Source organism: Scomber japonicus, chromosome 7 (assembly GCF_027409825.1).
Source record: "Scomber japonicus isolate fScoJap1 chromosome 7, fScoJap1.pri, whole genome shotgun sequence".
Taxonomy (NCBI): domain Eukaryota; kingdom Metazoa; phylum Chordata; class Actinopteri; order Scombriformes; family Scombridae; genus Scomber; species Scomber japonicus.
This window is the reverse complement of record NC_070584.1, coordinates 16,083,847-16,228,025: the sequence shown is the minus strand read 5'-3', so window position 1 is coordinate 16,228,025 and position 144,179 is coordinate 16,083,847. Positions and strand designations below refer to the sequence as shown.

Genomic DNA, 144,179 nt, shown 5'->3' with positions numbered 1-144,179 from the left:
GTTTGGTAAAAGGAAAAACACAAATGAAAATGGGTATTTGCCTTATCACACTAAGTCAATTATTATTCTTTAATGTAGACAGGCATGTACATTTGAAAAGATAAACCCATTTTCATGGGTTTATGAGAATCTGGGACTGTCACATGACAACAGTGCTCTACATTGTGTGATAATTCAGAGAGGCAGCGTGGGGAGGCAAACCTGTCTATAACTTTGAAGGCTCTAAGGATGCAGTCGGCAACATGTGAAGGAAATGCAGGTAGCCAAATATGCTCAGTCGAACCCTGTCTGCAGTGCTGAAGGCCAAAACTACACTGAACACTAGACCCGATTCTTAGCCCAAACTGGCCCAAGACAGCAAATCTAAGAACAAAACCAAATCTGGCAGCCATATACAGGATAGTGCAATACTTATTTTGGGGACCTCAGCGAAAAATATTTGTTTTATTTATTTATTTCAAGATTTATTAGTCAGGGACTGTACACAACAATCAACATTTTAGATCAAATCACATTGTAAATGTGTCAGAGTTAGCCAAGAGGCTAGTTTACATCTGTAGTCTCCAATAAGGTCAACAGCACACAAATTGGTCTTGGGTCCTTGTTGCTTACAAGTTCGCAAGAAGTATCCTCTATGTAACATACTGTAAATGGCAAGTTCTTTTTATTTTCTCCATAAACCAACCAATAATTTAATGGTGAAGTTCTACCTGCCCCCTGTATGTCTGTTAGTTTGGGGTAAATTAAGAGGTTCATTTAGTGTTAGGGACCATGTGAGCACAATATAAAATAAAAATAATTAAGGTTTTATAACTATAATTTGACACAGGGCAAAACAGTGCCGCGGGATTACATAATAATGTCAGACCAAATTGATTTTGCACTCTACTGGTGCACATTCACAAACAAATTAGCGAGTAATCAAATCCCACCGATTACTGACACACAGTGAACCTGGGGCAGTTGTTCTTTTGCCTTGCTGGGTATCTTGCCTTTGCCATAACCAGCTCACATTTTGCCCTCTCGTGTCAGAGCATATCCACAACATTCAGTTACAATCAGACTCTGCAGGCTACCTGGGATGTTATTTTTAAAACCAGAAACCAATTAGAACAAAAAAGGAAGTTGTTGTATGTAATCAAATTTGGCCTTTACATGCTCTGATTGTCCCAAAAGGGCTCCTCTTGTAGCACACCGTGGCCCTATCATTTGCTCAGCAGACTGTAAAATGGTAAAAATTAATATACTAATGTTGACAGGCATTAAGAGAGACCAGCAGCAATTGCCAGCAAGTTATCAGTACCCAGCAAGTACCCAGATGGCCTGTGTGTATTTATAGTGTGTTAAAATCTACTGTTGTTGGAACCACAAGCGCCACAGGCTCCCTCTCTCTGAGCGGCAATTAAACAGCACAAAGCTGATGTGGGATGAAAAACACATACCTACAAACTATTTTACAAAAGCAAAGAAAAGATGCCTTATTTTCTGAAAATCTGCATGACTTTCCCAGTTGTTCCACCATCATCTTAAGCACACAGATGACTGTAAGTGAGAGAAAATAAAAGCAAGCCAGCACCCAGTTTTATTTCCTCCAATGACAACAGTGATAATAAAGCAGCAGGTGTGTACGGTGAAAGTGGGGGAACGTGCACGTTACGGGTGTTGTGTGCACGTCGTTGGCACGGAGCTCACGGAGACCCTTCGTATGAGTTTTAAGGATAAATGGACGTCAAACTGTGCCGACACAGCATGAGCACACTTAATCTCCTCAAGTGGAGAGTGTCACTCAACACTGCTGGGCCAGATAAGGTGTGCTGGAATGTGAAAGAGTGTGTGTGTGTGTGTGCGTGTGTGTCTGTGCATGTGTGTGCGTGTGTGTGTACATCAAATCCTGCAGGAGATGTCTTTCTGTCAGGCATCACGAGCACCCAACCTTTCTGTCATTTGAAAACCTCAAAACGCAAACTGTCATGCAGTACATCATTGTTAATGCTAAAATGTCTAAATTTAGACTTAGGCCTACTCCAGGAATTGTTTGATCCTCACTCCTACACACAAAGTGCACAATTTTAATGGTTTTCTTTCTTCTGATATTTGTTGTTGTTTGCCAAGTATTAGCGGAGCAGCTCCTCTCTAAAATTTGTGACGTTCAGCTGACTGACAGAAGTAGGTCTGTGTGAAAAGAGCTCTTCCTTCTCTGGCTCTCTTCCTGGCAAGATCTCCTCCTCAACATCATCTTCCTCACACTCAACGTGAGACAGTTTTTCACTCCTCTTCCTCATCTTGCACTCTTTTCCCATTATTCTAATTTTTCCTTCTTCTTTCTTTCCTTCTTTCTTTCTTTCTTTCTTTCTTTCTTTGCACACATGTATATGCATATACACACACAGACAAGGACACACACAGTCAGGCATACACGCACACACACACACGAAGAGACACACACATGCCAAAGTCCACATACAAAAAAGTGCACACCCACCCACATGCACACCCACCCACATGCACACCCACACACACGCACACCCACACACACACACACACACACACACACACACACACACACACACACACACACACACACACACACACACACACACACACACACACACACACACACACACACACACACACACACACACTCGCCCCCTCGGGAAACCTTACACAATTACGGCAAGAATGGGATTCATTCTCAGCCTTCAACAACTCATTAACTGCACATTGCAAATTGTACGTTTCAGCAGAAAGCATTGATGAGGAACAGCGAGAACGGGGGCTTTGGGAGAGGCCGGCATCATTTTAAAGTGTGTTCAGAATTTATTAGCATATCACATATACTGTATGTATATTATATATGGAGAGAATGGAGAGGAATGACAAATGTGCAACCACACAGTAAGACTTACACATTTTTGCAAATGTTTTGCTTTTTTAAGCTGCATGAAATCTCTGGTTGGTAGGTAAAGTTTGTCATATTACTGTAGGGCAATTCAGATAAGATGTTAAATACTACAGCAAATAATGAATATACATATATAAGCATGAAATATACATACAATTTCATGCAGCTGGCACTGATTTGCCAGGCAAATCACAGCAATTTCAGACCTAATATAAATCACAAAAAGCATTCCTAAATAACTCTGTCCAGTTCTGCATACTGAGTATACTGGCCTGTTGGCAATTTAAATGTATACTTAAGAATATATTGTCATTCAGATGCCCTTGGCTTTGCACAACAAATAGTAGATCTCTTGGGAGCAGTTAGGAAGACAAGTGCAGAACCTGAAATGGAAAAGCTAAATATATACTGTGTTGGGTATGTTTCGCTCTGTGGTTTTGTTTGAGAGATTTAGAGTTTCACTATCAGTCTGATTGGGAAGAGAAGCTTGTGGATTGAGAGCAGAGCAGAGATGGAGAGCTTTGCAGAAAGTGCAGCTGTAGCGGGCTTCAGCTGATACGTGACCGGCTCATTAAAGTTTCATTGGCTCTTTGTTTCCCCTTTGGGTTATCCTTCACAGACCAGGTACTCTCACTCACAGGAGCTCAGTCAGTGCCCATGCATCTGATCTCTCTCTCTCTCTCTCTGTCTCTCTCTCTCTCTCTCTTTCTCTCTGTGTGTGCGTGTGGTGTGTGTGCGTGTATGTGCAAGGGTTGGAAAATATGTGTTTGCCTCTTGTTGGTTGAGCTTTGACCAAGAACAGACATGTCGTCTCCTTGCAGTGCTCTGATGACTCTCTCTTGTGCATCATGACTAATTTTAACTAATGATAACATGCAGCAGTAAAATGGAAAAAGACTTAATGTCTGTGGAATATGACACACACACACACACACACACACACACACACACACACACACACACACACACACACACATACACACACATACACACACACACTCTCTCTCTCTTTCTCTCTCTATGATGAGTCACTGAGTCTCAAATTAGCACATCCTTTCTTACTGGTGTTTTAATTTAAAATGGGAGATGGATGGGATAGGTTAACTGCATTGTTATCACAGCTTGGTGGAGCAGGAGGGGGGAGAGAGTTCTCCATCAGGTGAAAGAACCTGTGTTTTAAAGCTCAGAGGGGACCAAGAAATTATAGCACACATTACTTTTTACCTGGAACACCCACTCAGTGTAAGACCTGTAAGCTCTGACTGAACCTTGAAGTTTGCAGCAGGGATTTGTATGAAGGTGCACTTCAAGGCAAACAGCATCATGGAAAATGCTCTATATATCTATGTGGTAAAAAAAGAAATTTGAATTTACTATCTATCAGTGTTTGTCAATCGCTAATTAACTGACTGTGATTCTTTAGGATGATGGATGCAGGTGGCATACACATCCTTCAAAGAGGAACTACAAAAGTTTCTAATACAATGAAAAACAGGCAATTTCTCTATATCTAAAATATGAAAATCATGGCAACATTTATCAGAGAAAACCTGCTTCTGGCTGAATGACTAATAAATGTGGTAACTCCTCCTCTGCCAAATTAGCAAAAATGTATGGATGTGTTTTTATAATTATCATAAGGATAAAAAAAAGAGTTCTCTCCAGAGTTTGAACTAATATGATGGGGACACTGCTGAACAAATTTATTAACCTCCAGACCCGTCATTGTACTTCACGGAGGTTAATAAATTTGTTCAGTGGTGTGACGAGAACTAGCTCATCATTAGCATTAAAAAAACTGAGGAGATGGTGTTTGACCATCGGTCAGTGGGGGATCACACTCCACTGTCCATACACAGGGAGGAGATCAAACAGGTCACAACTTACAGGTATCTAGGTATCCACCTGGCTAACCTCTTCAGCTGGAGACTAAGGGTGTTTGGTGTCAGCCAGAACATCATGTTTTTATTTTATCAGCCAGTGATGGAGAGTGTCATCAGGTATGGGATAACGGCGTGGTTCGGCAATCTCTCCACACAGTCCAAATCTAAGTTGCAGTGCCTAGTACAGACTGCTATGAAGGTGATGGGGAGGACTGAAAAGCTCTCCCTTCAGTCCATCTATGAGCAGTCTGTACTCAGGCAGGTGTGGAGGGTATTGTCGGACCCGTCCCACATCCTTCAAACGCAATACGAGCTCTTGCCTTCTGGCAGAAGGTACAGAATCCCAAAATGCAAACTGGACCGTTTTAAATACCATCAAAATTTTAAATAGATCTGTATGCTGAGGCCTGGGAAATATGCAATAACTTGGTGTTCTGTTTGTTTAGTTTTTTATTTTTTATTTTATTTAATTTTTTTTTTTTGCTTTAATCTTTCATTGTATGTGTCATGTGTGTGAATGTAGCTTACATGTATATGTCTTTAGCTGTTATATGTATTTTATGTGTATTTATCATCTATAAGGGCAGCTACTACTATGCACTATGCACTTTGAGTCCATGACAAATTTCCTCTAGGGGACAGTAAAGTATATTCTATTCTATTCTATGCTATTCTCTTCTGCTGGAGAGTCTTCTTTCACAGCTGCTGTCACGCGGTTTGTACTTGCTTAGGTAATAGTGTGATCAAATTAGAGCGCTGGAAATAATCCCAGGGTTTTGGCAAGCTTAGTGAAACATTCCCCAGTGTATTTGATCATTCATTTACAGAGAGTTAGTTTTTCCAAGGCAGGTATTTCTAGATAGATCATTATCAAAGTATCAACGTCCCCTTCTGACACATTAAATGCTCAAATGGATGTCAAGTGCAGAGCAGACACTAAACTGAGGGTAGGTGTTGCTTGTGCTAGTCCTGCAGGAGTAGAGCAGAAACTTGATGCACGGACACTCCACATAGACATACACACTTATATAGACACACACTAACACAGAGTGGAGGACGAGTGATAAATTATCTTGTTTTGGTCTGTGGATCTTTGTAAATTGAATTGAGAAAAGTGAAGATTGCAGTAGAAGTGAGAAGAAGACAGAGACAGAGAGGGAGAGATGAAGAGGAGAAAAAGAAGGAAACTGGGTCAGGCAGGTGAGTGGGGAGGTGGGGCAGAAGGGAGGACTGGACTGTAGAAACATTATTGACACCCCCCCTCCTTCCTCTCTTCTCCCCCGCCCCCCCAAAGTATCCACCCCTAGTCTCTGACCTGCAATTACACCTCTCCAAATTATGATCTATACCGGCAGAGAGGACCTGACCACGGATGGAGATAGATGGAGATAGATTGAACTCTATCTCCTCTCTCCCTTCTCTCTCTCCCTCCTCTCTCTCTCTCTTTCTCATGTTTGCCGATGGAGACAGATGGCGCGGGGCCCCTGGCCTCGGCCCCTGCAGATTGATTATTGATCAGGAGGACAGAGATGGATTGAGGGGTGGAGAGGACACCGAGGAGTGCAGAGGGCTGCGGGGGGAAGGCAGAGGTGGAGAAGTGGGAGGATTTCAAGGAATTTATGTTTTAAGAGTGGGCCTAAAGGATGGCAGGATGGGGAGAGGAGGAGTGGAGAGAAGGGGGTGGGGGGGCACGGCAAAGGTTTTCTTTAGCTCAGCCATCACCTTGAGAGGGAGCTATTGACTAAACTCCAGATTTATAGCCAAAATCTAAAGTGTTTTGGTTTCTGTTCAGGATTCTCAAGTTATAACTCATTCTTTGTCGATGAATGCCCCAAACTCACGTTAAATAGATGTTTATCATTGCTATGGGCGCACAAACTGCATGTCCAAATATGAAACTTTATATAAATGAAGGAAATTACTATGTTAAGACTTGGGGTCACAGGACTCACTCTGCACACAACACATCATCAAAACTTTCATTTCAGTTGTATAAATGGAAGCTACAGCATCAAAGTTACAGTCAGAATGTCTTTTTTTCATTGTCTACTTATCAGCCGGGATTGTAGGCCAGCTGTGTGCGAGGGCCCGCCCTTGTGTTTGTGGGATGAGTGTTTGTGAGCATGCTGATGTGTTGGGAAGGTGAAGCTGTCTCTCCTTGCCAGACAGATGGCTATCAGCAAGGCTCCAGAGAGTGAGTGCTGCTTTACAGGGGAGCCAAGAGGTTAAGCTGCAATCTCCACTGTCTCTCTCTTATTTTTTCCCTCAGTCTCTGCACCTTTCATCTTCTCTGTGTGCGTTTATGCGTGTGCACGCTCATTTACTCCCTTTGCACTCCTATGTGTGAATATCAGTGTGCGTGATAAAGGAACAGAAGGAGCCTGTTGGCTGGTACATGTGAGTGTGCTGGAAGCAGATACTGGAGGAAATAAACGACATGCAGGCAGCTGCCCAGCTCAGAGTTTACACTGGGTGCCATCACTGATGGCAATTCCTGCCTGTTCACCCTCCCAAAGTAATTATTTAACTTAAGATTATTATATTCATCTGTTTACCTAAGTAGACACAAACCTGAGAGATACCCTATTTTGTATAAGCAAGCCCAGATTTTACATCTCTGCTCTCCTTCACTGTCCTCTGCTCTCCTGATTTTCCAGGTGCCTCCAACACCTCCATATGTAGTCCAACTCCCAGGCAGAGTGGGAATGGTGTCCCACGAGGAGCTATCCTCAGTGGGCCTCATGGAGTGGGAGGATGGAGTCCTGAATGGCTCAATTTGCCCCCCGAGGCTTTATTTAGCCACTTACAGTTTGAGGAAAAACAGCTAAATCTGTAATTGTGAGTACACTTGTCACTTTGTATACAACAGATTCTGTATCTGCAAATTCCATAAACCTGCTATATTCAATATTTTTGTATTAACCATGGATAAAAAACTATGTATCATATGAAATGTGTCACTCATAGTGACGAACTTACAGAGAATTATCACTTGATACTCTAGAGTGTTTTAGCATCCTTCAGCTTATTGTTTTGGTTTTCTGGCATTGCTTATGGCCGCAGAAAAACAAGCTCTGCCTGGCACCAAACAGCAAACAGACAAAGTCAGCGACTAGCTGGTGGAGCATTTAGTAGCTGAAGAGTCAAATAATAGCCAAACATCCCCTTAGGAGCTGATGTAGAGTGAAATGGAGTTAGTTCAAAGAAGAGTGAATATTGGACTGATCATCTTCATCAACCTCATCATCATCAAATGACCAGAAACCAAATGGTAAAACATAATGGTAATGTTGCTTCATGCCTGCTGGATGTGTATAGAAGCCTCTCTTTGCTAACACGTTCACTGTATAAATTTAACATATGATAATAAGTCAGTACTGTGTTTACAGCTTGTTTGAACTGAGTTGAGTTGACAATAGTAAGACTACTTCAGGTTTACAAGCTGATAACAGTTACAGATATTGGTTTAACTTTCATTTCATTCTGTTTTTATGTAGGTTTCAGCACTGCTGAGATCTGTCATGTCAACACAAATTCAACATACAAATGTTTCATGGGGCCGTGTGAGTGAATTGTTGCTAAAACTACATATCTACATTCATGTAATATTTATTACATAACTTTTTCACTTGTCCACAGCTCATGAAACACAAGCTGGTGGAGCAGTTCTTTACGATTTAGCTGGAGTGTGTAATACATCCTGACGTTGAGCAAGTTAGTGTTTACAGCGTTAAAAGGCTGCTTTCAGCCACATTACACATGCACATCTCCAGGATTGGCTGTGTGGCAGTGGGGTTAATGAAGTTTCTCTCTGCTACGCCACAGAGGAGAATTATCTAGTGAAGCAAGAGATGGCTGGCTCTCTTTCTGAGTGTCAACAAACAGTGGGGGAGTCCTCCATAAATGACAAGACGTTGCTGGCCATATTTAGCTGCATTTGGTCAAAATGTAATCAGTCACACAGGCAAATGAACGCAGAAAATGCAAGCGCACATTCAGACATAAACATCCATGGAGAAATTTCACCAGCATACACTACATATAAACATACTCATAAATGCAAACAAATAACTTTGCTGGCCGGCTTCTAAAAAGTTCCCCATCCTTCAGATCACAGTTGGGGGTGAGTAGATTCTCCCTGAGTCATTGCAGTCAATGAGAGATAGAGGGAAATTGTGCAAATTAGGTGAAGAGAAGAAGGGGATGAAAAAGTGCTTTGCAGAATACAAGCATAAAGGTAGTGTGAAATATCTTCAAGGTCTCCTGGTGAATCAAAGAGCACGGCCAGCTGTGTGTTTACCAGCTTAGCAGCGTCAACAACACATACACACATACACACACTCTCACACACACACACACACACACACACACACACACACACACACACACACAAACACAACACTTAACAGGACATTACATTGACCTGCACTCATTTCCTGAGACTTTTCCTAACCTCAGCCATAACCCCTACATGCCTAGCCCCCACCCTTACACTAACCTCCACCACATAACCCTAAACTTAACTTTAAACCAAGAATGATGATTTACATCAAAAGAACTTGCTTTTTGTCCCCATTAGGGAGGAATAGGTGAGGAATACCTGGCACACACACACACACACACACACACACACACACACACACACACACACGCACACGCACACGCTCGATTTCAAATGGATTCAAATGTTCAAATTCTGCTTTATATGTATATAGAGATTGAATAATTTTCATGGAAAAAAATACAGGAATATGTGGAGAGACACTGCAAGAGCCAGGACACTTTTCCATGTTTGTGTGTGTGTGGTTACATGACTGTATATGTGCATGCTATCAGAAGAGTTTGTTGTAAGAGAAATGTTTTATTCACTTTCTCTCCCCTGATGTTTCCTTCTTTTTTTCTGTTTACAGAGAGACAACAAACCTGACCTGAATGAGACGAGCAGAAAGAGATAGATAGAGAGAGAGAGAGAGAGAGAGAGAGAGAGAGAGAGAGAGAGAGAGAGAGAGAGAGAGAGAGAGAGAGAGAGAGAGAGAGAGAGAGAGAGAGAGAGAGAGAGAGAGAGAGAGAGAGAGAGGGAGGGGTGGGGGTCATGGTAAACATTTGAAGCAGAGCACATAATGATAGACAAGAACTCCATGGGTATGTTTGTGTGTGTGACTCCACCAGCCAGGAAAGATGTGTGTGTGTGTGTGTGTGTGTGTGTGTGTGTGTGTGTGTGTAAAATGGTTGCTGTGGAACTGAAGTGACTTATCCCTTTTAAGTCCTTGCAGGGGGTGAAAAGTGTAGGTTGTAGGGCTTTGGCAAGTGTGTACGTGTATGTGTGTGTGTGTTTGTGTGTGTGTGTGTGCGCGTATGTGTGTGTGTGTTTGTGTGTGTGTATGTGTTGGTAGAAGGGAGACAAATTTCTCACCTGTGTTTGATGGGTGTTGTGGTATGATGTGTTATATATGAGTTGCTATAGCGATGCCCCCCTTCTGAAGGAGACAAATGCGTTTCTCTTTTCAGGAAAACTGGGGGGACTCCCTCGCAAACAAGTCACACACACACACACATTGCCAAGAATACAAATAGTGATTCACAAATGAATGCTGTGCAAGTGCAGTGTCCTAATGTAAAAATCCATGTGCATCCATTTGGGGAAAAAAATCAGTCTCACCTCGTAGTTCACCATTCAACATCTATAAAATATATAAAAACCCTGTCTGTAAAAGTGATTCTGGTTTGCAAACAAGGTCTCTGGTTAATATTTTGAGGTCTGCTACCATTTGTGAAGCCTGTCTGAATGTATTAAGTTCTATTATGTTGTAAGAGAAGGCATGTTTGTGAGTGGGTGTCTGCTTTGTCTGTCTTTGGAAACCTTTTTAGTTTACTGCTCTTCCTCAACAAACTGATGGAGAAGTGTTGCCATTCATCATTCAAGATACATCCAATGTCACAATAGTTAACGCTCATATTAATATGAAAACATTTTTGCCTGTGTTGCACAAAGCATTAGCCTGTAGGTGAAGGTAAGCTCAAACTGTTCAAATCCTAATGTAAAATATGAGCTTTTTCTCATTTTTAGTCACCTCTCCCTCAAACTCTTGCTATCTCCCCTCTAAAAAGTTGATAGATTAATGTCCTGAATAGAAGTGTGCGTTGCCTCACACTGTGAGTAGTGTCAATGCTGAAACACGGGATGACAAGCCTATCCTCTCAGTCAGAGCATCTCCCTCTTTCTCTTGCTGTATCTCTTTCTCTTTCTTTTTTTGCTCATCTCATCTACTGCTGTTGTGAGAGGGGGAGAAACTGGAGGTGCAGATGTGTCTCTGAATAAGAATTTAGGAGGAGCTCGATATTGTCTGTGAGCTTGATGAAAGGAGGGAGAAGAAAGACTGGAGGAATAAAGAAAAGGGTGAGCAGAATAGAAGAAAAGGGGTAAAAATAAATTGTGAATAATGTCTGGCCTCCTAATGCTTTGCTGTTTAATACCAGCCTAAATCCCTCAACTTCTCGTAAAAACTTCAACAATTTCGCAGTCGAGTAATCTTCCGATTTAATAACCTTAAGCTTCCCTAGCTCCATAAATCTGACGTTCTTACGCCTTCCCTCCCCAACCTCGCCCTCCCCTCCTCTTCCTCCCTCCTTCCCTCCCTCATTCCAAGCCTCTGTGCATTTTATCTCCATAATAGCACAAAGCGGTGCGAGCTGCCTCGGTGGGAGAGATAAGGGAAATTCCTGCCCGTATTTTAATAGCTTCGCTCAGCTATCTCTTCCTACCAACTCCTCAGGAGCTGCCAGCCAGCACACTCACCTTGGACGCAGCACCCAGAGGAGAATCCTACAGAAAGGCATGACTACTGAACGCCTAGTGTGTGTGTGTGTGTGTGTGTCTGTATGTGTGTGCATGTGCATGTGTCTAAATAAATGCATCTGTATGTGTGTGTGTGTGTGTGTGTGTGTGTGTGTGTGTGTGTGTGTTGGTGTTATTTAGAGTGCAAGTTGCAAATGTTATAAAAGCTGCTCTGAGTTGTAACCTTTATTCTCCCACAATTTTGAATAGTGATTTCCACCCCAACTGTGAAAAAACCCTGTCTTATTTATATTATTAGTAGTAATTTAGCTATTCAATATCCACAAATGTAACTCTGATTAATTTGTGGTTAGGATTCCTCATATATAAGATATTATCATCATGGGTTATTGTTTCAAAAATGCCATTAATTTTGGTCCAAGATGGAATGTGAACCCCAAGTTTCAGCATCAAACTCATGTTACTTGCATCTTTTGCTTTCCTTACATATTGTACTTGTATATGGCACGCCTCTTCCTGCATTGGCACCAAGCAGAAACTTCCATAGTTTATGTGCGACCAACATTCACTAGATGCTTAAAAAAAACCCCTCAGGCTCCAAATGTTTACCATTCAAAAAGCCTCAATTTCTCTCTGGAAATATTGAGTCAATCTTTTTTTTTTTTTAAAGGAGCCATTATCGCTTCAATTACTTAATTCAGCACTCTAATATGGGTGCCAGTTTTAATTTTGGAAATTATTGCTCCATTGATAAGATTTTAAAACTTAGCAGGTTTTGATGTCGACCATGTGGGTGTTGACTGACAACTGTGATTGACAGTTTGCTCACCTGCTGCACTCCCTAGCTCCTGGACTCGCACTGAGTCAAACATTCTGAGTTTCTGTTTGAAGAATAAACAGATTTCTCTCCATATAGGCAGTTCTACTGTGTGTTTGTAGTTCAGAATTTCAACAAGAAACCTCACAGGATGCTTTCATGCAATATTTTCAGTAAGTTTAATGTTACTTGATTATGATACCTGCCCTGCCAATTTAGCTAAAGTAAGATCAAATAAAATTAGCCTAAGTGTGCACTTGTGGATGTTCTTAATAGTGTTCACTTTGGTCCAAGGTAGCAGAGCATGTTTCTAGAGTGTGAAAGGCAACATCCTGCACACCTTATTCAAAATGTCCTAGAGCTCACCATAAACTGCCACTCTAGGCTCCAATGCAAACCATGGTGTGATGTCACATCCCACTGCATCCATTTTTATAAATAATCTATGGTTGTTACTGCATGTTGGACCAGCCCAGCATCCTCCATTACATTTGTACTGTATGAGCACAAACAGTACCAAAGTTTAGTATCACTGCTGGAAGTAGTGTACCCTCTAAGGCCCTTCTAGATTGTGACATGTTGGGCTGTCCCAGAAAGAAATTGTGCGGGAAACATGGTGAAAGCATTGGCCATCAGTCCGTAACTGTGGTCTTAGATTGTTGCTTAAGACACATCCACTGTAATTTAGAGGTTTGGGGACCAAAGACAGGCTGCATTAAAATCTAGTCACTGTCTGAAATTTAAAACCCACAATGTGACTGCTGCTATGATTTACACTAACAAACTGACACTGAATACTTCCACAAAACATATTTTCCACTGAAAAACCAACAGTTCATGCTGAGTTCTTCTCTCCAGACATAGATATTATAGAAAGAAGTCATCCTAAAAATAGTGGCAAACATCCACAGTTCAATTCAGGAAAGGTGTTATACCAATGAAGATGTACTACCACTCCCAGATTCCAGCTCACTCTGAACAGGTGCCCTAACCAACCATTAGGAGTCGCTAGTGCAATGACAAGAAAATGGCCCCTCAGTGTCTTCACACCCATCCTACACTGCTAATTGTCTTTGATGGAGTGCCCAGCCAAGCCGGAAGCATCCAGGAATAGCACATTTTAAGAGTCAAGGACAGAGACATCAGTGTTACCAAATTTTTTTTGTTCTAACAGGCCGAGTCAGGATGAAGGTAAACAGTATTTTTTTGTCCCAGCAGAATCAGCCGGTAATGGCATTGTTACCTTCAGGGACCACTTACAGTAAAAACAGCACCTGTTTTGAAGTCCAGGAACTTAATTCAATTTAATCTCTTGCACTGAGAAATTAATGAAATCATCAGAGACAAATTGTGTTTTACATTTTAGGCAGAGCAGCTGATGTTATTAGCTAGAGTGCTGTACAGTATGTGGGCATGTATATGACCTGTTCAAGGAGACTAGACTCAGGACAAACAGCTAACAATGAACACATGAGCTGCTATGGGATTTAAACCTGCGACCACTGCACTACATCCTCCTACGTCCAAGTACAAACATGGGTTAAATACACAAAAGGTGAGGAACTCAATGACAGCACATTGCTGAATGTTTATAATGTTATAGCTTCATGTACTGTAGGTGATATGGATTCTATTTACCTATACTAATTAACACTTCAAAGGGAAAAGATTTAAAATTTGCATTTCACTGTCAGTAAATCCTATTACATTGTTTTGATGTGTGCCTGCCAGAAATGAGCTCAACACACAAAAGCCCACATGTTCTAATGACTTTTAATCCACCTGAGTCAATAGCCACCAAGGTGTTTAGGAATATTAGCATCTTCTATGAGAAAAAAAAATCCTGGCATGACTATTCCTGACTACCACCACTGCATCTTTTAGAAAGTAAAAAAAAGACAAAAAAAAAGAGAAAAAGAATCAGGCTCAGTTCCATCACACCAGGAAGTGTGGGCTGCTGCGTTTTGATAGGCTGGTTGCCAGCAAGGCAGAGTGACAGAGTGTGGCGCTCACACACTGTGATGACACTGTAGCCCAGCCAGAGATGCTGTGGGATCACTGACACAGCGTGAGTGTCAGTGTGAGCTCGAACAAGCCACTTTATGTGTGTATATATATATATATACAGAGAGAGAGAGGGAGAAAGAGAGACGGTGCGTGTACACAAAATAAATGTGCATATGTTGCAGTGAAGGTGTCTTCATGAATTTGTGTGAATATGCATTTGTCTCTGTGTGATCATTTTGGATGCATCTAGGTGTTTTTATGTCTGTGGATGTGTATGTGCAGTGTGTGTGTGTGTGTGTGTGTGTGCTTCACTGGCCTTGTTCTAAATGTGTTTTTCTGTTTGTAACCAAGTGCAAGTGTGTTGTCATTAATATTTCTATCTGTGAATTTATGTGTTCTTATTCCAGTTTACCCCCTCCTCCCAACACACACATATGCATAATGAACACAACTCAAACACAACTTTATACTTAGATGTGGCACTTAATGTTGTTTGCCCAGAACTGGTGAGAAATTGGAGGAAGATCCAGAGAAACACAGAAGTCGAAGCAACAAACAATGATTTGGTGTTTGTTAGGAAGCCAGATTTTAAAGAAAGCCAATTGCCACACACACACACACGCACGCACGCACGCACACGCACGCACACGCACGCACGCACGCACGCACACGCACGCACACACACACACACACACACACACGCACACACACACACACACACACACACACACACCTTTTACAACATGTTTACACAGACACTTTGAGTAAAGGGATGAAGCAGTTCTGACAAACTGCTTTTTCCAGCATAAAAACTGAACAAGGATGCGCATTCTTGTGTAGTGTACTTGTGTGTGTGTGTAAGTGTGTGTGTATGAGGGGAGCTGCTGTGGGTGGGGACAGAGGAATGAGGACTGAGGGTGAAGAAGAAAGAATGGGGAGCTGGGGAGGGATTAAATGCTGACATTCTGCAGTTCTCGGCGCCCAAAATACACCATTTCTCTCTCTCTCTCTCTCTGTGGTTTGGCAGTATGCTCTGGCAGTTTTGGGGTAGAGAGGATTTGCCTGTAAGTCACTCAGTTTTTATGTAATAGCCGTTTGCAGTGTTCCAGGGAGGCATCTGTAAAGATACGACTGAATCGAGATGCGAGTTGGGCTGCTCCGCTGGCTGCAGCTGGCCAGGAAAAAGGTCCCAGAGTAGGAGAGATCAAGAGAAGGAAGGGGGGAGAGAGAGAGAGACAGAGAGAGGGGAGGTGGGCAAAAGACTGAAATTTCAAAAAAGGAAGACTGGCTGGGAGATCATCCTGTGGCTGCAGGCCCAATCTGTAGCCTTAATGCATGTTAGATTGAGGTTGTCTAATCTTTCTTGCCTCCTGTCTAGTCAGCAGTGCTGCTCTAAGCCAGCATGGTACCTCTTCCTTTGTGCAACCTGTTATAGATGGGACATAATCCATGGCTAATTTCAAAAGAGCACCTTTTCACTTGACAATTATAAGCCTGTATATTGACCTCTACTCGTAAACTGCCCGAAACTCACTGGTCCATAGCTTTGTCTACTAGAACTGTTTACCCTATAAATAATTACTATTATCACAAGAATCCACCCTTATTGCAGGAAATTCTCATGAAATCATGTTAAAATCTATGTGGGTGAACCAATGTAGTTTTGAATTATTTGCCCATCATTTCATTGTCAGATAAGTTGTCAAAGCTCTTATTTAAATAGATGAAGTAGTGGTTTCCTCTGTGGTCTTAGAGTATACGGTGCTACTACATTGACAAATTAAAATAAAGCTGTTTTGTGCATGACCAACATGGATGTATTATAAGATTTACATTTTGTAAATCATGACATGGGTTTAAATTTTGTCACAGTACCACTTATGCCCATGCCAGACTTTTGACTTTTTTCACAAAATACCTTTATTTTATATTCCAAAATCTACATGGACTAATGAATACATTTTCAAATGAGAGCTTTATAAGAAATTATCTCTATTATAAATCATGGGTACACTTACCCTAACAGCTGAAAACATTCATCAGAAAATTAGAACAGTAATCACAAAGTAATTACTTTGTTAATTACCTTGATTAAGTTATTGAAATAGTTACATTACTTATTATAGGGTAACTTGTAATCTTTAATCTATTACATTTCCAAAGAAAGCTTCCCAACCCTACTTCTCGTCACCTCCTGGCTCCAAAGATCCAGGTTGGCAACGGTCAAAATGGCAACAAAAGTCAGCTAAGTTGATTAGCTTTTACAGTCCAGTATATGTATTACACACTGTGAAATGGTGCAGTAAAATATCCCTATGAAACTTTTTTGACAGTTCATCATTTGCCTGCTGTGGTGATTGCTCAGCTGGATACCAAGTTCAACTCAACTGTTTGAAGTCTGCAGGGGGGTGAGTGTTTTTTCATGCTCAAAAGACTCAATTATTCAGTGGGCAGTTTAACTATAGAGCTGCTTAACGGTTTAAATTGTGGCACTTTTGAGATGCTAGCTGCCAAACATTCAACATGTTGTAGGCCTGTACTAAACTGTAAGCATGTAGTAGCACAATGTTTGTTGATTACATGTATGATGTTTAGAGCTTGGTTTTTATTGAAAGGTATAATAATTTGACAAAAAAGGCAACCATTTTCTTAAAAACTTCATTGTGTCTTCATGTCTCCATACATATACTGGAGACACACTTGATGACAGTGGAGGTGACGTTTTCTCCCAAAGTGCTTATAAGCTCCAGCTTCAAAGCCAACACTCACACATTGTACTGCTCAGCTTGCTTTGTCAAAGAATCTGTGCTTCGTGTGTCTGCTGTCTTGTTGCAACACTGATATTTATTGGTCCAATTACAGAAAATGGCCAAGAGAGCTGTTTATCCAATGTATTTTCGCTATAAATCCAGTGATTAAACTGCAGCAGATAATGCATGAATTGTGAGGTTTAACACTTTTGATTGTGGATCCTGCTGATATTTGTATCCATTCTGTCATAATGTAAAATCAGCTTGGAGGTCCAGAAGATCACTGAATATGAAATGGCAATGTCCATTCAGCTGGAAGGCTTTGGTGTAATACATATGCTGTCTCTGAGCCAAATGCACTTGACCACTAGCATCAAGGAAGCTTGGGAATTTAAAGACATGTCTGAAAAGAACATGTATTCTTTCATTTCTCTTCTGACCCTAGAAGTGAATGTAGTCGGACTGAACTCCACAATCCCTCTGACTTGTGTAAACTTTATGTGAACTCAATCATGAGGGACTCATACTCTGGGCCTGGCTAATTAGTGGTTAATTACATCTTCAGACACAGGTCATAGTAAGAGGCTGAGCCAAATATTAATGTTAGCTCATCTTTGCTGACAGAAACTGAGCCCAACAAAGACTTTGGCTATTTTGTTGAACTTCATCAACTTTGAGTTGATTCAAGTTGTCGGCTCCTGGTCCTTTTAGCATGCTCAAATATCCTCAAACTGTCCCAACTTTCACTCTGTTGACATTTTTTCTATGCCCGGCCTGAAAAGAGAAAAATGTCAATTACTGTCTTTCACAGCTACACTGTAATAAATGTCCATAGAATTAACACTGAAATGCTGTAAAATTATGACATCAAAAACCTGTAAATGGAACTACAATGGAGCATTGTTTACTTTACAATCATATTTTGTAAAATACTAAACCAAATATAACTGTTAATTTAGTTTAAACGCAGAAAAAACATAATACAAAAAGCAATATAATGCAGTTTAAATGACAACATGATAGTGTTAAAATAATATTAATCGTAGATTTTACAGGGAATTTACGGAAAACTCAAGTTAAACGACTTATATTGTGGCATGAAATGTCTTATATTTAAATAATGTTGTTTGTTTGGTATTTTTCAGTGAATAGAATTCTATGTACTATAGAATGGGAACTCCGGGTATTCCAGCTTTCTCCCACAGATTACAGTTTAGGTTAATTGGTCATTGTACATTGTCTGTGAGTGTGAATGTATGCTCTCTGTGATAGACTGCTGACCAGTCCAGGGTGTACTCCACCTCTCGCCCAATGACAATGATCCCAATGGCTAGGATTGACTCCAGCCCTTCTGTGACCCTCTAGAGAGGATAAGCAGTATGGAGTTTTGATGTAAATTGGTTTAATAACATAATGGTCATGCTAATTCAGCAGAAATCCAATGTTGAATTTACTAGATTAAAATGTAAGTTTATACAATTTTTACCTGTTTTTTCCAGGTTGTTCTGTAATGAATTCTGGCAATCACAGCTGCCGTTTTTTTTTTCATTCAAAAACTCTTTTTCAATCAGAGCTGCAACAGAATCAGCTGGTAAATCTGGTGTTAAACTGAACACTTCTTTAGCTGCTTTACATTAAAATCTTTAAACAAACAAAACACAGGAAAGCTTTTAACATAAAGCACTTTAAAGAAATGCTGTCTTATATGGAGAAGCATCTGATGGTATCCTGGATAACACATGATTGACATCTAGGTTTTGGTGGATTGCAGTAAAGAATGATAAAAGGAGAAGCTGTCACAAATGACTTGAGTAGGATTATTAAAAAAAGTATGTATTTATGAATGTTTCACATTTACATTCAGATGTATTAATGGGGTTGTGAATTGTTGCTTGATTGTTTTTGTTGCACAGCATGCAAAATGATATGCATTAAAGGTTGAATATGTAGAATATTTATTAAAAGCTATATATTTTTTTTAAAATAATACAGCCACGGGGCGTTTTGAGGGGTACAGAATGAAAGTATTGCTTTTCCATAAAAAAAAATATTTAGTCTGAATTAATATTTTTAAAATTTTTTGACGGGTTCGACAATGACGTTATGACACGTTCTGTGTACATTGTACCAGCCAATTAACGGCCGGAATTGCGGGTTGCCTGTTGTTCAGGCGCAGCTACTGTAGGCTGGCACTGGGTGAAATGGAGTTGTAAACAAACACGGCCGTGTTGGACTCACTAAAACCAGCGTTTTTTGCTCTCAAGTACAACTTTTCATCACAAAACTTCGAAGGTAAGACAGAATATCTGTTAGTCGCTGTAAATAAATGGTTGTTTACCTTTGTATGCTGCTGGTTCACTGAGTTTTTAGCGCAATAATAGTGGTACTGTTGAACTCGCCAGGGTCTTAGCTTTCATATGAGATGCTATTTGTTTGTGTACCATGAAGTATCAAAACGGTAGCAATGGAAATGTGGAGAGTGGGTTGACTTTATGACGCTATTCGGATTTTGATATTTGATCATTAACCTCTTAATGCACGCTGTTCCGTTAACGGGACGGGACGGATGTTAGGAGGTAGCCACACGGTCTTCTGAATGTTTTAAACACCAACCCTTAGACATATATACTCATGCCGTACATTGTTGGAAAGCTTAGATTGTTCTGATTCATTCAAGACCACTCACGACTTATATGGTTGCTCACAGCCGTAATAGTATTACCGATTAGCTCGGCTAGCCACTCAGCTAAGTGAGAAAAGCTATAATGCCTACATACCTTCAAAGTCTTCCCTTTATCCACAACGATCATCTTATGACTCAGGACTTTCTGTACAGCTCGCCAAGTATCCATTCTTGTGAAATATGAAATCCGTTTTCATAAAACCGGAATATTTTCCTCAATATGTCCATGTATTTAGTACAACACGTAATGTAATAACACAAATAACAAACCATATACGGTCCGTTTACGTCATTTCCTGACCTGCGCGTCCATCTCAGACTACACGTGACTAGATGTTTACGACCGTGAGCATAGACATACGTACCGTGAGCCTCTCCTGCTTCTGACGACACCACACACAAGCCAATCGGTGTTTAGGATTAGGCAGTACATGCAGAGACATTGCTGCTACTCCCACTGGCGTTACAATGTAATGTACCTCGGTGGTTTCAAGTCAGTTACAGCGAGGGTATGTTCGCTTCCTGTTTTCAAAATAAAAGCACCAACTCTATCGTTATGGTTTTCTTAATAATAAAAGGCAACGGGTGTTTTATTTTGTGAAAATGACCGGAAGTGCGTTACTCGCTACGGCTAACTTGAGTGGCTCCGAATTCGCAGGAACAAAACTTTAAGCAGATGTTATTTGGACAAATTAGCGTCACATTGTGGATCTAAAGGGCTACTTTCTCGCCTAAAAAGGTTAGACATGTGGATAAAGTGGTATATTTACAGAGTTAAAGCTAAAATAAAATCCGGCACCGGACCTGGCAACCCGACTGCTGGAATTACTTTTTGGTTGTTGCGACTACGATCTCGAGACATTAGATGGCGTTGTTCTGCTCATTCTACATATTCTACCTTTAACCACTGAGTTTGTTGCTGAGTTGTTGCTGGTAAGCAGAGACAGTGTGACTTACATGTTAGAGAGATTTAAAGAGACCATTAATGCCATCCATCCATATTTAATCCCCAGAGGATGACAGCTTTACTGTTTTTCAGGAATATCTGAAGATATAGGTCAAGCACATTATTATTTCATTGCCGTGTTTTGACTTGAAAGAAAACCTTTAGTAAGAATATGCAGACAGTTATACTTGGTGGGTGTTAAATCACACAGAGGCTTATGTTCTTCAGCATTTTCACTAGTTAACACCTTATTGTGTGATGTCAAACTGTGAGAGAGTCCATGCATTCAGTACTCATTTTGTTATCACTTGTACAAAATGTATTAGTGGCTTATCAGCTAATGGTTTTGCTGCTATGATCAATTTGTAGAATATCAGTGATTGTGGTGATGAACCAATTTTTGTACCCTTAATATTGACCCATACAATATCTTAAAAAGCAGATGAAGGCTGGCATGAAAAGGAAGAGATTGTTAGTAAAGAATCTGGCACAGTAGCTTGGCTGGGCTGTATAGGATTGAAATGTGTTGTTGAACAGTCAGATTGATTTATGTAAACCTGATGAATGCCCACAACAGGACTCACAGGGAGCATAAAACAGTATGTGAAATATGCATTTACCTGCAGCTATATACTGTTAGAATATGCTATTTTTGTTTTTGTGTTGTTTTACAAAAGAACATGAAGGACACAGTCCACCACGTTAGCATGGCCTGTGACCTGTCAGTGTAAATAAGATGGATGGCCTGAGGAGAAGCGGGAAAAGAATACATATGAAAGCTTATTGTGCACATATGGTCCATTAAGCACTTTCCTGCTTGTTTTTATGGCTGGTTTAATCTTTTTTAATCTGTCAGAAAATCAATTTGTTCACGTTGCTGCCAGGTTGCTGAGCGGAGCACTCCATCACGCATCCATAGACCTTGCCTGCCTGAGCAAGGCATTGTGCTGGATGCTAGTCATCAGAAACTGCTATACAGAGATAAATGAACGCATTGATGGATAGATAGTGGAGGAAAGGCTAGAAAGGGACTGAAAAAGAACGAACAAGTTAATGTGAAAGCGAGTGGAGAGATATATGGACAGACAAAGTGCAGACAGACAAATTGCCCTATTTATCTAGGAAATATTTTTGACAAGAAAAATGTAATGACAAGCCATTAAAGAATAATAATAACTAGCAATATATATATGACAGTTGATACAAAACTTTATAAAGTGTGATATAGAAGGTTGTCATGTAAATACCATATATACAATATTCCAATAACACAGTTTTATCAATAAAGTAGCTAAAACAGACAATAAATAAATAAAATTAAATACAAATGCAATAGCTGATGGCAATTTGTATCATCACCATCATCTTCAGTCCTTTTACTTGCACAAATCCATTTCATAATTCAACCGAAACTGAAATGAAGCTTCAGCAGTCCAACTTCAAATCAAATCATCCAAAGTTGGTGTTTTAGTGCAAAATTATCTCTTTTTATTACTATCCCTCCACAAGAGCTCAGCATGGGAACACTGTCCAAGGAAACAAAAAGGAGGAGAAGGACATTTTGCACTTAAAAAATCATTGGAAGATAACTGTTTGATATGAAAAGTCAGACTTTAAATTGGATAAACTTTGGAATGCATTTCTGCACAGAACATGGACAAGGAGGATTTTGTCCACTATCACTTAGATTAAAATTGCATTATGAGGGGATCTCTTCATAGCCAGTAACGACGATGTATTGATGTATATCTTTAAATGTGTACATGGGCATGTGAGTATTGTTTTACGACAAGCTTTATCATCATCTCCATTTCCCTGGTCAAATGTGCATTTAAGCCCATACTGCTGCCCAGCAGATACATTATACTGTGAAATGTAATACCAGGTTCTGTATTTGACAGACAGTTTCCTCACCAGATTGAAAGAAACATACATGCAAAAAATAAAACAGATAAAAACAATAAAGACAGTCCTTTGAGTCATGTGGACTTGAACAGCTCAATAGTGTCTCTTACAACCTTTAGTCATAGGATTCATCTGTTTAACAAAGAAAAAAAGGGAGATTTTAAGCTCAGTGAGATAGACATAGAAAGAGAAGAAGGGAGATAGATTGAGCTTCATTTCAAAAACCCCGAGTCTAAAACCCCACAGTGAACCGGTGATTATCCAGAATTCAGCAAAAACCAAATAAGTCCTGTAATTCCTCCAAAGGGCTGGGATGCTGAAAGAGCTAATTTGACAGAACAAGTATAAGAGAGAAAAAGTATTTTCTGTAATAATCTGTGGATTTAGTGGGAGAAAGGGAGGATACCTGGGATAAAGCAGGGGTTTGGCTGAATCCATTACACCGGTGCTATGGGATTATTAACACAGCCAGGAGTCACTCGGGCTGATAAATACCCATATGAAGACATTGCAGGGGCAGTGAAATGTGTCATTTCCTCTCCCGACAGCACGGAAAGGAAGAAAAAACATTAAAATTGCATGCAATTTATTTGTCAGCTTAGAAGAAAAAAAAAGAGGGAGAAAAAAAAGAAAAGTGTGTATCTCATAAAAGTATATTTTTTTTCAAAGCAGGAAGGCTATTTTCTCCTTGAGCTGTTCGGAAAAGGAATACGCCTTATTAGCCTCTGCGACACACACAGCGTTATTTGGTTATGCAGTGAAGCCTAAAACAGAGTCGGCGTTTAAAGCTGCTTCGTCCCTCCATCTCACTGAGTGATTACCTCTGTCAGGCCTTCAACAGACCACACAACACACACACAAATCTGCAGACACACGTACACACCATTCGAAAAACTTGTGCGCGTACACATGCACACGCAGAACATAAAACACCTGTCCCCTAAAATGCCTGAGAGCACTCATCTCTGCCACACCTCAATGTGCAGTAATTCTGGAAAAGGCCCTCTTTTAAGATTCGTGGCCATAAACGGCGGGCGCAGACTGAGACATTAAATGGCTGCTATAGGTGCAGCTCAGAACATTGTTAGACCATTAGTTTAACACCCAGATCTGTAGACAACAGGAAGAGACGCTTATGAAAATGTGTTTTATTCTTTGTGATGCAAATGCAATAAATGACAGGGTGTGGGTGAAGAGACATTCAACAAAAGCCATTTCTGGGTTGAATGGAAAGAGGACAAAACTAAAGTAACTAATAGAGCATCGTTAGTGAGTTTTGTTCAGATGTAGGAGGCAGTTGGCTTGTAGTCCCTCTCCAGCCGGTCTCCTCCCTGCTCTCTCCTTGAACACGATAAAACTCAGGAGGAGGACGAGGAAAGGCAAGCCAGCAGCACTGGTGGACGCTGACGTTCTGTTAAACCTCTCTTAATTAAAAAACATGAAAAGACAACAAAAAAAAAGCAGAGAACCCGAGGATATACTAGTTTGCTGTTCTCTGTGAGCCCGTTCCAAGGACTCTCACTAAATGTTTAATTTCGCTGCAGACAGTGACATTTATCAGTGGGTTTCCAGTGGGGATGCTCATAAACAGCCTGTTCCCTGGACAGAGGCATCTTGGCCTGAGGGAGGGCGACAGACAGAAAAAGAGATGGAGGGAGATGGAGAAAAGAGGGAAAGAGCATCATGGCTTTTGATTGAAATACAAACAGATTTCATGAAAAAAAAAGCACAGGATTTTCAATTTGGTGTAGACCATCGTCTCCATATTTATTCCACTGTCAGTGTTTAATGTGATTAAATGAGGAAGAGAGTGAGCAGTAGATTTGTCTGGAAATATTTCTTCCTCTTTAGACTGAGAGATAAAATCATTGGCTGACACACCTCCGTAGTTGCTGCTAAAGAACCTTTTTTTTTTTTTTGGTGAACTGCAGGCCATGTAAGGAAGGTCATTGCAAACTAGCTTTGGCTCTGAATGCTTTGATGTGTGGCTTTACTTCATGTTTTATACTTGTCCTAATACAAATAAACATCAAACAAACAAACATACTGAACATGAATTTATTTATAGATAAACAAGAGGTGTAGACATATTAACAGAGGTTGATTAGTATATTTAGTGGACACAAGGTTACATAATATCACTTTTGCATGCAATATTATAGCAATGTATCTAAAAATGAATGAAAACAAATGCCGGAGACCAAAGCTCACATCTTTACTCATGCTTGTGGTTAGGTTTAGACAACATAATATTATAATAATGTTTTGCTAGAGAAGATGTTTTGCCAGAAAAATGAAATATATTGTCTGAACATTCTGCTGAAATGTTTAGTATCCACATTTTGTAACGTGCCAGATATGTTCAATAACAATGGTTCCTTGTTATATTTATTAAGAAACCAGAACATAGTTTAGGCTGCATTGTGTTTCCTTACAAACTTTAAGGGGGAAAAAATTAGTAGCACAGTACCAGTCATAAATTTGGACATATTTTCATTCAAGAGAATAGGACGATGTGTCCAAACTTTGGACTGGTTCTATAAATGAGCATCATTTCTTAGATACAGTGTTGGTAAAGTTAATTGTGGGTTATTTTCTCTTTCATTAATTCATGTTTTAAGAAGTTAGTTCTCTGCCTTTTGGAGATTTTCAGTTAGATAACTTGAAAAGTTCCCTTTCCCCCTCCTTATTTAGCACATTTGACCTCACAGAAAATCTTGATTGGTTTTACATTGTAGTGAACCTTGGTTAGACGCGAGAAGAAGTGGATAGCAAGAGGGGAAGCTGTGCTGAAAGCCGTACTATCATTACCTGTCAGATGGAAGAGATTGCTCCTTTGAAACAGGGAAGGCTACTCCAAATGACTTATGCTTATTTGCCCCATTCTACCCCCACCCCACCCCTCTGTCTCTTTCTCTCCACTCTACTTCCTCAAGGCATACATTTTCTCCTCTCCATTCATATGTCAGTTCCTCACTCTCTGCAATCCTTCCCCTGCAGATTTATTCAGGAATACAAAATGAAATCCTCTCGCACTTTTGACTTGTATTAAACGCCTTCATTCAAAATGAGGCTTGTGAAAATGACTTCCACTGAGGCGGTGTCAGGGCACAGACTCTGTTAACATGCAAACTGTACACTCGATTTATCCCCTCTCTCTACCACATGTGATGTGACCTGACCTGTCAGACGACGGGGTAAACAAAATGAAGGGGGTTAAAGAAGGTTACAGACTAAAGAGGCCAATATTAATCCTCAAAGCCCCTTCAAGATGACAAAAAGAGGCTGGCAGCTCCTCTATGTCTCTTACATTACTCTGTTATGGGTCACATGCACCCTCTCCACCTCTACTCTCAGCATCAGAGCAAACTTTGAGCAACTTCTAAGTTTGATGAGTGTTGAGGCATTAAAATGAAATGTCTGCAATTTTCTCCCCTCATGGGGAATTTGCATCAGGCTGAGTGTCCTTCAGAGTAGTCATAGACCGGAGCCCTGCTTCAGAGCCAAATCACGATTAAAGGTACAGTCATCAATTTAGCAGTGTGATAGCAGCAAGATCTCTTTCCCCTGTCATTTACTATATATGCTATCATATCTTTATGATTATTTATGATCAAATTTCCCATTAGTGTCCGTGTTTACGCCATTTGATTGACATTGTATTTAACTCACCCCTCAGTACATTTTTGAAAGAGCTGACTGCGACTTTAAGACGAGGTGTGTTTGTGAGACTGATGAATCAGCGTTGCATTCAGCAGCCAAACAGATGTTGTTCCCCTCCTGTTAGCAGAGAAATGCCTACAGTGTCCTGCACGGGACATTTGGCACCCTGATGTCTGTCATTATTCATCGTGAGAGGGTTTCCAATAACAAGGGCAGGCAGGGGGCATTTTTTGAGCACATTATCCACAGAGCGACACATACATACTGCATGGTGCTGCCATGGGGCATGCAAGGCCAAGAGTGTCCCCTGCTCAGTGTGATCATACCTCGATAGTTGAAGCGAGGCTTGGGGAAAACAGTGAGAGATTGAGTGAAAGTCCTTGGAGAGAATCTGGTCATCAAGTGTAGGGATGCTGATACATAAGTTTGAGCAAGGCCTGTGGGCTGTGGATGTCATGTTGATATACAGAGCTTTCAGAGTTGTGAGGTTTTATGTTATTGCTCTGTGTGGCCTCAGAGAAAGATAAAGAGGAATGTAAAAGAAACTCTATTGCAAAAATCTCTTTAAATCTACTTAAAAAAAAGAAAGTGGCTGGTTGCTCAGAAAAATCCAGCCGCTGCCTGTGTCTTCTCCACATCTGTAGCAGAAGCAGCTGGTGCTCACCGCAAAGACTGCAGGAATAATTTACTTCACACTTTCATAAGATGTGGAGAAGAGCCGTATTAATGGGAGGGAAAATGGAGCAATGTACGAAAAGGAGACATGGATAGATAGAATGAAAGCATCAGCTCTTTAACATAGGAGTCCTCCTGTGGGAATATGTAAATAGTTTCACTTAAGTGCTTGAACTAAGAGAGACGAGAGCGAGTGAGAGTGCTATTAGCAGGGAGTATGCCTAGGTGTGTACTGGTAAAAACTGTGCACCTAAGCAAAGATTTTCTCCATCATATCCACCTGTCATTTAAATTATATGAAAAGCCATCTGTTATCTAAAATGGGCAGAATAAACATGACTTCATAAATGTCTTCATTCAAGTTGACAATGACTATTTAAAATGAAGCCGTAGAGTTGTCACTCTTTGAAGTCACTAAAGTAACTACCATGGCCATGTGAGTCCAGTAGTCCTAATTATAAAATATATTTTAAATATCCTGATTGATATGTTATAGGGTGAGTATTTGTTTGTTGAGAGGACTTCTGAAAAGGTTAAGGAGAATTTTATAATTCTGGTGGTAGATTACACATGGTAACTCTTTGAATCACAGTTGCTCTTGCATACCATTTTCTTCTTTTGCATCTCTATATTATCACATTGTTCCATATAAGACGACCTGCTTTTAGAAAATGACTTTCACATTCATCCTATAGCCTATAGCCTATAGTGTCCCTGAGATACTATTGATCCAAGAAGAAAAGAGGGTCTTCATCCTGGGAGCCCTTTCTCTGATAAAAGTGAAACTATACCTTTTAAAGCAGAATATAAAACCCACATTTCTGTAATTGGGTGTCAGTCACATACTCACTCTCTCTCCTGTCAGGCTCTTGGAAGTGGTCAGATTTTTTTTGATCTGACAGTTAGTATTTTTCAGACTTTTTGTCTTTTTTTTTTTAGAGCTCGTCATCATCTGTGACAGTGGTAATTGTTGGTTTGACAGATGTTTCGCTCCATTTCTGCGGTAAAGATGTCAGTGGACACTTTGGACTTGTTTTCACATTGCATAAATGTATTTCTTCCATGGCAGAAAAATACAAACCTTCAAAAACTCCTGAAGGTTAAACTGAGCTAACAAAACACTTTTAGGGCTGACTAACTCTAACAAACACACTATGAAAAGACACTTGCTAGCCAAAGACTACATACAACTCATTATGCAACACTGGTACTTTTTACATTCAAAAAGAATAGCTGATGTCGTGTACACATAATTGTCTGGACCTTGAATATGAGACGACCCAGACTTTTTCATATGTAAATTCCAGAAAAAAAAAGTCTTATATTCAAGCCTGTATTGTATTCTTAAACTTCCTCCATATAATCTCTCCTTGTTAAGACAAGTGACAAGTCATAACACAGCTCCCTAGTGTCTGTAGCATGCAGTGAGTCCCGCTGGTTATCCAGCTATCTTTAGGCTTAAAGGACCAGTGTGTAGGATTAAGTGGCATCGAGCGACAAGGTTACAGAATACAACCAGCTGAATACTCCCCTCAATCCCTCCTCTTTGCAAGGCTGTAGAAGGCTGAAGAACTTATGTGGCTGCAAAACTCACGAAACTCACAAAACTCACGAAACTCATGAAACTCCCTCTCTAGAGCCAGTGTTTGTCTCTGCTGCCCTATCATGGTGGTGCATCATAGATGGAAGAGGACCGGCTCTGTTGGAGATTTTAATTATGCAGCCCATACGTCAGTGGAGAGAGTAGACAGGAGTCCAGGATGTCTTGCATTGAAAAGGTTTATTTACTTGTACAAGGAGAAATGAATCAATGATCAGTACACGTTATGTTTCTGATGGTCCTTTCAATTCTGAAGTTTCTCTCCTCCGGGGATAGACTTTAAACCACACATGCCACAGGCTGAGCCATGCCCAAATATGGGCAGATCCAACACAGCTACAATATACAGAATTTAGTCTTCTAGTGTATAGATAAAACATTGCTTAGATGACACTCAGGACCTTTGTCAACACTATATCAAACCTCTGACTCCAGTTGCCTCTACCACATTCAGGGAAAACAGTCAAAACATATCTGACCTTTGCTGCTATAGCAACACTATCAGAATGCCTCCTGTTTCCCCCAAAAGGAGCAGACTCACTGCTTACCACTATCTCAAGGGGAGATAGTGTCTAAACCCAACATTTGGTGTGGCCGTGCTATGACCGCAAAGCCTAGTTTGACCCAGTGCATATTAATGATGGAAAATTCCCTAACAGGCTCCTAATGTACATACATGGCTCTGTCTGAAGTGATGAAAACAGAATTATCATTATTTTTAGCTGAAAATAAAGGTTATTTTTCTCAACTGAAATAAAATAACTTAGTTTTTCAGGTATCACTAAACTGACTCACTTTAACAGGGGTGCCATGATAACTTATACTGCATGGCTAACCTGCTCCAGGGCAGGGTAACTTTAACCATAATTATAAATCACAGATGAACTGCTGCTGTTCTCTCTTTTTCTGTCGGCCTTGGCAGAATCAACAGTCTTACATTATTTTTAAAATCAGCCTGAAATGTCCTGTGTTGTAAAACTAAAAGGGAGACATTTGATTTAAAACATTTTGGAGCCCTATATTTTAATTAATTTGACAGAATAAAGTTAGTTCAGCCATACAGCAGCCTGCTACGCAACACAAGAGCATCAGACCTTTAACAACCCACTTTAGCTTTCCTGCTGAAAGTCTTGTCTTATCTAACTTGCAAATATGAAAACACATCTTATCCACAACCACCAATGTTAGGCTCACTGAATCCAGGACACCCAGAGACAGCCAGACTAAGTTGAACTTTAGTGATAGTGGCCCTTGGTGTTGTCAGATAAAAGCATCTGAAAAAAAGACACCTTCAACTATTTTCTTAGAGAAATTTGTGTAAAGGTTCTCGATACACACAAGAAAAACTGTGCCTGTCTATCTTTTAATTAGTCTGCAGTGCCTGTCTCCATCTGTTTATCTGCCTCTGAATACCTGTGTGTCTCTGAAATATGTCTTATTTCCATTTCTAGATTAGTAATCGTGGATCTCATTTTCCATTTTGTACTGCCAGTCTTTCTCTCTGCCCTCCACCTCAGCATCCCCCTTGTATGGTTGTAGCTTATCTGGTCTTGTACATTATCCAATAAGGCCGCTGTCCTGTCTCTTGCCACTTTGTTGACCTGCTGGAGGTGTTGGCAGGCCAAAGTGAGCACCATATTTGCAAATTATGGCTCTCAGGAGAGAGAGTTGCTCTGCTTAGTACTGTGGAACTCTCTGCTCATCTGCTGTTCAGTGTTGCTCAGGGCAGCCTTGATCCTGCTCTTTTCCCGCAATCTAAACCCACTGCTGAGACATGTGGGAAATCTCCCCAACACCTTTTGGGATTTAAGATAGTTTTCCAGTATTTCCAAGAGGGTTAATAGTATTTCCAACTCGTCTGCTTTGAAAAAGAACCTTCATCTCAAGGCTCTTCTTTTAGCAGCAGTAAAAGTTTCTCCTCCTCCCAGGACCTTTGTGGGCTCTGACAGCTGGTTTTGCTACTCTAGTACTCTCCTTAATACCATAAATCGTATACAGTGGCAGACAAAAGTTTAGATACACCTCACACTCATTCAATGTTTTTTGTTCATTTTTTAAAAACAATTTTCTAGACTGTAGAATAATACTGAAGACACCAAAAGTACGAAATAAAACATATGGAATTATGTTGAAAACAGCTTTACACAATATTGGTATTCTCTCAACCAGCTTCGTGAGATCATCACCTGGAAGCCTTTTTTGTTGACAGGTGTGCCTTCTTGCCTTCTTAATGGGCTTGAGACCATCAGTTATGTTGTGCTGATGTGTTGTTGGTATACAGCAGGTAGCCCTATTCAACTAGTATAATATTGTATATTATAGCATGAAGAGCATGAAACAACGGTTTATCATCAGTTAAAGACTTAAAGGTCAGTCAATCTAGAAAATGTCAAGAACTTTGAACATCTCTTTAAGTGCAGTTGCAAAAACCATCTAATGCCCCAGGACATGAAGGCCAAGAGTTACTTCTGCTGCAGAGGAGAAGTTCATTAGAGTTACCAGCCTCAGGGGGGGGCTTTTTTTTACAGTTCTCTATTCACATGTATACAATCAGCATATCAACATTAAAATTAAACCGTCTTGTACACTCTGGGGTAATATTTTGCTCAGGGTAATAGTTGTTTCAGTCTTCAGCAAATCAACACAAACACACACTCTCCAAAGCGTACTTGACCTATAATTGAAGTAATTATTGGGACCCGGGAAGGTCAACAACGTATCTTATTAGCTTTCACTCCAGCTCCAAGACTTTCTGTCCAGCTGCCTTTAATGTTATGCATGCAAAGCTAAATGTAGCATTAGTGGAGCCTTAGAGAGCAAGGTTTGACATTGATGACTTTGTTAAGGGGAACATATGTTTGAACAGATCGCCCCCTCTATAAATACAGGCTGTATTCAATCCCCATGGCCTTAAGGCTGGCGGCAATGTATGTCTGCATGACATTATACGGAAAAGGGAGAGGGAGAGGGAGAGAGAGAGAGAGAGAGAGAGAGAGAGAGAGAGAGAGAGAGAGAGAGAGAGAGAGAGAGAGAGAGAGAGAGAGAGAGAGAGAGAGAGAGAGAGAGAGAGAGAGAGAGAGAGAGAGAGAGAGAGAGAGAGAGAGAGAGAGAGAGAGAGAGAGAGAGAGAGAGAGAGAGAGAGAGAGAGGGCAGAATGAGGAGAGAAAGGGCAAACACTTCCAGTGTTTTAATATTTTAGCTCAAGTACATCACCATAGTACAGTTTGTTTTGCATCTGTTCTTACATTTTGCTTTGCACTTATATTTTTCATAAACTAATCTAAATTGAGCTGACAAACAAAAAGCACAATGAAGACACTGTGACCTTCCTGCAATAATACTGCAGGCAGAATCCTTCTGACTGTCTTGCAATTTATGGATGATTTGATCAATTTCTAATTAAAAAACCTCACATTAACATTGGATGAAAACCCACTCTAAAAGACTATTGCTCATTTAATGTAACGGGAATGACAAAATCAACAAATCTTCTGAAAGATGCATAGAAGCATTTTCTAATTTGATGGCCTTCAAAATAAATAAATTTTAGGAACAAAATGGTTGATTTGGGTTAAAGTTACCGCTTTCTTAAGGTTAATGGACCTTCCTTGTCATGATTACAATTATAATCATGTGATTAAGGTTAGAAGACAATAATGCTTTTTTTAAAAAACAATGTGGAGTCAGAATATCACTTGATTTTCTTGTATGCTCCTGTCATAACTAGTATAGCTGCTAGTGAGCTTCTGTCACTTGTATGTAAGTATACAGTATGTGGTTTTGGGGAACTTAAACATAAACAACTGATCCTGATCCTTTTGTCAGTCTATATGGACTACAAGTGCAAACTGTCAAGCTAACTCCAGCACATATGTTTTCAAAATGTATGTCAGTTGATGTCAAATGTTACTTGATTAATATGCACTGTTATCAGTAAATAAACAATGTATTGATTAGCACAGGGATATCAGTAGCCAGTGTACCACAGTAAACTGAGGATTAGCAGCACAGTTGCAGCATGCACTTACACAGTAATATGAAAGACACAAATATGTAACATTCATAGACAGAGTATTGTGCACACACTCTTGCACAAACACACTGCTTTGTACCTACACACACACACACACTGGGTATGGCGATTATGGTCTTACAAAAGATTCTTCTCAACTGCGCTGAGTATCACCAGGCAATTATAACATTTTTTTAATCTGCGCTCTGCTTTTTTTTCATGTGGAGAGTAGTGTCGGTTGGTGGGTAAATGAAGACCATTTTGCAGTGTGAGCAGATGGTGAGCATTGAAGTGCCTGTTGACAGGTAGCCTATAGCTTGTTGTCTGAGCTGGCGTTATCACACATGCAGTGAGACACACACAAAAAACACACACCTATGCACACACACGGCAGCAGCTTTGAGCCCTAATTGGTACCCAGAAGGGTTTGATGGAGAGAGGGAGAGAGACTGGTATGAAAGAGGAAATGAACATCAAAAACGCAGACCAGCTGGTCAAATATTTACCTCCAAAGCACTGAAGGAAAGAATGCACATTTAAATGTTAAATTTTATTGAATGAAAAATGGACAAAATCAAATTAATGAAGTAAGCAAACATGTGAATTGCTTGTGAAGTATTAATTTCTGCCCGTGAGATATTGAGACACCAGCAACAGAAGTTCTTTTGTTGAAGACAGCTGTCATGAAATCATGGGATGTCTTTTTGTCTGCTGGTCTGTCGAATTTCTTTTTTTAAACTTCCTCTTCAAAGTGATAACTCGCAAATCCATTGTTGATCTAATCTCGTGACATGCTTGGTGATAATTGGATATTGCTGTAATGTTCCTGTGGTGTGCTCCTGTGAGATCACTTGTCAATCAAACAGTAAAGACAGTATTGCTGTGCAGTATTGATGTTTAAGTAGGGGTCGCTGTTTTTGGTGCCTCATTGTTATAATTTTGCTGCTGAAGCTAACGACCTACTACTTCTTTGATTCATTACAAACAAGCCAGTCTTGTTGCTGCTAGAAACATGAAAATGTATCAGTCCGTGTGAGGCAGGGGATTTTTCCAAGGAAAGGAGCATCTTATGGGAGCGATTACTGACCCTTACTGTTGCATGCACTGTAAAGAGAGGGCCTACAGTAACTACAGTGCCAGATGGTTTGTTGAAATTCCACTGTCAATTAAACTAAAAGAGGGCAAAATGTCTTTTTCTTTAAAAATCAGATTTTGTATTCATTTTTTGTTTTTGTAGATATTTGTGAAACTGTCTCAGCATCATTTGCAATTACTACTATGAGCATTACACATTGCACTGTGGGATACTAGTGCAAACAACTAAGGCTGGGTCAGAGATTAACCCAGATTTGCTATATGTTGTCTCTACCACTTAAAGTCCCCCTCCACTCAAAACTATTTTTTTTCTTGTTTCTACAGTGGGATGTTTGAGCTTCACTGTACAGAATGGTACGGAGTTTGACTCTTGTGTGACAAAGTGGGTGAGAGCACAACATTTGTCCCCATTGACCACATTTGTACCACAACATATTAATTTAATTATTAGTTTAGTTAGAGTTTATTGGTTTAGTTTGAGGTCATAGGTTTAGCATTGTCTTTCTTTGTTATTCACCATACTTACCATGTGAAACAAAAGGAGGAGGCAGCCTAAGGTTTCCTGAATTTATATTTATATCATCAGTGATGTCACTAGGGTAAAACCATGTGGAGGGGTGGTGGGTGAATTGTTGCATAAATTATTAATGGGGTTTGTGATTTTGATTAAGTTTGGTTGCAGATGTAATGTAGGGAGGCTGTATAAAAGTGATGCCACTTGAAGATTGGCAAATGTTAATCTTGTTGTTACTAACCTGTTTCAGGAGGGGCTCAGGACTTACCTGAGGAGTGGTATAGTCCAGCTTCACTCAGAGGGCCGGCTGATGGAGGGCTCTATATAAGCAGTAGTTTTGCGACTGCTCAGGGGGTAGAGACTGCTCTGGTAGAGTGTAGTTGTGTACACATTGCATTAACTTTATTTCAGTTATGCTTATGAGTTAAATTAATTGTTAAATTTTTCCTTTCTTTTTGTTTTGTACATCTTTTTGGTTACACGTGTAACATGGTGGCACTTTTTATTATAAATAAACTGCCTTTGGACATCTGATCAAGCCTTCTGTGTCTGCCTCCTACTAAAGATCAGACCACTTTGGTCGACCTGTACCACATTTTGTTTTCACATTTATAATAATAATAATAATACATTTTATTTAAAGGCGCCTTTCTTGGCACTCAATGACACTGAGCACAATGAGCACTGTTATGTAAGTTCTCATTGAAAATCCCATTTTTAGGGGTGGGCCTACTGCATAGTGTGCTTTATTAATCAACATTTTTAAAACCAATGAATCATTATTTGGTCTCATCAGCAGCAGGTGTAAAGTACAACAGTGGTCATTTTCACATTACATTGTAAGCATAAAGTAGTGTACATGTCAAAGAAACCTTTATCAATAAATTGTGGGAATTTCTGATGGCACTACTGTATACGGCATTCATTTTTTACTCATAATTCTTACACTGAAACATCTCCTCCAGATGTGTTAAAAACATGTGTCTCTAATATGTTTTTTACAATAAGTATAATAACCATGTTAGAATCCTTAAAATGCTTCTAGTCCTTCTTCCTCATTAATAATTCCATAACCTATAGATATGCAAATCATCTCATTAAGATGTCTCTTACCTGTTAAGTCTCATTCTCAGTGTACTGTAGAGTAAATCACTGAGTTTCTAGCACAGATGTTTTTGAATGCATATTGACCTTAAGTATACTCTACATACTCAAACCCTGCTCAGAGTTACTGTGTTGTATGGATTTAGGATTCAGTTGTAGTGTATTTACTTAATCAGGGAGCAACAGGTGATGTTATGTTAGTTTTATCAGTGCTGACACCAGGTGGACATTAGAGTGGCAAAGTTTTCAATTTTGGCAGCTGAATTTTAGACCATGAAAATACCACGGATTGAAGCAGATACTGTCCATGAACAGGAGCATATTTTATACTGTACATTTAGCTCTCTGTAGCACTGTACATCACATCTGTCTGCAATATTACGGAAAGCCCCATATGTAGACTGCAGTGGATGTGAGAGGCTGTAGGTTATTGACCTTCCTCTGCGAGTTGAGTCCACATCCTCTGGCACGTTCTCGTCTGCTGGTTTCTCCATCTGAATGAGACCAGCATCTTCATGACCTTATTACAGGCAGAGAAGAGGAACAGTTTGTGTTTGTTTTGTTACCATATGGCCCCATTAGTAGGGTAACGACCCCATAGTCCCTCCAGGACACACACACACACACACACACACACACACACACACACATACACACACACACACACACACACACACACACACACACACACACACACACGCACACACACACATTTCTGAATTTGTGTATGTGTATGTGTGTGTGTGTTTGAATCTGTGTGTAATGACCTTGGAGACCCTCCAGGACACTTAACAATGCCCCCAGTGGCCACTTACACAGATGAAGCTTCTCCGTGAGCCATTTGGCCAGCGACCACTGCTTGGTTTGTGTAGCTCTCACAACACACATGTACCGAACTTCATCTGTGTCTTGGAGGGACTGCTGATCATACTGTCTATGTGCTGCTTATAGTATACACACTCAAACACAGACATATTTAAAAAGTCTGACAAAGGGCAAAAAGGCAGGGGTCAAAGTAAAGTAAATCTTTTCAGCATGCTAATAAAACTTCAAAGCTAGGTCAAAAGAAAACAGAGACCATCAGCTGTGATGTTAGAAGGGTCACTCTGAGCTGTAAACAAGGAAGCAGAGGTCAAAGTGCTGCTAACACCACATACTGTTGTTATAGATGCCTCAAGCACAAGCTTAGATGAGCTTAAGCAAAAGTAGCCACACATTGTGTCGCTTCACTGTCTAAGTACTGTTTTCATTCAAAGTGCTACCTTTATGCCTGCTATGCAGTAAATACATAATTGTTGCTGCTGTTTTTTCCTATTGCTAGTTTTAGCAGTTGTATGCAGTAAAACACCTGTGGAAGCTGTATATGAAGATGTATATATCTATATACACATATACATACATACATACATACATACATACATATGTGTATACAATGTTTGTATATAACATAAGTTATAGTGTGTTCAACCATATATAACGTGTTGCTGTTTTTTAACAATGAAAAAAAATACTTTTATGAAGCAGTCCATGTGATCACATCAATCTAATACTTTTCAGTCTTATTCTACTCTATCATCTCATGTTGTAAATTGTCAAATCATGTTGCAAAATGTGATGCAACAGTATTAGCATTTTTAGTCTTTTCAAGAATAAAAATGAACTGTTGAAAATCATCAAACAAAGTTGGAATGAGGTTTCATGACGCACAGGATTAAAGAGGTCCAATGTTTCACACATAACAGGCACGATGCCGAGTTGTAACTGACCAATCTGAAGTGAATAGAGGCTTCAGATAAATTAACATATGTGTCCTGATGTCTTCAGATGGCTGCGCAGATTTAATGACCTGAACAAGAAGCTTTTCATACAGTATTAAGCAGCTGTGGACAACAGATACTGTCACAATGAATACTCTTAATTATAAATCAGTGCAAAGTACTTTACTGCTTTAACCACATTAAACTTTATATTTTTTATGCTGATTTAAAGGATCTATTGACTCGGGAGTGGTTGATTAAATATATATATATAGTATATATATATAAAGTAGTTTGATTTGCTGAAATAACTGAGTTTGCTCTTGTTGATAAAATCAGTGAAGTTTCAGCAGAGTGACATTGCTTCAGAAACAGATGTGGTTCTGAGACGTCTATTCTCAGCACAGTAACACCAACAACTTGCTTTGCACTGCTTCATCTGAATAAACCCCCTCCCCACCTGTTTGTTCCTCCTCTCCCACCTGCGCACCATGCGTGCTGCGCTTGGCATGAAAATACACAGAAGACAAGCAAAACACATTCAGTAAATGGTCGGAGCGCTGCTTGCGTTGCTTGTTATAATCAGTAACTAGAGGCTTCTGTCTCTCCCACTTGGTCTCCAGGGATGTTGGTTGGACTGTTAACCATCAAGGGCTAAAACCAGATTCTTCTCCCTGAAAAATGCATGTTTCCATGCATTTTTTCTCTCAAGTGAGGGCTTGCTTAACACATGAATATTCTAGCCATTCAAATATCTCATACCAAAATGAGTGTCATATCCTCAAAACCTATAATACGTCAGCAGTTTCATGAATGAAGGTTGAAATCGGCTAATTACTCAAAATGACTGAACATTTGAATAATTTGGTTGCAAAATCATTGTTGATGGATCTGATTTGATATGAACTACAATTCCCACCTGAGTGGTGTAAAATATGAGAATATATTGTTACCTGTGGAAAAATTAAGACAGTAACTGAATTCGGTCTTTTTAAAATTATATTATATTAATACATATATTAAATTACAGTTAGCCTCACTCAACAGTGGACCACCTCAACATTAAGGGGAATTTGTAGAGAATCCCATTATGTCTGTGCAGTCTGGTGATTGGAAGTTTGTTCACAGTGGAGGCGTTTTCTATTTGGTATGGTTGCACAGCTTGTGATGGCTATTATGAACATCGTATCTGTTATACATTCATCTCTTCTATGTGACAGTCTTTTCATAAACTGCAGTTCACACCGTCACATCATCTTGTTGTATTCTGGTGCTCAGTGGTTGGTATGATTGCTCTTTGACAGTCTGTTACGTGTGTTGCAATGCTGAGTGAAGGTTCACTGTGCAAGGTGCTGAAGCTGTGATGGGCTGCAATCATTTAGATTGGCAAATATATCTCACTGTAACTACACAACTGAACACAGATTAGATGCACAGATGATGCTTTTCACCACTGCTCTCTGTGCAGCAATTTCACATTTAGGCCTAACACTGGCTGCTGTGGCATAAAGGCATGGTCAGTTATCACAGTGAACATTAAAACCCTTGTACATCTATGCACAGTGAACATCTTGAATCTGCTCTATGAATGTGAAGCCATGGTATGTGGTGCTGTGGTACATGATGTCTCCAGTCTTTGAAGGATTAGTGTGCAATCTAGCAGTTTAGCTCCAATGTAAGATATAATGTCAATATTTGGTATTTGGGATGTGGCACTTGGTGCTGACACCTTAGGATACCACACTGCTTTAATCAAGGCCTAGTGGCTTGTAGAACATGTACTTGTAAAAAGAAAACTTGATTTTTAACATTTTTCATGAAAAGTAAAAATTTAAAATGCCCTTAATATGCCCCTCGAGAAGACAACAAAAATACTGTTTAGTTAGTTAAGTTTATTTCAAACATGTTAAAATAGCGAAACAAAACAAATAGGCAGTGGTTTACAGCAAAATAGAAATTGTAGCAAAAAACAAACAAACAAAAAACAACATATTAACACACACACACACACACACACACACACACACACACACACACACACACACACACACACACACACACACACACACATATATATATACTGTATATACATACATACTGTACATATATACACATACATACACATACAAACACATATATTTTCTTTCTTTCTTTCTTTCTTTCTTTCTTTCTTTCTTTCTTTCTTTCTTCCTCCTTTTTTTTACTTCCTTTTTTTCACTTTCCTCTGTCAGGCATACAACAAACAATAAATATCTAATATTCGAATGGGTGTAGGATGAATCAATGAGCTTTTCTAGTCCTACCCCCCCCTTTTTTTACCCCTTTTTAAAAAAATGTTTTAGACTCTATCAGTCACTTCCAAGCTAAAGAAGAGAGCAAAAAAACTAAAACTAAACTAAAACAAATAGAATACAGAACATACAAACAAAACAAAAAAACATCCAAGCATTCAAAAGTGTTATTTTTAAATATCTGTGTAATGTTCAGTTGTTCCACAGATTAACTCCTTTTGTTGTGATGCAATAATATTTAGCATTTGTCCTGTTGGAGTTAGTTATGCAAAAGCAGCCTGAAATGTCAGTTTACACCCGCAGTTAATGTTTTTCTTCCTTACATTTTTTCCCAATCTGGAAAAAAAATCTTAACTTAAAACATAAACTTAAAACATAAAGATCAGTTATTGGGGAATAGTTTTGTGCCACCTGTGGCTCTGGAGCATGATTTGCTTACATCTGAAAAAAAAAATAACATGATCATGTCAGCAGGGTTATCATTTGGGCTTGGAGATTACTTTTTTTTTTTTAAACAGGATGCCAGCTTGAAAAGTTATAGGTGTGAAGCTTAAAATATGTGGAGATTCACCAGGTAAGGAGGGTCTAATAAGACGAGGTTATCTCAGCCAGGAAAACTTATTATCAAGTTAGGAAATCTTCATCTGTGCTGCATCAGTTTTCACCATTCTTTTTGAATCTGTCTCAGGTGATTCCCACAACTTTAATGGAAGTGCGATAGTACTTTCAACAGCACCTGTGTGCCAGCAGATAAACTGTTATGCATTAAGGTGCTTTAGGGAGACTTGAATATGCCTCTGGTGTGCACAGCTCAGTGTACAAGTGTTGAGGTTAATTTTTTGAGGCTTGGAGGATTTCACACTTTAATTTTCATTTTGCATTACTGTAAAACAAGAGATTAACCTCTGATGTATCCCCAGGGAACAGAGGTGAGGGGTAATAACAACACAACCATGATTGGTAAATGCAACCAAAATAATGTGGTGATCCGTGTTAGTAATGTGCAAGCTCTTACATTTGTCCACACCTGTATATACATCAGTTGTGGGCAAAATAACCTTAAATATTTTATGATGCAGAACAACCAATAATTGAATACTTTTGCCTTTGTGATGGCACAGACAGATCCTTCACCTGTGTGCTTCCAAAGAGACAGTAAGGTAGTTCCTCAGTCTGCTGGGAAAGTAGATTCCTTGTAAGATGAGCATTTAAAGTAAAACAAAACATAAGTGAAAAGAATAACAATCTGAATGAATAATTCATGAGAATGCCTCAAACTCTATTACTCTTTGTAGAAGAAGATGTGAGAGATGAAAATGGGAATATGATACTAGTGAAAATGTTCTTACTCTCCCCAAGGATTGGAGATATGGCATCTCTATCATACATATTGTAGTTTTAATACTTTTTGTCTAGTTTACAAAGACATTTAAAGACATTTGTCAGGTGAGAGAAAAGTGAGTTATAGTTTGTAGTTTAGTTTCCAGTTTCCTGAAATTAATCCAGATCATTAATTGCTAATAGATATGAATTGTTGCTGATATATTTGAAGAGTAAATGAGGCATGTACAGACGACTGGATATGGATATGACACACCTGACCACTTGGTGGGGTTGTTAGTCCAGCTATCCTCTGCAGGTGAAAGGGCAATGTGGGATTTTATTTTAAATGTACTGTCTGTAACACATAGTAGTCGTCCAATTTGTGGATAGTAAAAGAAGCTAAACTGTTATTGCAGAGAAAATGTGCAACTTTAGGCAATCACACAGTTTCTGTGCTCCAGTAGTGGGCCATGGTCAACATGCTGACTGTCCTGGTTGAATTGTTTTGCAAATCCCCAGACATGAAAGCAAAGTAACATCAGTTAGTGAATATTAGGCTTTTGCATCATTGAGACAACAGTGACACCCTCTCAGGAATAATTATTTAACATTGCTTGATACCATCTGTTTCTCAAAAACAAGGTGAGAATGTCCAAAAAGGACACATGAATACATTTAATATCACAGTCATGGAGATTAGTGGTGATTAATGTGCGGCGACAGCAGATAATCATGTCAATATTTCTCTATTCATATTCAGATTTTGTACTGTTCCAGCCCAGGAAAAACAAAGTGACTAATCATAATAATGTCATAGGCAGACTTTAATAGATGCATTAGGATTGATATACCCCTGGGGTGAATGGGTTATTGCTCATAAAGCAGAATCATCTGCACTGGCAATTAAATCAGATAGCATTACAGGTTCATTTAAAAGACTTCGAGATAATGCAGGCATAGAGAAAATGGTCAAATACATGGTAATTGCAACAAATTTAAGAGTTTGAGCAAGAATACGTTAAAGAGATTATCAAAGTGGTCTTTGTGTCTTGAGCAGGAGGAGAGCAGGATAGAGCCCTGCAACTTTTGTGACATGTCATCCATTTGAATAAGATTCACTGAATTCACTGAGCTGATGAGGACTTTGACCTTGTCCAGTATGCTTTGCTCAACAACAAAGTAGTTCTGTCAAACCCAAGGATGCACTTAAAGGATGAGACTAGTGTTGTTGTATATTTTGCAATTATTAATAATTATAACAAATCAGTTAAACCAACGTTAGTCTATCTTAGTACTCTCTGACTTCCTATGTCTGACTTGGTACTATGAAGACATGCATATTTAAAAAACAGATTACAAATAACCTTCCTTCTTTAATTAAAAAAAATAAAGTCTTTAACTCAGTGTCCATATTTAAAGTCTGTTGTGTGTTGGCTATGAAGATTTTATTTTCAAAGGTTTTATGAATTGTTTGGTCTACATCTTGATGCATTTTTAAACACACACACACCAACACTGTTGTCCAAGAAGAGACTTCCCTATTGGTCATGGGAAAGTCCCATGTCAGTCGGGCTACTGGCCTAAAGAGGATGCTTGCTTGCTATTCATGTGTGTATGTGTGAGAGAGACAGACATATAGAGAAGCTGATAGTGTGTGTTTATTATAGGTAGAGTAAATGTTGAAATACAGTACTACTGGCACGTGTGTGTGTGTGTGTGTGTGTGTGTGTGTGCACGTGCGTGCGCCAGCTGCTGTTTCACGGCAGATTAAAGCCTCCTGTGGTCAATTTGCTCTCCCTAATGTCAGGTCCCCTCCAAAGACTGGAATCACCCGTAGCCTAGCAACCGTGGCCACAGCTAAGGGAAGCGCAGCCATGCATACAAAATTCCACCTGCTTAGGTGTGTGTGGGTGTGTGTGTGTGTGTGTGTGTGTGTGTGTGTGTGTGTGTGTGTGAGCCTATATATTCTGTATGAGGGGATGTCTTTATTGTATGCTTTCTCCAGTTTTATGGTTGAGTGTAGTGTACAGATGTGTGTCTGTGTGTGCACTTATGTGATCACGTGGATGCTTGGGTATGTTTGAGAGAACAATGGTCACATATGACCGAACAAAAATGCCAGTTTTTTCCCCTCAGAATTGATTCTTCCTTAGCCTTTTTGCATATTCACACACACACACACACACACACACACACACACACACACACACACACACACACACACACACACACACACACACACACACATATCCCCTCCTGATTATTTGAGCTCCATCTTTACACTCTCTCTTCTCCTCATTCCTGCAATGTCCATATCCAGCATGGCTCTCCAGGGAATCACACCACAGCTGCTGTGAGAGTGGTCATGGTGCTTTGTGACTGGGCAGTAGCAACAGCTCTATGGCCTCCGTGGTTTGGATCTCTGCTTTTTGGATCCAATTACGTACTTTAGCTTGACTTATAGATTGGAATACTGGTTTAGCTTGAGGCAAAATGGTGATGCATATCCCCCAGTAGAGAGAGAGAGAGAGAGAGAGAGAGAGAGAGAGAGAGAGAGAGAGAGAGAGAGAGAGAGAGAGAGAGAGAGAGAGAGAGAGAGAGAGAGAGAGAGAGAGAGAGAGAGAGAGAGAGAGAGAGAGAGAGAGAGAGAGACAGAGAGAGAGAGAGAGAGAGAGAGAGACAGAGAGAGAGAGAGATGCAGCTTCACAACCACAAACAGGCAGAGGAGATGTCATATTTCAAGTAGGATTTTCTCAAACACTGGAGACCTTTTTGTAAATCTTTTGTTTATCATTAAGAAACACTAAGAAAGAAAAGAAACCTGAGCAAAAGAAGAAAGTAAGATATTATAAAATATCATTTAGTTTTCAGTACCAAAACTCAGGCTTTGCACTGACCCTCCAAACATTTCCAATAATATCCAGTCCTAGTGGGGGGAGAGGTTTAAGGTTAAAGCGACAAAGCAAAAAGGCAGACACTGAGACTAGCTGAATATATGTGTGTGTGTGAGAGAGTGTGTGAGTGTGAGCCTGATTGTGCTTACATGCGTGAGAAGAAAAACAGAAGGAGAACGAGAGAGAATGAGAGAGAGCTGCATGCAAAGAGACATGAGCCAGCAGCAGCACTAGATTACATTAGCAAGGCATGAGGCAGCGAGAAGGTCAGTGAATCAGATACCAGTTCGATATAGCAGCACAACTCGGATGGCAGGAGCTGAGCTGGTCTGCTTTTCAGGCAGATTGCTGAGGAAGCCTTGTCTTTGCGAATGTGTCTAAGGAATTTGACCACGCTGAGAGCAGACAGAAGAGCTGACTCCTGAAAATGGCAGCACGTCCATTTCATCTGTAAGGGAGGAGGAAATTTGTTGCTGAGTAGATATGTATTATACGGGAAGAAGAAAAGATTTCAGTCTGCTGTTTTCCGCTGGGTTTTTACATAAAATAAATTACGTCTGCATATGGTCTGTGTTCCTATACATCTGCAGCACGTTTAGTAATGTTATCAGCATTTTGCTGATCTTGTAAGATATGTATAGCCTTTATGGAAAAGTGAAACAGTTCAAATCAAATTATCAAAGCAAAAGGACATCTACAATAACTCCTGCACATTTCTGCCAACTACAATTTGTAAAAATCAATTACCACTACATCTACCCAAGAGCTGTACTGTGAATGAATCTAAATTTTGAGTGGCTATTAAGTCTTTCATAGATCATATTGACTTAGATATGGTCTCTCTAACTTTTAATGGCCGGCACTTACGGTAGATGAGTATTTCAGCACTCTTAGCCCATTATACTGTTAGTGGACACACAGTGCAATCAGGAGGGTCAAAGATTTTAGTGTGCTCCATCAGTGAAGTGCACTACTCAGTTGGATTCTAATTGACCTGCTGTAAAAGGAGGGGACAAGCTAGACCTCTCCCAATGAAAAGTAATAACCACTAATTGTCAAATCTGCCAGTTGGGGAAACCATATTACATTTATGGTCATCTGTACTCACAGATGTACACATTGTTCATAAATAAATCTGAAGGTTATAGAAAATGAAATCTGATTAAACTTAAAAAAAATCTTGCTAGGATTGCAGTATTTAGTACCACTGATCATATCAGCTATTTGTTCCATACTAAGTACATTAAACATTCCAAAGAATGTGTTTCTATTGAGATACATTTTTGGTTATGAATTTTTCATTTTAGCTTATGAGCCTTATATAACAAGCCAAAAAGGCTAGGACTAGTATTTTTTAGTCTTTTCTTGACCTTCACTGTGCAGCCCTCTACCCTTGCACGCAAACAACAGGACAAGGAGAGAGATTTATATTCTGTATTACTGAAATCGAATGAAACACTTCTGACCGAAAGGACCTGACTGCAGGGCAGTGCCACAGCATATGAATCAAAGTTCCCACTTGTCCACAACCATGGCAGCTGAGATCAGAGGAGCTTGGGTCTATTTTTTCAGTTTGGACGGAGTGATATACTATATGCTCTGTGAAGGATTTTTAGTTGTATGACTCTGAATCGGACTGACTTAGAAATTACCGCAGGGTCCCTCTACATTCTTTCCCACTCAACAGAGGTGACTGAAACCCCTAAATCTTGATCCCACTGATACTAAGCTTGAATGTTGAGATTTGAGGAGTAGTGAATCAACATCCAATACAGATCTGAGACACTACCGCTGTCTGATGCTAAAGACCTGAATTGTTTATCTGTCTCACAATTATAGGGAAGTTTTGAGGAAATGGATTTTAATTGGTCATACTGTAAGAAAGTGTTTGTGTTAAAGTTATATCTCTTTCTAAGTTCATGAAGTGCATTTTCTACCATTTGTGAAATTGCTACAATTTTGTGTTTGTAGTATTGCTGCCATATATAGTTTGACAGGTGATTCCTTGCAGCTTTAAAGACTGTATTATGCCATTCTGAATGTTCTTGTGATGCCCATTTTTAATGAACTTGTTTAATAATATCACACACAAACTTAATAATACCATAATCTAGCTTTGTTGGTAGAACAGGATGATACCACAGTGATGATAATGAGATCGATTTGTTCTTGTCCTTGACAAGATACTCCTCCAGCCAATCCCAACTACCTTTGTTTCTATCTTTTATTATTGCCCCAAGTTAGAGAATATCTGGCATTAAATGCAAGATAATACAGATACACATCTGGTATTCCAAGACCCCTCTATCTCTCGGCATTGATAGTTTTTTCTGATTAATTCTCGGCTTCTTGTCCTTCTACAGAAAAGAGAACATTCTGTTTATTATCAAACAAAAGTTTTGGATTATACAAAGGAACTGAAGAAAATAAAAAAAGGTAATCTTGGGAGAATCTTTATCTCTGCCCCACAAGGACACAGACTGGATTGATCACCTTCTAAGATCTTCCTTTATAGAATGTTATAAAGATTTTACATTCAAATCAAATATTTTATTACTGGATTTTCTAATCATCACACCCAGATTTTTCATCTCTTCTGTTTTTCAGATAAAAGGATCTGGTCCAAGATCAGTAATGCATGTAGAGAGATTTAAATATAGTGATGTGTGATGGATTGGACAAGGTAAACAAATGATCTGCATACATATTTAGTTTTGAAATTAAGATCACTGGTTAAAACACCTGTAATATCCCTTCGAATTGCACATGCTAATGGTTTTAAAGCTAAGATGTCTAATGGAGACAAGAGACAACCTTGACTGGTGGAGGAGCAAAGCTGAAAAGGAGCGAAGATTTGGCCATTGCTCTTAACTGATAAAACAGGTTCATGATACAGTGCTCTAATCCACTGTAAGCACCTTGGACCAAAACCATATCTGGAAAGAGTATAAAACAGGTTTGTCCACTCTATTTGGTCAAATGTTTTCTCCATATCCAGCGAAACTGCTATCACTGTACTACTATGTGTACTCATTATTAAGCAAACTTCAAGGCCTGCAGTTGTTTATATCCCACTGGTATTTCCCAGGTTGGGTCAGCAATGGTATGATGGTTGTCCGCACTGTTGGTAGCACAGATTGCGTCTGTATGGCATCATTATATAAACAAAGTAACAGTGGGGTGATTTCTTTTGAAAAACACTTAAAATTCTGTGGTGTAACCATCTCCTCCTGGTGACTTCCCATTTGACAAACATTTAATAGTGTTATTCATTTCTACCTCTGAGATGGGGGTCTCAGGTGTTTTATTTTTCTTGTTCATTTAACTTTGACAAGGGTAGATTCATAAAGAAATGATGCAACTCTTGCTGTTCTATTTCATATTTCGGATTAGAAAAAACTTCCAAAGGTATCATTGATAACATCATGATCCTTTATGATGGTACAGCTACTATCCCTTAAAGTAGTTGATATGCATTATACTTTTGTATAATGCAAAAGCAGACTCTTCATGTGTTATTGCTTTAGCCTTACCAACATACTTCCTGCTTCATGGAATGACTATTTTGATCCCTCATAGGTTTCAACTCTAGATCTTTAAGTTGGGATAACAATTCATCTCTCCTCTGTAGCATGTCTTTGTTCTTATATGATGAAAAGCTAATGAGCCAACCATTGCAGGTTGCCTTAAAGACCTTAAGGATTTTAAACAACAGTCCAAGGTTTTCCCTAGAACATTGCTCAGCTGAGGTGGTTATGCATTTTAATTCTGGCTATACAATAGTTACATTCATTAAATACAATATAAGGCATTTGCAGTGTTACTCTCACTCCCTGTAGATTAATGTTTTATTTTGTACAGGTGTAAAAGGTTTTTAGGATATTGGAGGAGTTGGTGCAAAACTTGCTGTGTGTATAAGGTGGAAATCCCATTGAATTATTGCCTGACCCTGGGCATATGGCAACCAAGTTAGAAATATATGGACAGCATCCCATATCACCTTGGCAATTAAGAGAAAGGGTTTGCAGCACTTTATGAAATGAAGGTTTGACTGAAGACACAAGAGTCAGTAAAATACTAACACTCTCTGATGAACCTTAAAAAACCTGCCAGTAACATAAAAACAAAGAGCAATGAGAGTGTGAAATTATTGTGCGATCCAGGATGAGTGACATTTAAGTTTCAAGGCTAAAGGACATGAGATTATTGACCGTGATGAAAAGATATTTAAAAGTTAACAGCTGCAAAACAGCAAAACACTGACTGTTTGTGGTATAAGGCTCAGGATTTGAGGATTTGTGTCTCTATGCCAAGAAGACAATTAATGTAAGAGCACAATGTCATGTAAAAAGATGGAAAGTAGTGGCTGTGGTAGGACTTGGTGATAAGATTGAAAAATATCAATGCATAAGTGAGGATGTTTTTCTGTTTTATGCGTGACAAGCAAACTGAAATGACTCGTTTTGTTCATGTTTTTCAATTTGATTCAATTAATTTGGACAACACACTTGTGGAAAAAGATAAATGAAAATGTAAGATGCGATCACTGTGTGCTGCTGCAGGTGTGGCTGTTTTAATCATAGGTATAAGTTACATTGTAATTGTTTACTGTGATTGTTTTTGTCTGGGTTTGAAAATTGCAGGTTTTCGAAGAATTTTCTTGAGTTAAAAGTTCTGGCCATCTTGTAAATCCATCTTTCCACAATTCCTCTTCTTCAAATGTAAATTTTAAACACTGAGATACTACGAGCGATTTGGAAACTTTATGTGAAGACTGTGTATCGAATGAGAGGGTTCCACTGGATCAGCTTCACTGTGCTTTTGCCGATTATAAAGTGTCTGGGCCTCTAAATCTCTCGGGATGGTGATACTCATCAAACTATTCAGTGAGCACTCATGCCCTGCAGATTGGAGCACTGTGACCACTGCAATTGGTTTTGTATTTAGTCACATCTTTTTTTGTCCTTTAAGCAGAGCAGTGGGCCTAAACCATGCGAAGAAAATGCACCCTACCCCAATTTTCTGCTTGTTGAGAACAGAGTGAAGGATGGCAATAGAACTTTTCCCACCCCGCTGATCCAGAGACCGTAGTCTGTCTTGTTTGGACCACTTCATTGGAAAAAGAACATTGAAGTTCATCATAGGAATATAATTATCTTTCAGAACTTGTGTCTTGTTTCCATATTTTTAGTCTTTGTATTGATAGCAATAACACTCTAACAGTCAGTTTCATTTCTCTGATCTGAAATTTTAAAATAACAAGTTAATACATTCTCTTAACTACAGATAAAGTGGGGCTCAGATTACAGTTTGACACATTATAAAATCAGGTTGCATCACACACAAGGAGATTTTCTTTTTACAGATATTAAGTTTATCTGTCCAACAGGAGATATGCATCACCAAAGCTATAGCCTATCACTCTCTCTAACAGTCTCTTATTTATACACAAAAAACATTCATACACAGATTACACAAATCTAATATGTATGTCTGTTCCATTTTAAGATCAATGTCAGCAGTCATTTTTCATTCATCCATTGTCGTTGTAGCACAATGCTTTGCATTTCAAACATCTAGAGTCACTTCTCAACAGGAAATTGACAAAATACCTACAGTACATGCAATTACTGCTCTGCAAACAACTTAAAAATGCTACAAATCTATAGCTGCATTCGTCTGTCTGCAAGAAGAAGAAAAAGTACTAAAATGTTCAAGCAAAAAGTCATGCTCAAGAATGTTTTTAAATGCAGTGACATTTAACTGTTCACAACCGCCGTAGGGTGAAAACACAGGTCAAAAAATCCAGTCAGCTCCTGGCTGGGGTCATACTGTATATGCAGCAGGGTCACTGCTCTCACTATTAGATAAACTACCTAACAATGTGTTTTCAGATGTGGTCAAATATTGCAGCATGGACTGAATGGCAATACCAAAGTTTCACGTCATTAACCACACTGGCTCCTTGAGTGATGTCTTTCTGTCACATATTTATCCTGACTTCAGCTTACTCTCTATTCTTCATTAAACATGAACAGCTTCCAGCAGTTTATATCACGGAAACTGCACCCAGTCAGTCTGTCAGAGTCACAGTGGGCTCTTATGTGAGCCTCGGTCAAATTTACAAACTGCTGCTGTCCTTAAAAATGCTGCTGAATGATTCAATTTCAGCTAAACTTTTTTCTTTTTTTCTTTTTAAAGTACATCTATTCCTAACACTTACTAAGAGCAGCTTGCTTGTCTCAGCAATGTTTTACAGTACGTTTAATGCTTAAGGACATTATGAAAGGACACATCAGCTACTGTGGATATCAAATGTATGATCTATGGGAGTTACCTGGGTCATACTGTCATGTTTCCCAACTTGTGTCCCACCCTGGATCAGTCAGTGTCCTTTAAATAGAAACATTGACAGGAGTGGACTGCCTGCTCTCCCTGGGAAAAAAATACCAAGGGGAATGAAGAGTGGACAGGCAGTTCTCCTTAAAAAGAACAACTTTAGAGGACTGCTTAGTTCCCTCAAAGAATATACTGCAGGTAGGGGAATTGTTGTCCATCTTTGTCCCTCATCTGTGGGCCAAAGTGATTCACTGTGAAGCATCACATACTCTTTCTCTTTGTGGATGTGCTTCCCTTGGGCATGAGCAGCTGAGGCTGTAGGACTTGTGTTCGCAGAGCTTCTGTTAATAAAACATGAACTTTTATACTGTTTGTTGCAAGTTATCACCCCATATGCACAGATTTTGTCACGTGCTTGTCATGTCAGTGTAGATTCTCCAGCTAGTCTTCTGTCAGGTTGTATATGGAGTTGTACTGTATGTGTAACATTGAGTTTAAGAAACCGCTAATGCTATTTGTTGCAAAAGTGCCACGTTAAACAAAATTACTTCTATTCTAAAGGGTTATAATGTAAATAAAGCTGATGCAAACAGTCAGCTCTGTGGTCCTGGCCAAGATATATGATTTTTATGATAAATTAAGTTCTTGGACTAAATTGGCTTAAAATAGCTATCGAATGATTTGAAGTTGTCGCTCTTCTCACAGTATTTCAGTTTGATAAGAAGTCACTAGGGAGACTTCACAGTTTCACATTTCTTTACCACCTGAATGAAGAATAGATGCTTTGACTGCATGGATAGATCTACTGTATTTTCAAGAGGATTTTCAAATTATAATACTGAGGACCTGAGAAACAGTGCATGTGAGAGTGTGAGAGTATACACATCTCTCTGTGAGGAATTGTAGATGTGAGGCAAGGTTTTCTAAACCACTTCAGGTCATGAGGTGTAATACTATTCTGAGGGGATTCTGCCATTTCAATGAGGGAAAAGTGTAAAGAATACAAGTTCAGGAATGAATGAATAAAAAGGCTATAGCATAAGGAGGCTTAAGAAGGTTACAGATGCTCAGTGTAGCATCACCTGCGATCTTCATGGGGCCAAGGCTGTACAAGTCTGAACGGCTTTGATGTTGCTATCCAAATGAGCAGAATATCTTCTATGAATAGGCTGACTATCAAGATCTGTGGAATAGTACTTAAAAGTTGATTCAGTTGAATAGTAGTAAGTGTGACAACCTTTTGAAAAACTGTGACTATTATTTCTGCTATTCAAGCCAAATAATCCATGGAAATGAAATACTTCAGGGCAGTGCCAATCACTTCTCAAGTGATAAAAACACTTGAGAAACCTTTCAAAAATGATTTTAAACACGCCAACTCATAATGTTCCCCAATGATGTTCCCCAAATCAGCAAGCATGCTGACGAAATCTTGTGCCACCCGCACAGTTCTTTGCAGTGAACTGTAAACACGGCCAGTATATAGCAATAAATACAGCTGGACAGAGAGTGTGTGTGAAAACATAAAAATGACACTATGTTGTATGTATCTGCAGGCATTTGATGTTTACTTGAATTATTGGTGGAAGTGTGAGTTTCTGTACTGTGTATGTACTGTATGTATACACGAGAGGCATTGTCGACATTTTATTTTCACTGAAGGTTGAAGGTGGTTTTGCTTACTTTCCTCTAGCAGTTTTTGACAGGTTCTGCCATTTCTGGTCAAGTCTATCCATATCACAGTCTGCTGCTGTGTTCTGTTGTGTGGTTGTGTATTCTGACATTGTGATGTATTGAAGTTCCTGTCAGTTCACACTTGAACTCTCGAATGCTTTCGTCAAGTGAAGCGTGAGATGAAATAAAAAAGGTGAACTCTCCTTGGATACAAGTTGAGTGGAAACTGAAGTTAAGCTTGCAACAGAAAACATCCAAAGATTTTGAGATGATTGTGGAGTATGTGAGAGGGTGCATTACTATGTTAAAAATATAGTTTATTACAACTTGGGTTTCATTTTAGTGTCTCCATCCTTATTATCAAAATGTTGCTTATAACTCCTCATTGTAAGTGAAAACTGATGCCAAGCTTTAAGCATTAGGTTTGTCTATAAACTGTTATTCATGTTGGTTTGGGTAATATTTTCACTGCCTGCCTTCATTTTGTCTTCCAAATAACTTTGACTAAGGTTTGTTTACAGCTTGTATGACTGTCTAACTGTTCATGATACTGTGGCGCAAATGACACAAACAATGAAGAGACTTCTTTTCCAGGACTGACAGACATGCAATAGATGTGCAGTGCTCAGCAATAACATTGCTGAGTACAATGTAATCATAACCATTAAAATGATGGCAGCTGAAATCTGGCAATCTTACAGTGATGACGAGACTCCAGGACACTTCCAAGATGTAGTCCCACACGTAACCCCCTGAAAAAAATCCACAAGTGCGATGTACACAAACCTTTTTTTTACGCTGTGTACCAAAGGGGAGAATAGACGGACAGAGACAGAGTAGAGGACAACTTATGCTCTTCAAAGAAAATACTGCAGGGAGTGGAAATGTTGTCCACCTTTGTTCCTCATTTATAATATGATATTTCACTGTGGTTAACTTGATGCTGTGAGGGATTTTTTGTGTCATGAGGGACTCATTGTGTCAGGTGGGCCATAACAACTGTAAACATCTACGCCTCAGGCGTTTTGGTAAATTAGATAAGACATCAAAAGCAAAACTGACCATCTGTTGACCAAGCAAGGGGTCAGCACAAGATATCAGTAGTCTTTGAAGGGTTTCTGTCCTTTATTACTTTACGACTTCATTTGTTGTACTTTATTATTTTGTCACCCTGTCTTATTCAAATTTCCACTGGGTTACAGTATAAAAGCTGACACTGGTTGTTGTTTGCTGGTGTGTCCTTCTCCATGCTGGCATGTACCGAGTAAAAGAGAAAGATTCATCACTCTGTTGTCTGTGCTTTTCTTCAGAGAAACTTCTATTACAAAAATTCTACTACATTTGGCGTTGTCGGCAGATGGACGCTCGCTGACTGACACCTGGGTCTCGACTAAAGGTTAACCACCGGTGGGAGTCTGCAGAAAGGCTCAGGGAAAGTTCCACTCCGACAAATGGGGGACAGGATCCCGCCTGACGTCAGGCACATCCATGCTCGGAATGAAGGTGCTGTACAATACGATCCTCAACCGCCCTGAAACAACGTGAAAGATAGCCTGCAGCAGGAGCGTAAGGAAAATCTTGGGAAGGTACAGGATGAAAGAGACCAACAAATGAAGAGGTCTGAAGCAACAGTTGAGAAGCTTCAGAAGATTTGGCTGGCCTACTAGGCTGCAGCTGACAGAAGTTAGAGCTTCCTTCCTGACAACAGAGACAATGATGTCTGCTGGAGGTGTCATGAATTGGGTCATTGGGCTGAAGACAGAACTGCCTCAATGTGCGAGGGATGAAGAATGAAGAACATCTTGCCTATCACCTGGTAATGTGTTTGTGACTTTATGTAAGCTTCTAATCCTGCTAGTATTTGTCAGAAGAAAAATGAACAACTTCAAGTGAGAGACTTTGAGAATTATTAGAGGACATCTGACCCTGTGACTGATGTTTGACTGTTGGTATGTCTATTCCCAAGTGCTTTAACTGACATATTTAGCCCAAAGGGCTCTGATAGTGTTTGGAGTGTTTTTGTATGTTTTTATTACTATTACAAAAATTCTACTATAATGCTATCTCAATGTTACAACCCCCCTTTGGTTATTGTATGGATTTAACAAATGAGATAAAGCATGTTAATTGTGAGCTTTAGAGATGCTGGTTGATGGACTTGGGGCTTGTCACTTGTTTCTGTTTGAATGCTAAACTTTGTAAACTGGCTGTGGAGTCCAGCTTTATATTTACTGTTGTTAGTGTGGAATCAAGCTTGTCATTCAATTTTCATCAGAAAAGAGGAACGTTTATTTCTCACAGTATTGAACTCTTCCTTGCACAGAATTAAAAGTGCTGCCTTAAAAATGGATAAATATATGTTTTACTTGACATTGAGATACTTTTCATCTTAAGCTCTGCTGTATCAATCAGTGACTACTCGGAGCTGTGATGAAAGCCAGATTTTCTCCAATGAGGAAAAAGGCTTTAACAGTTTTCAAGGCAGCATCTGTGTGATTGTTAAGTTTGTGTGTGCGAGTGCGTGTGTCTGCTGATAGGAGCATGTGGCAGACGTTGTCATTGTTTGTGTGTGAATGTGTATTTGGCGTGCCGGACCATCGTTGGAAAGCAGAGCGAGGATCCTAGAAGCTGTTGGAAGGAGATGATTGGCTTCAGAACACGGTGGCCCCTTTGTGACAGATGGTTGGGTGCTGGGCACGCGGAGCTGAAATCACCCACTTACACGTATGTGGGCTTAGAAAAGCTTGCACGTGAGCACGCAATGAGGAAAGCGTGCAGAATGTCGATACGTGCACTGACATACATGTATGCATGTGGAAACACGTACAGAGAGTTTGTCTTTATCTATAAACATATCCTCTGTAATAACAACAGAGAAAGTCTATCATGCATGATTTCATATTTACAAAAGCCATACATGAGCACAAAATAATGACACTCAAACAGACAGGCAAATAAATAGACACCAGCCTGACAGTTAGACAGATGCACAGACAAACACTCAGGCAGACGGGCATGAATTTGGAAAATGGCATGACAACAATATGTGCTCTAACCAGTGCCAGTGTTTTGGTTTTACTGGGGGTTTGCAGCCTTGGGTTGAACACAGCAAAGCTTTGCTGTGTGTCTCTCTGAACAAACAGGAGGGGATCTGGTGCCTGCTGCTTCTGCTAGCCAATACTGCTCTCACTGTCACCGCCACCATCATCACAGCCATCAGCGTCGTAGCAACAAATAACACCACTGTGCGTGCCATAGAAGTGTGCACCGTCACCAATGCCAAAACCAAACATCCAGACAGGACTGGTGAAACAGTTAGAAAGACACACAGCAGCCACAAGCAGGCTTAGTCAGCAGGAGCAACACAAGCAGAATCTGAGCAGGTACTGGAGCAGTGACTCAGTTACAAACAGAAAAAGAGTTTGCATTTTAAAGGAAATCTAAGTCCTGCCTTGATTATGTCAGCTGGAATTGTTTTTGTAGTCCAGTCCATTGTTACATTCCTGTACTGCATAGAAGTCATAGAGAGTTGGTCTTGGTTAGTGGTCTTGGTTAGTGGGTCTACAAAGTACAGGGATTTGACACTGGAGATCAGACTTTTGTCTTTACTGCATGTTAGTATAAGCCTGCCATTGGCCTTTCACTATCTGCATGTTGCCATTTTGAAAACCCCTGTCACAACGTAAAACAACGACCTCCGAGCTAGCAACCTACACGCTGAAACATCATCATATATTTGAACTCTGGCAGCAGCATACACCAGTGACACTGACTTGACAAATGTACTGTCACTTCACATGAGCTTCAGTTTAATAATGTTCTACAAGAGCTAAATACAGATATTAAACTGTCTGTGGTTTTAGTGAGTCTGGTAGTGAAAGCAGTCAAGTAGAGACGTATTCATTTATTTGTATTTATTAGTTTTTTCTTTTATAAATTCATGCTTTTAATTCCAATCAATGAATTTTGTTTGTGTATTAATCTGTGGTGTGATCTATGTTGTCTTTTATGTTTCCTGCTGCAAACTAAATGTCTTTTTGGGACAAAGAATAAAATCTGAATCTGAATCTGAGACAGGCTTTAAGTTGAGGATCAAGTTGTGTTTTTATCAGTAAAAGTTGCATCAGACAGTTAAATGGACTGTACTTATATAGCGCCTTTCTAGTCTGTGCGACCACTCAAAGCGCTTTACATTACATGTCATATTACCCTTTCACACACATTCATACACTGATGGCAGGGGCTACCACGCAGGGTGCCAACCATTCATACACATCCACACGCCGTTGGCACAGCAACGGGAGCAATTTTGGGGTTAAGTGTCTTGCCCAAGGACACATCGACATGTGGACTGGAGGAGCCGGGAATCGAACCACCAATCTTCCAATTGGAGGACGACCGCTCTACCTCCTGCCCACAGCCGCCCTACACAGTTGACATACATGGTTTTCTTTTCTTTTTTTTCTTTTTTTATGTGGCATTTTGTTTTGCGGGCATTTTGTGATTTTAATGCCAGAGGTTCCCCACACGCAAATGTTCCACTGACACTATTTTGCAAAGACATTCTGGGCTTAGCACCGCCTAAGACGATTGTGATTGGTTTAAAGAAATACAAGGACGTTTTTCCAGCACTAGCACAGCATTAAAACAAAGTGTTAGAGATGAGCCTGACTATGCGAGGCCAGGATTGAGCTTCTAAAACATATTGGTTGAGGTTAGAGAAAGATTGTGGTTTGGTTTAAATTTTGCCTGTGACTATCTTTTCCTAATATTTACCAAGTCGTGTCCAGACATCTAAACATCTAATCTATATATCAAGACTACAGCAAAAGACATTTTAAATTATTTTTTGTTTTCATTTTCTTTCACTTGATTCCTGCTTATATGTGTATGTTCATGGTGCAACAATGTATTTTACTCACCCAGGGACATTATACAGCACTCTACATTAATTAACCAATTAATGAGAACCATTTCGCACCAAAAACAGCCACACAATATTTTCTCAGTTGCAAATATAAATATGCAGTTATTATGACCACGTAATTCATCTGCATAATGGTGGTGCTCCTTCACAACTGAAATGAAAGGGAACTTAACAGGGTTTCTTTACACTGTACAAACGACACCAGCTGTAACAATAATAATGCCTCTACTAATTATGATAATGTATATTTATTTGGTGTGGAGAGGCACTTCATCCAAAGAGAGGCATTGACCTTAGTCACCACTGTCACTATTGTTTGCATGTCCCTCTTCATGAAAAGACACATAAATCAAAATCAATCAAAGCCAGTTCTTATTACACTTCTGTCTTTATGCTCGTCTGATTTACAGTCAGCAAGCCTGTGATCAAGTGTAATTTTAGCCTGTTTGCCAATCACCATCTCAGCTGAAGACAATATGGCTCCTCTTGCCTCAGAAAAGTGGCCAGTGTGTCATCATCTAATTTTTGCAGCCTCTGCCATCGCCACCATTATCAACCGTCATTTTAACGAAAAAACAACACTGCATTTGCCAGAACAATCAACAAACTCCCAGCAAACAATGCATTTTCTATTTGCACTCTGCCAAAAATCACATTCATCATTACTGATCTGGAATCTATTGAATTTTTTTCTCCACAGATATCTAAACTCTGAAAGCTGCTTGTCACTGTCTTTGTTAAAGCTGCTTGGCCAAAACTCAAACATGAAAGCCCATCCACTGCAGCTATACGTTGTTTGGTAAGCAGGTGGTGTCTGCTTAATGGGGGAAAGAAGTGGGAGAAAAAACGAGTAGGAGAGAGTTGAGGATGTCATTACCACCTCCAGTATCTGTCCTGGCAGTTTGTTTTAGTGGGGAACTACGCTGTGACAGGAGAATGCCCTCATGATGACAAGAATCTACCCGGATGAAGTGCCCTTGAGAAAGACATTGAGTCCTCACCAGCTCCAGGCGGCAGGAGTGCTGTTCTGCTACTGCGAGTCTGTTCCCTGAGATCCCTTTGGAACAAGGCGAGTAAAAAGACAGTTTCTACACCAGATGTTATCTTGTCAATAAAACAACAAAAACGATGTAAAGCCGAAGAAAAAGTAAAATTGAGACTGGGGACTCAAAGAATAAATGTAATAGCAGTTAGTTATGTAAATAATGTCATCTGAAAAAAACACATATTATTATTTTAGTAAAGTGTGTGATACTTTATCAAAATTAGGACTGAATGCTTTTGACCAAGGTCCCCCAGGATCCCAGTACAATGGTGTTTTTTAAAATGCCCTAAAACAGGAAGAGAAAACAATGATATTAAGGGATTAGCAGTGAATTTACTGACAGAGTCATAATAAATGGGAATAAAAGAATAAAGCACCTGAGATATGACAAAAAGTATACCTGCAGGTACTCCAGTCGGTAGGATTAGGGTTAGTAAGACGTGAGATGTTTTCAGTTTTTGTAGATGTGTAGAAGAGTTAAAAATATTTACAAGATTCACTACAGTATGTACCGCACTGTAAATCAGTCCTGTTCCTGTTTCAAATGAGCACTTTGATTTAATCTCTACCACAGGGGTCACTTTGTGCGGGGGAGTGGGGGCGTGTGCATCAAACCAAACTGAGACAGACTTAGATGTTCCCACGAGAGCATGTACATTATTTACACACCATCTGCCGGTCCAGTCATCAGCGGATGAAGACCTGTCCTGTTTGTTTCTGCTGCATAATGTACAAAACAGCTTAGTTAATTTGACATCGCCATTTTGCGCATGCAAATGAGTAAAGTAAGTGAGGCTGGCCTGAAATATTAGAATATTTGTTTGTTAAATTGATATTCAGTCTTCATTCCTACGATGGGCATACACTCTGCAGTTTAATATTTTAAATTACTGTGATATGATTACAGCTCATAGCTTTAATTTTGTCAAGTTTCATCTTACACACACACACACACACACACACACACACACACACACACACACACAGAGCCCGCATTGACTTACAAAATCATTCAGCATACACTTACTGTAATTGTTTTCTAAGATTGAGTACCTGGATAAAGAAACTGATCACATAGGACATCATATTTCAGTGCATATTAAATCAAGTTTCACTCCATTCCTTCCAACTAACAAAAGATATTGAGAAATATGCATCTGAGATATTGTAAACTGTGTATCAACATGTTGTCTGGATATTGTAGTCATTATGTTATCTGGTTGCTGCTTCATAAAGAAGTTCTCCCTTCAGCTGCTTTCTTTAGCTCTGTCACCTCTCTTCAGAGGCACTGCCACTGTAAACAGTGTGCAGCAACCAGCATAAAGGTCGGCTAACTACTGACAGCAATTAACCTACAGTACAGTATCTTTACTTCATCACTAATGAATAGTTTCCATAGTACAGACAAGAATACATTTACAGCAGTTAAAGACTAACAGTGACCACATAACAGTGCTAATGAACAAATTAGCAAGAACAAATTAAGAACAGCAGTTCATACAGTACTGTATGTCTTAATTTCAGGAAAAATATGTAAATCTGTATGGAGCCCCTCTAGTGTCATGGTCAAAAAATAAATAAATTGTGGCCACTATATAGCTATAACATGCACACGAAATACTAATTCGTGGCCATGAAATAGGTATAACGTGCGCACAAAATACTAATTAATCATATTAATATCATTCCTGGACAGCTGGGTAAGCAAATTGAGCACACATTCTCTAGAACCTGCAATAGCCTACGTCTGGACCAAATTCTGTTCACAGTTTCAGCTTGAAATCAGTTTAAAAAGTGCCTTAACACTGATCATCTCCTATGAAAGTAGCATCATGTGTGCCAGACTCTCAGCTGAGGTAATACATAGGTTATATGAACCGCAACGTTTAATGATGCCACCGGACAAAGCCGTGCAGTTACAGTAGCGTTCACTGTATGTATCATGTTGCCAAGGGAACCTATAGCCTATCAATGATCAGAAACTAGTTTGTATTGATTTGCAGGTTGTTGTCGCTCTGACTGAACTACTGAATGTGTCTTTAGTGTTCTCTGGACATTTGTCCTTCAATAAAATCACAGAAGATTAAAAGTTCACTATATTATTGATCAGTCTGAGGTTTACCTGCAGATGAAATGTGCTATAATTCCTTTAAACCATTATGTTAACAGTTTGATGATGTTTTATGCTTGGTCCTGATTTGCTGAAGTCAGTTTTACACTGCTATATTACAGCTAATAGAACCCTGATTAGAATTTTTTTATTGATCAGATATTATCTGTGGTAATAAAGGATTGCACACCTTTATTACCACAGATAATATCTGATCAATAAAAATCATTCCACTTTGATTTGCCAAAGACTAAAGTGATTTCATAGGACAGTGTCAGAGCTTGAGTATAATGTTTAAATCAGCTGCATCAAATTTAAAGTTTCAGAGCTCTTAGTATTTCATGCTATATTGTGGCCACAATTAATTTTTTTTTTGACCATGACACCAGAGTGGCTCTGTAAATCTGTAATAGCAAATAAAGAAAAAATATAATTTCTATTTATGCATTTATTTAAATTTTATCTAGCATTTATGCAAGTAAATCTATTTTGGTTAGGAGTGGCACCTCCTACAAACAAGGCAAAAAGACCACCATAGCTACTACACTGTGGATCTCCTTGGATACACCAGCTGAAAATACGAAGAAATTTAAGTTCAAATACTAATTTATACTGCAGATCTCTCATCTACACATCTCAACACACATAGCTATCATAATTTAAAGTCAAAGATGATTGCTGAACACTTTATAATAAATCTTGAACTCTGCTTGACCTTTTCGAGGACGTTTTACAGCAGGGTAGACCACAGCAGGGGTTTGGCAGCACTTTCACAGCGGTGACACTTACACCCCTTGATCGACGTAACTTTGGCAAATCCCCTACTGAAGCTCTTCCATGGAGCTCGAGTTGAGAGCATGACCGATAATGAGTAGTGATGCACAGCTGAACACCTGCATAGAGGAAAAATTCTGTGTGTGCTGTTCAGACATTCATTATCACAAACAGGGCATGGACTGGAGTCTCAGCTTTTTTCTTCCATTGGTTTGCTTCTTAAATTCTGTGTGTGGGGTTCCCAGCCTGGTCAGCCATAGCTGAGAGTCTCATTCATGTCGATGAGTCGTGCTGTGATGCCCCGACATGCGTCACAACACGGCGACAGATTGTGTGTACAAGAAAACGCTGCCCCTCGGCAAGAACAGTGTGATTCTGGTGGTGCTGGAAATATTGCATTGAAATTAAGAGACTTCACAGGGAAGCAGATTGCAAGCAGAGCCCCCAGGGGACTGAGACTTCCTGATCCACTTCTTATCAGGCCCTGGTGACTGTCATTTGTTCTCTTTGGAAGTACCGACATTGACAGAGTCTTCACCGTTCACACAACCTGTGTAAAAAAACTTGCCACCACGAAACTAAGCAACTTGTTAAATTGAGAGACATGGGCAAGACATTGTTCCCAGTCTGAAGTAGGCAATCCTTTTGTTTTCAACAATGTATTTATTAAAAGTTTTTACATAGATATACAAAGCACACAGACATACATGTTCGAACAATATACAGACACTAGGTCCATTCAATAAGAGCACTTGAGTCCATGAGAGTTCTTCAGGTGTTCTTCTTCAGGTTGCAATATATGATTGTGGTCCTGTACAGGGAATAATTATGGTGTCCCTGTTTCACACAGTAAATCAGATAAATCTTTGTTCTTAATATACTGAATGTAGCATCTCAATATTTTCTGAAATAGTTCTTGTTTATCTTTTAGAGTATATGTAATTTTTTTCCAATGGTAAATATAAAGACAATTCTTTGAACCATTGCGTAATACTTGGTTTGGATTTTATCAAAGCGATTTATGTGATGTCCTACAAGATATAAGCCCAGAAGGAAAACTTTGGGTTCCATCACTAGTCTAATTGATAAAATCTCCTGTATTATTACTCTAACCTCTTCCCAAAATTCCTTTATTTTTGGACATGACCATATACAGTGGAACAATGGAAGTAGGCAATCCTGAATTATGAGTTATAATGGACCCAGGGAGATTCTGCTCATTTTGGCAAAGGAAGCTCAGCTCAGAGTAGCAAGTTCACTCACAGTCATTTAAGATTTCACTGCAAACTCTTGGTTGCTTTTGCTCCCGTTTCTTGTTATTGCATTAAATTGGTTGTTAATTTAATGTTTTTCTCTTGCTAATATGTCGGTTGTGGATGATAATGATCATGATGATAGGAGTGCCAAACAAGAGTGTTAATGGGTTATTTTAAGGTCAGGAAATGCGAGTTGTGAAAAGGCTCAAACTGTCAGCTGCAGGAACTCAGTAATATTTAACAGTGGCTACAAATGTTAACTAGGGGAAAAAAAACACTAAATGAAAAAGAAGGCTTCTTGAAACATAAGCTTGTAATTATCATCAAAACTGTGCTCCATTGTCACAACAAACAATAGCAGTGTTGTGACAAGCAACAGTTTCAATGTTTTTGTTTTCATGTATAGCACTAAATATTATATTTATTATGAGTGGATCAGCAACAAAAAAGAAACAAAATCAAGAGTGTGCTTGTAATTTTTCCCACCTTCACAGAATACCTAATCATTTAACTGCTGTATCAGTGAGTTGGAAGTCAACAGGGGAGGAGTTGTTCATCTAACAGTTAATTTGCAAAATGGACAGAGTTGTGTGCATGTTTTAAGAGATATCCTTTTATTCTCTATGAATACAAATAAAGATGATGTGCCACACAGAAATCACTCACTTTCACCTGAAACTGCGGCTGAAAAGCTCCCATAGTTACATGATGGGAATAATGCAACACCAAAAGGCTTCATTGGGGGCATTGTTGTAACACTATCGCAGCTGTTGAAGGCAACTCACCAAGACAAAGTGAGAGGAAACTTCAGGGAAGACGGGAAGAAAAAAACCTGCTGTAATCTCAGTTGCCAAAATTGTGCTGGCTGAAATTGCCTACAGTAATGTTCAGTAATCAGTTATTGTAAGAAGATAATACTGTCAACACTGAAATTTGGTTTCAAAGACTAGGTAAACAGAGTACATCATACACGGCAACATAACACATAAAACAAACCTCATAATTAAAGCTTCTATCAGTCTGATCAGTATGTTAATGCCAAAATGGAATAAAAAAGTGTACCGAATCGTCATCTAAGTCATGCACACTTAATAAATAACATGCAGTGAAGTTGAGTGTCTTTTGATTAGGTTGTGTGAAATCTCTAAAGCAGACAAAGGAGTAAGGAGAGGTATCCCATTTATGTCAGAGTGTGCACCAAGGAGAGCTAGAGGGCAACAACAGCTCCCCCACTGCAGAGATTTGACTAAGGAAGATTTGTCAAAGACAAGTAGCTCCTTATGAAATAATATGCTTCCGACTGTGAGACTCATGCTTGTCATTTGGCAGAACTGCCTTTTACATCACGACGCGGCAGGATGCTGACATTCACACCATGGAGTGAGTGTGATCAGCTCTCACCCAGGCAGATGAAAAGTGGTTTATATAGAAACTGAGAGGCAGTATCATATGGTTGCACCTGGTGACAGAATATGGTGAGAACTGATCCATATTAAATGAAACAACTCTCTGTTCCTTTGGAATTTAAATGTCTTGTTTGCGTCAGATATTTTTTGTGAATTTCATGCTACATTTTGTTGTACTCATGTCTGAACCACAGTAGAGCAAAACATCTTTCACATTTGCACATTTAAGTTGGAAAACAGTTGTTTATTACTACTGTACTGTAGCTATGTCTGTAAACCCCCGAGGAGATGGTTCAAAGGGGAGTCAAGAGCACACAATGACTTATGTTCTGTCTACTTTGGCCTTGATGAGAGTGGAGGATCATTAAGTTTCTAACAACGAGAGAGGAAAGACAAGAGTGACTGGATCACACTTTAACAATCATCATCTCCTCTGTAATGCTCTCTGGTGTGATTTGGATTATAAAGGTGTAAAGCTGGGTTCACATCACGGGACTTATTACTGAGTAATTTCATTGCCGAACATTGATATTGATGAGCAGATGTGGCCTGCAGGACTGATGAGCTGCTGCAGTGGTATTTCTTCCTCCTCTAAGGACTTATTTCTTTCTTTGCCCATTCAGGTTTTTTTTACTTTCTTGGACTGACTGACTACATTTTATTTTATGAAGTAGGAAAATGTGAGGAAAGCACATATCACCAGTACATGACAGTAAGAAGTGACTCTTCGCTACAAAGAAACTCTGGTCCCTCCTATCCTATAGCTGCACCTCAGAGGGCTGACTGAAATCAGCACTGCGTCAGTAAGCTTCATAGTCCTGACTGTCCCTGAGTAGCTGAAAGGTCACAGTGAACGCACATCAGATGTGTGATTCACTGTTGCAGGTTTACTGTGTTGTAGTATTAATTTGTCTCATGACAAACAGAGAACCAGTATACAGTACACGTAGCAGCTGATGATTCATTTCTTTGTTTGTGACTTTTTTTTTTTTGGATAAACTGATCAGTCTATTTAGTATCAGAATAAAAAAAAGGCTCAGAATATTTTAACGGTCCAAGATGATTGAAATAGTTATTTTTGTCTGTCAGACCTAAAATCCAAAGATATTTCATGTTTAGTAAGATAAAGCAAAGACTCTTATATTTGAGAAGCTGGAACCAGCAAATGTTTAAAAATGTTCCTCAATGAATGACTCTAGATTGTTCATTAATTTCCTGTCACTCACCTAATCACTTAATTGACAAATCGTTGCAGTGCACTGAATGCACAACACTTCTGGTACTTGATTTATCTTAACAACTAACCAATAAAAATGAACAGGTATGTAGATAAAGAAAAGCAAACAACTCAGAGAAAAAGTTTAAAAGTTTGAAAACTTAACAGGAACATGTCCCTTATAGTACTGTATGCAGTGCACATTGTGTATCAGTGAATGTTTCATCCATCATGACAAGAAACATCCAAGCTCTTAACACCTCATTTTATTGTCCCAACATTCAAAAGTACAAATAATTCAAACACAACAGTTTTATGAAAAAGAAAAAACAAACATTTACAGCAAGATTTTTATTTTGTTTCCAGTTTCAGAAATGACCTAAACTAGCAAGGATAACATGAAGTCATTCATCGCAGTAATTGGATTAATAATAAGAATAAGAATACTAAGAATAATAGCAATAATAATCATAATAATCATCATTGATAATTGTTAAGTAATAACATAAGCAGGAGAGAGTAGAGAGAGCCGCGGTCATGGGGCCCTGTGAACATTTTTTCGTCTTTTTTGTCTTTAAAGATTTCGTTTATAGATTTTTCAGATAGTAAACAAACACGTCTCAGGAGGAAAATGAAAACTGACAAGAAGAGCCTAGTTCCTCTGTTCACCTTCCCTCCTCCACTACTGGCTGCGTTGTTCCTACTGGCAGGCTGCCACTATAAGGCGCTACAGGGGATGGTGTGAGCCATAGGGGTTGGGCATAGAGCGAGGTGACGCAGCCCCATGTTTCAAACACCCTGACATGCACACACAATCATACACACACACACACACACACACACACACATTCACACACACATACACATTTTGAACAATCCCAAATGCTATCTCTGTCACATACACACGTGCGCGCACATGCACCCAGGGAGACACATATACATTTGTATATATGTGCGCTGAACGGACCCAAATGCACCATCACGCACACACATAATCACAAACACTTAACATATGTATATATTGTACATACGCACACATGGATGTACTCCGCACTAACAAACTTATGAGGACACACACAACACGCACACAACTACATAAAGGAACATGCACACAAACATGCACACATGCGCGCACACACACATGTGCACACAGGGTCTAGGCGGAACACAGGCACGCATCGTAAGAGTTCAAAAGTCATACAGTGTAGGAAATTAGTTCACACATCAGAACAACATTCTACTGGGGTCGTTGCATAATTCAAGCTCCCGACGGCGGCGGGGAGCATGAAGGGGTCTGGTTGGTCGGTTGGTTTGTTGCCGTTATGAAGTCAGAACACTATGTGATTGGATGGCGCTGAGGATGACTGGTTAATGGTGATGATGTCAGATGACCCGGCCTATCAGATGACTGAGGTGTGAGAGAGAGAGAGAGAGGATGTACTTATGCGAGCATGCGTCTGAGTGTTTAAAATGCTCTACACACACCTCCTTCATGTTTTCAAGTCTTAACAACAAACAAAAAAATCCAATTCCTTATATTTATACTTCTGGAACCATTCCCTTACCTTTCACCTTTCAAAATATATAATATATATCATATTAGAGTATATAAAATATAGAATCGGTACAGTCCCTTTTCATACCTCCAGAGTACTTCTTAAGTATAGCAACAACTGCTGTAAATAACAGTTGGTGTGCAATGGTAACAATTTCTCGTTTTTTAAAGATTTGTTGGTATGTCATTTGAAAACATGATGTATATTTTTAAAAATAAGTTTTGACTCTTAAGTGATTTTGACCAATTTAGTCCAGTGCAATGAATGACCCTCAAACAACAATGGGCATTTGCTCCTTTTTAAAATGTATCTGCCCAAGCCTCCAAGAGCTGAATGTTATATAAAATGTTCACTGAAAACTGAAAACTATGCTTTCAGACCCACATTTTTGCATAAGGTTTCATCACAAAGCGGTAGTAAGTGGAGGGAGGGTGTGGACGGAGTGGCTTTTTAGAACTACACAAACTTATCACAGGTTATATTGAACCAGAACGACTGTTTATAACATTCTATTAAGACTAAACTTTATTGAAAAAGATCTAAAGATTTCATTTTAACAAGACAAGAAAAAAGCAATAGCAAATTTAACTATTAACTAGGTTATGCATAGCGAGTAACTGTTTCTAGTAATAAGGGAAGAGCGTCCCCCAACCCTCCAGACATTTTTTTCAGTTTTCTTGACTTTTAGATTTTTTTATATTGTAATTTTGATATATTGGTACAAAGCACAAACGTACTAAAAGTTCTCTCAGTGCAGTGGACTACTGGAAGAGCCTCTCCACTAGTCGCTTTGTTCCCTTTTGCTCAGAAACGCCCCCCTCCCTGTACCAGAATCACGCAAATACACAGACAATGAAACAAATAAATACATAAATACACAGATAAATTAATTAGTTAATAAATATATAATAAATAGAAATAAATAGAAAAATAAATAGTTTAAAAAATAGATAAGTAAAGAAACTGCTAAACAAATACAGTTATATTCTAAGCTTTTTGTTCGGTTTCTTTTGCCGCGGTAGGTAACTGAAAGTTAATCCAAATCTTTTTTTTTCTCCACAAGCAACATGACAACAATTGAACAGTTTCCTCACAAGTTTTTCTAAGTAACTGAACCACCACTTCATAATAAGTTGTCATATGAAAAAGACAAGCTCAAACAAAATAACAGTGACAACTCAGATAGTACAGTAGATATTGTAAAACAAATGTAGACTATATATATATATATATCATCTATTTGTACACAGCAAATAAAGACACAGTTGTCATAGATCCTTTTTAAGGAAACAAATATCTAGACTAACGGAACTAGCTAATCATCATTAAGTTTTGACAAACGTTTCACGCTCAGCAAGTAACCTAAAAGTCAGCAAGCCAAACAAAAAAATACAAAATGAGAATTTGTTCAGTGATTCTTACAAGGCCCAAATCTGTTCATCTGGTTATTCAGTAAAGAAATAGTCTCACCAGATTTTTGGGCCAACAATAAACAAATATTAAACAAAGAACAGCAGCTCAATTCAATGCCAACATCGAAGTATTTTTTTTTTAAACAACACATAGAACAACAAACTTGGATATTTAAGATATGTGAATAATGTAGTATAGCACCTACTGTTGATCGCTAAAAGGAAGTTCTTCTCAAATGTTAGTTCACAAACGCAGAGCGAAGAAAATGATATAATGTATAGTATGCTCTCTAAATGGATAGATGTGTATATATCTATTTACTGATATCCCATATTGACTGATGACAAAAACAGGAAAATAAGTGGACAAAGGGTCTTCTTGCTTTGGGCTCTGGACTATAAGGATGGTTAGGCCTGGGAAAGACCCGTCTCCCTTCCCTTTTGGGTATCGCTGTTGAATAATTACGCACTAGTACATATGTGAAAAATTACCAAAATCACCTGCCTCAGTTTGCATCCCTTTTCACAAAACCTTCCATCTACAAAATCACTGCCAACTTGGACTCCCCAAAAAACAAACAACCTTTGATCCTATAAAGTACCACGGCAGAACGACAAGACAAGGTGGTGCCCCCTCCCTCCCGCCCCGGCCCCCCCTAGTTAGCCAGTCAAAATATTTTTCTCTTTTTTCAAATCCAGATTCTTGTAAAAATTCTTCAATAATTATTATTTTAATTATCATTTATAAAAATAGATCTTCTTTCTCTTTATTTTTATCTTTTTCTAAACGCATTTTTTTCAAGCAAAGAGATCTTCTCTTTGGCAACAGTGTTATTTTTTTTCTTAAATTACTGAACGTGTCATCAGGAAAGCTAACCCATCCCCTCCCTCACCCCATCTCCCTTAACCCCTGTGAGGAAAGACATTATGTTTTGTTTGCGATACAAAACAAAAACAATGTTAGAAATTCTTTTTTTTTCTACATCAGAGTTACTGGGACTGTGGAATCCCACCTATAATCGATAAGGGGAAGTTTTAATACACACTAAAAATGAATGAATGGTTCACCAATTTAAAAAAAGAGCCCCCTCCCTTTCACCGACAGGGAGGTATATAATACTAACGACAGTGGATCCGGATTTACAAAAGAAAAACAAATCCTGAATCAAGACAGAGAAAAGGTTTCAATCTAAAAAGGACATTCTCTTCTCTGAAATTAGGGGATACAGGGATTTGCTACTGTTTACACAGAAGAGAAAAATCATCTTAACAACCACAACAAACAGAAAGAATATACAACAAAGAGAAGCCTGCTTTATCACAGGAACTTCCAAAAACTGAACATTTTCATCATTTCATTTTTGTAATACTTAGGCAACATTGGCTTATAGGTCCAAAGTTATAATATAAGCCATTTCTAGTTCAATTTGTTTGATGGTTTGTCGGTTGCTTTATGTTCCGGTTGGAGTTTGCTGTGTTGGATGGCTGTAGTAGGGTGGTAGTGGTAGTGACTGAAGGGGCTAAGGGACGGATGGAGGTGGGGGCGGGGGGTTGGGGGCAATTTTGGATTGGACAGAGTCGTGGGGCAACTGCTTCTACCTGTCAAAGTTCAGGACTTGTGTGTCTTGTTAGTCTTGAAGGAGACTTGCAAGACGCGGTCGCCCAACCTGTAGCCGTTGAGACTGGCGATGGCCATGGCCGCCTCGTCATAATTCGTCATGGTGACGAAGCCGAAGCCTTTGCACTTGTTGGTGTTGAAGTCACGGATCACCTTGACATTGTTGACTGCACCGAACGGCCCAAACAGCTGCCAGAGCACACTCTCATCGGAATCTGGGGACAGGTTGTACACGAAGATGCACCAGCCAGTGCCGGTGTGCCCAGGGATGTTCATGCCAACCAGGCTGGTCATGCTGTCAATGGTGATGGGAGAAAACCTGAGAGAAGAGACAGAGTGGGGAAAATGGAAGGAGAGCAGAAAGAAGGGAAGAGAGAAAAAGATAAGTTTTAATGGAACATCTCGAGGCAAAAAGTGAAATAGTGTCTGCATGTACTGTACATGAAATGGCCATAAACCTGCGAAAAACATATCTTCATCTTAAAGCCAAATTTTGAATATGAAATCCTCCTTTCACCTCTAAAAGTTTGCATGACTCACTACTGTCTACAACCTAACTAAATAAACTTAAAGATGAAATAAGTTGAATATTTACAGTTTTCCAATAAAACCACAAACACCGATCTCCAAGCCCAATACGCCAATTCAGATGAATTAGGATGCATAAGTATGGATGTTTATTGTCCTTGCATGTATGTTTATGTCTTAAATGCATGAGTGTATATGTGCGACTGCCTAACAACTTAATCCTCTCTGAGCTCCTCGTTTCTGAAAGGCGTCCTGTCAGGAATGACGACAGTGCTGTGTGCTGGGCTATATTTCCTCTGAAGGAGATGCAGACGAAGGTTTTCTCTTTGTGTCCTTGAGTGGCTCCTTTACGAGCTAAATTGCAGGAAGTTGTTGAATTAAACCGTTGCTAGAAATTCATCAAAGATCATGCACCAGCCTGCTAAATCTGTTCTCATTCGCCTCATAATCTTCTCCTTTTTCTTGTGATGCAAGAGATTTGAATCCTCAGTTGACTTCACTTAATTGCCTTTCCGCTCAAAGGAAAAGGAAAGGAGAAAAAAAATACCCCACTTTTAAATAAAAGGTAAATGAGATAAAAAGGTTCATTTCTTATGCCACCTCTCTTCAAGAAACTACTATAGGCATTATTGGGTGTGCTTTAATTGAGATTTCCGCTTTGCTGCAGCTGTCTCAGAGAAGGCTGCTTTCTTAAGGAAAGGGAGGGAGGGAAGAGGGAGCAAACTAAATGGAAAATGGAAGCACTTTACAGCCCAGTGGCATTAAGGTACAAAGTGTATTCCTCCCACTCCTCTTGCAGTCTGCAGGGTGTTCTGTTCTGTTCTATTTCAGAGCTCGTGGCACTGATCGATAGCGCTGCTTGCTGTTCAGGGCCCCCACCCCTCTCTCTCCAGCGACTATATATGGCCAGCAATCACTACGACCTTCCTGCATGACTTTGGTCATGCACAGCCTGCTTCTGACCATTGTGGTTACTGTAGACTTTAATGCAAGGGACTAAAGTGGTTGAATCTTTGAATGCAAGGGCTCACTACAATTAGACTTTTTTGATTAAATGTGTGAAGAACCATGGCAGTATAAGATAAGCAGATTATACTAGGATGAATATATGTATCATTAAGACAAGGTGAAACAGATTATAATATCTTTCTATTTATTTTCACCATGGGTTGTAGCTGCAGGTCCTAATCCTTTGTTTCTCTACATGTATCTCTATGTGGCCTCATTGTCTTTCGAATTTTCATATTTTCTCCAGCATCAAACAGGTGGAATCTGAACAGGCCTCATCATGTCAAGGGCTTGTCCGAGACACTCAGCTGCATTCAGGCCTCTCCTACTGGGCTTGTAAAAAACTTGAAGTGATTTGTATGCAAAAGCTCTAGTAAGGGAAAGTGGGAGGGTAACGGTTTGGAGACTAGATAACACTGCCACTGTGAGTACGTGGAGACGAGTGTGCCTGCGTGTATGTGCCTGTCTGTGTGTGCATGTGTATAAACGTGCATGTGAGCATAGCCATCAGAGCGGGACCAAACATTAACCAATGTTACGGACGAGACCAAGGGTTGCATAGCAACAGTGTTAGCTGACCAGATATCTATTCTGTCCTTTCTAAAGCCAACCATTTCCAGCTCTTAACACCTTTCTTCTCTTTCCTTTCATATATAACCTGAGATCACTGAAAAGCTCTTCTAACTTGATGACATGCTATGCAATCAAGACCGCTGAATCAGGCACTGTTTTCACCTTTAGAAAATTATGTAAAGACTAAGATTGAGGGCACTGTGCTTATTGAACAATAGAGGTGCTAAGGTTAAACCTGTGAATTCTGCATCACTTTCAGTGTTATTCTGTAACTAGTCCTGAATTCTTGCATCTGTCAAAACGACAGCTTTTTAGGAGAGTTTTTTTAAAGGATCATTTCTCTTAAGCTAAACCTTGTTCCTGTTTGAGTAGTTAAGCTGACTTCAGACGGTGTCCCCTGTGCTTGCAACATGCAAGATGCCACCATCAGCACATGAAAGATCTCTCACCATAGTGGCTGCTGCTCTGGGTTATGTAACACCTACAGTATGGTAGCAAGAAAGCAAAATGAAACATGGAGGCGAAAGGAAGGAATTCGAGCAGAGCAGTGCCGAGCAAAGCTGGAGCTGTCTGCAGTGAAACAACATTTCCTGTTTCCAGCAGGGATCCAGGTTCATCCAGCCTCATCCCTTGTCCTAGCTAAGCTAAATATGATCTAATCACAGCTAGTGGCACCAAAAGACGTTAAGGCGATATATAATTTTGTAATGGCTTCCACTGCACAGATGGAATACCTAGAGGATTGTGTACATATTCGATGGTGGATGTTCAATTTTTTAAAAATCATGGATTCCAAATTTGCTTCTAAAGACAATTTTATTCCCAAAATAGGATTAAGCTATAGCTGTAGAATGACAAGGCAGGAGAACCTGAATCCGGTAGTAAAAAAAAACAAAACACACCTAGAAATCAGGAGCTTTACACCAGAGAACAAAATCCATTATGTACACAGAAACAACCCAAAACAATTCAACACAATTCAAACACCAGCACTTGTCATAATCAAAACAAAGCAAATTCATCACCATTGAAAACAAAGACGTATTGTTTTCTGGGTTTTTTTTAACACCTTAAGTGGTTGGTAGGGTTTTGAAACCAACTCAAGCTGACGAGGAAAAAACCAAACAAACCAAAGAACCAAAAAATGCAATTGACCTTGAACAAATTGTCAAACGCAAAGTGACTGCAAAAATACAAGGAAACATAAACTGAAAAAAGAACAGAAAAAAGGATATTGAAAAATCATTGAGTCAACATGGACATCTGGCATTCGGTGAAGTTTTTAATTACCTCTTTACGCCATAGGCCATATTAAGCAAATTGTCCAGCCTGTAAAGAGAAGGAGGGTTCTGGGGTTAATGGTGGGCAGATGGTCGATTCACTCAATGGAACTAATGTTAAGTCCCTGTAGGAACTGCATGGTCCTCCTCACTCAAGAACAAACAAACCCATCTATAGTTGGCCCATTACACTGAGGAGCCCCACCAGAAAATGCTATCATCATAGTTAATGAATCTACAGTACCATCAGTATGGTCGTCACTTGCTCAGTTGGCCACTGCCCGAGTTCAGCAAAGCCCTGCGCTAGCTAATGCCAGAGCACATTGTTATTACCGTACGTGTGACCGTTTTAATGTCAATACAAGACTACAGCAGTGGACTGGTCACAGTTCAGTATTACTAGAATGCTAGGTTAGCCACAGTACTACGGAATGGCAAATCATGCAAAAGTTTGCATGTGGACAATTTATGCCACCACATTGATGGTTTATTAAAACAAATGGTCTTTAATTTGTGTTACCTCAATTAAGAGAACACCTGAGATGACAGGAAATGAGGTAAATGCCCTGATCCAGAGTTCTGTCAGTGTAATGGTTTGGCATTTGAATGATGGTGAGCGAGAGAGACGATGATGATTAGTATGTTTTTAATGAGGTGGACCAACAAAAAATACAACTGAACATTAAACTAGCCATGAAATTGTGACTGTCTGTCTTTGTGTTCGGGGTCAACCTGTTAAGTGCTAACAGGTCAGGTGGAATGGCTGACTGTTAGTCAGAAAGTGTCCTCTGCCTAAAAGGGTTAGTTTGGGGAAATGTTCTGGTTTCATAATTATTTCAACCCGTGAGCTAAAGCCACTGCAGTCAGTGAGAGAAGACTACAGTTTGTGCATTTGTGCGTATCTGTGTGTGTTTGGCTTAAGAACCCAGCAGGCTGTGTGTGTGTGAGTCTCTGTGTTTGTGAGCTGGGCTTCAGAAACCTGTGGGCTGTAAAAAATGTTGGCCCTCTTGGATGGATGCAGTTTGCTTGGTGACTCAATGACCTTCATTCCTCACTTGGGTCTGGCCTGTCTCATGTCTTATTAACTCCTCTGGCCTAATGGACAGGGGCCACGGCTTATTGAGCAACAGCTGGCTAGTGACGCCTCATTCCTCTTGAAAACACTACAAACTCTCTGACTTTGACTTGACTATTGGGGTTGTTTTCTCCTTGTCTCTTTGAGTCCACAAGCATTTTTACTTTCTTGCAACAACTACTACACAGTATTTACCAAAACCTTTCAGTAAACATAACAATCTATTTAATGATTGTTTACACCACATCATAATCCAGGCATCAATTTAACTGGTAACCAAATTTTGAAGCTACATATTCTCATACCTGACATACACAACTTCATTATTATTTGATTGCAATTAAGAAATCAATTAAGCTTTGAAGGCTTATAATAAATAACTTGAATAATAATAATTATAATGATAATACAATTTATTTTAAGCATTCCAAATTAAATCTACATTGTATGTAAGAGATTACAGATGAGTAGGTTTCTAATCAGGGACAATTAAACCCCAGGATGCCAGGTGATTGTAGTTAAGTGCTTTATAAAATAGAAATCCTGCAGGACTCAATCAAGATTCCAGTAATGCAAACATTAACTTAATACTGGCTCACAAGTTACTTCACATTTAGGCTTAACTTTTAAGCTGCATTTAAATATTGAAACTGTGCAGTTAAGTTATATTGTGGTAAGTGCCCACATTGAAATCCCCACACTGTTGTCAGCCCAGTTAATTTACAAATCCTTTTCACATTAATATAAATAAATACATAAATATTTTGCATAAATTTTAGCACTACTTATGTGGGTTTACATGTATCTGTGTTGTACCACTTTTTCACTAAACGTTACCGGAAAACTATGAAAGCAGCCCTAAAACAAAGGAAAAAGTGGAGAAAGGGATATACGGAATCATTAAAGCAGTAATTAGCCCATTACGTGGGAAGGGAACAAGCAAGCTGCTTTGTGGGTAAATGAGTCAATTGGAGAGGATGCTCAGAGGAGAGGCGCTCCAGGCCCAGGAGCACGAAGACATCTGCTGGCCGCCGGGCCGATGGGCCACAACAAAACAACCTGCTGCTAACTCTCTCTCTCTCTCTTTCTCTTTCTTTCTCGCTCTCTCTTGCTCACATGTACAAATGCACACTGATGCACACTCACCACACAAACACACTGCCAGCTTTTACACTGCCTCTCCAAGCTCGATATAAACAATGGGGCTTTTGTGCTTTCTCTCAATGCATGTTAATGGAGGAATGGGCGTTTTTGTCTTTTCTTTTTTGAAACAAAAATCTGTTCAATTATAATTGGCTCCTGCCCTGGATATAATAAGGCTAATTTGCTAATTAGTACCATTAGTTAACGACAGAGAATCGGAAACGAGCCGGGATCTAGGGCTTGGTGTATTGTGCTTGAGTCGATTATGTTTGCTGTCTTGGAGAGGGACCATACAAGCATATTATACATTTACTTGTGTTACAGCAAACCCACATGATTCAGACACACAGGATCGATATAATTATAACTGCAAGAGGATTGTTCTGACTTCTGCCCAGTTTTTTTTTTTAACTTGGGTTTTATCAATGTGTAGCAATTGTCAAAGAGGGATCAGTTTTCCGTAGTAGATCTAGTAGACTGTATTTTCAGTGTGAATATTTCAGTTTTCAAAGTTTGGAACACACCCACTGATAATATATACTAACTTTAGCTTAAACTTTGATTTCATCTCTTGAAGGAATGACAATAAAACAGACTCAACTGTATACTTAATAAGAACATAGAACATGTCCTTTTGCTCTGTTATCCTCAAAAGACTGCGTTAAAAAAAGGGAAACAGCGCACATTGAGCACATTTCTTCTTCAAAAACCTCAACACTTCTAAAGTGTTGAGGTTTTAGTATAGGGCCGGGGAGCAGAGAGCAAGAGCACAGGGACACAGTGAGGAAGTGTCCTGTGGTTGTGAGTTGTGATGAGAAGCGACAGCTCTCCTGCGGAGCCTGTAAATTGGCTTGGCGTATCACAGACACACAGCCACGCTACATCGCTCAGGTGTCACACCAGGGAAGCCGCTCCAGAAGAAAAATACCTTCCAAGCTCTGACTTTGATGGAGAGTAAACAGCACGACCGGCTTAGTGTTATTGAAAGAGAGAGAAAATTGTATAAGCACATATTCTATCCGCAATTTTAAAACATTCTTGTCGGATCAGATGATAAAGCGTTGAATCATAAGATCACCTGTTTGTGTTTTGTTTTTGTGGAGGAGTGAGCCCTAACTATCTCTAGATGTTTAAATAAAGAAAATGATTGTTTGTGTCATTAGTGAGTGACAGGAAATGACCAGGTAGGGTGCCATATATACAGTATTCATATACTGTATGATGTTAAGTGATGGCTCTCCTGGGCAAAAAACTTTCTTAGAATTGGCTGAAGATTTGCCATTTGAATTTTCATTGTGTTATGTAATTTTAAACAAGGTTAAAGCCCAAATCCTTAAGTTGATTTTGGCATTGTATATCTCAATTTGCCCTTTATTTGTTGAATTTAAGACATTTGTATCCTTTAAATTACTTTAGCTTTTAATAAAAAGTCTAATTAATTAATACAGTTGGTAATCTCTTGTGACATATATTTACACTAGCAATGAATTAAACACTGTTATACATGATTGGTCATTGTACCATTGTGAGCAAATAATCCAGGATTAGGGTTTTATGGTCATGGTAAAAGTATGGTATATTTACAATTGTTACCAAATACATGTTTTTGCCCAAGCATCACAGGGATTTATCTGGGAAGTGTTATCACGATGGCAGCATGATGAAATGAAGGGAAATACGTAGTTGTGAACGACAGAACCCCACAGTCTCTTATGAACAGTTCCTCTCTGATCTGGGTGGACCCACACAGAGTGCTCACAGGACCTGATTTACTGACACCTGCACCAGGTGCAGAGCGCACACCTGTTGTTCAAATGGGGATATATTTGCCGAAATAAATGGTCACAGGAGAAAAGTTGCATCATTGTTGATACAGGGACATTGCAATGACTCATGCTCTTTATGTGTAGGCGCCACATCTCCTGTTGGAACACTGTAAATTGCATTTGGTGCAAATGTTTTCCAAATCAGGCCTGTTGTTTAGAACAGACGTGTTTCCTTTATTAAATGCATTCATCATCACATAAACCAATAATAATAATAATAATAATGATAATAATGTTATTGAGTTGGACAGTGATGACTCGCATCAGTGTTTTATCCCCTCTAGACATTAAATCTGTCTCATATTGACATATCACATAGCAATCCTGTTTGTCATTAATGGATACCAAACACACCAGTAATGTTTAATTTAATATCATGGAATCAAGTGTTTTGACATAACGGAAATGTTGATTACACTATGATAGACTATCAATTACATCCTATTAAATCCCACTGTAAATTTTAGTAGTGCAAACAGCTTTACCCTTTGCGCTCCATTAGAGTATTTTGAACTTCAACATTAACTTTGAAATTCCCAACCTTTTGAGCAGAAGCCCGTCATGAGCAGGAGTACAGGGACACTGTTCTCCTCTTTATCAACTACTACAAATATTAAGCTGGTGATTCAATCACAATGACTGTTTCCAAAATTATGAAACCACATACTCATTTCACTCTGTTTTGTTATGTTGGGGTCACCAAATGAACATTAGGAGACTTTTCCTCGCGTCAGCCCCCAAGGTTGGGAAAGTCTGCATTGACTACACTCCTTTAAAATAATACACTTTTAAATCCCCCATGCTGTAACTGCAAACCTGAACAAATCCCCTCCCAATTTGAATCTTTTCTGCCTCACTCCGTCCTCCATGGCCATCCCAGTACTCACCTGAACCTCTGAGCCTGGTGGTGGAGAGGGCCTGGGTATCGGCGATTGGGGGACTGGTAGAGTTGCGACAGAAGGGCTTGGCTGGTCTTCTGGCTGGGGTTGTTGGCGAACTTGACCGTAATAGGCTCAGCGGCACCTGATGGCTTCTGTCCATTCAGGCCCTTGATGGCCTCTTCAGCCTCTATCCTCTTATCAAAGCGGATGAAGCCCACACCTCGGGAGCCACCTGCGGGGCCAGCAGATCAGAAACAAACAGGGTCCCTTTTACTTCACAGAGTTTAAAAGCGTCATTCATATTCTGTGCATATGTACAATGTACAGTATGTATGTGGAGTTTAAAACGTTACCTTTTATATATTTGAACAGTACAAAGCATGACAGGAAGCTATGAAAGCAGATTGCTGCAGGCTTTAAAGAACCTCTTCAAACGTGTATGAATAATTTATAAACTGTGATTTACAGGTGACTATGTATTACCATGTAAAAAGACATCACGACTGAACAGAGAAAAGCTGAGGCTATAACAGACAGCATTTCTAATTCTTATGGAAGAGTGATAACACAAATCATGTTGACCAATTTAATCAGCAGACTGTGTGATGAGGCTGCTTTGTGTGACTGAATTGTATTGTGATGTTGTGAATGTTTCCAGGTCTCTCTTGTAAAACAGATTTTGATTTCAGGGAGATTGCTTGAATAAATAAAGCTTAACACATTTCAGCATGTAAAAATTGAAAATTCAAATAGTTCTTATTATGTATTTTTATTTTTTAGTCTTTTTTTGACCTCCACTGCACCAACCTGAAACCAACCCTAATGTGCTGCATTAAATATAAGGAAAGGTACTGTAGGCTTGGAGGGAGTCAGTAGACAGAGACGGACAGTGTGATAGTAACACTGACCAAATACACTTTTATATACAGCAGGAGGTGTTTATACAGTGGAAGCCTGCTAACACCCCTGACTACACTAATCACTCATTGTTGTCCTGACTACCACCCTACCTGGTGGCCTCAAAACTGAAATACACATAAACATATGCACACACACACACACACACACACACACACACACACACACACACACACACACACACACACACACACACACACACACACACACACACACACACACACACCAGCTGTAGACTGGGCATACAGGGCTGCATTGTGGTGTTGGCCCTCAGTCTGTTTAAAGCCACACAGTCCATTCTTCCTTCCAGTCACAGTCAGCCATACACACACTCTTCATGCACTGGTCCCAGTGATATTTGAGCAGTTTCCTTGGAGATATTTTTTGACTGCCACCTGAGAGGAACATTTAGAGACTTGCTTTCTGGGAGGTCCTTTATTGGTGTCCCTGAATGCTGTGTGTGTGTGTTACTGACTGTTTATATATGTGTGTTTGTGTGTGTGTGTGCACTGGTATCTATTAATGGATGCTGTGCCTTGTTTTAATGAGGCTGCCTAGATGGCCCAGAGGATGCTTGCTCAGTGACAGCAGCACTCTGCTGAAGAGACTATTTACATAATACTGTGTGCACACAGGCATGTCTGTGTGACTGAGACTGAATAAAAGAGAGGCAGTGAGAAAGAGGGAATTTTGTGTTTGAGCATCATTGTGTGCAGTCTCTTTCTCACACATAAAAAGCCCACCTTATTGTTATTCCACATTTTTGTACATGCCATCCCTCTCCTCATCTCTTTTTTTATACTTCCTGTAGGCTTGTCTCATAGTGCCCGCTCTCCTGAATTCTTATTCGGAGAAGCACCTTGACCATCTCACTCCCCCTTTTCTTTCTTTTTTTCTCTCCAGGACACAAGCACCACAAGGTTATTTACTTTCCAGCCAAGCAGCAACATAAAAAGCTACTCTTTGAAAGCAATGATCAATGGAACATATCTCCACTGAAGTTAATTTTAGGTTGAGCTTATTACTTTTGGCTTTTAGCGGATCGAAAAAATACATAAAATGAAATAAATCTGATAAATTGTAGATGTTTATTTTTTAATTAAAAAATGTTTTTAAAATTGGATTTTTAAAATTGATCTAATGCACAAATTGGGCTGAAAGTCAGATGTTAAGAGAAGCATTTGCAGCACAAACACTACTTTTACCTTTTGGTTTAAATTACAGAGGGAGTGAATAGCTCATTTGCACTTTGCCGTTTTCTTGCCTCTCTCAGCTACTGGAAGCATTTTCTTAGCTGTCAACATTGCAAATGGACCTAATTTACTGTAAACCCTTCTCATCAGAGTGTCCTCTTATAGCAGGAGAAAATAGCAGTTGTTTTGAACTCATTTGCTCTTTTTAACCAATTCTGGTTATTTTTCAGTGAAATTTGGTAAAAACATAAAACAATGACCCTTACATTTTATTAGGCATCTAATCAATTTTCTGCACACAAGGTTCTAATTTTGCAAAAGAAGCTACCTTCCCTCACACTCATACTGACCACACACACTGCTGTGCAGAGACCTAAACCACAACATTTTCCTTACGCCTGCTTGATGATCTCATTAACTTCTATTCAGTGTAAATTATTCTGTTGAATTCTCATTTTTACCTTTCCAGGCTCCCTCTCCCCTGACAGGTGCCAACTCTGTACCTGTACATTTTAATTAGCTTGTCAGAAGCTGAAAAATAACAATTCTAATGGGATCTACACAGTGAAAACAACAACCACTGCTGTTCCTACACTTTTCTTCATTTATTACTGTAGTTGTCATGCATGTGCTGTATATGGGGTAAAATGGGGGTCACTGCTGTTTCTCTGGGGAGAGCTGTTTTTCAGATACCGTCAGTAACAGTGATTGGTAGTGAGTATTTGTATTTGCTATTTAGACAGGTAAATGTACTGAATGGCATTGCTAATTGGAAACTGCCCGATTTCTGGACAGTCTTCAGCAGTAAGACACTTGGTAACTCTAAGAGCCTTGCTCAAGGGCACCTCAGCGGTAGTTAAAGAAGAGGAGAGCTTTGCTCATTCACTTCCTCCACTGAGACGAGAGGAGAAGAGAGGACTGTACTCGTCCTTTAATCCTCGCACTTGTTTGGCCTTGAGCTGCTCCTAAGCTGGTTCTGGCTGGAGGGCCTCTAGACAAACGCTTGGCATACAGATGAAGGCACAGCACAAACAGACACACACACACACACGCTACTTAAGTGATAACTTGAAGAGGTGCTATTGAGAATGAAGTGTGAAAAGAGGAGTAGAGATTTGTAACTGTCCGTGACCAATTGCGGAGTGTGTGTGTGTGTTTGTGTGAGAAACTGTATGAGAGAGAGATTGAAAATGTCTGTGTTTGTACTTATATTTTACTGTAAGTGTGCACCAGCTACACTTGCCCTTGAGTTTATACAGTAGCACTGTAGGAAGGTGACAGAGCTGAGGTGGCAGTTGATTCCATCACCCATGAATCTTATCTACTGTAAGTGTGATTATCTCCCAACATGTTAGTGTATCCAGTGCAGACAAGCAATCTGAGCCTGTAATATAGTTGACTTAAGATTTTTACTAACAAGTTGTTGAGGTAATAAAATTGAAAGGATGTTCTTTGGCTTGGACACAGCAGGGTGAAGTCAGTGCTCAGTTCAAGGTTATGCTGTGAAACACTCCTGCTGTATTCTGTTTAGTGCAACTAAAGAGGAGGAAGAGATCGATGGGGCTTTGCAGGAGAAAAATCTGATGGTGGTGTGAAATATGAACTAACTGATATACCATGTTTGTGATACTGTGAAACCAAACAGTGTTCATCTGCTGACCTAATATGACCAGCTCTTTCTCTCTTTCACTTTGCGTTCTTCACATATAACTCCTCACATTGCATCTAATACTGCATGTACCTTTGTATCATAGTCCATCAAGTTCACCAGTCACTACATCAGTGTGTCAAATACTCCATGACTGTATTTTTTCTTAATGTGTTCTGAAGTTGTCACATCAAATCAAATCACAAATACCACATGATGACTGAAGACTGACCAGGGACATATAGTTGCTTTATCTGTATCTTTCTTGGGTTTCAAGAATTATTCTGTAAAGTATAAAGTTGCAACAAATCCCACTAAAAGAACAAAGCAAGCATTGTGCAAGTAAATCCCTGACTTATTACACTGTCTGTGTCATTCAAGACTTAAGTCCATTTGTTTCTACTGAAGACATACTCTACTGTTAAAAAACATTCAAATGTACATATTTATGAAACAACTGAACTATTTTCAGCCATGGATTAATACACAGTGGTGAGGTAATAAGTATCTATGGCAGCAGATTAGGCTTTGGCGACAGACTATACTTCTTTAAGGGATTTTTTTGACGGTAGGATAAATATAAGATATGATCAGCATTACCCTTTTCCATTATCAAAGTATTTATTTAAAAAAATGACTGCATGCACATGAAATTAATCAATATTACAATCAAAGTTTACCCAAGTGTTTTCTTATAACAGCTGTCATGCCATATTAACATAGTAAGCCTTGAGATGTTTTTTCAGTTTTTTTTAACTTTAACATTACAAACAAAAACAAACTTGCAATCTATCGAGCAAGCTGCCAGTCGAGGGAGTCCAACCTAATGACTGTCCTTTCAACCAGCCCCAGAAGCCTCGGGCTACTTATCAACCGCCAGCCAGCCATACAGGCAACATTAGAGCACAATGTACTTACTAAGGTACAGCAATCTGTCTTTCTCACTCTCTCTCTCTCTTCTTCTCACTCTCGTTTTTTGCTCTCCCTCTCCTCCACAGTAATCAACAGAGGCTTATGTAACTCTCTCTACCTGTGCTTATCTCTCTCTAACACACACCGACAGGCACATTGGCTGCCTTACTAATAACACGCTACCTCAATCTGAGGTGGGGGAAACAGAGGGAGAGAGGTTGGGGGACGAGAAGCAAGTGCTATGGGTGGGGATGAGCAAGGCAGTAATGAAAAGGAGAAAGGGAAAGAGTGGAAATGAGGAGTGAGGAAGGAAAGGACAAAAGGAGAGAAGGTGACAGAAGAGAATGTTAGGAGGTGACAGTAAAAGGATGATGATGAAAGGAAACAGTGCTATTCTTGCTTGCTCCTGCCCAAACAAAGCCGCTCTTTCTCTAAAACCCACTATCATTTCCCCAAACACTGACTGACTGACAGAGAGAAATGACTGCTCCTCTAAGAGACCAGAAGAGAGGAGAGAGGTGAGAAACCTTGCTGCTGGGTAATGAAACACACACACTTTCATTTTCTCTCTCTCAAACACACAGTTTCATGCATCTAGTGCACTGTATCCTTGTACGCAGGCCCATACGCTCACCGAGACAGACGCATGCACCGATGCACGCATACATAAGCAGAAAAAATATTTTCAGGTGTTCTGCGGTTCCATCCCCCATCCTTTTATCTTTTGAGGAGCTATATTGTGCCAACTGTATCAAATGATTAGACTTGTCTTTCCAAAAGATTTATAATATGGCAGAGGCAGAAAGAAACCCACTTCTTGCTGTCTTCTAATTAGAGGGATGGAGAAAAAAAAGCAATGTCCTTGTCTTAAGTAACATTACTGTGCCTGGCTACAGATGGCGTTTGAAAAAGCAGCAAGAGGAGAGACAAAGAGACTTTGAAGAGTGGAGGTGCCCTGTGCTTTAGCCTCTGTCAGAGCAGAGCTTCAACCATCTGTCTGGTGTGTGTGTGTGTGTGTGTGTGTGTGTGTGCGCGCACGCATATGTCGATGTGCATATCTCTGTGCGAATGTGTGTGTCCATGTGTGTCGGATACCGCAGAGATAGTATGTGCTCGTAGGATTATAGAAAAATAACTAAAGGCAGAGAGATGGCAGCAACGGCACGAGTCAAGGCTGCAGTCATCCCACCTAGTGGGTGCACCGCTCTGCTCGTATTACCTTGACCGTTCTGTTCTCTACTGCTGGACAGGCGGAGGGCAGGGATTCAGTGTGGTGTCAGTCTGAAGGGAAACATCCATTATTCAAGTCAAGAGAGGAGAGAACATTGCAACTGTGCGGAGGAAGGGTAATTCCTTTGAGAAAAATTAGTGTTGTTGAAATTCACAAGTGCACCATGCAAACAGGAATGATTTCATTATAATAAGAAACCAAAAACCAAATTGTAGAGCCATGCAGGTACAGGAGGAGCTCTGTTTTCATGGCCTTGGAAAGACTAGAATAAACAGTGCTATGAAGTGGCTTCTCTCTGACCTTGAGATGCATGTTGTTTTTGGTGTTTTTCTACCCAGTGCAGCACGTGTGCCAGGAAAGTTGAAGGAGAGGCAAAACTAGATGTGGTTTCCATGCAGATGAGGCTGCGCAGTGGGGTGTTGGTGTTTTGGTGAAAACTCTCTCTGATGGTGCTACGAGAGTAAAAGACTTGGTCTGTTTTCTTTGCAACATCAAAGATTATTTTTAAGCCGATAATTTTGATGATGATTTTTGATGATACATTTGATGGTGATTCCATCAGTAAACATAAACTAAATCCTTGATAGAAAAGGGCAACTAATGAGTAATGTTGGATATAATAATAAACAACTTATTTTGTACATTGTTAAAAACAATGGATCAAACATAGATTTGCTTTATTTGAATTATTTTCTGGCATTATTTATATATATATGTGATGCTGATGATTTTGTTTGTTTTGTTTTCTTGCTTTTATATTTTTAACTTTTCTTTCTTTAAATATGTGAAATATAAATTCCAGAAAAACTAAAACTATGTGACTATGTAAATTGGTCTGTACTGCAGACTATGGGATGACTTTTACTTCTATGACTCACAGCTGCCTTTAGATGGTATCAAAACTTTCAGTTTAAGTGGTTAAATCTGAAAAAAAGTCATTTGAAGGCAGGAGTACAAATATGAGTTTATACTGCAGCTTCTAAATTTTAAATAGCTGCACTCAAGTGTTATTATGCACAGTGATGCTAAATAATGTAACATGTCCATGCATCTATGCACAGGAAACTGGTTTGTTATACCTTTCAGAGGTAATTTTGCTCTCAGTTCACACATTTTGATGACTTTGAGTCATCTTGTTGTCATTCCATTATCTTTCCAATTGTCTGTTTGTTTCTCTCTTTCTCTCCTCATCTAAAAATACCAGATTACAGGGACAACAGCTGTGTGTTTTGCGGCTTTCTTTCCAAGTTATCTAGCAAGAGTGGTATTTTAGTTATGACTGCAACAGCTTTGGTTGAATTTTATAGGGTTGAGTCACGCAACTAATCTTCAGACAATTCTGGCAGCAGTGGCTTTATTGTTGCATGTAAACATAATCAAATTTTCTACAGCTTCCAAAAGACTCAGTAACTGCACACAACAATTTCTGGGTTAATCACTGACTACTAATAAAAATGCGACATTGTGCACGCAAAGTACGACATGACTTGACTTTCAATACCTCCGTAAACATAAATTAAACTAAAAGAGGCACATGATGTGCTTGTGGCAGCATACAGTATTTGTAATGCTGCATGTTTGTGCGTTGAATCTCTCAGACAAGCAATGTTCCTTTTTTACTTGGAGGAGCCAGTTTAGGATTTTTTTTAAAGCTTCAATATTCAGTACACAACTTGGCAGTAAATAATACCAGTGTCTTTGAAAAGCTTTCAAACATGGATGCCTCATGTCAACTAAATTTCAAGGTAACTAAACCTTAATTTAATGCTGTTTTGATCAGGAACAACTCTACCTATCATACAACTGTAGCTCAATGCCAGATAATTATTCATTCAGTGAACAAAAATGCTCTTCCTATTAGTAACACTGGCAATCACCATCTTCAGTTGTATGTTGGCATGAACGCTTGTGAGTTGTTACCATGGGAATCTTTCCCATCGCTACCTACCATCCCACAGGAAGACACTGCAGCATCAGCCTTTTCACAACCAACCCTTACACACACTGAGCAGCAATTTAGTTTCACATCAGAGCCTGGGTTTCTGGAAGCCAAGTCTGTGGATCAATTGTATTTGCAGTCATTGATTAGATAAGCATTGACCTCTGTTTGCATACAGATCTTGGATGAAGAACTAGGAATAGCCAACTATTGATCCAAAGCTGCCTCTGATATTATATCTGTTTCAAATTGAGGCTAGCCTAAAGCAGCTATCAGAGCACAAGATCATGGCCTGGCTGACTTCCCTGAAGGTTAGAAAGAAAGGCAGAGGGAGTCCAGATTGCACTATTTTCACTGATAAAGAGTAAACATATGCTTATCCATTCAGAAGGAATCGATAGAGAAAGGAAAGGAAAGAGGAGGGTGAGGAGATAGAGGAAGAGATGGAGAGATATCCTTGTCAAGTCAATGTTGTGTTAGCTCTCTAGAGTCTCTGGGGCAATTTGGTAATTTTTGTGGATTTTGTTTCAGTTGCTTCTGACTGTGAATGATGCTAACAGTGATGTTTTTAAAGTTCCGTCTTGTTTTTATGAATAGAAGAGTGACTGTAGGGTGCATCCTGTTGATGAGGAGGTCGTTTAGAGAACAGACATTATGTTCCCAATTTAGCAGAGCAGGAGCTGGGAATCATCAGCCCATCTGCCGATGGTCACTGAAGAACATCCGTTACTTCAGCAACTTTATGTAGCTCTGCTGTTTCTATGTATGTCTATCTGCATTTTGCTCTTCTCTTCTGCCTGTTCCATTATTGTAGACATTGTAAGGGCGTGTCTCAAACCAGTCGAAATAGTAGAAATAGTGAATCACTGAGGGAATTGTATTCCAGGCACTGATTAGGTCACTGATTCAATAAATATAGGGACACTGGTGAGTCATTGATGACCTGCAACACTGACTTCAAGGCACCACAAGATAATGTTGTCGCATCGACCCATATCCCTCAGGTATGGAAAACTAAGCTTAAAAAATATATCCGAAAATAAAAATGAAGTATAGACTTTATTTACCACATGTAGGTGGCCGTTAACAAGGGGTACTTCTCAAAGGACTAATTTCAGAGCAGTCACTGGAACTATATTGGCATTAGGACATCCTACAGTATGGCCGACTCCCTGAACAGTGCATTACTTATTGAATCGGGGACCTGTATGACACACACCACAAATCTGTCTGAGCCACTCTCCTCTTTCTCTTTCTCTACTTGTCCTTGTTCTGTACTTACATTTTGGGCGGTCACAGGAGAGTTTTAATTTGCAGCCTATTTCTCTCTTAATGGCAGTGAGTGTGTGGGTGTGTGTGTGGGTGTGTGTGAATATGTTTTGTGTGCATCTGCCTCTGTGCAGTAACAGAGAGAAGAAAAAGAGTAGTCAATGATGCCAGCATACTACTCTCAAGGCCCTTCTAAAGTCTTCCATGTTTTTAATCACCAGCAACTCTAACGTCTAATTAATCATTAACATTTCTCCTGCTGATCCTTAACCCTCTGGGGACACCTTGAAGAACATCTCTCTCACACTTTATCTGTGTGTGTGTATGCGCGTGTGTGCATACAGTTTAAGTGTATTTCAGTTTTGAGGCCACCAGGTAGGGTGGTAGTCAGGACAACAATGAGTGATTAGTGTAGTCAGGGGTGTTAGCCCAGGGGTTCCACTGTATAAACACCTCCTGCTGTATATATAAAGTGTATTTGGTCAGTAAGACTCGCCTACCTCCCATTGATGTGACCAATGTCTACATGATACAAGCAGAAAAAAGAATATATGGTAATTCAAGCTATCATGCAAAAATAATTGTTCTAATGGTAGATTTAGCATCATTACTTGAACATTTTTGGTTTTGGGTTTGGTGCACAATTTAAACTAATCTAATTTAATTAAATTAGTAACTATGTTGTCATTTTCTGTGCTTTGCATTTTTGAAGTTTGTATAAAATGATTTTTCCTGAATCCTTCAAATAATGCGTGATATTTTGACATACTATTTTAGTGTTGAATAAAATGTTTTCATTTCATATATATGTGTGTGTGTGTATATATGTGTAAATAAATATATACATATGTACATATAGATATAGATATATTATATTGTTGTAAATTGCGTATACCATTATTTAAACTAGCAGTGTTTTTTAATCTAAGCACAGATTAATTCCTGACTAAGAACACTGTTGCTTCCAGGGTAATTCTCTCAGTTTTGATATGATAGTTTGGCAAAGTAATAGACAACAAACAGGGCAACGTTTCTCTCTGAACTTATTCACATCTACACACCTTCCCGAACTCTCCGATCCTCCTCTGCCAACCAGCTCCCTGCCCCATCTGCCAACTTAACTACCATGGGGCCAAGAGCCTTCAGCCGATCTGCCCCGTCTTTGGAACTCTCTCCCACCAGACATTCGCACTTCTGACTCTATCTCCACCCGCCTGAAAACGCACCTATTCAGAGTGGCATACTCTGTCTCACACTGACTATGCAATCACGTTCTTGTTTATTTATTGTTCTAACGCACTTTGTAGTCACATTCATATTTATTCTTTATCTTTGCACTAAATGTTACCTGATGTATATTGTTGTATGTACTGTTGTTGTGTTATATGTGCCTCGTAAGGTGTCCTTGAGTGCTTTGAAAGGGGCCTTTAAATAAAATGCATTATTATTATTACTATGTTGGTGGGCCATGTATTGCTACTTCAACATATGTAACCCAATGTCTTCATTATTAGCATGCTACTAACTAAAGTTTGGCTGGAGAGGGACATCAAAATTTAGAGAAATTTGTTAATATTAAGCATTTTAAAGGTCAGTTTTAAATGGGACTGAACAGGAATGATTATGTGAAACATTATTTTCTCAGCAGACATTTTTATTTGATCTGGGTGTTCGTCTTTATCCGGACATGCTCGCGAGGAGGCTCTATTCTAAGACTGAACACGTGCCAGTCAAGAATGACAGTCACAGACTGAATTAGTGATTATCTTGTGAACTTAAGCTATGGTGAATGGTGCTCGATTATGGAAAAATCATTTTTTTTACTTTAGAAACATGCTGCATTTATTGGACATTTCTTGTCCATTCGGCTTGATAAATTTTCTCTCCAAGCAGCAGCCTTTTATCTGCCGCTAAACGCAACACACAGCAGAAAATGTGCAGAGATATTAGTGCTGAGCGAATGATGACGATAGTTCATACACCACATCCTGGTTTTTAATAATTAGTCAGCTATCTCATTATTGTTAAAAATCGTTTCCCCTCGATTTTATTCGTTTTGAGATTGTTTGGCCCCTAAATCGTAATCACAATCAAATTTCGATTAATTGAGAAGCCTTAGTGCCGCCTCTGGTGAGATGTGTTTTATTCATGGTGTGTGGCCTGAGCTGAGAAGCTAAAAATGAGAGATGTGACTGTAGTGTAGGGTTTTCTGCGGCCTTGCTGTCGGTTGTGTGGCTGCGATTCTTTGTAGGGAATCCCAGTGGTCTAAGCAGCGTGATGGTATGACAGGTCTCTCAGTTAAAACAGATAGACAGGAGATGTGCCCACCTCATGTAAATGTGTGTGGATGAGGGTGGAAACAGCCTTATCTTTTTTTCCACCTTTCCCTTCCGCTGCCCCTCTCCTCAGCTTTCCCTTTGCTTCCTTCCTCTACTAATTTCCTCTCCTGCCCACGTCTCTCCTCATCTTCACCCTCTGTTACTTGTTTTTCTTTTCCTATTCTCTGCCTCCTCCCTCTTCATCTGCACTCCCCCTGTCTCCTTTGTTTTCCTTTCCTCTGCTTTCACCTCTCTTCTAACCCTCTCCCCTCCTCTGCTCAGTGTGTACAGACAGGCGTGCACTTCACTGCCAGCAGTGATTTATTCTGCTTAGGCAAATGAGTGTGGCTTACAGCATGCTGCTCCCTTTCTGCTTCATCAGTACACATTGCACATAACACTGGAGCAGGTTGCAGCCTGTAGGCACAAACACAACCCCTGAAATGGATCTAAGAGACACCCTGGAGGGGTTCTTCTGCAATACAATGGGCTGATGTGATTCATTCCTGTGTTTAGGATGTAGAGGAATGTGTAATTGAGCATGTTTATTACGCAGCTTGTGCCTCTCATGTAATCACTGTTTTGACCACGGTGCCCTCAGCTGGGGCAGTGGTCAGACAAATCGCCTATTGAGATCTCTCACTCACTAAGCAATGCTTGGTGGATAGTAAGGCTGGTCAATAAGATTGAAATCACATTACAATATTAACACAAATCTCTCTCCAATATTGATATATATCACGTTATGGTGAATGTGTGTAAAATCAGATTGATGTTCAGTGTAATGAACTGTGTCCCACTCTTACTGCATTGCCAATGTTTGTGGTTGTCAATGCTTTACTCACATTCTGCCACTACCCCATATCCTACCCATATCCTACTTATCTTTTCCTGCTTTCTTTCACTGTATCGCAGTGTATTAACACAAATAGGAATTTCTTCTGTATTATTGTGCAGATGTAAAGTCACTGCTGTCAGACTATTTTATGCTTATGTGGTCATCTTAATACACTGCTTCTATGCACAAATGAAAGGAGGACAGTAAAGTACAGTACGGAGCCCCTCTGGTGACAATTGAAAAAAAAAAAAAGCATGGCCACGTGACACTAAGGTGTGCCCACGCATTATGTATCGCATGGGCATTACTGTATGTATCACATGGCCATGCATTATGCATTTCGTGGCCAGGAGATACTAAAAGACAGTGGCCACTAATGCGTGGCCACGCATTAGTGGTAAACTGCATGGCTGCATGTGAGTGTAATACCTGAGGGATCTGGCAGAGGGTTAGGGTTAGGGTTGGGCAACATTAAGGACACCCTCATTCAATCATTTATTAGCCTGACTGATTGAATGAAGTTTGTCTTATTTTGTCTTTCACTGAAAAACTCAATTGCTGGTACAAGTCCCTCATAACAATGGTTAATACTTACAAGTGTGTTGGGTGAATATAAACGTATATGTGCTCAGGGACCTATTTGTTATGGTATCACTCCAGCTGGTGAATGATGAAATATATGACATCCATATTCATACATATATGAATATCCTTTGCATTTAAGCCAATGCATTTTGAGCAGCCGAATTAAGTGTCTCTTGCTGAGAACTACGCCATGTCTAACCGCAAGTGACTTGAGTAGTAGTCATTGTAATTCATTCCCGTATTGAAATAAAAGGAAATCAATTCAAATGTGTCCATGTTTACGGAGCCTCAGCAACAATCAACAGTATCTTCATGGAAATGACAACAATAATTAACTCGTGGCCACGCATTCGTATCCCGTGGCCACGAGATAATCAACGCGTAGCCACGCATTAGTATCCCGTGGCCACGCGTTATTTTATTTTTTTCAAATGTCACCAGAGGGGCTCCGTAGTACAGTATTGTGTAGCGTCAACATATTTCAGTTTGATAGGCACCGGCATAAAATAAACTTCAAACCTGAACTGTTACACCAGAGTTTATGATTTACAGTAAAGAGATAATCAACCAAATATATGTCATGTCCAGTTGATATCTTTATTTTGCTGAAGAAAATGTTTTGCTACTTGAATAATGATTGTGTGTACTTCTTGATCCAGATGCACAAAGGAATCTGAATACTCTGAAAGTATGCTAGGTGTCATCGGTCAATCGAATGCACAGAAAAGACAAACAATTTGGCAGTGCTTAGGAATTAAACACATAATGCTTTCTTTTTACAAAATGTGTGATGAGTAAAACATTTAGTTTAACTGAAGTTGTTATATGATGCACACACATAATACATATAGTATGTAAGCGTAGGCTTTTTGTCTGCCTGGTCATGTGTGACAGTCTGAAAATGTATAGTCAGAGGAGGCGCTGCCCCATGGATACCTGTGACCTGGTCGACAAGGATGCGGGAAGTGATGATGCGTCCATACTGGGAGAAGAGCTGCTCCAGTTCCTTCTGGGTCATAGTCTTGGGCAGGCCGCTTACATACAGGTTGGCGTCACGGATGGAGGCTGAGCTAGGTCGTGCATATGACACCTGTGAGAAAAATCAGAGACTTAGGTACATTAATACTAAATTAAGGCATGCTTATTGACTCATTAACATCCCAAGAGGTTAATATCTAAACAAGATAATAGTGTGAGAGACAGGATTTTGTGTCTGAATGTGTTTTGGATAGGCAGGCATGGGGGTCATTTTCTTTAGGGAGGAAAATATGACTGTATTTTGTTAGTACACCTTGCTTTGGGGATTATTGTCATCAGGAAAAGATTTAGCTCCTTAGAACACAAAAGATAACACTAGAGTTGTTTTCTGAGAGAGGCAGAGGAAACTTTGTTCCCCTGGGTAGAAACCACAGGTGTTTCACTTTGAAAGGACAGCTTAAGTAGCCAGGGGAACATGATTAATAGTATTATGAGTGAACAAAAAAGTCAATTCATTCACCGTATTGATTTCGAGCATTATTCTGAGTGAAATTATGAATGAATAAGAGGTAAGGGTGAATACATTGTGATTGCAGATGTCTTTTTCAGTGGGCAATTTAAGACATTAGCAAAAAGCCTAAATGTAAGTTAACAAAAGCCTTTAAGCTTTTCACCAAGCACCATTTAGCCTTGTAAACTCCAAAGAGTCGATATCACAGTTCTGTTTTATTAAGCAGGTAGAGAGTATGTGTGAAACTTTTAACGTATTCTCTACTGCAGAGCATCTGTGCTTGGAGTAAATTATTGCTTCAGTGTCCCTTCACAAATCTCTTTTATGCAGTGCTGCAAAATCACATGCAGACGTACACACACAAGCGCACACACACACACACACACACACGCACATAAAATCCATTACATTCTTGCCCTTGCACCACTCTCCTGGACAGCAATCTCACAGAGGGAATAAAAAGACTTCCTCATGTTACCACTAACCCACACAATTTCTCTGGGTTCCTCATTGTCACACGCTGGTCCTCCTCCTCATTTTCACACACATGCATAACTACGCACACACTCACAGCTTTCGACACAGCTTTGACTGTTTTTCAATCATTCACATTCTTCTACCTCGAATATTCAGTGCATGAACGTCTTCTGTAATGGGTGCATATAGCTGGAGCTGAATAACTGGTTATTCTGTGTTGTGCAGCTCCGAGCAGTATAGCTTTTTAGTTGTCAAACGTTGTCCCCAAAATCTTCATGCGTAGACCCGATTTTTGCTCCAGCAAAAATTGTGTAAATCCCATTACTACTGCTGCTGACTGGAGCAGCTTTCCCTTCTACTACTTTCATTACCTCTGACATGTGGAGACATAAGCCATCAACTAAGGTTAAAGTCAGGCAAATATGGTGGATATGCAGTCATATCCTTGAACAACAGCATGGAAATCCTGCTGAACTCTAATGGTGGGAGAATGGGATTGAGAACAGCTGGCTTTCCTCATGTCTCACTTTTTTCTGTCTCTTCTTTCTCAAATCTTCCTCTTTGGCCTCCCTGCTCAGCTCCTCTGTCTTCCTCTTCCTTTCTGCATCTCTCTCCTTTTTCGCTGCCTGGATCTTTTCCTCCTGCTTCTCTCCTTCCTTCCTGCTTGCTGCCTCACTAAACCTTTCTTTTGCTTCCAGTTTCTGTTCCCCCCCCCCACTCTTTTCTTCTGTGTGCAACTCTCCCTCATTTTCGCTCCCTGTCAACCAACTCCAGATGTCTAATCCATTAACACCTCCTCAAGCTGTGAGCAGTATTGTGTACAAGTGTGGTGTGGTGCGTGTGTGTGTGCAGGAAAGTTAGAAAAACTGTAAGTGTGAAGATTAAAGTGTTCACAAGCGCACGCTGTATAAATGTGTCTGAGATTATATGCATGTGTGTCACTGTGAGCTTCTCTCACCTTTGGCATGCTGCTTCCCCTCACACCTCAGTGGGGAAGCAGCATCGCAGCCATCGCTGACAAAATCTGAGGTGTCATGGCAGAGGAAACTGCAGCAGCGAAACCAACTCAAAGACGCTATAGAGAGACACATCGCCTGAGAGCATGTGAATCTCTGGGCCAAGCGTTTCCTCACAAGTGTAGTGGCAGAGAGTGGGAAGGGTGTGACATGAAAGAGCTACAAACTTAATTTTAGAATTACCATGCTGCCATTTAATTTACCTTGTTAGCTTAAGGGTGTTTCAGTCTGTTGTGGAGAAGGAAAGCAAGGAACTAAGGCTAAAGGAGGGAGGAAATGAAGTGTGAAAGAGCGATAGCACCAGACAGAGATGTAGACTTGTCTTCTGTCATTAAGAAGATCACCTTTGTCTCAGGAACGACGTGAAGCAACCTCTTGTGTTATGCGCGTGAAAATGTATGAACTCAGACTGTTCCACTAGATAAAGACCTCATGATTTTCACACCATATATACATATAGATGACCTTCAGCTTCACCCAATCTTTATAAGGAAAAAAGCCTATTTTCACTTAATTATCCAAATTGGCTTGCTTTGTGTTGTAATATCAATCACAAGGGGTATCAATGATACCCCTTCTCAATATGAATATTGTTCTAGAAACCGAATTGTAGTCCTTTTAAGATTGGGATATTGCAACTATTGATTTCTAATCTTATATTACATATTTGAGCCACATGATTACATTTACAGGCCTCAGTTTTTTAAATGATAACTTGGTCATAAATATTTGAATTGTAATATTTATTAATATAAAATATGTACACAGGGTATCTCTGTGTACATAACACATGTATTTCAGATCATTCAGACACATCAGATCACCACAGATCCCACCTCAAACAGAGAGAAAGGCATTCTTACAGTCACTAATACTACACAAGGGTACATTACACACAAATACTCTCGGTCTCTTTGGCAGAAGTTAGATCAGAACCAGGCTGCTGTGCTGAACTCAGGCCAAGCCGGACAGCATGTACTGTCTAGAGACTGGAGGGATTCTCTGAGGGATTCCCCCATTCACAACGACAGGCTAATCCCATCCTATTAGATTAGATTAGATCAGATGACTGGAACGTGAATCCAGGGATTACCACAGAGCAACAGATTATTGCCCAGCCTAACAGCAACAGCATATCAGCAGGCACAGAGCGGAGGGGATGATAGTAGAGGATAGTTGAAGAGAAAAACCTGCTTGTAACCAACTGCTTGCAAGGTTTGATTTTAAGTGTTTAAAACATGTCTGGAGGAGGGACAGCGCAGCATTGGCATTGATTTATCTGTCTTCTCTCCGTGACAACCACCATCAAGCCTGCACATTAGTCATGCCATTAAAATGCACTAACAGAGCCCTCAATTATTTTGGAAAATGTGATGATTGACATGTTTCTTCTCTTTCACTCAGAGATATCTATATAATTTCACCTTAACATTTTGACATTTAGAAACTAATTAGCATATCAGCTATAGTCACAAGCTTTTTAATGTGTCTCTTTGATTCAGATGGTCTTTTTATTTCTGAGGCTTGCTGCACGTTAATCCCATCTCACCCTCAAGCTCATTTACAAACAGCATCACTATCTAAAGAGCTCTGAGAAAGAGGAAAGCAGCCTTATTATTTAAGTTTACCATGACCTCTATTACTTTGTGAAACACATTTGAGTTTTATCGTGGATTATCTAGTTATTAGTTTTTATAATTGGCAGTAATTCTTTTATAATTTTATAATCATCAGTAATTCATTTCTAATTATTAGTTTTAAGAAATGTGTGTTGTACTGAAAATAATTAATGTTTACACTTGTTAAGCTGTGACTGTTGTCAGTTACCTTGATTGTTTTGGTCTGAAGTCTGAGTCCATTTAACGTGTTGATGGCTTTCTCTGCGTCCTTTGGATCGATGTAGTTGACAAAGCCGTAGCCCAGACTCTGACCTGAAATACCAGAAGGAGAGAAAGGAAAGCTTTTAAACTTCAATCCCCATTAAATTCTTGTGTTGCTACAATTTGTTTACACACAACAAGAAAACATATCAATTTTATACTCATCATCAGTACTTATAGGGTACATCTCAAGTGTCTTATGTGATATTTCCTCACTCCTTGATCCTCGATCCTTGTTTGAACCATAAGTCGTTCCGGTCCGCCATCTTAAAGGCTGCCTCAGAGCTCTTATTTTTGCTCTGAAGGGTGAGGATCGAGAAGCAAGGAATGAGCTCCTAGAAGCCATGAGTGAGGATACACCAGAGCAGCCAAGTCTTTTACCCGCTGACATTCCCTTTTATTGGATATCAGTTATTGATTGGATGTTGCAGCTGACTGCACTGATCTGATACATCACATCACTGTGGTTTCATACTGGAGTTTAGACAGATGACAGATTCAACTCAAGTTGATCACTTCAAAAGTTGTGTCTTATTTTTCACCATCTAGTTAAAAATCTGTTAATTGTAGAGTCATACATCAACATCAAATGTTTTTTATTTCCCCCTTTATCATTTATTATAACATTAAAGTAAGTGAGAGTCTCTATAACAGCAATATATGCATTTTAAACACATTATATATTTTATTTTTTCACAATATTTTATATATTTTCAGTTATCATGATTTTCAGTTACATCATTTCCAGTGTTCAAAAGACACCCTAGTCACATTCTGGGTTATTAAGTAATGATTTCACAATCACAATATCAGACACAAATAATTAATGCATAATATAAACACTCTGCCAGTAGAAATGGTTTCTGTGCCTCTGAGCAGGACGCAGTACACAGTATAAATACATAATCCAGGTATTTATTCATGTGCAGGTGTTTGTTAAACAGGAAACAGGCTGCAGAGAGAAAACAGCTGCTCTGCCAGTGATAACTGTGCACCTTTATTAGTATTAGCACAGTGCACATGTGTAGACACAAACTCCATCAGAAGTCTCTACAGCTGTTAAAGCTGACTAGCAGTGGATCAGCTGTGATCAGAAACGGACATCGCTTCACATGATGCTTCAAAGGAAAGGACATCACATTTCTCTAAAACCATATTTCTGTCTTTCTGCTCTCCTCACATGGTTTGCGTGTGTCTCTCCACACATCCTTAGTGGACATAAGTGATGGAAATATGGATTAAAAGACCTGAGATGTACTATGGATTTGAGAGAAGACATAGGGACACTTCTTATTATTAGAGGAGGATATATTCCTGTTAGTTTAGGGGTTTACGTTTATAAAGTGATGCTATATTTGACACTGACTAATAATCCTATTCATACTCTGCCATACCTGCAATCTGTTTAGTCTGACAATGAGATTCCTTGAACAGAGTTTGATCCCTGGTACTTTTTTACATCCCAAAAAACTAAATATCTATACTCAGCCACATTATCACATTTTCTGGAAAGTCCTTTACAGCATCTCTTCATCACTACCAAGCAGATCACAGTGATTCCTGCCTAGAGCACCAAGATGCTTGATGTGACTTTTGCCAACTATTTGTCAAGAAAAGCATGTTCTGATGCCACAAGCCAATCCCACAGATGTAACATGTGTCTTTTCGGGTCATTTTTCCCCTCAAATGATTGTTTATATCTTTCCATGAAATCAATAACTTAAAAAACAGATTTTGCTGTCATCATATATCATCCTGTTCAGGATATACGTGTCAGTGAAAGAATGCCTGAAATATAAATATCATGAATATCATAAATTAAACTCAGATTCTTTGTGAATCATGAGAGAGGGACTCAACCAAGCCCCAGCAAATAAAGCATCACAGTAAGTACAAATAACATATTTGTTACTGTCTTTGCAGCTGGGCAAAACAAGAGAAAAAATACCACCCCCATTTCCCTCTAAGCTCAAAGTGTCTTAGATAGCAGACTCCCTTTGAGTATGAAGCAGGCCTGACATCTCCCAGTGTTTCCCCGACAGATCAAGCTTTTCAACAGGCGTAGGACTTTAAACGGACGCCTCCAGCCATCAGGGCCTTCAGTCGGCTAGTTTTCAACAAACAGCCCCTATCCTCTAACACCACACACAAGCACAAAGAATCCCAGTCTGTTTAAGAGGAGCGGCATGCACATATTCCCTCTAATGGGAACAGACAGCGGTTAGTCAGAGAGAAAGTGAATCACAAAATATGGAACATGGCTGTTTCACAAAATAAATACATTTGAGCTATGGATATCACAGTGCAGAACAGCTAAGCAGCAAGCAGTGGAAGGTTCAGGCGGGACTTGTAGTCCTAACATCAAACAACTGATGATTTTTTCTTCTTCTATCCTCCCTCTTCTTCTGGATTAACTGTGGATTATCAGACGCTTTCTATTGTTAATTAAAAACCTGCCATCCTGGAGAGACTACTGCTATTTATAACTAACCCTCCTCTCTTCCCTCTCCTCCTCCTTTCTGACTCTCAGCTGACATCAGGTGTTAAGTTTGGCAGTTTAAATATAACTCAAAATCATTTTTGTGGCTCCTCTTTTATTATTATTATTATTATTATTATTATTAATATTTTTAAATAGTCTATTCAGAACAGAGACCATGAACAGAACAATTCATTGAATGAGTTGAAATAAAACTGCATGTAGTTTTAGCTTGCCAATAAACCAAGATTGTCCATAAAGAGTCATCTAAATTACCTGGTAGTGTATGATTATAAATTGAGTATTTTCCCCAGATAAATTTGTTAAATAGCTCAAATATCCAACTGTAACTGTTCATGGGTGTATATATTCAATCTACACTGAGTTTAAATTCCAGATGGGTGCAACAGCTGAGAGCCTGATGCTTGTAATGCTCCATTCCAGCGTTCACCATCTCTCCAACCCTCGCTTCCCACTTTCCCATCACCTTCCTCACCCCTCTCCCTCATCTTCAACAAGAAATGTGAGGTTCGACAAGCGCAGCTACCAGAAGGTTAGCTGAAAATGAAGTGTTCTGGCGAAGAGCACTCATGCAGGGCAGTCTAGATGGGCTGGCTGGTGCTTAATGGTACCGAGACACTTAGCACTCAGAGAGCTGTCCAAGCAGCCAAACGGGGCCAACCTGGCAGCCATAGATGCTGCTTCTGTATAGATGGGTGCAGTCACAATTGTCTATATGTGCGTGTGTGTGGTTAGTATGCAAGTGTGGGCATGCACAAATGTGAGTCAGCAAAGGATTTTAGTCTCATAACAAACGTAATAATGTATTTACGTTGATTATAGCCCGGATGAATGTGGTATTCTGCAGCTGCTATATGTAAATGATGTGTTTATGGAAGTTTGTGCGCACACACTGAGTGTGTATGTTGTATGCATGGGGAGCTTAGGCTGGTATTGGCATATCTGCCCGCCCCCACTCTCATCTTCACTCCTTCTTTGGCAAGGCTGACGGCCTCCAGGGCTGGAGGGAAGAGGGTGGAATCGAGGCTTGCTGGCTGGCATCAGTCCCCAGGTGAGCGGAGAGATGAGGGGAGACAGAGAGAGACATCTGCCTGCAGCATCAGGAAAACTCTGGGAGAGGATTCCACCCACCATTTCCAGCCTGCTATGGGGCAGCTAACAGGAGGGAGCCACAAGCAGACTGCCTGGCTCCCTGGAATCTACACGGTTGGGTGGGAGACGTACCGCCAACGCACTGCACTGGCAGATGTACACATATGTGCACACACGTTCAAGTAAACATGCAATCACTCAATCACAGAAGCACACAAACACACACAAGCAATAAAGTATGTCCTCGCAGTAGGACAATGAGGAGTGGAGGGGCTGGCGTTTAACCAGTGAATGTGTCATTGTGTGTGCGTCTGGAGGGGGGTTGTAGTTACTAAACCGTTTAGTGAACGTCAACACTGAAAGGATGAAGAACAGAGTCTATTTCCATCCTTTCACGCAGGCATATACATGTATAGGCACAGGCGCTTTTGTAAAAGGTTTTCCATCTGTAACCTACTGTATGCCTGCATAGCAGGCAGTGTGGTTGGCCTCATCTTGTCACAACACCTGCCTGTCCACTGCCACACTTCCCAGCAGGATCAGCCCTGCATGCTGCCTGCACTTGGATCACACCATCACAGTGCCCTGCCCTGTTCCAGCTCAACACACTGCAGTTAAGCACAGTTCAGAGACAGGTTTAAATGGCCCAGCATCATTCAGCCTAGCATGCTGTCTTATTGGAATGGAAGGAGAAAGCCAGCTCATTATTAAAATGCTAGACAATGAACCAAAGCAAAGATGATGCAAAACTGGATATGGATAAAAGTGTTTGTAAAATGTATCCATGCATTCACTGCTGTTCAAAGCTGTTGTTTATTGGAATGTCATTAGATTTGCAGGTATTTAGGTATAAATCAAAGTATTGGACAAATAATAATTTTGACTAGATGACTACCAGGGCATCACAATAGTCATTTTCATGGTGACACAACAAATATCTGCACAGAATTTCATGGTGCTCCATCTCACAGATACCATGCTGCTAGCCTGGCCAGCCAATTTGCCTGAAAAAAGTCTAAAACCCACAAAGAGAGTTTATAGACAAAGACTGTATATTGGTAAATTAAAGTTACAGAAAAATACATTCAAAAAGTACAGCATCGGAGGAAATACAGAGCTATTAAAGATGCATGATTAATAGCTTCTAATGGGGTTGTAACTAACAGAAAAATGTTGCCTTGTGCTGATCAATTAGCTTAATGGATACAACTTATATATTTTAATTGTCAGTTAAAACCAAGAATCCAAATGATGCATTGCTCTTCATAATGGCCTTTTAATGAGGTTAGATATTCATTTGCTTTTGATTTGTCAGCTGCTTACAGTGACAGTTGTTCTAACGACTCAAGAAAAAGCTCAGCAGCAATGAAAGGTGGCCTCCTAATAAAAATTATGTAAATCTAATAATGGCAGCAGTCTTCTAATAAAGAATGTGCCCAAATTTGATTTATGTTAAGTATATAAATGTAAGGATCTGTGGTTGGTTAATATTAGATTGTATGAGTATGCTTAGGCACTTGAGCCCCTGCCAAAAACTACCAGTCTTCCTAATGACTCAAAAAGCTCGGCAGTAATGAAAGGTGGCTTCTTAATGAAAAATGATGTAAATCTAATAATGGCGGAGGTTTCATAATAAAGAATGTGCCCCAAAATCTGATTTATGTAAAGTATATAAATGTAAGAAATTATGGTTGGTCATACTATACTGAATGAGTATGCTTAGACACTTGTGGCTCTGCCAAGAACTAACGTGACACATTCTATAGGTTTACCACTATAGCACTGCAGCGCGTTATCATACAGTGCTTCATGTCCAGTTTCGCTAATAGACAAGCCACATGTGGTAGGGGAGTGAGAAGGTAGGGGCTAATTTGGACCCACCTCCACTCTTTTGGTAGACCTTTTGTACAATCTGAAATAAATTGTATAGGGAGGTGGGCATGTTTTACAGTGGTAAAATCACTGCTATTTCCAGTGAGTAGCTCTTTGGTGTGTTGGCGAGGTGTTATGACTAAGCCATTATTTGTTTCCTGAGGAGCAGCAGGTTGCCCGATGTGTGAGATGAGAAAATGAGTGTACTTCGAGCGGGTGTCCTGCCTGCTGGCCCCACTATGTAATTTCACCTTTCCTTCCCCCCTCTATATACACACACATACACACTAGTGAATGTATGTGAAAATTCACACTGATGTACCTATATATACATTGAAGTGCATAAGTAGGCACAAAGTAAAGCATAATAGATTTGTGCATGTTTACACAGAATTTGCAGGCTGAGATAAACATGTGCAGCACTGCAAGGCGCACAATAAGGTACATAATCGTGCTGTAAGGTACACATGTAAAGGTCTACAGTTGCATATTGCCTGTCATTATTTTGTGCCTTTTTGTTGTATTATGTGACTAAGAGCCCTGTACTGCAGACATGAAAGCATCTTCATCTCCTGCTATTATCAGGCAAGGCTCACACAACGCACTATAGACTCTTTGATCTAGAGTGGTAGCTACCAAATGAAACACAGTTGCTAGAACCCTCAATTTTACTCCGTACCTTGCTAAAATCTATTATTGTCAACACTATTTGCTGCAAGTGTGTAGTTATTAGTCAAAAATTAATTTCAACTGCCCACGCTATGTTGTCAAAACAGATAGAATATTGTACTTGGGGCAGAAGCATTCTGTAATGGCCATACAACTGCAAACTTGTTTAAATTCCAATTAAATTGTTCCTTTCTTTGTCGTCTGTTCTTGTGTATTTTATATATTTTTCCATAACAATGAGAACACACTGCCTAACAAATGGAAAAAAGCTCTGCAAGAATTTGAAACAGTCTAACAAAAAACAAAACAAAAAAAAGATTAAAATATCTGTGTGAAAGGAGCCTTAAAGGCTACCTATAAAATATTTAAGTTGTTCCCACAGTCCCACACCCTGTCAGCAGTGGAGTCTGTCATTCAGAAGTCATGGGAGGATAGACGCATCAAAAGGGGCAAGGGGGGAGTTGCAGCATGCAGGGATCATCAGAGCTGTGAGCCGGTGATGCTAACACACCTTGATAGGACAAGCTCTCTCTCCCCAGAAACAGGCAAACCCAGTCGGTCAGTCTTAAATTTAGCAACATTTTAAGATGATTTTTTTTACAGAGGAAAAAAAAAAATCAATTTGTCAAAATAAATGTGTCACAGTCACTGCCTCCATCTTCTCTCATCCTGACGTTTTGCCCCTTGCTGCTGCAGCAACTTGAGGTGGTGCTATTTTTGATAGTCCAGCTCTACCAAACATTTGGAAAGGTGCCCTGTCACCAGCTTCATGTCAAAATGCACTTCACTTACCTTAAAAGAGGGTCAGCACTATACAAAATAGGGAAAGTGAGTTGAGTGAGTTTGCAAAAAGATGACAACCAGACAACAAAACACTACAGTGTCTCAGATAATAGCAGTACAGTTAGTGCATATCATGAGGCATATATGAATCTGTTTAAATAAATAAATTCATAAACAGAGCCACCTCCCCCGCACACATATCTACTGTAGATCCCTCTCCCACTCACTCATTCAACACATCTTTCCCTCCTGGGTTGCTAAGGTAGCAGCCACTGTTGCAGTCAGGAGGCTCCCACTCTCAGTTCCCAAGGCCCTGCTTCCACCAACACACACACATAGACACACACTTGCCCACGTAGAAGCTCAGGGACAAACACACACACACACACACACACACACACAAACACCGCACACACACGCACACGCACACGCACACACACACACACACACACAAACACCGCACACACACACACACACACACACGCACACGCACACACACACACACACACACACACACACACACACACATGTAAACCACCCCCCCGTGGTGGCTCCCTGAGCCTTGGGGCCAGTGGACTGCAGCCTGCAGTGTGTGGGCTGGCTGGCTGGCTGTGCAGCTGAGAAATGGAAGGCAAGCTGACAGACAGAAGAGCCCCTGTAAGTCGTGGATAACCCTGTTACGTCAGGTTTGCGGAGCCTACCCTGCTGCACCTGCTTGGACTCCTTCTGAGAGCACAGATAGTGAGTAGCCACAAGCCTTCAGCTATCCATCCCCAGCCCTGTAGCACACATGCCGGGGACAAAGGGAGTGTGTGGCTCTCTCCTGCCCAGGTACCATGCACTCAAGGAGCAGGGGCGAGGGGCGAGGAACCAGCCCTGCGGCACATCCAACCTCTGGATCAGAGGCCAACACAGGGGACAGTCACAACCTCTGTGTTCCATGTAAAGGGCAGTCAGAGTGGAATAAGAGGGGACAGAGGCAGTCTGAAGTGAAGTTCACAAGAGCAGCAATACAGCCAAGCAAGCTCTCAGGGCGTCCAATGCTGGGTCCTAAGCAGAGGGAGGAGGAGGATGAGATTGGGGGGGAGCGCTAAGAGAAGAGAGACAGGACGTTCTTGGGACCTGGGACTCTGAAACTTTAATGTGTGTCTGCCTGCTTGTGCCTGCACTTCTGAGCCTGGCAGCTCTCTTAATACCTGGCTTTGGAGATGTCAAATCCTTTTTTCATCTCTTTCCCTGTCAGCTTTGTTCACGCTATCTTCAGCCTTCAGCCCATTTCAGGTTCAGATAAATGCAGCTAGTGAGATATACACACTGCACCGGATCTCCCTTGGTATGATTTAAGTAAGGATTTAAAAAGTATGTAATGGTTTGTCACCACATTAACACGACATTGCATTTGTGTTGTTTAGGAGTTTAGGAGGGTGTGAATGGGTCTAATCATAAGGCAAACAGAGGAATAATAGTGAGTTTTGTTCACATCACTCTAGTAATGATGTGAAAAACAGCTCGGCTTGCAATGTGAAGTACAAAGAGAATCAGCTTTGCTCCTGAGCGTGTTGTCAATGTATATTTCAGTAGCAACAAAGAGATGTGGGTAAACTGAGGTTTATATGGTGAATATTTGATCTGCTTCCTGTTAGACTGACAGACCTTGTGCAAGAGCTAAGCTCCACCTGTCTGTCCTTGCAGATCAGGGTTAGATGCATTTATGTTTGCAATACTTGTGGGTGCATTTGATGTTCCATAACAAAAATGGAACAACATTGAAACTAATGGAAGTACGCAACCTGAACCACAGGGTTATGCGTGCAAAGCAAGGCAAGTCCAGCAAACCTGGAGTGTTTTTGCACCTACATTATATGAATATGGTGTACCTGTGTTTATGTAAGATTTGGGTGTGCAGCAGGTACTGAAGCTGCTGTCTGTCAGAGGTGCTCTGGCTTGACCTACTCCACAGCTAACATCACAGTCCATCTATTTTTCATAGCCAACATCTGCTTGGCTTGCTACATTGTCACTATGATTTGCATCAGCTCCCCAGATTCCATGTATAAAACCATCACATGGAAGGTGACTAAAGTAGTGTGCGTAAAAGGCTTCAGTCAGTGTACTTTGGGGTGACGTCTTTACAGAGTTTGATATAGAGATACAAATTATTTAATCTGTGTAAACATAGGGAAATGTCATTCTGGTTATTAAAATGTGTTGAGAGTGCTGCTGATAGCTAGCAATCTGCAAGTGCTACCTGAAGAAAAAAGACACAGGAAGAGCAAGGCAGACACATAGAAGCTGACAAACATGATCAGCAAGTTAAATATTCTATATCTACAGTATCTACACAGAAGATGACTACTGATCTTTGGGCTACGGTAATTAGTGGCACAAGATGAGAATGCAAAAATGTTGTCCATAAAAAATATAACTCCAGTCCCCACTCCCACCCCAATGCAATCAATTATTGTTCCAGCATGAAAAGATATTTTTTTCTCCTCCATGTCATTTCGAAAACAAATGCATTCATTTCTCCAGCAGAAATGCAGCTGATGCAGAAAAATGATCCTGGAAAATGACTTCCTGACAAGGATCAGTCAATTCCATTTCTCTGTGTGTGCGCATGTGTGTATGGGCATGTGGCAATGTTCGTGAGTGCTGATTCAGTATATTGCAAGGTCCACTTTCTTTTTTTTTCTTTCTACAAGGATAAGTGTGTTTTAACATCAGTAAAAACTGTAAGGAGCTTCTATTGCTCAAGATGTGTGCTTTCATACCTGCAATTTTCAGCTTAAATAAATGTTTTGCTTGCTTTAAAGAATAAAGAAAAAACATCAACAGCGAGCACTCTGAGTGGAACCATCTATAGTGCACAGTATGTCAAAGCCATCATGCCCTTGACGAAAGCATTTGTGTATGTACTGTAGCGTTCACTCTGCCTTGAATGCAAGAGGACGACTGTAAAAGCTACTATAGTATACACTTAATTTAAACAATGACACGTTTAAGATATCTTAGCCTTAAGAGTAGAAGCAGACAGGAAATTCACGAGTGAAGGCTTGGGGCTTATGTGCAAGTGTGTGTGGGCTGCAGCTACTGTAAGTGCGTGTAAGGTAGCCTTAAATAAAAGATTAACCTGCATGTCTCTGGCGTGTTATAAGAACATCAGGCAGAGGTAGCTGTGCAGGCAGGCTGGCAGGAAGGTAGGCAGGCAGGCAGGCAGGCAGGCAGGCAGGCATGTGGGGAGCAAGAAAGACACCCAGAGGTGGCTTTCTACCAGCTGAAGTCAGCCAGGGTGACAGACGGAGCTGGAGTGTCTACGCCTGCCCGCACCCGCCCGAGCCTCACGCCACACTGGAGTCATTGGAGCTGACAGGAGCAAGTCCGCAGCAAGCTGAGAGGACGCTGAGGACCTGTCTGTCTCTCCTGCCTCTGAGAGGCTCATGTGTTCACACCTTGTCAGCAAACACTCACAGGTTGGTCAGGATGGTACTTATGGGAAACATATCAGGAGATGCAAGCAAACAAATAATGATTAAGACTTGATAATACTGCACTTAGCGTCTTTCACGTTAAATGAAAAAGCTAGTACAAAATTACTATAAAGCACAAATGTAACAACTCTTTTGGTGCTCTACGCACCAAGACTACATGAGTAAGGAAATCCACTTGAGGATTATTTCAATCTTGCAATCATAAAAAATTGAAATTATTATTCAAGTACATTTCTTTAAAAACTCCATTCAGTGAATTTATTTAAATTGTTAAACTTTGTTCTACACTCCTCACGCTCTTCACACCGCATATTAAAATGGTGAAGGCAGCACAGCCTTATTATTCCCATCAATATGAGTAATATATAACTACAGAACACTCTATCTATCCTCCTGACATTTTTAAGTTTCTTACTAGAATTTCTACCTTGTAAAAAATGCCCTTTTCTCCAACAATCTTTGACTTACTTAGAAATCCTGATGAAAATGTTCATCCTTCTCATGTCAATGTGCAAATATTTATGACAGATGAGGAATGGTACAGGTGTATGTATAAGCCCCCAAGAAAGTGTTCTCTTTACTCTTCCCGCCATGCCTTTTTTTACCCCTCCCTCTTGCAAACCTGGCGTAGTCTGTTAATGATTTGGATGGCTGTTAGAGAGTATGAAGCCTCTTGGCATTCCCTGCTGGAAGAGGGGATCTGTGCTTTGTTGCCTAAAAGTTTGCACAAGGAAATTGCACCCATGGGAGAGCAAAACAGGAATACGCCACAGGGGGAGATGGAGGGAGGGCAGGATTTATATATAACTTTTTTTTGCGTTGATTCTAAGTCATCAAAGAGACTTGTAGTTCAGAGCGGAGAAGTACCCTAAATTGTTTAGAAGTGAGCGAAGAAACATTTCTACCTCTCTCAAATTCCTCCATTTAGGACTCGAGAAGGTTTACAACAATTCTGCTCATCTTTAAACTCTCCAAATATCTGCAGTTAGCTCAGTTCCTCGCTGCTGCTTGGCAAATCACACTTAAGGGGAAAACCGGGTGGAGAGAGAACATGGTGATGATGATAGCGTGTAGTATCCCAGTGTTATTTTTGTACACACCATCCTCCATTATCCTGGTGTATCTGACTCTCAGGCTCCATTTTGTGGCCCATTACAGAGGAAGAGGAAGATGGTCCTAAAGAGGAATCACGGAGCTGCAAAAACATGCCTCAAAGAACGAGAGTACAAAAGGAGGCAGAAATGGCTAGACTAGTGGCCATCACAGGTCTACAGTCAAAATTGTCATCGCTATTGGCCTTTTGGTTATACTTGATCTATAAAAAGAAATCTAATTAAGTGATTACGTTCACGTACATGTCCATGTTTACTCCCGGTGTTTACGGCTTACTTGCCTGCCTGCTATCCAAGCTTGGTGATCTTGACTGCTTGCCTGGTGCTCTTTAATTAGATTATCAGGAGAAGAGTGTCAGTAAGTAGGATCTAAAATGAAAGCCATTATGGAGCATTATCACAGAGCGCCCCACCCCCCCACCCCTCCCTCGGATCCATCTGCTGTATGGCCACCCACACAGCCACTACGCCCAGATTACAGCCATGATTAGCCGCGAAGTGCTGCTTAATTTAAACACCTCTGGAGAACATGTGGCACTTTGCTGCATTGCTCAGTTGCAGCGCTTGAACACACAGAGGGCAGAGACAGATTTCTCCTTGCAGAAGACAACACAAGCTTTGCTTCCTCTCAAAACCTTCAATTGATTGGAATGATTGTAATATTCAAACTATTCATATCCTATTTGATTCTGTAATCCTCTTTGTGTGTTTTGTCTACATGCATGTCTACACTTGACACACAGCATATGGCCACGCTGTCATATCTACACCTACCTTTGATCTCTTTAGCGGCGTGTGTACAGCAGTAACATCAACTGTCTGCTGCGTTGTGTCTGTCTTAACTAGTTTATTATTATCTTCTTACTGTTACTTAGCTATGAAGAAACATATATAAGAAATATTGTGACAGGTGAACCAAAACACAGTATGGAAATACAGTAGACTATGTGGTTTATGGAGAACCTACAGCTGTGTAAGGCAGTGGATAGAGTATTATACTTCAAAAGCAGGATGCTGCAGTGAATCAGAAGTGTAGTCTTCAACTCCCAGTATCAGGCCAGTTAAAACTGTCAGAATAGAGAGCATCTTAATCCCTTGTATCTCAGGGGAGCTCAGTATAGTATCTCTCTTTGTGTGTTTCCCTCCCCCTTTCCTTTTGAATGTGGTCTAGAAAAACTTTGTGTCTTCGGGAGCAGTAAATAATAACTAATTATACGACAGTATATCATGATTTCTCCCTACTTGTATTTGTGATTCTATCACATTGTTGTTGCCTTGTGGCTTCACTTTCGGTGATTTTCATGTTTTTGCTTTAGTTCATGAAAAGTTGAAATTTTGGGGAAACATGCAGTAACATTGAATGTCTCCATTCAGTACCTGTGATCTTGTCACGAACCAGTTTGCAGGACTCAATCTCCCCTATGCTACCAAACAGGCTGCGGAACTCCTCCTGGGTCATGTTCTGGGGCAGGTAGTTAACAATGAGGTTGGTCTTGCTGTCGTCATTTGTAGGGCCAGTCTGCATGGGTGAGGGGCAGCCACGGCTGTTGTTGGTAGGCCCGTTGGCTGTGGTGCCTCCTCCGCTGGGGCCATTTGTCACTGGAGCCTCCATGTTACTGATGATCTGGAACACGGCAGAGGGAGGGAAAAAATAGGAGAGGAAGAAGGAAGGAGATATTAATCATTATTAAAGGCTTGTACAGTATTTAAGCACTGCATATCCTGCAAGACATACAAAACTCTGATAGAGTGTTTTTTTTCTCAATTCATTTCCTAAGAAGTATTACTTTTGTTGCATTAGTCAGATCAACCGTTTGGATGAAAATGGCTTTTAAAAGGCAGATTCTAGATACTACAAACACATTTTAAAGGTTTTCAATATGATTAATTCCTGTCATTTTAGATGACTGGGATTGAAATGTTAAAGAGGGAGAATCAGATAGTATCATCTTCTCTAGAACAATGAACATTCACAGTGTTTATAATAGGATTACTCAATGCATCATTATATTTTAGGATTGGTTAATATGACAATATATAGTATGAGATAACAGAAAGTGATTTATAAATTACATTAATATTTTAGGATTTTTGAATCCTCATTCATCATGCCCAATTTCTGATAAGTGATTTTTTGGTGTGACAGCGTTCAATTGGTGAAAAACAAATTGCCTCTCACATCACAATTTCACATCAATTATGTCTGTCAAAAATTATCCATTGACATTGAAGTTGAAAAAATGCTTAGCCCTGATAAGTAATCAGAAAGTAAATATATATTGAACACATTATTCACATTACATTCCACAACTCTAAACATTGAAAAGTACAACAAACACTAGACACAGAGAGTATAGACAGCTAAATATTCATGAAGACAGTAAGAGGCCTCTGTGAATAGCTCTCTAATAGCTGCTGGGGATTTTGGGAGGGGGCAGCAACAGGGGCAGCCCTCCAGCTGGCTACAGTATATGATTGCTGATGCTGCTGCTGTGACAGAGACAAGTTAAGATTTGTCATATCTGGTTTTGAAGAGCATCTCAAGATCAAAGTGTTCAAAGAGGAACTGTGAGCTTGGTGTAAGTGTGAGGGGGGAAAAAAGGTGACAGGGAGTGAGAGGCAAAAGTTGGAGGAGGAACCAGGTTGGTTGCACTTTGCTTTCCTGCTAGAGCACTCTGACACCTACAAAATGCTTATTCTGAGCGAACATTATTCTCCATTGAAAGCAATGTGTGAAGTGAAGTGAAATTATTCAAACATTTGCATAAAAAACGTTTGTTTGATCAAATTAATGGATTTGTCGCATGTATGTGTGAGTGTGTGACTGTGTGTGAGGGGTTGTCAGTAATTCAAAACAAAAAAGGCCACATCTAATCACTAAATGGGAGGGGAAGATAAAACAGGAAAGGAAGATGGACACACTATAAGAAAGATATAGAGAGTCTCATTATATCTTGTCCCATGTTTGAACAGACTATTCAACCTGTCAACACAACGTTTAAACAGTAACTGACATCATTTATTTTTTAAACGTACTATAGTATCCCATTGCACAAATTTTGAGATCCTGGTCCCTATGTATGTATTAAAATGACTATAGTACTTATAGTGATACTGCCTATAGTAATCTATGGCTAGTCCCAGGGAGAAAAACACCTGTGTATGTCTGTTGCCACTTAAATTCAGATTTCCATCATGTTACTGCACAAGAACTGTAAGGACCACACATGCTGAAACCCAAAGTAAGATGCAAATATTCTTTAATCTGATTCAATCAAATTTTTAAAGTCATCACTCAGATCTCTCCCTTCCCCCTGTTCAGCCATTCAGCTCTCCGTCTATTTTTAACTATTCTAAAGTACACACAGACAGCACTTGGAAGCAGAGCCAGTTTCAGTGGGGAGAAGCGGTACACGAGTCGTATTTCGCTCTATTTCTGGATTATCAAAAGGCTGGACCTGTGTTCTAATAATATAGCTCAAAGCAGATTTTAAAAATTTCACAGTTTGTCCAAAAATAGTTTTCAAAACCATTTTCGACATTTACAATGAGTATACTTCTTGTCTTTAACCGTTTCACTTTTATCTGTCTGTGTAGTGGTGAGCAGTGAAGATGATAACTGAAACAGCAGGCAAACAAATAACCCTTTGCTACCAAACAACCAATACCAATATATTAACAATAGTAACACGAATACAGTATTTCTTTCAGAATAATAAGTTATTTTCTGTTGGGGACTACTGATACCTACATTTTACAGGTACAGCCCAACAGTCAGAAAAGATGGCAACAGAAAGCTAATTGTTTTTTTTTTTTTCATTTCGTTTTAATGAGGAGAACAGGAAGGACAGCTTGTCGTCTTTATTGGTGCACCTCACACTGTCTCTAAATAATCATACCAATGCTATCATGGGATACCAAACTGGTATTTGCATAAGTTCAAAAATCCATCTTGTCCCTGGTTTTAGGAAGGTTGTACTGTATTTCAGATTATTTAGCATAGTTCTTAGTGTTTAGGATCAGCACCAACAAAATGTCAGCGCTGCATCCGCTTCCATCTTCTCATTCTACACACATACACGCACGCATGTATGCACACACTTCCCCACATTCACACTCTTTGGCATCTGCGGTGAGTGGAAACACACACACACACACACACACACACACACACACACACACACACACACACACACACAAATAAGGAGACAGAACAATGGCCCAAGCTCACAGCAGAAAACAAACAGACCGTGAGATGTCTAAAAGCTCTCAAGATGAGAGCTGCATGCAAATTGTTCTTTTGACAGTATCCTTCCCTACTCACTCACCGCTCTACCACAACAGAGATACAGAGACAGACTGAAAAAGACAGAAGCAGAGAGAGAGAGAGAGAAAGCCAGAGAATGAGAGGAGAGAATAGTATCTAGCCATAACAGAGTTGATTGGAGAGGGCCTTATTAAATCTGTTTACATTCCCTGCTGGGCTCCATTCTGTCAGAGAGACTTTCAACTCCATGGGACGTTTTCTGAGGAGTTTTTACACCAAAATGGCTGCCTCTAATTAACAGGAACCTGCCGAGTCCCAGTGGCCAATTATATTGCTCTCCTTGTCCCTGCCCACCAGCATTTGTGCAGCTCAGCAGTCCACTTCATGTTGGTTGTGAACGCTCTGACTGTCCCTGCTCTCCCACTGTGGAGCCTAGTGTTGTGGACAGGACTCATTGCATATCTTGCTGACTGTATTAATGAATGCTAAACAGCACAATTGATTTGTAACGGATGTATTTTTAATACATGAAAACAAAAAAAAAAGGGAGAAAAGACTGGACAGAAACATGCAATCTTACAGCATTTATTGGCTTCTCCTAAAAACATACAATGAAAGAATGCGTCAGCAGCTGTATATTGCTTTTCATCTCTACACAACTTCCTCTGCCCTCGCAACCCCAGTCCTCCCTTCTGCTCTCCCTCTGTTGCCCCATTCATCAATCTCTGCTCCAGTTCCAACTGTCTCAGTCAGCAGCATCACCACCAGTGTGTATTTATGTAAACACAGTACAATATCAGATCATATTACTTCATGGGTGTGTAAAATGGCTGGGCCATCCATTTGGCAGCAGTAGTCTCCTTACCATCTTTGGCTGTGTCAGCAATCCCTTCTCTGCCCAGCCCTGGAGCTGTGGGAGCTCTGCCTGACGCCACTGTGTCTCTGTCGACCCCTATGGAGCGGAGCACAGGGAGGGAGGGACGCACAGCCCACTGTCAACATTATACACTCACTTTGCAAAGTTAGGGTTGCAGTGGGATTTGGGGAGTGGGGAGTGTTGGGAAAAATGGCAGCTCACTAGAAAAATACAGTTACACCTTTACAGTCATTCCACCAGTCACACTAAGACAGGTGGCTCAGGATTTATGTTTTTGGTTGGTATGACTAGTTTGTCATCATCAAACTGTGTGACTCAAATGGTTGGATGAGTTCTTCAAGCTGAAATGGATTAGATAGAAATGGGGGTAAAGATATGTTTCAGTCTGTTTTAATCATTTAGGTAAACCTTCATGGTGCTTATAATAAACCTGAATGTGTGTGTTGAAGCCAGCAGATTGGTGTGGTGACTGCAATGACCTTGGCAGAGTTTATAATGAGGGTTTCCCTCTTGCTATCTGTGGATAAACAAGCCTGTGGTTGAAGAGACAGAAATGCCACAAATGAGCAGGAAGTCTGTTTGCTAGCTCTCCAGAGCAGGGGGCTTAAATGCCTGCAGCTATCTATGGATGCTACGAGCAGCCAATTTAGCAGGAGAGGAGGAAGAGAGGAGGGATGACCTCTGCCTTCATTTACTCCTTCAGAGAGATGAAGAGAGGGAGTGTGGGATCAGATGGGAGGAGGAAGAAAAGGCAAGGGCTGAGTAATGGGGAAGACACTTCCAATACTTCAAAGAAAGGGAGAGACAGAGGTGGAGGAGAGAGAGAGTCTGTACATGTTCTGTTGTCAATGTGTCTTGTAAACTTAGGCAAGAATGCATAATGGATGTCTAAATGAGAGTGAACTGTCAGCTTGAAAGGGAAGAAGAAGATACATAGGGGCAAAGAGGTCAGATTAGAAAAGAGGACACAGAATATTGTGTCTTCTTACTGACAGGTAACAGTGAATATTGAGATACATTTGAGATGATGATCATATATGAATATTAAGCTGAGCCACCTTTGTCTTAGTCTGGAGAAGACCAAAGGGTAACTATTGGTATAAAACAGAATAATCAAAATTCCTGAAATATAAAAACATTTAATACTGGGTAAATGTGATAAATCAGTGACAAGTTTTAGGCTTTTGTTTAAATTTCACATCTACCGTATTCTAATTGATTTTTAAAATCAGTTAGCTGTGTCAACCACATTAAAGTGTGCCAAAGCCAGAGAGGCATGTTTATAATAATTTGAAAGAGCCAAGTGCCAGGGATAGCTACACCCCAGGGCTAAGGTGCCCATGCTGGTAACAATTTAAAGCCAACTCATACACTACAGTGGATCAACATTCATCTTATCAAGAAAGTTGAGGACAGCATACTGTACAGCCTGCGTGTTAAAATTACTTGTCCCATCCATTAAAAGCAAAGTTGAAAAGCTACCCTGAAAAAAGGAAACGTTAGGCAGAGGTGAAACATCAAAAAGCATTTTTCACCCATCATTGTACACACTTTGGTCAGTGGGTACGGGAATGGTGTGCCGCAGCAAGCAGACAGTGCAGTATTATCGTAGCATGTACAAATGTGGTGATAAAAATGTAAGAAGCAGCAAGCAGATGTGTATGAGTCTCTATTTCAACATCTAATGTATATTGTGAGGGAGCATAATGTTGTCAAAAGGATTTCTTACATTTCTTACAAGTGCGTTTGAGTCCCTGTGTCCCAGTTTTGAAACTACTCAGTGCTCAATATTCAATGCTCAACCATTCGATAAAACAAACAGTCTCAGGCAAAACACTCAGGCAAAACACACACACACACACACACACACACACACACACACACACACACACACACACACACACACACACACACACACACACAGTTTCATCTGTCTTCATATTCTCGCTGTCCTTGCATTTATCACATGAACACACATGTGCATCGTCTGATAAAATCTCAAATAACACTGGAATAAGGGTGCAATGAAATTACATTCACCAACCATTGAGATGAAAAACCGCTCATGGATACATTTTCAATTATTCAGGGAATACATTTCAGTCGGTGCTCAGATGCTGGGAAAACTTATTATATAATCAATACACTCTATAACGCCATTAATATTTGATGCCACAAAAGTGCTTCCTGTCTCCTTGGGCTCCAGGCCAGTGGTGTCTGGGTACTGCAGTCAAATAGGACGGGCTTTATCCGCCTACAGCAAGGAAGGAGAGTATACATTTGTTTTCCTCTAACAGTCGAAAATGCCACAGGGACAAACATATCTTTCTTTTTTTTTACTGAGTATTAATCCATTTTTACAAGGCTTTCTTACTTATTATGTAAGACGATTGTGACAGTCTCTCCTTCTCCACAGCCCTATGTGGTAACATATGGTACCAGCTCAAATTTAAATGACAGAGGACTTTCTCTCATGCTTTTCTGTCCTTTTCACCTTCATCACTCCCCTGCTGCTTTTACAACATAAAACCACCACTTCATATGGCTGGCCTAGTGCAGGTTTCCCTCCCCCTTCTCTTGCAGAGCTTAGACAATCAATTTACCCTCACTTGGCCAGGATAGATGGAGGCTGTAGAGACTGCAGAATAGACAGTATGCTGCAGGATCTCTCCGCTGATAGACACACTGCCTGGCAGCTACAAAATGGAGCCAGCAAGCAACCATCTGACTTGTTAGACTTTGCCTCACCATCTTGCTTCAGACGTTATTTGTGATTTCCTTATGCCTCTTATTTTTATCAGAACACTATGCAGAAATCATTATCAATCACCTAATTCTACTATTACTCCCTTTTATTCCCCCAAAGTGATAATACATTGGAGTTAGTGATTCTGAATTGGAGTTCCTATCAAACTGACTGAGACACAAAGAGATTAATACGACTTTACTATCTGAGCTTCTCGGCCAGTCAAGTTCCCCCGTAATGCTCTTTCTGTGTGCTATTGATTTTTATTTTTCTAGCTCCTCTCTCTTTCTTCCTAGCCATCTCTCCCTCGTCATCTCTCCACCTCCACCAGCATCTTACGAGCTCTGAAACGTCCTGCAGGTCAGACGGATGCTGGGCCGGATCAATCAGGGAAAGTAATCTGGGACACCTCATGCACGCAAGCACACACACACAGACACATCACAGAATCTCACCAACACACACGCACACCCCTCCTCTGTTGCACTCTGGCCTGCCTGCCTCCAGTCTCATCGATCTGCATCTACTTTACCAAATGGATTCTTCTCTCCTTCTATCCTCCTCCACCTCTTTTCTCTGTGTGACTCAGAATAATAAATGTTCCAGACCGCGCGAGACGTGTACGTAAGCAATTTTTCATTTAACTTTGTCTTGACTCCCCATCCCTCCCGCCCCTCCTTTTTTTCTGTTTTGTGATGTTTCAGTCTTTCAGTGAGATCGATGCAGCTTTCCCACACACCCCCTCATAGCTCTTGGGTAATCGGCACATACTTGTGTAAGGTCAGAGGTCAGGAGATGACAGGATACCGCCAATTGCCCGAGGGATATGCCAGACAGGATCTATATAAATATCTCATTTAGCTTTATCAAGGTTTATAGTATTATAGGAGTTTATTGGCTAATATTCTCATTTTCAAATGTTAAATATCTGATATATTGTTCAGTTTCTCTTTTTTCCAAGGGCTAAAGATTCTGGCAACACAAGGTTTCACCACATTTTGTTTTGATATGTCCTTACTGTAAGTGTTATAAGTGTTTTTAAATCTAAATAACACTATTTCATACTGCAAAAAGGCAAAAAAAATACTTGAAGGACAATGACGCGGACAACCTGCAGCACTCCATCCATAGACAGTCACTTTCTCAGTGTCTCGCATACACACATAGACAAAACACACACACACAGATACCACAGTCTCCTTTGCTCAGCCAAACTGTAGGCGGAACTGGAGCCATTTGTCCACTGGCTGAATCCCAACTCTGCACCAACGCATGCAGAAAATTGGTGAGCATCTTGACTCTAGAGATGACACTTCAATTTGTGCAGCTCCAGTGACTGGTGCTTTGCAGTTCCTCCCTTGTGGGGGTGTGAGATCAGCTGGACACCTGCCTCGCTCTTTGGCTGAAGCCTGAGGCATGGGGACTGGGCCTTGGAATTGAAGGCCTGGCCTTGCCTGTCAGCCCAAGTCCCTGTCCCTCAGCCCCAGCCCTGGCCTGGCCTCTCAGGTCCTCATCACAGTTCTCCTAGTCTCACTAATGTGCCAGGAACAGTCCCTCACTTGAAGACCCTGACCCCTATTTCTCTATCCAATCCTCAGCCGCAAATCAAGTGCCACCATCATCCCAACAGCAGTCTTCCATTGAACAGCATCAAATCCACATCAGCAGCTTGCCAGCCTTTGTTCCAGTTCTAGCCTTTTCAGCCAACACCTCAGCTCCTGGCTTAGTCAAATCAGAAAGATGTTTCCGTTGTGCATCGCTGTCTGTCTCGCTGTAATCCCTGGGTGTGACGGATGGGAGTGATCACTGTCGAGACCCTCAGCTAGGACATTTTGGTGGATTAAAGAGGCTAAATCATCATCTCATCCCCTACATGGGATTCCATCTTTAATTAAATGTCATTAATGTATTTAAAGGTTTTAGTGGGGCTGATACTTATCTAACATGTAGAGCCTATTCAGTAAGTATTAACCATGTTCATGTAGACGGTAAGTACAAAAGTCAGATTGAGAATAATAGAGAAAGGAGTAAAGACAGCAGCAAAGACAGGAGGAGTGCTACCAGCCTATAGTAGGCCTATATCATGCCTGTCATTTAATATGACAGAAAAGGTTGATCCTTCCCAACAGGGCTTTACTTTTTTTCTCTCTTAGTCTCTCTCGTTTTTCGCAACACAGAAATCATGTTGCCGTGACTATGTTAAACTCTAACCTGGCTACTTCTACTCAGAGTGACTCCTCATTTCTGTGTTGAGCTGAACTTGCTTTTAGCTGGGCCAGGACAGAGGACAGAGGACGCATAAGCAGACAGTGAGGCAGGGAGAGCAGGCAGGTTGATCCATCTGAGTCAGCACCATGTGTCATGAGCGAGGACTCCACCTCCACAAGTAGCTGGCAGGTGAATGCAGCCACACACCTGTGCAGGCAACCAGTCATTTTAAAGAAGCTGTTTCCTATTTTTAGCAAACTACACTAAAATACACTTGCATGTACATAAACAAATATATGCAAACATGCACAAATCCAATCGGATTCGATCAACTGAACTATCCAACTACTGTACACACCATCACTGTGCCCACCTGCATGTATCAGGTTAGCAATTCAGCAGTGTCATGTCATCACAACCAAGCAACTATAAACTACTGTAGATTCCTGGCTTACTCAAGCCTGTAGTCTCACTTCTTATATGTATAAAAAAGGCCTTGAAGAACAAGATAACTGAATAGAGCAACCTTCCCAAAAGGTGACTCTTTAAACGCAGAGTAAAAAAACTTGTAAACTCCTCAGACTGAACTCAATTTTCAGTATAATTCACAGTAGGTGTTCTAATTAAAACTGGTATGAGGCTGGAAGTGGTAATATTGGCTTTGTTGAACAGGTATTTAAAAAGTTATAAACAGCCTGAAGGTATACGATAAGAACAAAACCTACAGCACAGCACTTACACAGAGAACAAGCGAGAGAGTGGAGCAGTGGCCTGGCTGCTAAGCAGAGGCAGAGCTCTTCCTAATCTAATCACTGTTTCCCCCCATCAGCTGCATCTCAGACACAGCCTGCTTGTGTGTGATCGTGTATGTGTGTGTGTGTGCTTGCGTACGCCTGCCTTGCAGTAAAGCCATAGAGCTAAATCACATAGACACCAATCGACCACTGTACTCAAGAATTCATTCCATAGCCCAAGGTACTGTGTGAGGGTGTGTCTGAGTGTATGTTAGCATTCCTGTTTGTGTGTACATGTGTTCCTAGCTGAACTGGTTATTGATTCAACACAGAACCGGAGCTCATATAATCAAATCAAATAGCTGCAAGGGAAAAGGACAGCCGTCCGTCATCTGTCTTAATGAGTAAACAGTTTGATGGAAGCAATGAATAACTCGAAACTACATGTAGATGTAGAGGAGGTTACAACCATCGCTGTCGAGAGACAAGCTGAAACTTTATATCTATCCCCTGGCAAATATTTTGGCAAACTTCCTGTGCTGGATGACATGATGAATTAACGATTGAATTCATTTGTTTTTTCATACAACAGGTATCTGTCACCATGTTTTAGTCATTAGTATAGTTATAAGCCTGTTGTCATTTAAACATGAAGCTACATTAACCAGCGTATGAACCAGATCTGTTTGTTCCCTTTTTGAATATGTTTTCAACCCTATAGCTTCATAGTCACTTGCCAAATACTATAAAGTTGCTTTGTAGTAGTCATTACACAATCAATTTGAAGTTTGACTAGATAATTTATAGTGAGCCCATCTTCTGTGAAAATCTAATCTCATCCTAACTTGATGTGAGTGTGGCAATCAGAAATTGGTTGTACTGCAGGAGGAACAGAGGAGTGTGAGACGCAAAAAGCCTTAATGTATACCAGCACAGCTAACAGAAGAAGCCTGAGGCACACTAGCTAAACCATTAAGTGTGGCGTGCATTCAAACGAGCAGATTAATCCCCCCTACTGCTGTACAGTGCAGAGTAATTGAAAATGCCCACAGGAGACTATCTCTGCTCATATACTGTGGCATGTGCCAGGGAGGCAATGTATAGAAGGTGGTGGCTTATTGCCACACAAAATTCTGCAACAGCGTTTTACTGTAGTTTGACAGTATGTGTTGGAGAGCTGCACATCACTGAGATAGCGCACATCTATCTTTCTACTTTTTCCATTTTCTCTATCATTCTTTTTACCCTTTTTCATCAACTTGACAGGTGCTGCTCATGCCTGCTGCTGACGTTTATCAGTCTCCATCCATACGCATCTGATTTCCCTACCTCTATTTCCATCTAGTTTATACCCTGACAGAAAGACAGTATATCTGTCAATTGAAAGGTAATATGCATTGACTGTGAGAATCCATATTGCTGCAGAGACAAATACCTCCATTGCCAAAATTATACATGCTGTACTACATCTAAAAGGCACACCAAACCACTGACTGACAAGGGAAAACTTTCAGGGATGGACTGGGATTAAAAAAATGGCCCTGGACTCTTTCTACACAGACCATCCCACCAAAACTAGCCTGCGGATACTCCACCATGGGGGGTGAATAATCAAAGTGGGCCGACGATGCATCTCTCTCACTCTTGTTTTTGCAGAATGAAGCGGCCCACAGAGCGACCGGCCCACTGGGATTTTGTCCCGATGGCCAGTGCGACTATGCGTATTATCTACCTCTTTGCGTGCATTCTGTCTAATAATTCATGAGGAGATAGCTTTTCCTTTTAGATAAAGTCTGTCAGATCTTTATGTACAGCACCTATGTTTATGAGTCATTGACCACAACTGACTTGCAGATGGACCTCCGTATATCCTCTCCTGCTGCAGTGGGATTTTCTACTGTCTTTGTACACCACATAGAGCCTTTTTTGTCGCTGTGGTATTGTTGCTATTGATGAGATAAGGCAGGTTAAAGGATGTCGTGTTGGATGCTCTGTTTGTAGGCCCTAATGTGTCTATTACCAACCACAATGGTGCCATTTTGTAGCATGTTCAGTTGCATGTTCAATCTATAATTCATCTAGATACAGAAATATATAAATGTTTAATATGTCAGAGGCGGTGAGGCCTGTCGAAAGCATGACCTTGAAATGTCCTTTAAACATCACACAGCAACAGCACTGGGGCCAGTTAAGCTGCCAAAGCCAAACAACAGGCAACACACACACACACACACACACACACACACACACACAGCCTGTCTGCCTGCTGATACTTTCCGCTGCTTTCTGTTCTCTGTTTTTTTTTCCTGGGATGCAAAATGCAGATGAGACGAGTCAGCCGCTTGTGCACAGTCTCAGGAGAAACTGCCACTCAAATCCAAACATCTGTATGAATACCAAAACACACAGAGTACAGTGGAGGATGTGAGAAAAAGAGGGAGGGAGGAAGGGAGCGAGAGAGAGAGAGAGAGAATGAGGGAGAGAGGATCGAGAAAGAATGAGCAGTAAAGCAGCTAAGAAAGCAAGTGTTCCCCTCTCCTTCTGTATCTTTGACTGAACAAAGAGCTATATACACATGAATACCTCTTTCCTCCCACTGTATTTTCCATCGGGATATTTATTCTGAAAAGCAGCGATGCACAACAAGGGCTCGGTCCTGTGTTTGCTAGTGGGCTGAGGCGCTAACACTCCCCAGCTGATTATGTGTCTGTCTGTAGCAGTTTGAGCTGCTGCCAAAGGAATTAGGTCTAGTATTTGTGAATGCTGCTCCCCTCACAGCAGAATGCCTTGCCATGCCTCTCAGATTTCTAGCTTTTTAAAAAGAGAGGAAAAAAAACATTTTAAATAAATGAAGGAAATCGCTGTGGAAGCCTATTAAATTTTCAACGTGACCGTTTTGTGAGTCTTCATGTGTGTTTAGGCTTCACACAAAAGGAATATTTAAAAACCAAAGCGTGCTAATTGGGACAGAGATTGTTACAGCAGCTTCTTATTCAAACAGGCTTTTGGCTCATTAACTGTTTCCATCCAGCTTTTATTTAAAGGAAAGTGGAAAAGACATTTAAAGACAATAAAATATTTTGCAATATTTATACAGACACTATACCACCAAAATACTGATAGACTGCATAATGTACTCAGACAAAATATAAGTAATGGCAAACCTCTTACCTCAAGGAATTTAAAAAAAATCAATTATCCAGCTATCATAATGGTTTTAACTACTTCTCAACAAAAATATATGGGGTGCGTCATATCAGTATCTTGAATCATATACTTATTTTGCATGAGAATAATTCTTTTTCCTAAAACGGTTTTCTTGCTGGTTTCATATATGTTAAATTAATAATAATAATAATACATTTTATTTAAAGGCGCCTCTCTGGGCACTCGAGGACACAATTAATAAATTAATGCTGAACTGACAAACTAATCTAAACTTTATTGTGGATCAGAATTTCATTTATCACTGCATAATGTGGGGCTAGCCATTGCTATTCTACAAAAAGAAAGTGTAATTCATGTTGGTCCACTTAAGTTGACTATCATACTGTTCTGAGTTTTAAGACAGACACCTCTAGTTTACACATCACCTTCAACCCCCTTTCTTAAGATCCTCACTCTCACATTTATTTCCCCCACAACTACATACATAGAGACAAACACACAACCAACACTGTGACCATTAGACATTTCAGCTCCCTGTAGCTAATAACAGTGGGTGTGATAAACTGCAGTGTAACCTCAACTTGTGAAAAACTGAACTAACAGCATTAACAAGAGCACAACCATGACTATGCACTCTTAACACAAAGCCTAAGAATCCTTAAGTGTTTACCTATTGTGCCTCTACAAAGTGTACTTCATGAAGGTCAATAGAAAACATTCACTACAGGCTGAGAAACAAAACACAGCCAGCCACGAAAAAGCCGATCACACCCACAACATGCATAATTCACCAAAATGTATGTTTTTCTGGAGGGCGATAATCATAAATCAAATTAGCCATACGCCATTTTACAAACTCTTTCTACAAGAAAATAAATATATTGAGCCTGTGAGAACAACTTAAAGGAAGTGAAAACAGGATGCTTACAGTAGTTTTTGTTACTCTGAATCGCAGCAGAGCACTAGTCTGGGTGGTCTCAACAGCACTTTGTTAGCTGTTAGTTTATCTCTGGAGGTATGAATGGTCAAAGGATGAGCCAGTTGTTTCAGAAAAATGTTATAAGAGCTAGTTAAAATGGAGAAGTTGTGTTTCCATGTGAATTATGATTATTTTGTATTGTATGGTTGGTATAGATATCTACTTGTATCTGTGGATACTGATAACTCAGAGGTGCTCATAGTAGTAGTACTGGGTTAAGCATACACAACACTAACACCAAAAATAATCTGACATCAATTCATGAGTGCCACAATTGGCAATATAGTTCTGTCTGTACCTGTGGATATAGTTCTTGACTTATCTGAGAACATTACAATGGCGCTTTAACAACTTAATGCTGAATAAGGAAGAATCATGCACATTCATTCAGTCAGCAATCCAATATTTTTGGGCTCACATGAGGACTCATTTGATGAAAATGGTATAATATGGTATGTGTTCAAAGCTTATCTGAGGTGCTTCATCCAACATAGCCTTTGTTGAAAAAAGGAAGCTAATGAGAGAAAGTTAAAAATTAGATCAAGATATAAATAAGATATTAATACTGTATACACTATATAATATAAAAGAAAACTGAATTCGCACAAACGAAACACAAACAAGGTGAAAGCACTGGGAAGGTACTGGTACATAGAGTACACAAACTGAAAATGCAGAAGCTGATTTCTTCATTATTTGATAAGGAAAATAACCTTATCAGAGACACAGAAGGAATAAACAACACATTTAAATCATTCTATCAAGAGCTGTACATCTCACAAGAATAGTAGAGGAGGCAAAACTGAAGAATTTTTTTACAGATTTGGGATTTTTTGGGTCCCCAAAGTTAACAGAAGGTTGTTATTTGAAGGGAATATTTCTCTTGAAGAAGTGAGACAAGTGATTAGCAGCCGGCCCGTAACATAGGGAAGGCGCTGGGGAATGATGGGTTTACGGCCGACTTTTAGAAGAGATTTCAGGAAGAAATGTTCCAAAACTACTTGAAATGTATTAGGATGCCTTTCAGAGGGTAAGACTTAATGAAGCTGTGATCACCGTTCTCCATAAGAAAGGGAAAGATCCCCAGTACCGTGGTAATTACCGACCAATATCTTGGATTAATGTTGATAAAAAAATATTGGCAAAAACCTTAGCAACTAAACTAGAAAAGATGAATTCATCTCTTATTAACCCAGATCAGAAAGGGTTTGTAAAGGGAAGAAACTAGTTTGATAACATACTGTACATATGTTGTAAAAAAGAAATGATGTAGATTCTGTAGCTGCCCTCTCATGAGATGCCAAAAAGGCATTTGACAAAGTAGAGTTGCCATTGCTATAACTCATATTAGAGAGAGTTTGGTTTGGTCCATTGTTCAGGCAGTGGTTTAAATGATTGTACATTAACTCACAAGCCACTGTATTGACAAACAGGATAATGTCTTATCATTTCAAATTAAGCCATTGGAACCAGCCAGGGCTTGCCTCTATCACCTCTTTGAACTCTTCTTGGAACCACTAGCTATTGCTTTACATAGTTAAACAAATATAACTGGAGTTAAGGGTGGTCAGTTAGAGCACAACCTTTTTCTATACCTGGAAATTGTGGTATCAGAAATCTGCTGTGTCATTAACTCTTTTTCCTCAAGTGTCTGGTTATACAATGAAGAGGGTCAATTCAGAGGCTATGCCATCGTCTAGTGCATGTTCCCCAGCTGTAAGACCCAACTGGCAGTTTAGGTGGATGCCAGAGGGACTTTTATTTAACTGGGCAAAATGATATGCAGCAAAAGAGGAGGGTGGACTCTCTATCCCTCACTGACTGGTATCACTGAGATTTGTCACTGTCCTAACTTGCCAAAATGAATCGTCCTCAAGATAAGGTCTTTTCCTAGGTTAAAATTGAACAGGAATTGACACACCCCTCCACCCTGGAGGCCTTCCTGACTTAACAAGGTAGAACAGTTCTGTGTCTTGGCCTTCACTAAATCAAATAATCCAATCCATATGCCACACCCAGAGCCTCTGTATGGTACAGCAAGATATTAATAGATGTGAAGTTTCTCTTTTGGTAAAGATGAGTCAAGTCAGCCATAAAGATTCTTGATGACCTTGTGGCAGATGGAGGTGTTGTATAATGTATATAATTCTATATATAATATAAAAAATTGAAACTTGAATTCAGGAGGTCTTCATAAAAAGAAAACTTACAGTTTGGGGCAATAAAGATTTTACAAATATATTGGAGGCACTCAGTCAGGTTGGCAGAGTTAAAAATGGATTGGAAAAAAGATCTTGGTCAAAAATTCCAAGATGACAACATTTCTGTGAATACTTTATAAAATAATCAATAGAAGTTACTGGACGCCCTGTAAATTGGTAAAATTAAAATTAAAAGACAATGACTCATGCTGGAGATGTATTAAGGAGGTGAGGGCTCTTTAGTACCTTTTCTATTTTGTGAAAAAGCAGAGAACTTGAAGAAAGAGGTTGTATTTTTCTTAAATAAGATGTTAGGAACGCATTTGAGCAAATCCCCTTATGTCTATTTGGATTAAAACCAAGTTGTATTATATTTTCAAAACACAGGAGGTTGTACAGTAGTTTTGTTTAGCCATGGTTACTGAATGTAGCATCATTTTACATTGTTATTGGTTCTGTCACAATTAGAGAAACACTGACTGTAAAGCTTATGGAGTGCCTATCTAGGACCTCTGAACCACCCGTGTTTGAATACTATATCTGACTGATCCTTGTGTCTTGGAGGACAATATGCATTATCTACTACACATGCTGGGTTATCTGTATTATAGCGTATTATGTCATTTATTTTCTTTCTCTTTCTCTCTTTTTTGTAGTGTTTTGGTGGTTGTCTTTTTTGTCTTGTTTTTATTAATAGGTTTTATATTGTCTTGTTTGTAGTCATGAGAGTCACTGTCGTTGTTGATATTAGTTATGTTACTTCATTTTTATTTATTAAGGATATATAAATGATATTTGATCCTGTGAGGTTACCAAACTGTTTTTCTTTGTGTTTCCCAACAGAAACTATTTGTAAAATAAACATATAAATAAATAAATGAATAAAAGAAACTCCATGATGGTTGTGTGTGTCAGTCAAAAACAAATATATATATAAATAATAATCTGACATTTCCACAAGTACCATGGAAAACAATTAAATATTTGTTTATCTAAACATGATACAACACACCCACTTACAGTAACTCCCCAAGAGCTACATTTGCTGGGAAGGGAGGGAATTGCTCTTCTGTCTGAATCATTTCTCCCTCTCTTTGTTTCTCAATCTATTTGCCTAGTGTTTAATCAGGCTCTAGTTAACCATGTCACTCCACATCTGTACACATGTCCGTCGCCCCTTCAATATACAGACACACACACACACACACAAAGAACTAGAACTGATAACACAGACATACAAAACACAACACATGCAGGCTTTCATTTAAAAATCAACACTTCTCATCATGCAACTTTCACTTTCATTTTATTTGTTAACTCCAGTCCTTATGCATCATTTCTTGATGTCTGTAAATCACCTTCAGTGTTCCTCAGACCTATACCCACAGAGCCACATATCCAGTCACCCATCCCTATCTTATGTTTCCTGATCTTCAGTTACATTTTAAATCACTGAGCACACATTCGCTCGGTGCACTGTAGCTAATAAATTCCTCACACACCCCACCCTATTAGCATTGATGTGTAACCTTGGAGCTCATGGTGTTACGCCTGAGGGTAATAGAGTCACTGCATGTTTGTGTGTGTGTGTGTGTGCGTATGTACGTGAAATGATGGCCTGTCTCTAGTCCAGGTCTCCCACTGGCTCCCATCAGGAGGCTGCATGGTGCACACTCATATCAAACACCTTCTATACTGATGAACATTTGACTATTTCACTGCCTCTCTAACTATTCCTTTTTATTCTATTTTTCATCCTCTGTCCAACCATAACTATATAGCATTCTTATCTGTGTATAAAGCATAGAAAATACACTGCCTTTCTCGACATTCACAACCATCTTTCCATGTCGTCTCCTCTCTCCATCAGTCATGAGTTCCAGCCAGGCCCCTCCGTTTATGCTACACTAGGCTGCTAGCCCTCATCATCCAGGGAGACAATGTACCAGCTAGCACCACTAACCTAATCACCAAGCAAGTGAGTTGCCTTTGTTTCAATTAGCATTTTGACTGCATACAATGGAAGAAGCCAGCATGCAAACAATCAAACATTTACTTGCCGACAAATGAATAATACTGCTAATGTTCTCCATGTAAATACAAAAGTGAGTCAGTCCACTTTCAGAATGGCAAGAGAACCATTTTGAAAAGAGAGGGATGCCTTGAGAATACATAATACTGATACTGAATCTGTAGCCAGGATAGTGACGCAGTATTGGCAATGAAATAAAACTGTCTTGTATGACAGGCGAAAACGTCAAGAGAAAGAAATATAGCCGCTAGTTTTCTAAAGTCAAACTCTCAAGCTGTTGCTTGAATGTAATGGATGAATGGATAAATGAATGCAAAGTTACAGTGAGTCTCAAGAAGCTGAGCAAAGCAGAATACTTAGATAGCTTTAAATGATTTCTTACATGCCGACACACTCAGCCTGATAAGTAAGCACGCACGCACGCACACACACACACACACACGCACACACGCACACACGCACACACGCACACACACACACACACACACACACACACACACAGAGAGAGTTACGTTTCTATCACTTTAGAGGACATTACATTGATTAACATTAATTTCCTGGAGACTTATCCTTACTGTAACCATAACCACTACTTGCCTAACCCTAAGAATTATCCTAACCGTATCCCTAAATGTACCTTTACTTTAAACCAAGTCTTTACCCCATAACATGACTGTGTAAACAGATTTACGTCCCCATAACATGAGGAATACCTGGTTCACAGACCCACGCACAAACGCAAACACAAACACACATACTCACACATACGTAGCAATGGGCTTAAAATTCAGAGAATGCACAGCATTACAAATTGTAATCCAGGCATGCGCGTTACTCAAACACACCTACTCCATCTTTCTTCAGCTCTGGCCAACACATGGACTGACAAGGCACACTCGCACTGAGTACACATGCAGCATAAGCGGTAACGTGTCTACTCCTCTGATTAATATGGGCTACTTTGCATACATGAATATCAAATCCACACAAGTCCAGTTTCCCCACCATTTGACAGTACATTCTGCATCAATTATATGCATTCCACCTCTGATGTGCTGAGAGATGCAGGTAAATATTTCAGAGTGGTGCAAAGGCAAGAAAAGAGGGGGACACATACAACCCTGGCTTCAACATAAAATGGGTGCTGTTCCCTGAATTAACCCTTGCCTCCCTATATTCCTTTCCCCATCTTCCCTTACCTCTGCTTCTACCTCTGCACCTCTCTTATTAGCATGATGCCTGAATCAGTCTCTTCTTCTCTCTTCCTCCGTTTCTCATACTCCCACAAACCTCGCCAGTCCAATCCCCTGCTGTACCTTTCTTCCCTGTATGAAGGAACTTAACATTCTGCACATCACATAGTTCAACAGTATCACTGTATTGCCTGTGCTAGAAGAATCTAATGCATACTGACTGTGGCTGATAGTATATCTACAACTACATCGTGCTCTAGCCTCCGTAGACTGCCCAAACTGAAACGATGGTTAACAATGAACAGTGGTGTATAGTGGCAGGCTGTCTGTAGCATTTCTTTCTTACCATCTTAAACCCATTCCACTCCATTTGGGAAACGCCGGCCGTTGTCTCACGCTGTCTCTCACTCTCCTCACACAACAGCTACAGCAACGCCTCAGCCAAGAAAATCTACACTCTCTTACTCCTTCACTGTCTCAATCTGCTCTGACACTTTTTCCTTTATTTTTTTCACTGTCTCTGTCTCACTCTGCCTCTCTTCCTGTTTCTGCCTGAGCCTTAGCGGCGACCAGAGAACAGCGTACTAGAGGCGTGCAAAGCAGGCATCGCCTTCTTCCACAGATGCTGAGAGGAGAATGGTGTGCCTGGATGAGAGAGTGCTGGGCTGCAGCAAGTCTCCCTCCCTCCCTCCGCCCTCCCTCCTTCCCTCCCTCCCTCCTTACCACAGCAACCCGCCCAGTCCCCTGCTCAGCTGGAAGGTCAGAGCCCGCCCACTCCCCCCACCCCTCCCACCACTCTTCTAGATTCTGTGATTGGCTTCTTGGCTTGCCTGTCAGCCCTTGGCCTCACCTCCCCCTCCCTCAGTGTTAACACCTTCTCTCTCTGGCTGGCTCCGAGCCCTCACCGGCACACGCCAGCCTCAGCCTGGTTTGGCAGAGAAAAGGCTTTCTGAATCCCAGCAAAGCAATCAATCGCTGCTGAGGTCTGTGCTTGAGTGAGCCGGGCAGAGCAGAGCTTTAGGAGAGTGATTGCAGCCTCAGGCACTATGGTAATAGGATGCCTGCGCAGCACTGTGTATATAAATTAACTATTACTGGGTGCATGTTAAAATCCCCATACATTTACATGACTGTGTATACAACCTTACTCCCTGTCTCTTCGCCTTCCACACAAATACACACTTTTACACACCCACACACACACACACACACACAGACACAAATTACTAATTACAGCTTTTGTTTTCCAAAATGATGATTGAGGTCTTTAATGAATTGAAGATTAGTGTTTTTTAAATTTTATTGTAATTTATCTTCTCTCCAAATATATCTTTACACATCTACAAACATACAACAGAACTGGACTGAAAAACTGACATTTCACAACTTTGCATTTTATTAGCTTTATGGGGGCTTCTTATCGAAAGAAGCGCGCGCACTCTGGCGCTCTGGACACACCTGTCCAGGCAGGTGTTGCGTTAACAATGTGTATTTTCCATGGTGATGTATTTATAATAAAAGTGGGGAAAAAAGGAACAATGCAACGAAAATGCGGCAGTCAGTATGTTTGCTGTAGGCAACACAAATCACTACGGTACCACCTGTCTGCCTGCCTGCTGCGGTATGCTATACGGTTAGGTTGAGAAAAAGCCCGGCTGGTTGCGGACTATAGGCACAATAAAGGGACAAACAGGTGCGATAGAAAGCCTGTGCTCTGAGATATCTACTCACCATGACCATTCTTGTTTGAGGCTCTTGGTGTGTCGGACTGTAACTGTGTTCTCAGCGGACAAACTGTTGTGTAAAAGCCGTTCAAGTCAGCGAGGAGAATCGGATGGAGTGGCAGCAGCGTGTTGGAGAAGATGAATGAACGGACGTAGCGTTGTAGTGAGTCTAGTGAAAGACCTCCAGACTCATCCCGTGCAAGAGAGGGGGGCGGGGAACACTCGCGCTCAGTAAAAGCTATATCAAAACAACACGACGATATAGGAGAGTCCACTCAAAAGAAAAGATGCTGAAGGAACACCCCTCTACCTTTCCACAAAAAGCAATTTATGGCACGTCCAGTCCAGTCACCTAGCGCGCGGTCTCCCATTGGCTGGGGAGGTGAGGACGGGGCGGTGCGCTCGCGGATGCGAGTGGAGGAGGCAGGCTCGTGTGGTCCACGACGTGGGGAGTGGGGAAGCAGAGCCATGCGGTGAGAAGTGAGTTTATGTTCGTGTTTGCGCGTAATTATCCATCACCTCGTTGTATAATTATGCATAAAAGCAGTATACACGTTAACTGCTGCCAGTGCACGCTTGTAGTTTGTAAGCAAGGTTCTGCAAATCCCCTTCATTTGACATTTAAGCACGTTGCACCTATCCTCCTCAGCTGGAAAACAGCATCAGCAGGGCTTTTGTGACAAAAACCCACCATGGAGTCAAAGCTTATCAAGGTTTCCTAACCCCATATCATACCATTAAAAATGCTCTTTTTAAAGCAGTTGCTTATTCTAAAATAGTGTTGATTGTAGTACTAGCACAGTATATTCTATAGGGGAGCCACACAGTAAGCTCTATTGTTAAGCTCTAAGTGTATCCATTATTTAATTAGACAGTACAAAGGCCTGCTATCAAATCAGGACCTGTTGGATGCTGTTGCAAACATGGCAATTATAATCTTTACTACAGTTTATGTATTTCCACCAATTAGGCCATTTATAATAAGAAATATCAGTGCCCAGCAGCAACCCTGCCTCAGGTTGATTTTGTCCAGCTGTCTTCTATCTCAGATAGACAAGAAGAGGGAGCTCTTGCTTCCTTTAACACAATTACCTGACAGGCAGCAGTACTTGGCTGTACTCCACATATACATTCACACATTTACATGCATTCACTCCAGAAAATGCAAATACTGAAACCCATGTTGGAACACAAGACACTCACAAGTCTTTTAATCTACGTGCACACACAAAATAAGCACACTCTGTCTCACAAGTGGTCTGACACATTTAACCACCTTATGCTGTAGATATACAGTATTGCCTACATTGAGCCTCAGGTTAGTGTTTGTTAGAAATGCTCTTACACTGGATATATCTTCTCATTGTCAAACAAGAGATCAAAACAGGTTTCTCAACACATGATCATACTGTTTCCTTTCTATTCAACACAGCAGAAAGAAGCAGTCAGCAAGTCATTTCTTATTCTCATGCTGGTTTATTTCAATTAGCATTTGGCTGTGTAAGGCCTGGCAGAGCTAATGTAACTACAGTATAGTGAACGTCCATTAAGATCAACGAGATTTATCTGCTGCTCTTAGCTCAAATCACATGCTGATGCAAGAAGACACTTTTAGATAGTCCACTGACAAGTGGCTATAATGCCCCACTAAAAGCCTTTAAGTCATATTCACCATAGTTGGAAAGCCAAGAGATATTTAATACTTTGTTAAGGATACATTTTAGGATTGTAGTTTACATTTAAGTAGAATTCTGGTTAGTACACAGTGTATGAATTCACAAAACTTTCCCTTTGTAAAACCTGAACTGTACTTTTTGTCACCTGACAATAAATTATCATAGCAACAGGTTGTGAAACACTCAGGCACCCTTGTCCTGAAAAAAATCAGATCGAGTATGTATGACTAGGGTCTGAGTAATAGAACATTTACTAGCTTCATAAATTACCCCCAAATGAATACACTGAAAAAACGACTGTAACGAAACAGAAAAACACAAAGAAGACATAATGTTACGAGAAAAAAAAAATCCAGGGAGGGCAGACTGAAACAGACCAGTGAGATAAAGCAGTCTCTCCAACTCACCCCTGAACTCACCACCTGTCTGGTTAGCTACAGCTAGCTATCTAGCCTAGCGGAACCATGTGCCCTGACATAATAGGAACCCTTACTACACCCTCAATTAGGTTGAGCATGCGCGCACACACACACACACACACACACACACACACACACACACACACACACACACACACAGAGGGGAAGATGGGCTGAACAAGCTTGCTATTGTTTCAGATAGAATAGAATATGCTGGCACTCACAATCTGGAGATTTGTACCAATCATACAGTACATAACACAACAGAGGGAGAGTAATGTAGAATGAAACACAAAGAAGACAGATTAAAACAGAAGTCCATCTTCTTCAATTTTTCTGCGGCAGAAAATATATTGGCTGCACATAACAAAGAACAGAAAGAAGCAGAATTTGCAACTGAATAGTAAAGGTAACAAACTCAGTTTCCTGTCCATCGTTTATCCTCCTGCTCTGACCTTTGAGTTTAATAAAGGTTCTAGGTTGGACTCAAGAAAACCATTCTCCACCTCATTGCCTCTAATATTCTCCAACTCTGCAACCATGTTTGTATTGTTGCCTTTTAATCCCAGTCTATAAAGAATGGAAAGTCAAATTCATGACAATGACTGAATCGCAAATTATATCTGGGATTTTTTTTTCTTTGTATAGTGTCAACTTTTAACTGTTGCTTTGTAGAGGCAGTAAAATGTGGGGTGAAAATGGAGAGTGATAATTTTCTTATTTCCTAAAGGACAGTGTTTTGAGGTTGTTGTCTCCCTCTGTAATATGATCCAAATAACCTTTTCTCTAAATGAGAATATGATTTGAAAGTGAAAATAGTCTCTCACAGTTGCTCAGCGTGTCATTTCCCTAAATTGCGCTACAGGACCATGGTTTTATAAAGCAATGAAAGTGACTGCCACTACTCAGTAAATAAGCTATAAACACAATCTGTTCTTCTCTCCAGTGTTATGGAGTGTGTCTGTATGTGTATGTGTGTGTAGTTATGATATACAGACACATACCAAAGATTAAAGTATGTTGCTGCCATGTCCTAGTTAAGGGTACACATTATGCATTATAATATTGTGTATGGACAGATGGAGGGAGTGGTGGAGATATTCTATCAAGGGCATTCATGCTGAGATATGTTACAGGCTGGATGTTACAGATATTGCAGTGCAGCTTATTATCTTGTGGATTTGGCCTTTCTCTACTTGGAGTTTATGTTTGTACGTGAATAAAATGTAATACAGCACTGAATAAATGTAAAAATGTCAAAGAAGGTACAGTAAATGGTAAAGGTAATGACTTAAAAAGACCACTCTGTCTTAATGACAATCCAATTTTGTCAGACTTTGCACAAAAAGAGCACAGAGCGTTGATTGGATGCATTATATGGCCTTTTAGATGATGAGAGATGCTAAATAGTTTTTGAGGAGGTAAATGATATTTCTTTCCTCTTGCAAAGTTTGGAAAGTTAAAAAGCTTTTGTGGCTTTAACCCAGGAGGGCCAGCCATACTGTCAGCAATGTGAAACCCCATCTCACTGATTGGCTCTGGCTCACATCCATAAACACACACACAAACACACGCGCACACACACACACACACACACACACACACACACACACACACACACACACACACACACACACACACACACACACACACACACACAACACACGCTCATGCACAGCTGAATCTGTGCACACAAATATACAGCAAACACAAACGCGCACACACAGGCATACATACCCACTATCACACAGACAAAAACACGCAACGGTTCGGTTCACTGTGTGCGTCACAGTCTGACATTGTCACTGCTGTGGAGCCGGAGCTTTCAGGGCTGGACCCCAGAAGTGTGCTTCAGCCTGCTAATTCGGAAAGCAGAGAGCTGGCTAATTGTCATGAACTCCTCCTGCCCTTTATTCTGCCCTGCTTCTCCACCCTAAACCCCTCCTAGTCAAAGGCCTTAATGGATTAACTGCACGCTGTGTTGTCTCTCTCACTCTCTCTTTATCACGTTGGTTCTCTTGTACAAGCTCACAATGCTGTACATCTGCCACGCCCTAAAAAATGTGTTGAATCTCCAGCTTTGAGCAAAGACTGAATATACTGGTAGCACTCTATTGTTATGTACACGATATCCTCTGGTACACAACTCATAGTATTCTGACAATAACTGTGAAAGAGAAGGTAAAGAATAGCATACGCAGTATAGCAGGTTTGAATATGCAGTGTGCAGACGGTGATAATTGTGGGTGCTCTCGGTTTGAGTCTTGTTAACTGTCAGATGCAGCGTTTCAACACCTGTCTTGTGTTTCACTCTGCATAATAAGACTTCTATTTAAAGGAGGAGAAGTGAAGATGCCAGCAGAGGTGTTACCTCAAAGTGCAGAAAGAAAATACCTTGATTATTAACAAGAGAAGGAAAACTTGTGTTTTTCAGTAAAAGTGGTGTTTGCAATTGCCAGCCAGGTTCAGAGTCAAATCATGCAACCAAAGACTAATGATAGCAAACACAATCTTAAATTGAATCAACCTTGTTATGCTGGCAACAGCTCTATAATCGACGACAGAAAACATTTTTTTAACGGAGCTACAGAGAGCAATGCTAAATTTATTAGGCTCGGTTGGTTTTAATTCAGAATATCACAGCAGTCGCTGCAGTAAAACAGCCTAATACATTTAATAGCCCAGAACACACTCCTCAGTATGCTGCGACTTACTTAGACTCTTTTTGATTTGCCCTTGAAGGATAGATTTAGTTTCTCTATTGAAGTTCTGGCAGTAGTAGCATCTCGCTGTGCTACTCAGACTGATGATCGCCTCTTTCCTGGCAGGTGTCCACCCTCTGCCGGTAACAATCAACAAATGAGAATCACAGCCTTCAACTTGCCTGTCTTCCTGCCCAGTGACAAACTCAGCATCACTGGATCCCAGACACCTGACAGCTATTAACATGCGGCTGTATCCGGACAACAGTGGGCGGTTTAGACTCTGTTGACTTTTGCTGTTTGCTTTCAGTGTTAAGACCAGCGACTTTATTTTCATGAATAAATGGCGCACACAGCATGGATACTGATTTTTGGCAATTTCATGCTCAGAGGAACACAGTGTACCTGCATTGCTGTTGTTTAATAAAACCACCTTTTTTTCTTTCTCTCCTAAAAAAGAGAAAGGCCGTGGTGCTCTGACAGTTAAGTAATGAGAGGGGACAGTTGGGAGTAGTTCTGCCACAAAAGCAGCTCCTAAGAGGAAACTGATGTCCTTAAGCAGGAGGAGCAGAATCACCACAACGGCACCTTATTTAAACCACTGAGAGCAACTGATGTTAAATTATCTTGGGAGGACAGTCAAGCTCACAGTGAGTCATCGAAAGACTAAATGGATGTAGATGAGGGGAAAAAGTCTGTGTGCACTAAAAGAAAATTTCCAATTCAGCAGTGCAAAGACCTGCCAAATTAGAGCCCTGGAAGGCATTGAGAGAGCACAAATCTTCGCCTTCCATGAGAAAATTCTCCTACTTGCTACTACATTCAAAGACATCAAACATATCTCTCACATTTTATCTTTAAATTGTATTCTAACCCTAAAATATGTCTTTTGCAATGAAGTCTGCCTGCACTGTTTTCATAATTATAGTAAAAGATACTAATGATCTAAAGGAAAAAATCCTAAAGTTGAGCAACAAAAATCAAATAATTTGCTCATTATTTTCAACATAATGGATATCCATTTATACATAACCTCCTATATCCTCCTGCTGATAGACTGATTAAAGGGGGTGAAAATTAAATTACAATAATTAATAAGTAAAACTGAGTTTCAACTCAATGCTTAAAGTTAAGTGTCCCTGGTATTGATTGTGAGCAAGTAAAGTTTTCCTTTGGATAAAGTAAAAAGTCCTACTATGGCCCGCATTTCTAAAAATGTGTGACTGCAATGAGGCACTTAAGGAAAGTGGATCTCTTAAATGTTATGTTTCTTACATTTACACTATAATAAAGACAAGCATTTTGGTAAAATGTAACTAATCTAGTTGAAGCTTTCCTCCTACATGACATGGAGGGAAGAGGGCATGATACATAGTCAGCTTAACCCCTGCCTGTGTCATTCTCCCTGGTAGAAACTCCTTAGATCATAAATGAATTCTTCATGCTGATCCCGGAACAAGGCTGTGCTGCATTTGTCACAGCCACTTCCTTCCACTTTAACTCAAAGCTGTTTGGTATGGCTGGAGCTTTGCAGACTGCAGAGATGTGACAGGGGCCGTTTGAAAGCTCAGGCTGAACGCTCCGTCACTATCTGTGGAAAAGGGAGCGAGCGCTTGTTCAGTCGCTGTGTAAACTCTGCAGAAACACACTTCTCCTGTGATTTCATTATATCAATATTTAGTTTTTTGTGTTTTGATTAATTGTCTTAAGTGTCTCACAACAGAAAATATAAGAACACATTTAATTTTTACTTGAAATACAATTTTAAGAGCACATTGTTTATTCTCCACTTTCTATTAAGCAATTTTAGCTTTTCTATGAAAGACATAATGGTGGGTCTTAGAGGCTGTAGCCTTACATAAATGAGAGAAGGTTTGTGAAGGTGCCCAGAGAGGCTTAGCTATGCATTGGCTGTTGAGTCTGGCATGTGTTCTGGCACTGAGAGTGTATTCTCAACAGGACTGGTGGATTAGTGTCCATTTGGACAACAGAGTGGTCCGCAGCTTGGGGTGACATTCAACTTCAGCAGGCCAACAGCTCCACAGACTTATCATGATGTTTAGCATCGGTGTTAATTGTCATCAATGTGTGGTATATGTAAAGGCATTGATTTCCTGTATTTACTTGAGTCTCAGACTATTTTTTGTTTTCTCCTGCCTTCTCGTCTAAATTGGTTGACTGTGCATGTGTGAAATTAAGCAGTGACCATGCTGCATTGTGGTGGGTCAGTTGATCATAGAGAATAGTGGTGGGTTTTGGGGCTTTGGGGCTGTGGGGACGGCAGTCCATTTTACGTTTGATCCCGGTCGGGGTACATCCAGGCTCACAGAGCGACTACTGTGGTCCATCTGGTGGAGGCTTTAATCACCTCCTCCATCTTACACACACACACACACACACACACACACACACACACACACACACACACACACACACACACACACACACACACACACACACACACAAAGCGCGCGCGCGCGCACACACACACACACACACACACACACACACACACAAAGCACACAGAACTCCCCACTTGAAATTCTCTTGACTGCTGCTCACTCTCAGACCTTTTTACTTCTATTATTTATTTGAATCGTTTCAGCAGTCATGTATCTCCCTGCAGAAATGAGTCCTGTTTTCTACCTTTACATAAGGCTCTCCTCGGACCCCAGTTGGAAAGATGCGAGTCACTGAAACACCACCTGCCATCCGTAATGACGTTTAAAACCCCATCAAAAATCTCCCACTCTCAGTCCTGCTATTTGGCTTTTGATAAGGAATAACCTTTTAGAAATGAGACGCATCCACAGTCCTTCACAGGGTTGGCCTACGGCACTGTGGACCAAAACATGCCCACGCTGCACAAAATCCAGCTCTCGAAATGTCACTTCATGCTTAACCGCCCTTTCTCATGCTTGGAGAAAAGCAAGTGGGCAATGCACAAACAGAAAAACTCCACCGGGTTTCAGTTTAAATGCCTACATGCTTAGAGACATGTTTCAATTATTTTGTGTTGTTGAAACATTTAGCCGATTAAAGAGAAAGACAAGATTCTTTTGTGGAAAACAAACACTCTAGAAATGATTTTCCACTAAGAAAATAGCAAGACACAGTGTATAAAGAAGGATCAGTCGTGTTCTGAATAAATATGCAACTCGTAATGTTACATTAAATTAAGCCAAGAAAGATAAATATATTATTGCAAACAAATAGATAAATGATGATAATAAGTCATATACAAAATATGTATGTATTCCTGTAAATTAGCTCACTTTACAGTCTTGTCACTAATATACTGGCTCGAGACAGACTCCATGGAAAACCATTTAAACCTGAATGCTGCTGTTAGAATACATTCATTATTAATGAGAGTGAAGACTTAGTGATAATGACGGTGCTGATGCATCTAACTCTGGGTTGTGTAGGGGAACCATTTACTGTTAGCCTCTCCTTGGACAAAAATATACAGTATCTTCCATCTGCTTCCAATATCTTATCTTGATTTAGCTGTCTTTTCATGAAAATGTTATTAGGGCAATCAATTGATCTGGAAAATTGTCTGTCAGCCATTCGAAGCCACTTTATTTTAATTACACACAAAATACACAAAGCCCAACTACTGGATATCTCCCAGTGGAGCCAGTGGCTAGCTACTGTAACGTCAATGGTCACTCCTATTCGTTGCTAATGCACAAGTCAGCCGTACATCATTTATTCATGGTGACAGCAGATACTTTGCCTCATCCCCAGCAATTAGCGAATCAATAACAACGCATTGGCTTTGAAACTATCAATTCTGAGAGGAGAAAAAATAGTGTTGTTCATCAACATGCCAGGAACTTAGGCGCAGGCGATCACTCAAGTATCGGCAGCATTTGTCAGCTCAGCCTTAACGGGCACATTTCCTCACATCACTGCTCTTAAAATGACTGCCAGATATTGTCTGGTCATGACTCCTTATCTGCAAAATGGGTGTCTATTCCACATAATATCTCAAATTGGTGTTACAAAGGGCATGAATTGAATTTTTGAAAAAAAACAAACAATTGATTGTCCCTTTCGTGAGAGATTTTGTTTGAATTATGGATTTGTGTCTATTGTGAAGGAGATGACAGAGCTGAAGCCATCTGATTGAGATTATCACAGATGCAAAAAGGCCAGTAAAGGGCTTGCAATGGCTAATACCTCTTTTGTCACATTTTTATGAGGCTGACATATCTATGTTACATTTTGACATCACTGTCAGTTTTATAATTAATACAGTAAAACTGCTGCTTCTTACGTTGCATCATCCAATACATACCAGAAACCTCAGAATATGACTTCACTGTCAAATAGCAGCTGTGGCATTTATGTATATTTCCATAATAATTGTTAATGTTTGTTTGCGAATAACAGAATATGAAGAATTTACCAACACAATACGACTTTCTCTGCCAGTCTTGTCTGTTTCATTATTCCCTCCCTATTTATCCTTTTAAGCCAAATGAAAAAACTGCAACTGGATTTGAAAACATTGTCGAAGAGAGACAACAAATTTGTCTCTGAAATTAAATGCTTTCTTCATCCATGCAAGAGAGCAGTGCTGGGATTTTTTGAATTAAAGAGGAAAAATGAACAGCAGGAAGTGAGATTATTTTGTTTATTCAACCTATTGAACTGTACAAATGTAAACACTGACTTGAGTTAAATCCCCAGCAGAATTCACTGGCCCACCACAAATATATAATCCACTACCACATAAACTGTGATAATTATGTGTGCCTGCATGCTTGCATTATGGGTGAGGTTTACACAATTGTCTATTTTTTTTATAACTTAAAGGCTTCAGTCGGTATTTATTTTTTATTTTTTAAAAAGCACTTTGTTTACTCGCAATAACTGAAAACATCAGATTTTTATTGATGTGTTTGCAAATATTTTCATGATCAGAAAAACCTGAATAACTTAATTTAGTTATGTTAATCCATGAATTAAAAGACTTGTCAATCAGTGTGGGAATAATAGCATGTTTAAATCTTCTGCTTTGTGTTTTTTGGTGGTGGGGCGACCCTTTTGTTTACATCTGGATTATGGGATGTGCTTTTTACAGCAAAGATATTTGCCTATCTCTAAAATAATTACTCACATGATCAGTCTGTTACGGCTGGTTTGTCATGCACATGAAGGCACATTCGACTCTACTCTGAACCCCTGAGCCCTGCCATGTGCCATTATAGAGGTGAAATTACAGGTCATTACTTTCATGTCAAAGTACCTGAACACGGAAAGGTGACCTTTGGCTGGGCGTGGGCGCTCGAGTTGGTGCAGCAGGCTATTCGGGGGTTAGACTATTTTTTATGGATCACATCCATATCTCCAGCCTTTTTTTATGTCTTGTCTACAGAGTTGATGGGTATGATAAATAGGTAATGATCAAAAACATGATAATGTGTGATGAAATATGTGCTAAAAGGCACCCTGTGGATGGGCTAAATTGCCGGGTTTGGTGTGTCTAAAGCAGACTCGTAGAGAGACGGAGAAAGGGAGATAGTGAAGAGAAAGAGAGAGAGTTCACTTAGCTTTACAGTGTGTGTGCGTGTGTGTGTGTGTGTATCTGTGCATGAGCCTGCAGACACCTGCTCCATTCTGCAGTGATGGCTCCCAGCGGGACACAGGCTCAGCTGCTGATCACTAGGCCCTCCCTGCAGCACTGGTGGCTAACGAACACCCCCCCCCCCCCCACACACACACACAGTTCTTCCAACAGATCTGAACCCTTCAGGCCCCCCTTGCAGAGTCTCTCAGCCTCTCTGTGTTCCCCCGTAACTGACACACCACATGTGCTCATATCATGTGCAAACATGACATGATGTATACAAGCACAAGCTGCACAGCCCGTGTTCATATGATGTTGCATGTAAAGTATATGACACGGTGCAGTCATAACCCGCTCCATTTTCAGATATGCTATAGGGATGTTATAGCTGAATAGCATGTCTGCATTATGCTGCCCTATAGCCACAGAGCTTTATTGAACAAAACACTCTATCAAACCTCCATATTATGTGCTGCTGTGATTGCAGTTAAATAGGAAAAGGATAAATTGATATAAAGGATATATTTTAGCTTTCTCTTGTTTATTTTCACTTTTGAAATGATTAATTGTTGCTCTTGGACAGGTCACTTAATATTTCACATAGAACATAGAATACAATCACCTCGTTTGTTTTTGTCAATCCTGTATTAATCAACCACCATTGTACTTGTGGCATGACTGTTAATGCCAGCGTTGACAACGCTGTATTTTACACATATCTCCATCTCTGTTTCTTTCTCTATGAGCATCTTTTTCCCTCTGTGGCATCGCTCAGTCTGCTGCACCTGTTTGTGCCTCACTGACGGCAGGGTTGTGGAGCATAAACGAACTAATTTCCTGGATATAGAGAACACTGCAATCAAGGAAAGGGGAAATGCAGTGAGTGGCAGATGGAAGGAGCTAATCATTGTTATGAAATAGAGATGACCTCTAACTATCTCCTGGCTGCTAATATATCGTAGCTACACAATCACTTGCCAACGACTGTGCCATGTAGCAGCTCTTTCTCTCTTTTTCCTCCTTAGTCTTCGCTTCCTGTTTGTTTTTGTGGTGGTGATGAACCTCTTCACGCAGGTTTGAAATTCAACCCTGTTTTTTTTTCTTTCCTTTTTTTCAAATGTTGAAACAGAAAAGATTGGAGTTGTCAAACAAAGCCTAGTGTCACATAGAGAACGGCAGCTGCCTGCAGTGGGTAATCAGTGGAGCTTTCTACAAATTAACAACATTCAGCTCTGAAGCACGGCGCACTGCAGGTTTTTAGATGTGGGCTTTTGAAAATTAGATCTCAGTGACTGAAATACTGAATAATTTGCAATTCAGTTTTTGCTCATGTTTAATTTTATCCGCTTTGTCTGAGGTGACATGCCTAAGATGAAGAGGTCATTCAAAAGGTGTAAACTGATACTGCTGATGCTCATTTATGAACAGAAAAATATCAGTTTAAATTTAATTAATTGCTTTCTTAATCTCCTCTCTGTGCCTGGGTTCTGATAATTTCCCCATTTAATTCTTTTGAATGATCTTTTAAAGGTACTGTCCCACACCTCAAAACACAAGATACACGACTTAACAACATGCGCGTGCACAAAACCAGCACGCAGAGCGACGAAAAACATGTACACAAACTCAAATGCTCTAAACAAGCTGTGAACACAGCGTTGCCAGGGGAAGTGATGGTAAACTTTCCTGCAGGCATCGGGTTGGAGGACGAAACCATTTGACTATTTATTCATGTATGAAAGCACTCATTTAATGCAGTGGGGCATTACTTGGAGATACACTGTATTTGCTTAATTACAAAGGGTAATTTTATACACAAGTTACAGTGATTAACAGATAAAATAACATTTTTTTCATGAAACAACAAAATACTCACTCCATTTTTGATATACAGAGCAATGTTTGCTGCGGCTACAGAATTTTATGTAGTTTTATATATTATTGAGGTAAAAACATTGCTGCTGCTTTTGCTTTTGAGCTGCTTTTGGCTTTACACACCAAAGCCACCAGAATCTTCCAGCACATTTATCTAATGTATGCAAATGATCTTGCTGTGCTTAATGAAGGTACCATTAATCACTATAACGATGGTCTTTTTTAACCAGGGTAATCATGCGTGTGCACACACACACACACACACACACACACACACACACACACACACACTCTCAAGCACATTTTCAAATGCATACACAAGCATATGCGCTTCCACGCACTCTCCCTCGCCCACACACGCACACACAGGAATACGCCTCATCACCAGCAACACATTGATAACTAATGTGTAAAATCACGTAAATAAGCCATTAACAAACCATTTTACCAGAAATAAAACTATGTATTATTCATAATAATGTTTTGAATTCTATATGCACCTTTTTTTCTAATTCCAATTATACTCTGTGCTGTTAAAGTCAATGCAATTTGCAACTAGTAATCTGATCGTTATGTTCTATCCTGGAATTAACTGGTGAAGTAATCATCTCAAATTCTGTTATTCCATATCATCAGTGCCGATAAGATGCATCAAAATATGTTAACACGTCAATCATATTTATATAATAAATTCAGCTAATTAGTTCCATTGGTTTCAACAAATAATTTATGGTCCAGCAGCTTTATGCAAACAGCAGATAACACTGTTGTGAGTCTCCACGAGCAGTGGGAAACACGGTAATTTTGTGTGCTGTACAATAACAACAAAACAGTGGACAGGCGTCTTTGAACTCGTGTAAGGATTCAAAGCAAAAACTGAAAAAAACATTTATGAAGTCTCAACTCCTCACGGACGTATTTCAACGCTTATCCTCGCCGTACATTTGCATACAGTTGACGGAAACCCCTGGGTACAGTCAACAGCATGACAGTGGGTTATGAAGGCTTCCGGGAGGCTCTGGGGTGTGGATCTGAGCCAGTTTGAAGGGGAGCCGAACCAATGAAGAGCCCACAGCGGATTAGACACCCACAGCTTCATGTCGCTTTAATGCAGCGAGTCAGGGATTTTCTTACAACAATTTTGCCTAAATGCTCAGGGTTTTCTCATGCCCCTTTTTCTCTCTCATTCCCTTCTCTTGAAGTAATCTTTTCTATGTAAATGACAGAGTAATGTTGACTCTGGTGCAACATATCGCATCTATCTACAGTACTGCCAGCTTCCTGTGCTAATGTGACTTGTCAGATGTTGATTTGAATTGAAGTGTAGTTGTGATGAAATATCATTTAAAAAACGTCATGTAACACAACTGTTCACTCAAACGGTATTGAAAAAATAATTGTTCCTTTTCAGGATTTTTATATAAAGTTTCTAAATGGTAGACTTGAAAGTGCACATGCTCCAGCCTATTTATTAATTTACCATGAAAGTTACTTAATCATTAAGCGGCAAATGCAAACATTAAATACAAAAACTGCAAAGGCTGAAATACAACCACCATAAAATATATTACCAATACAGACACACACTCACACATTCATGCACAAACACAGACACAAACACCTCAAATTCCCTTGATAACAGTCTGACTGGCAGAGGCTAAAGACAGAGTAGGCGTCCGTAATTGAACAAACATAACAATGTGAATATTTACTGATACTATCCACTGGGGATACAAGCAGGATCCCACAATTGATTTGCTCTCTTTCTGCCCTTTTGCTCTTTTCCTCTCTCTCAGACACACACACACAGACAAATGCACACTCACTAACTATCACTCATCTTCTTTTTTCCCTGTTTCTTTTCTTGGTATTATGTTTGCCTATGTTCATTAAAGAGATGGAGATATATTGGTCTGTCTATCCTCTTACCAGGGGTGACCTGTAGCCCATCTGGGCTGGCGATGACAGGAGATCCCTGGGAAATAGCGGCGAGTGCGTCTCGGGGACGGAGCCCACGCCACTGGCTGCTAGTCCCGAGAGCTGCCCATACCTCGCCATCATCTTGAGATGCTGCTCACAGAACACACACACTCGTACATAGACACAGGAGGAGAGGGGAGGAGAGAGAGAGAGAGAGCGAGAGAGAGAGACAGAGAGAGAGAGAAAGAGAGAGAGAGAGAGAGAGAGAGAGAGAGAGAAAGGAAAAAAGAGAGAGGGTAGAAGGGAAGGAGAACAGATAACAGCAGGTAGGAAGGACGGTGAGAATGGTAAAGGACAGAAGAGGGAGTGGGGGTTGGGGAGGGGGGGGACATGAAGAAAGAGGAGGTAGAGGGGGATTACAGTACACTTTGCTCTCACACAAATGCATGTGTGAACTCACACACGTACAAGCATACACACTCTCACTTACAGACATACTGTACGTGCACATGAAGGCACACATACTATTTTAGCCCCAGGTGGGCAATTTCACAAGCAAGCCTATGTTTGATAGGTTTGATAGCTACCTTGGTTTTGTTAGACTTCTGGGATATAAAGTATGTGCACTAGCTCTTCATTTATTATTACAAGCCAGGATGAGTGTGAGAAGCGTAGCAGTTCCCTTTTTCGCCGTACCGACCATCGTGTCGGGGAAATATAATAAACAGCTGCTGTTATCAATCATCCTCTCTGTCTTCTGGCTATGAGCATACAGAAGTGTACAGACATGCACACGCACGGACATACAATAACATACACATGACAGAATGGTTGGCAGCAGACATACACAGGTGAGGTGTGGAGAAAGAAGCAAATCCAAATGTCTTTACCTCATTGCTCAACAAAGCAGCGTTGAGTGTTCGGCTTATTTCGAACATGTTCAGATTCGGTGCTTTTTTTTTCGTTCTGTCCTTTTATTTTCAGATTCTCTTCAGTTTCTTTGCTCCCCCTTTTTCTTTTCTGTGGTTGGGAGTCAGTCCCGGAAACACAAAAAAGAAAGAAAAAAAAATGAAATCAATTGAAAAAAATAGGGGAATAAAAAAAAAATCCTCTTTAATTTTCAGATTTTGGAGTTGTGATTTTTCAGTCCTCTATTTTTTCTTTCTCCCCTGTCTGCTGATGCACCTCTGCTGGATGTGGCTGTAGTGTTGGCGTTTGTGCCCAGGGTCTCCGCACACGTCTAAGGAGTCAATACGCTGTTTTAAAAAAAAAAAATCTCCCCAGAGTCAGCACATTAAGACAGGCAGTCAGGCAGGCGGTGGGTCGGTGGGTCGGCTTGGCGGGCTGGCTGGCTCCCTTATCTGTCCCCCGCACACTGGCTCAC

At 40.1% G+C, this 144,179-nt stretch overlaps 1 protein-coding gene across 2 annotated transcripts; it reads right to left on the bottom strand.

Moving 5' to 3' along the window:
• Window positions 1-68,941: 68,941 nt before the first annotated feature.
• elavl4 (ELAV like neuron-specific RNA binding protein 4) lies at window positions 68,942-143,733 on the bottom strand. 2 transcript variants are annotated; one of them, XM_053321817.1, is made up of 9 exons: window positions 143,686-143,733; window positions 142,805-142,945; window positions 111,626-111,712; window positions 107,871-108,117; window positions 94,925-95,028; window positions 91,055-91,205; window positions 77,271-77,508; window positions 72,350-72,388; window positions 68,942-69,269 (listed from the first exon to the last, which is right to left on the bottom strand). In XM_053321817.1, exons 1-9 carry the CDS (start codon window positions 143,731-143,733, stop codon window positions 68,942-68,944), a joined length of 1,383 nt encoding a protein of 460 aa, XP_053177792.1. The 2 variants fall into 2 exon arrangements, with proteins under 2 accessions (XP_053177792.1, XP_053177793.1); XM_053321818.1 differs by lacking the exons at window positions 111,626-111,712; window positions 142,805-142,945; window positions 143,686-143,733 and adding an exon at window positions 112,195-112,203 and having other exon boundaries at window positions 77,271-77,496; window positions 91,052-91,205.
• Window positions 143,734-144,179: the final 446 nt, after the last annotated feature.

Bases quoted from the DNA above. Each gene is read 5' to 3' on its own strand.
- elavl4 (XM_053321817.1), bottom strand. From the start codon at position 143,733: ATGTTCGAAATAAGCCGAACACTCAACGCTGCTTTGTTGAGCAATGAG. The intron at 91,206-94,924 runs GTAACTGACAAC...TTTTTCTCACAG, and splicing joins TTCAGACCAAAACAATCAAG to GTGTCATATGCACGACCTAG. The intron at 72,389-77,270 runs GTGAGTACTGGG...TTCTCTTTACAG, and splicing joins CACCAGGCTCAGAGGTTCAG to GCTGGACAATTTGCTTAATA.